The sequence below is a fragment of the Conger conger genome, chromosome 19 (genome assembly GCF_963514075.1).
Source record: "Conger conger chromosome 19, fConCon1.1, whole genome shotgun sequence".
Taxonomy (NCBI): Eukaryota; Metazoa; Chordata; class Actinopteri; order Anguilliformes; family Congridae; genus Conger; species Conger conger.
The window spans coordinates 6,276,941-6,421,119 of NC_083778.1; the positions used below are offsets into that span (position 1 = coordinate 6,276,941).

At 42.4% G+C, this 144,179-nt stretch overlaps 1 protein-coding gene and 2 pseudogenes across 2 annotated transcripts in view; 1 reads left to right on the top strand and 2 right to left on the bottom strand.

Moving 5' to 3' along the window:
• Positions 1-25,065: 25,065 nt before the first annotated feature.
• LOC133119398 (NACHT, LRR and PYD domains-containing protein 3-like) lies at positions 25,066-46,043 on the bottom strand (annotated as a pseudogene).
• Positions 46,044-49,558: 3,515 nt separating this feature from the next.
• Positions 49,559-75,205, top strand: LOC133119304 (zinc finger protein 418-like; annotated as a pseudogene).
• A 9,028-nt stretch (positions 75,206-84,233) lies between these two features.
• The window catches only part of LOC133119396 (NACHT, LRR and PYD domains-containing protein 12-like), a 60,649-nt gene continuing 703 nt past the window's right edge, over positions 84,234-144,179 (bottom strand). For both annotated transcript variants that reach the window (XM_061229986.1, XM_061229987.1), the window contains exons 2-15: positions 137,950-138,095; positions 137,743-137,853; positions 137,468-137,578; positions 137,187-137,297; positions 136,950-137,019; positions 134,829-135,168; positions 131,933-133,766; positions 123,054-123,227; positions 119,777-119,950; positions 116,538-116,711; positions 91,167-91,340; positions 85,597-85,758; positions 85,153-85,199; positions 84,234-84,950 (exon numbers count right to left, since the gene is read on the bottom strand). In XM_061229986.1, the coding sequence (XP_061085970.1) occupies positions 84,349-84,950; positions 85,153-85,199; positions 85,597-85,758; positions 91,167-91,340; positions 116,538-116,711; positions 119,777-119,950; positions 123,054-123,227; positions 131,933-133,766; positions 134,829-135,168; positions 136,950-137,019; positions 137,187-137,297; positions 137,468-137,578; positions 137,743-137,853; positions 137,950-138,029 (4,164 nt within the window). In that variant the 5' untranslated portion in view covers positions 138,030-138,095 and the 3' untranslated portion in view covers positions 84,234-84,348. The remainder of the gene's footprint in view (positions 84,951-85,152; positions 85,200-85,596; positions 85,759-91,166; positions 91,341-116,537; positions 116,712-119,776; positions 119,951-123,053; positions 123,228-131,932; positions 133,767-134,828; positions 135,169-136,949; positions 137,020-137,186; positions 137,298-137,467; positions 137,579-137,742; positions 137,854-137,949; positions 138,096-144,179) is intronic.

The following is a 144,179-nucleotide window of genomic DNA, read 5'->3' on the forward strand; positions in this document are numbered from 1 at the left end:
TGGCGTGATGCTTAGAAACTACTATCAACACTGAGACAGCTCTCTGTTGAGGAGCTGGATGTTAAACTCATGGAAAATAAGGTCATACAGATGACTGGTGACTGGAGCCAGCTGAGCAGGCACAGCCATAGGGACAGCGGGGGCTCCTGCAGCACAGGAGAAGGACTAAACGCTCTGCGGTCTCCTTTATCCCAGCCGGGGTCCGTCTGTGTAATGAGCTCTCACACAGAGCAACATTAGTCATAGCCAGTAATGCTTTCTTATTTCCCAGGTATGGTGTATTATATTAGTTTGTCTTGTGTGCTGGAGCTGAATGTATGTCCTCTTTGTGTTCTGTATGTTAATGCTTTTGGTTTCATTTTGTATTGGAGTGTTGAGGCAAATTCATTTCTCCATTGTGGGATAATAAATTTGACTTGACGATAAAGACCCACTATGTAATTTCCACGGCACATTCAATAGTTTTTTTATGGATGGCAACTAAGTACCTCAGTGGATCATGGTACTCATAGTATTTCACGCCTTGCACTGGCGTCTTGGTAACAGGTAACCAGAATAAGAATGAAATACGGGAGACGAAGATGAACACAGAACTAGTGACGGTACTTATTTAAAATATTTATTTTTCCTTTTCAAGTGATTTTTGCAAGGATCTTTACCATAATTTTTTTAGGGGAATAATTCTCTACGATTATACCATAGCTTTAACTTTTTGCTTAATGTAAGCCATTTGCATTGTATTATATAGTGGGCCTTTAAAGTCTGTTACAATGGAAGCATGTCATCTGACATGTTTTCTTGTTACTGTATGGCAGGTGTTAGAGGGAGATATGTGGTGGCAAAATGGCTCCAACAAATGGAGCCATGAAAGATTTCAAATTTGAAAGATTTGAACTTGACCTGTTGTGGTGGAGGAACAGGTTGTTGAACTGACCCTGCATGACCAAAGACATGGCCTGGACCTTGGACTGGATTTAAGGACTGTGAAAGCCACTGTCAAGGTGAATGAAGAAATAAGATAGCTGTGAAAACATTAAATGTCTGTTAAATATGACATTATGATTAATGCATGCTATGGCACTTAACTGTGCTCTTGGTACGCTTGTTGTGTTTTTGTGTGTTGCTTGAAGAAACCTGCCCAGGCAAATCGCTTAGTGATCCCGACTTTGGCAGGGAACTGAAAGTGAAATGGACTCCAAAATGGAGCAAGGTTTATTTCAGTTTTCATGTTGTGTGTTTTGTGTAAACTTTAGTTTGGCCTTATTAAAGCCCCAGCTAAGCAATATTGTGGACTTTGTGTCACTAATATTGCGCACCTTCACCACAGCACTGCTGTCTGCCCTCTGTCCCGTCACATCTATGCAGTTATACAGTCCATCAGTGCCTTTCCTCTGATTGGTGTTACACTGTGACCACATACTGCAAAAGAACAGTACTGTCCAATCATGTTAAAGAGCCAGCATGATTACTCTCCACAATACATTTGTGGAGAGAATAGTGCTGTCATTTATCCTGAAGGATACCAAAGAAAGGATGGACCCACTGCAATCTGCACACAAGCAGAGGCATGGCATTGATGATTCTCTACTGATTCTCTCAAAGGGATAAAGCCAATCTATAACTCAATACAGCAACTAATCTATAACTCAATACAGCAACAAACCTATAACTCAATACAGCAACTAATCAATATCTCAATATAGGAACTAATCAATAATTCAAGACATCAACTAATCAATAACTCAATACATCAACTAATCTATAACTCAATACATCAACTAATCAATTACTCAATACAGCAACAAATCTATAATTCAATACAGCAACTAATCTATAAATTAATACAACAACTAATCTATAATAAATACAGGGTGTAATCTATAACTCAGGGCGGCACGGATGGTGCAGTGGGTAGCACTGCCGCCTCACAGCAAGGAGGTCCCCGTCGGCCACGGCCTCTCTGTGTGGAGTTTGCATGTTCTCCCTGTCTCTGCGTGGGTTTCCTCTGGGTACTCCGGTTTCCTCCCACATAAGCGGGTTCAGATAATGGATGCATGGATGGATGGATCTATAACTCAATACAGGAAATAATCAATGAATCAAAACAGCAACTAAACTATCATAAATACAGTAACAAATCTATAAATTGATACATAAACTAATCTAAAACGCAATAGAGTAACTAATCTATAAATCGATACAGCACTGTTACTTATTTGCTTGATCTGTTCAGTGAATTCTTGAGAACCTTCAGCTTCTGCCATGAATCTCAACCTCGAGTTCAGTCACTTGCAATAGCGCCACAAGGCCACCAGATGGTGGGATGCATCCACTTTGTGTTTCAAGTTTTCCAACAGGACCCACAGGTCTGATAGCGACACTTTTGGCTATTTCCAGCTTCTGTTATGGTGCATGGTTTAGTTTTTTCATCTATTTAGCATGAGGATGGAGGTGCCATTTCACAGAAATATTCTGAGAGATGCACTGAAGACGTTCATGGTTTTTGCACACACAGAGCACACACACACTCACTCATACATACAGACACACACTCACACACACACATACATACAGACACACACTCTCACATGCACACACACACACACACACAAATACACACACACACTCACATACACACAGAGTACAAATGCACACACACACGCACACTCATACATACAGACACACACTCACACACACACACACACGCACACTCATACATCCAGACACACATACACACACAGTGTACAAATACACACAGAAATATTCTGGGAGATGCACTGAAGATGTTCATGGTTTTTGCACATACAGAGCACACGCACGCTCACTCATATATACAGACACACACACACAGAGTACAAATACACACACGCACAGACACACTCTCATACATACAGAGGAACGCACAAATACACACAAGGACGCACATACACACACACACAAACAAATGCACTCACGCACACATACTCATACACGCTCAGAGCACAGATGCACTCACATACACTCTCATACATACAGATGGACACAGAAATACACACACACACACACACACACAGTCCATCTGATCACATGGATAAATGGTTTGCTAGGCTATGCTCCTTCAGTGTGTGTAGCAGGATGCTGGCCCTGGGGAGGCTATGCTCCTTCAGTGTGTGTTTCTTATACTAGAGTTCATTTACACTACTGTAGATCAATGTCATTCATTGAACTGTGCAGATTTTAGCCCCATCCTGATCTAGTCATTTTGAGCACAAACATATCCCATACAGAATATGAAATAAGTACTACTGTAGCACAGGAGTCCGCAGTAATAAATAACAGCAAGATGTTCAATGTTTTTATAATTCAGGTTTAATCACATACAGATTTTCTTCCTTCTTTCACTCGAAAATTAACGCGGCCGCCTCTAATCCCCGCAAACTGTTTTCAACTTTCTCCTCTCTTCTGGCCCCCCCTCCCCCCCCACCCCCCTCATCACTCACACCTGATGATTTTGTCTCCTTCTTTGAAAAGAAGGTCGATGCTATTCGCAATTCCTTCTCCCAACCCTCCACCCCTGCTGACCCTCCTACCCTCCCCAACTCCCTAACCTCCTTTTCTCCTCTCTCTGACGCCGACACGCTGAAACTCCTTACTTCCCACCGCCCAACCACCTGTCCTCTTGACCCCATCCCCTCTCCCCTCCTACAATCTATATCTGAGGACATTCTCCCTTTTCTCTCCTCTCTAATCAACACCTCCCTCTCTTCCGGCACCATGCCCTCTTCCCTGAAGAGGGCCAGAGTCACTCCCCTCCTCAAAAAACCTACTCTCGATCCCTCTGCCCTGAACAACTACCGGCCTGTCTCTCTTCTTCCCTTTCTCGCTAAAACCCTGGAACGGGCGGTCTGCTCCCAACTGTCCACTTATCTTCTCCACAACAATCTCCATGACCCCAACCAGTCTGGCTTCAAGAGTGGCCACTCCACTGAAACCGCCCTGCTCGCGGTCACTGAGGCACTCCACTCTGCTAAAGCAAAATCCCTCTCCTCTGTCCTCATCTTCCTCGACCTGTCGGCCGCCTTCGATACAGTCAATCATGAGATTCTGCTCTCATCGCTGACTGGGATGGGTGTCACAGGTTCTGCACTCGCTTGGTTTTCCTCCTACCTCTCTGGTCGCTCCTACCAGGTGACTTGGAGGGGCGCACTCTCCGACCCTCAACCCCTACAAACTGGAGTCCCGCAGGGCTCGGTTCTTGGGCCTCTCCTCTTCTCGCTATACACCATGTCTCTTGGTTCTGTTATCTCTTCCCACGGCTTCTCTTATCACTCCTACGCTGATGACACCCAACTCTTCATTTCCTTCCCCCCTGACACCCAAATCACCACACAGATCTCTGCCTGCTTGGCTGATATCTCTGCATGGATGACTTCCCATCACCTGAAGCTCAACCTTGCCAAAACTGAGCTTCTCTACATCCCTGCTAAGTCCTCTCCGTCAATCGACCTCTCACTGACTGTGGAGGACTTTGTAGTTTCCTCCTCCCGTACGGCAAAGAATCTTGGGGTGACTCTTGATAACTGCCTCTCCCTGGCTCCACAAGTATCCTCCACTGCCAGAACCTGCAGGTTCTTTCTGTTTAATATACGCCGCATCCGTCATCTCCTGACGGAGAAAGCCACCCAGCTCCTAGTCCAGGCGCTCGTCATTTCCCGCCTGGATTACTGCAACTCCCTCCTAGCCGGTCTCCCAGCGTGCGCCATCAAGCCCCTCCAGCTGGTCCAGAATGCTGCAGCCCGCTTGATCACCAGTCAGCCTAGGTCGGCTCATGTCACCCCGCTTCTCATTGGCCTCCACTGGCTTCCTATTGCCGCACGCATCCGATTCAAGGCCCTAGTGTTGGCATTTCAGGCTGCTAAGGGGACTGCCCCACATTACATACAATCCCTGATCACTCCCTACTCCCCAGCTAGACCACTCCGGTCTGCCAGCTCTGGTCGCCTTACGATTCCCTCTCTACGGGCACCTGGCGGTCGAGCTGCACGTTCACGCCTGTTTTCCGTTCTGGTTCCTCAGTGGTGGAATGACTTGCCTACCACTGTCAGGACAGCAGAATCCCTCCCCCTATTTCGACGCAGACTCAAAACACACCTCTTCAAACTCTACCTTAGTCCCCCCTCCTGATTTACCCCGCCCCCCCTTCTGATACCCCTATCCCTGTCTAACCCCCCCCCCCCCCAAAAAAAAATATAAAAAAATAACAGCAGTCCAGGTGTATTTTTCTAGTTCTGGATGTGATGCTTTGACTTGTGGTAGAACCTATGCACTTGTAAGTCGCTTTGGATTAAAAGCGTCTGCCAAATGACTAAAATGTAAATGTAAATGTAAATTTTACAGGAACAGATTGAAACAAAGCAATCATGACACAGTAAATAAGGAAACTCAATATATTACTGTTCACAGTAATGAAAGGAAATAAGTACACTGCAGTGATCATTCTGCATTCTCCATTTGAGCTGCATTCACCCACACAACTTTGCACACTGAAACTCTTGTGAAAATGAATCAAATCAACTTTAAAAGCTAGTAAAATGCACTGAACTTTTATACAAAGATGCAGGTACAGGAGACAGAATTATTAACTCAAAAGCCTTTTACCATCTTTCACCTGAATCACACTCTTAATGTTATACTCATGTTTTAATTATCTAATGTATATAAACACACCATGACTATATACAATATGATTTTATTAAAATACACAAAATAAAATGTGTGTGTGTGTCTCTACTCAAGTTGGCAGAAGGACACTGAGGAGTCATACATTCCAAACCCAGCACAGGGGGGTATGTGTGTGTGTTTTTGTGTGTGGGGTAGAGCAGTGTGTGTGGGAGAGTGAGTGTTATGTGAGTGTGTGTGTTGCGTGTGTGTGTATGTGTGGGGTAGAGGGGTACATGCGTGCGTGTGTGTGAGTGTGGGGGGGGTGGGGGGGGGGGGGGGGGGTTGTGTGTGTGTGTGTGTGTGTGTGTTTGTCTCTACTCCAGTTGGGGACACTGAGGAGTCATACACTCCAAACTCAGCACAGAGGTGTGTGTGTTGAGCGAAGTGTGTGTGTATGTGTGGGGTGCAGGGGTGTGTGTGTGTGTGTGTGTGTGTGTGTGTGTGTGTCTACTTCCGTTGGCAGAGGGACACTGAGGAGTCCCGCAAATAAAACTCAGCACAGAGGGGTGTGTGTTGAGTGAAGTGTGTGTGGAGTGTGTGCAGGAGGGTCAGTGTGTCGGAGTCAGTGACGCTGTAGAAGGACATTGTGCCAGCCAGACGGTCCACACACACTCCTACCCTGTACACACACACTCCTGCACCAGCACCATCATCACACACTCCTGCTCTGTGGTAGGGGGAGGGGCGGGCAGGTAGGGGGTTGGGGTTATTATTGTGCCAGACAGAGTATCTGTGTTTATCGCACAACAGACACCAGGAGTTTTTATTCCATCCAAACCAATAGTCAGCATCCTGTCCTTTCCTGCTGATTCCTCTGTATGTCACAGCTATAGAAACCTCTCCCCCCTCAGACACACTGTACTCAGCCTCCCAGTAACAGCGCTCACACACACTCTCTCTGCACAGAACCTGGTGCAGAGACTCAAATCTCTCTGGATGATCAGGATATGGCTCCTTTCTCCCCGGTGTGTGTGTCACCTTCCTGTTCCCCTCAGACAGAGACAGCTCTCTGTGCGCTGTGTTTGGATCCAGTGTGAGCCGACAGCCATCTGCACACCAGAGACATTAATGACATTAATTATTATTCATATTCACCTCATTATGTGATTTCTTGGTAAAGTCTCTCACTCTCACACAAACACATACACACACACACACACACACACACACACAGTACAGTGTGTATCTATGGAAAGTGTTCTGAATTAATAAATACTCACATTTCCTGGGTCCTGGTTTGATCTTGTTCTCTCCTTCATGTCCCACACTGTAAGAAACACAGAACAGCATGTGTGTGTGTGTGTGTGTGTGTGTGTGTGTACTTACAGCAGTGTGAGTGTGTGTGTGTACTTACAGCACTGTGTGTGTGTGAGTGTATGTGTGTGTACTTAAAGAGAATCACAGTTTCTCTGCCTGACAGCCTGCAGAGAGAAGAACACACACACCTTACAGCACATTCACATAAACTAACAGAGCTGTGTGTGTCACACACCTTACAGCACATTCACATAAACTAACAGAGCTGTGTGTGTCACACACCTTACAGCACATTCACATAAACTAACAGAGCTGTGTGTGTCACACACCATACGGCACATTCACATAAACTAACAGAGCTGTGTGTCACACACCTTATAAAACATTGACAGTGTTCCCCAAAATTTAAGTAGTTGGCCAAAAAGTTGTTGTTTTTTTTTCTGATGCAATTTGGAAGCTTCTGGTGCATTTTAATGCGTTAAATTAATCCCTAATACATGCCTTTATTCTTAAGCATTTTGTTAAGTTTACGTTCAAATATGCCAACATCACATACAATTTAATCTTGTAGTGCCATTAAACAGAAATTTCTTCAGAAAGAAAGAAGAAAATATGGTAATGAAAACTCTTTACTTGAATAAACAAAGTATTTTACAAAGCGAGAAATAAAACATACATGCTTCACTTTAATGATACTGAACAATAACTCTAATTTGACTATGTACAAATTAAACTATTAGGTTTATATATTCAGTCATCCATGTCAGACTCTGACTCTTCCCAGTCCGTGTGAAGAGACACCAACACACACATGCACATGCACACACACACACACACACACACTCACACACACAAACACAAAATCTACTGCACACGTATGCATATCCACTAACATGCACAGACCCCACTACACATATACACACTAACATACACACATACCCCTACACACACACACACACACACATACAGTACTCTGCAGAAGTCCTAGGCACCCTACACTTTATTATATATATATATATGCTTTTGTGTGTGTGTGTGTTAGTTTAAAGAACACATCCAAATATTCATTTTCCAAAAGATTAAATTTTACAAAGACATATTTGTATTAAAATAAAAAAGTAACATATTACTAAGTAATTGAGTACGTTTTACATAAAAACGTGATCAAGGCTGTCTGAGATCAGAAGCAAGGAGCCAACCTGCAGAAGAGACTGTGGCAAGTTCTCCAACATGATTGGAACAACCTTCCTGCTGATTGTCTTATAGAACTGCAGGACAGCGTTGGCTATCTCATAGTGATGCAGTTTTAACGCCGAAGGGTGGTCACAAAAACTACTGATCTGATTCAGTTTTGAACTATTCTGACAAATGACTAAAATGTGTAAAATGTATAGTGCGTTTATTTAGGACCTTTCATTGAATTATTTTTGAAAGAATCTTATCTGAACAGAACGTTATACAGGTGCCTAAGACTTTTGCACAGTACTGTACATACATACACAAACCGCCCGACACACATATATATACACACACACACACTCACCCATCCCGCAACCACACACAATCACAAACCGCCTGACACACATACACAAACCGCCTACACACAAACGGGTGCACATAAAACCCCTACACACATATACACACACACCCCCACCCCACAAACACACACACTCACATACTGACCCTCCCCAACACACAAACATTCACATACCCCCTGACCCCCCCCCACACACACACACACACCAACCCCCAACACATATAAACACATACCCCCCCCCCCAACACACATAAACACAAACTGTGCCACCACACACAACACATACACACATCCCACCTCACCGCCACCACACACACCCCACAAACACACACTCACATATCGACCCCCCCACCCACAAGACACACACTCACATACCCCTCCGAACCACACACACAAACACACATACAGACGCCCCACCCACACACACACACATACCCCCGCACACACACATACACACACACAACACTTGAATACCTGCATAAATAAGAAATAAATAAAAAAATAGAACATAATGCCGTGGTCTGGGTGAATCCTCTTTTCTGGATGGCATTTTGCCCGATCCATCACCCTCCTCCTACCTCTCCTTGTGCTTTCCTCAGACTGCAGCAGGTCGAGAAGATTATAAAAAAGAAATAGAATGATCTAAATACAAACACAAAATAACATCTTCGAGACAATATATACTTCTATACTAATATATTGATTGAGGTCCACTGATTGAAGTTTTTCTATCTGGATCTTCATTACTGAGCTTGCTAGTTTGCCAATCTTCCGCTGTTAGTTCTCTAGTTCTAAAAGCCACTGCCTTCAAGGTGTCATAGACCTTGGAGTATTCAGTGACTGATTGTGGTAGACTAGCGCCATCTACAGCTTATCCAATGAAACTGTTACTGCAGAATTCCAAGGGAGAATGACTCGCTGTGGAATGCTGCAGTTTAGCACTCATTTTAAACTGCAGGTGAAAAACATTTAACTGGAAACTCTCAGAACACAAAATTCTGAGAAAGGTTTCTTTAAAATATTTTAAACTTTAAAATCCTGAGTTTTGCCCCATTCAAGCTTTTAATGCTTTAGAAATGGAGAAGGGCTTGATTAGGGTGAACTGTGATATTCTGGATTATGTACTGTAAAGATTTTTATGGAGAGGAATATGTTCTTTGAAATGGCATTCACAGTTGTTCATTTATCAAAATGGGTGAAATAACTGGATAAAAATTACCCTGTTACATTACTCCTTCTCATGCTTCATGTCTTGTACATTTCTGTTGCCTCATTTATCAAACGTGAGGCAAACAAACTTGACCATGAATCATTCGGAAATGCATTGACACAAATAATGAGGGACGTATCAAAGCTTTCAGATGTTTTCTAGGAGGATCCAAACAGATTCCATAAATACTCTCAGCTGTTCGTATTGCGCGCGGAAATGAGAGCCCACAGTTCTAAAGCATGTTTTGTGGTTTTATTGTTCCATCCATTATTAATATTTTAATTTAATTTGCAGTGGCAAAATTATTTTAATAAGCCAATTGAATATTCAAATTATTCATCATATGAAAAACACAACTGGATTCAACATTAAAATGGGTGATGATTAATTTGGGTAATACTGATTAATTCATGCTTAATTGAAGTTGAATATGAATTCCATAAAACACGTAAATAAAGTTTGCTATAAATAAGGCGTGCCCATCATAGCTTAGACAGTCCTGAAAGGCCCAGCCCAGACCCAACATCATCGGCGGAGGTAACCGCTCCACCACCTGTCTCCCCTGTCCCTGGGAAAATGCCTAATCCTGACCTAACATCTTCATCTGACTCTGAGCCAGAGCCAGAGCAGACCACATACAAAAAGATCAAAATATACTCACTGATTCAATGTCATTCATGACTGATGGAGAAACAGACATTTCCACTAAGTGTGGGAGTGTGAGATCGTCTAAAGCCGCATCTTGTACAATGGGAGACTGGCCAACATATTATTGGCCACATCGAGGTGGAGCATGGCTCAAGTTAAGCAGAAATAAGACATGCAAAACATTTAAATAGTTATTATTCAGATATGAATAATATGATATGATTGATTCAATAAGCATCTATAGGGCCCTAACTATGTAACCTGTCATCTGTGGATGTTTATATCAAAACTTGTGTAGTGGCTTAAGGAGATCAACACTATCTCTTAAAAGTGGTTAGACATGCTGTCCCACTGCAACATGTCCGGTTAGAAACATTGAATTCTCAACACTTCCACACAGTTAGCACACACTCTCATGTGGTTCTGAAAGGAATAATGATCTAACTTGGTAGCATTGTGTACTTGTATAACAAGTACAAATATGGTTATAACATGAGACATTATAATCTAATATGAATAAACATGCATCCACCTCCACACTGTATTAGAATATGGACACAACCATTCCACAGTGTATCACATGTGTATTTGTCTCAGTACTGTAGTTCCTGACCTTATTACTTCCAGACCAGGCATATCTACCTTGTGTACTAGACTTATGTTCATTGCTTTATAACCGATCCTATGCAAATTATACGGACCTGTTCTGTTGTTTGTTCTCTGACCTTGATTTGCACTTATTTTTGTACATCGCTTCGGATAAAAGTGTCTGCTGAATAAAATGTAATGTGATGTCACAGAATACGTCACTTCCGTGACAAACACACAGCCATAATTATCCATCCATCCATCCATTATCTGAACCCGCTTATCCTGATCAGGGTCGCAGGGGGGCTGGAGCCTATCCCAGCATACATTGGGCGAAAGGCAGGAATACACCCTGGACAGGTTGCCAGTCCATCGCAGGGCACACACTTCATTCACTCACACACTCATACCTAGCGACGCTCCAAAATGGGAGCATTGCAGAGCCCTGTGTGCTATGGATAAAGCAACCAAACTTGTATTCCAGGGAAAGCAAATAATTGGTGTAGGATCTTTTACTGCATGTTAAATCTATAGCTCCTCTTCTCTCTGGCCCTGTTCCAGGATAAATTAGAGGAGCTCAAAGTTTACTTCTCCAAGACCAATTAGCAAAAATGTGAGATTCACAGTGCGATTCAAAAGGATCAAGAGGAACCATTAAGTTATGTCAGCCCTCGGTAAGATGCCTTTTTTATTTTACACAGTGCAAGGTTGTACTTCCTGACAAGTACCAAAACACTTCTACTCTACTCAGTTGAAAAATGTTTTTCAATATTCATAAAATAATTTATTACATAAATTGTGAAGTGTCTTTTGTTTTTACTTTTTCAAGAAAATTATTTAAATTACCTCAGATGAGTGTTACTTTGACCACATGTGAACAGGAAGTTGCAGTTGCAGAGGCTTGCAGTTTGTCCTTGTGCCGAGAAATTAGATAGTACCTAGGTCTGAATTTCTGAACCTTAGTTACTTACCTTTCTTCTTGGTCTTAGGGCTGAACTCCCCTACTCCAGCTTTCATGAGGGGGCCTGGATCTCGGAGAGCCAAACTGGCAAGGGCTGCAGAGCCAAGCGACTCTGAAGATGAGGAATGGAACCCTCGTCTGGAGACACAAACAGCCACAATACACACACACACACACACACACAAGTAATCATTAAGCTCACAAGCAAATATCTGTTTTTCCACTTCCACAAATGTATGACTGAAAAATAGCAACTACACACAGCACAGCAGACATCTTCATTAACAATGATTTCTCTGGGGTATTTGAGTGGTTACAAACATGAAACTATGGGTCAAAACAAAACAGCAAGAGGAATAAAGGCTAAAGCAAGAGGCGGAAGTCTAAGAGGTCAGGACACATAACACAGGAGAGTGTGGTCACGACACAACAATTTGGCGACAAAAGGCAGAAACAAAGAGGTTTAAATACACATAACTAACTCGAATCCAAACTAGACACAGGTGGGAACAATGACAGTAGACAGGAAAGAAGTACATTCAAGGATTGGAAAGGCGGAGACATGAAACGAGACAGATGAAACGAATTAATGAAAGGAACAACCAGGAAACTGAATACGGTGTGCACAGAGGGTAACAGTACATGGAAACTTAGACAAAGCTAGACAATGAAAAATACAGAACCTGACTCAATAGGCATATTGTACATTCACAATGCCACATGTGTACTACATCACTACTCTATAGGCATACTGTACATTCACAACGCCACATGTGTACTACATCACTACTCTATAGGCATATTGTACATGCACAATGCTACAAATATACTTCATATACATCTCCAGGGTCCCGAAGCTTCAGTTCCAAAATCCGGAGTGCCAGTCAGACTGGTGCTTCAGGGAGGAGTGCAGCAGGACAGGCCAGGACACAGGCAGCCTCGCTGGCTCAAACGCAGGAGTCTGTTGTGGGTGGGCACTGGCCCGTTGCCTCGACCACAGTTCCGCTGTTCTGCAGCCTGCCTGCTTCAGTGTGTGCGCGGCAGGCGTGTGCTGTGAAACATGGAATGATCCATTTCAGTTGGGTGGGGGGGGACTCAGGGTTAGTCGGGTTAATAGCGCCCTGATTGCCTCGGCTTTCAAGTAAAAAATAAACAAATCAGCACATCCTTTGTTTTCTTTTTAGACTCAGACATCTATTGCAATCACTTACTATAATATGCAAAATGCTATTTTGAAACACATTTAAGCATTAAAATACAGCTGTCCAGGCATGTTTTGTGATTTGAGGGCACTTGATCGCAGCTGCCTTTGATTAATCGCTGAAGAACGCTGTAAGAACATGAATTCATGTTGTCTTCTGTGCATTCAAATATTCCTGTTCTTTCAGGAAGTGAAGAATGCTACCAGCCTCAGCAATGATGGTGACAATGGTTTTCCTGGTTCCTCTGTTGTGAAGCCGAGAGAGCCATCCAAACAGAGCTCCAAACAACCAAATACTGGCCCTTACACATGGGTGCCTGTTCATGTAATAAACAGTTATGCGATATGACATGAGGTACACAAGACTCATGGGACGGGCAGTGACCCACTTACATGGACGTGGCACCAAATTGTGGTAGCGACACTATTTTAGTCCTGTGAAGTGCCTCTCATGCATCGCATCTTAATTCTCTTGGATTGGGCGTATGTGTCGAGGCTGTTCCATACAATGACCTATTGCATGCAAGCTCTGATGACAATAAAATTAAATGTACAGTGTTTACAGATTGACACATCAGTACAACAATCATTTGTCCACGGTTCATCAGTTGCTCCAGCAAATCCCACTCAGAGTGGCTCAAGACTCAAAACACACAAAATAGCATTTGATATTTAGCATGTTCGTCTGTTGTATTTCGCCCACAGTGTATTTCGCCCACAGTTGCGTTGCTCTGTGACTTTCAGGACGATCGAAGAAAGAGCATTTGAAATCACAGAAGGAGCAGGCAAACGTTTACGTCCGTGGTGAAAAGCTCTGCAGCACGCAGAAAGTGTGCTACACTGAGGAAGAGGAGCCCAGAGATGAAGATTATCTCTGTGAGCCATGAGGAAACGAAGGCTGTTTCTATTTCCTTTGTGATTGAGGTCCAGCTATGGATAAACTCTCCCGTCTCTTAGATTGTAACGAGTGCCAGTCCTTCTTCACTGATGAATTCCCGGTCCACGGCCCCCCTTTGTTCATTTCGAACTCCGGCCCCGCGGGGGCCCCCAATAGGGCCCGGCTTACCCTGCCCCCCGATCTGGAGGTCAGTCTTCAGCATCCCTGGAGCAAGCCTGGGGGTGTTCGCCAAGGGACAGACAGTGCCTAGGGGAGTCACTATGGACCCTACAAGGGAGAGCTGACTGAGGAAGACGTAGCCATGGAGAGCGGCTACTCCTGGATGGTGAGACGGACCTTGTTGCTGCAGTGGAGAGTTCAGTGTAGAGAGCAGTGTGGTTTTTCATAGTGCAGAGATTTCAAAGTAATATGGAGCTGTATGAGTGTTTGTAGCACAGAAGTAACACAGGTTCACAGTGTAGAAATTAAGTCTTGCTAACGATGCTGTTAGATCTCCAGGAGCAGGCGCTGTGTTGAATACATTGATGCCAAGAGAGAAACCCACTCCAACTGGATGAGGTTGGTTGTAGTGCTTACAGAAAACACTGACTGCATTTCTACCTTATAACATTATTACATCATACAATGATAATATATATTATATAATTTTGTTGGGCTCTCTTACTTCCCTGTGTTCCCTTTGACTCAGATATGTGAACTGTGAGGTGTGGTATGGGGATGACGATGCAAAAGACCTGGGTATCACCTTCAACTACCTATGGAGCAACAAGTGCTCTTCTAAAGGCACAAATCCCTTCTCTTAACACCAGAACAGACTGTGGAACTGGCAGCTTGCAGTTTTATTTGTATTCTTGTTCCACCATTGAAAGATCAATATGGCCTTCTTAAAATTCTGAATTGGCATTTATTCCCATAAAGCATTTCCCCTACTTTTTTGGAAATGATTTTGCAGTGAACCTCTGGAAAGGGGAACATGGAAATTGTGGTTTGCTGTGGTTTTCTGGATGGGGACCAAATATCGACTTGCCAAATTTCTAAGCTGGTGTGGGCATTGAAGGCATTGATTCTTCAAATGGTTTTTGAGGCCTTCTTCTCATAGATTCTCACAGATCACAGGTTTTGGTCCTGCAATTCTGAATTGACCTGTTTCACAGCTCTGTTGTAAGACTAGAAACATCTGACGTAAATAGAACTTTGCCCGAATCAATGCCCATGTTAACCCTAACCTAAGTGTGTCTTAGGTACTATTTTGAGGAATCAACAACCAGAAATTTGATCTAAAATTTCCTTTTGAGATTTGAGAAACTTGTCAGACACGGTGGGGGAAAATGTTTTGGTGCTAAAAACACAAATGAAAGGATTCTTCTTTTCTGTCCAGTTCTACGTATCGCTCTGAACTCTTTCTCTCTTTCCTCCATTCCTCCACCAGGGGGCGAGGATCACATGCTCACATCACATCACATCACATGCTCAAGGGCATGAAAAATTAATTTAATGCAAAGACATTTTTTAATAACATGTTTGATGGTACAAAAGATGGTTTTAAAGCAAGTTCTCACTTTGTGATGGAACATTTTTAAGGTGTTCAAACGCATACCTTCTCTACCAACTGCATTTTGTTGGTTTTAAAATTCTAATTCTGTTTGATCATTTAATATAAAATCTTTCATCTTAAAATATGTGATTGGTATTAAATATTTGCATGCTTCGCATTTTGGGGTTAAATTAAAGCAGAGAACAGCAGTTAAGTAGGGTGCTTGCTTCATATTGTTGCATTATTTATTCTGGCATATGAAATACTGTTATACTTGAATGGTTTTAATAAATGAAATGTAAACTTTAAGGTTTAGAAGTAAGGGGTAGTTGCTGTTGTTCACTAAGTGCTGAATAAAATGGAGGCTGGATCTTGGTGGTGTGTGGCTATTTTTCTTTTACTTCTCCCCTCCTGCATGCGCCAACCCTCAGTAACATGCTCATTTTACCACCGAAACATTCTGGTCACAGTTTGCACTTGGGAAACACTTTACAAAAAAGTGACAGGGATTGGCATTAACTAACAAAGTTGTTAACATTGTGAACAAATATAGTCGCACTCAAAGCTGAATAAGATGGAACCACAGGAAGGGCTGAGATTGACTCAACTGGCTATGCTGAGTTTCCCGCTGGATCATTTCTCAGCCCGAGAGACCGGGGATTTACTGTACTTATTGTAGTCTATGAATGAAATAAGACATTTAATCATACACACGATTTACTGTTTGAATCATGTTTATTTTCCACTTTGCATGTGCACTTCAAAACATTTAACTTGTAAAAAAAAACCCCATTACATTACATTACATGGCATTTAGCAGACGCTCTTATCCACAGCGACGTACAACAAAGTGCAAATCAAACACAAGAACAAGTGCAAAGAGGACCTGAGAGGACAGTACAGTTCCGAGTCCTAGTGTAAACATACAGAAAATCAGAACCCTTGAAGAGTACAATCAACTTTCAAACTAGCATACCACAGTTGGCAGCTAGAATACAACAATACAACAGCTAATAAAAGCAACAATACCTATACAAGTAACAATATCTATACATAAGTGCCATTACAGTCTAAGGCTAATCATGGTGGTGAGTTGGGAAGGGAAAGGTGTAGCCTGAAGAGATGGGTATTCAGTCTGCGCTTGAAGGAGGTCAGAGACTCTGCCGTTCTGACATCCACCGGGAGGTCATTCCACCACCGTGGGACCAGGACAGACAGCAGTCGGATTAACATAGGATTAAAATGGTACTGAATATAATTACTGGTGTGGATCCTTGTCCAATCGGAAGAGGAGCACTCAGGATGAATCAAAATGAGTTACAAACAAATGCTAGACACAGGTCATTGGCTCGAGCCTGGACTGATTTACTCAGACCAACAACGTGCACATGTGTTGACCGCAGCTGCAAATGTCAAAGCAAGGAAAAATGGGTGTATGTATACCTTCAAACTAATCATATCACATCAGTCTATGGGCTAGGACATAGTCTTAAAGGCTGTTCTCAGCTAAAAACAAGGATGATACACTGGCTTAGATGGTAAATTATGAGAAAAATTTGAATCATAGGAAGTATATTTTGGTAAATATAATACAGAAACTGAGCAGTGCCTTCCAAACAAGCACAATGTCAGTGTTCTTTGTACATGCTATTTCCTCGTAGGCTATCACTGAACAATGAGTCAGAGCCAGGTTGATCAAGGATGGCAAACTGGGGTTGTTCATCTCTATACATCTCATTTTTATATGAATTTCCTAAAATAATTTCAGAAATTGTTTGGGTGTGAGAATTTCCTTGCCAAATCATGCCAATTTCACTCCTGTAAAGTAATTAGGCTGGTATAGCATGCCTGTCCTGTTGTCCTAGCTCTTGATAAAGATGACATTGGAATATGCATTGGCTTGGGAGCGTACAGGATATTCAATGGTCCAAAACCAAATTCTCATTAATATGAATTAATATGAATGTGAAATTGACATTAACAAGTATCTCAAAGGAATGATTGTTCAAACAAACATCATGTGTGGTCATTTTGATCACCTGTAAATTATCAAGGCTAGAAACACACAAGAGTTCAGGGGCCTCATTTATAAACATTGCGTATGCACAAAAGAATGCGTACGCCACTTTCTAAGCAAACTTTGGCATTTATAAAAATGAACTTAACGGGAAAATATGCGGTCCTCCACGGAAACTCTGACTCATGCGTACGCACATTAACTGGAGAAATGAGAAACTGCGACTCCAATGGCAATGGGATGAAACGCGAGAAATGGTGTGAAATTGATACCACTGTGTAAAATAAATCGAAATATTACCTCTCACGTATCATATATGAAGAGTTAATTTGCAAAAACTGATAAAAGCCTCTCTTACAACGAATAAACAAACAGCTGTTTGATTGATGCTCCCTGGAGTGCCCAAAAAATATGATTTAGGATGATAAATATAAACGGAGATGTTGTTGTAAAATAATCCCTCAAATAGGTAGACGAATTGTTAAACAATACTTCATGTTATTAAATGTATTCTCATAAATAATATGGTGAACAGTCGGACAAATTATGCTGCACTGATGCCGTTTACAATTCGTCAGTCAGGCAGATACGAGTGCATAGTTTCATATATTGTTATCATATTCATATATTATGTTTTATAATGTGTTTATTGTTATGGATTTTTGTTCGTTTTATCTCTTAATTTTGTAACTGTGTTTTCAATGGTGCTAGACAAATAACGTGTATTATTATCATTATTATTATTATTATCATCGTCATCATCACATTCGTTGTGCAGAACTGTTTGTCATTTACAATCAATCAGGATAATTCCCACACCTGTAGCTTTTCAGAGGCAATCAAATGGCTGAAATCCCTTTTCTTGGCCTTCTTTTCAGCGTTTGCCATTGTCGTCTTCGTGAAATGCATCTTCATTAGGGGTGTTTCACTGCCTATTTATAGGCAACTGTGGGCGGGACATAAAGTTGGCACAGTTGCGCCACATTTAGAGTTGATTGTGACGTGGGACGTGCGTGTGCACTGTTTTATAAAAAGAATATTTTTTATATGCACGTCCTGGGTTTCATGCGTACGCAACCTTTTGACGTGAATCCTACGCACAGTTTTATAAATGAGGCCCCTGGTCCGGGAATGAAAAAGTACACCCCTAATCCCGTGATTAACCTAATCTTATGAAAGCGCAGTTCAGATAGCTACGGAGTCCCCTCTAAAAATTATTTTAGTGAAAATCCATGTTCTCGGTTTTGCAATCCGGACACTCAATTCTGTGATCTATGCGCTCGGTTTGCCAAACCTTAGACTTACGTTTTTCACTGTTTACAAAACTGATGGTGCAGATTGGGCAACTGAATGCAGAGAATACGGATTTTGACATTAAAATCATTAAAAAATTTGATTTTTTGTCTTCATTATAAATGGCAGGCATTTATATAGCACCTTTATCCAAAGCGCTGTACAATTGATGCTTCTCCATTCACCCATTCATACACACACTCACACACTGACAGCGATTGGCTGCCATGCAAGGCCCCGACCAGCTCGTCAGGAGCATTTGGGGGTTAGGTGTCTTGCTCAGGGACACTTCGACACAGCCTGGGCGGGGGATCGAACCGGCAACCCTCTGACTGCTCTTACGGCCTGAGCCATGTCGTATAATGACATATAATGTCCAATAATTACTAAGTGGTGATTCCTTGAAGCCCTTTGGATGACAAGTGAAGTGGTCTGTTTTGAAAAAGTGATGAACAATCATAAATAGTTGCCATGGCTAGAATAATATATATTTTTTAAACTAAATATAAAAATTCCAGCAGGTGCAGATGTGGAGATGCCCTCCAGTGTGTGTGCGTCATCTAATTGGAGATGGAACAGTGATGGAGGCGATTGATTGGTCCAGTTAAATGGGTAGCTGGCATTGGCCTTCTGCACTGCTGCTCTGCTGGTTCAGAAACAAGAATTATAAGAACTGTCCATTACATTACATAATATTTAATATAACAGACACTTTTGGTATGTGTGTTTGTGTGTTTATGTGCATGTATGTTTATGCGTATGTGTGTATGTATGTGTGTGGTGGGGTCTCCTGCTCACCTGTGAGTGAGCAGTATGTCCTGGTCTGTAGTCTCTCACAGGAAGGGGCTGAGCCACACCGTGCTGCTGCAGAGCTGCAACCTTGAAGAAGCTCTGGAACCTCCATCTTACACGGGCTGTGCATGCCCGTATGCACACATGAATGTATTCACATGCCAAAGCAGCCGCAAGTTCCGTAAATATTACGTGTGTGTATTTACTTTACACAAATAATGTAGCGAACAGTACGCCAAGGCTGTGCAACACTCAGCTTTTGACTTTAAAGGTACAATAGGTAATTTCGGACTCCTAAAGGTCAAGAGAGGAATTGCAGCAACAAACCACCTCAAACAACAACACTGTTCCCAAAGTCTATGAATATAATGTGTAATGTGTGTATAATGTGTAATGTGTGTAGTTAGCACGTGTGTGAAATTCAATCAAGACGTTTTTATTACAGAGGAGAACACGTTTAGTATTTAATTCATTACGTTCTACGTCGTTCTCTTGTGATTTACTCCAAGTGATATTTCATTTTTATTCTGCTCTGTTACATTTCAGCTGCATTTTTACAGCTACGCTTGTATGGATTCATTTTCAAAGCTACTGAAGATAGGATACTTCTAGGATGATCTAAACATATACTGTTGTTGCAAGTAATCTATTTCCATAAAACCATGCTTCAGATGTAATGTTAGTTTTTTGTCTTTTTGAGTAGTTGGATACATTGGTACTTAGATGCGTTGTAATGAACGAAAACACAGTATTTTCTGCTTAGGCAGGGAACTCCAAAATGGAGCAAGGTTTATTTCAGTTTTCATGTTGTGAGTTTTCTGTAAACTTTAGTTTGGCCTTATTAAAGCCCCAGGTAAACAATATTGTGGATTTTGTGTCCTTAATATTGCGCACCTTCACCACAGCACTGCTGTCTGCCCTCTGTCCCGTCACATACGTTTATGCGGTTATACAGTCCATCAGTGCCTTTCCTCTGATTGGTGTTAGACTGTGACCACATATTGCAAAAGAACAGTACTGTCCAATCATGTCAAAGAGCCAGCATGATCACTCTGACATCACCTGCAATACATTTGTGGAAAGAATAGTGCTGTCATTTATCCTGAAGGATACCAAAGACAGGATGGACCCACTGCAATCTGCATACAAACAGAGGCACGGCATTAATGATTCTCTACTGATTCTCTCAAAGGAATGAAGCCAATCTATAACTCAATACAGCAACAAATCAATAACTCAATACATCAACTAATTAATAATTCAATACATCAACTAATTAATAATTCAATACATCAACTAATCTATAACTCAATACATCAACGAATCTATAACTCAATACAGCAACTAATCAATAACTCAATACAGCAACTAATCAATAACCCAATAAAGCAACTAATCAATAACTCAACACATCAACTAATCTATAACTCAATACAGCAACTAATCTGCAGCTATAAGGCCACCAGATGGCGGAATGCATCCACTTTGTGTTTCAAGTTTTCCAACAGGACCCACAGATCTGACAGTGGTACTTTTGGCTACTTCCAGCTTCTGGTATGGTGCATGGTTTAGTTTTTTAATCTATTTAGCATGAGGATGGAGGTGCCATTTCATTCTGGGACATGCACTGAAGATGCTCATCGATTTTGCACACACAGAGCACACGCACACTCACTCATACATACATACAGACACACACTCACATACACACACACATCCTCAGAGTACACTAACACACAGCCGGCAAGCCCCCAGCCATACACACACACACAGACTACAAATACACACACACACACACACACACACACACAGTAGAAATACAATACACACACACACGCACACACACATCCTCAGAGTACATTTACACACAGCCTGCAAGCCCCCGGCCATACACACACACACACATGCACACAGCACATACTCATACACACACAGTACAAATACACACACGGACGGACGGACGCACGCACACACTCTCATACAGACAGATGCAGAAATACACACACACAAATGGACTCACACACAAATGGACTCACACACACATACTAATACACAATCAGAGCACCGACGCACGCACACACACTCATACAAACAGATGCAGAAATACACACACACACACACACACACACACACACACACACCTGATCACATGGATAAACGGTTTGCAAAGTTACGCTCCTTCAGTGTGGGTAGCAGGATGCTGGCCCTGGGGAGGCTATGCTCCTTCAGTGTGTGTTTCTTATACTAGAGTTAATTTACACTACTGTAGATGAATGTCATTAATTGAACTGTGCAGATTTTAGCCCAATACTGATCTAGTCATTTTGAGCACAAACATAATCCCATACAGACTATGAAATAAGTACTACAGTAGCACAGGGGTCCGCCGTAATAAATAACAGCAAGATGTTCAATGTTTCTGTAATTCAGGTTTAATCACATACAGATTTTACAGAACAAGTTTATTTATTTAAAAAAAGAAATGTATTCCCGCCACCACCACCCCCCTCTTGGCAGGTCAACTTTATTTTTAATAATACAAAAACAAACATATATACACTGGTAATTTTGAGAGAGAGAGTGAGAGAGAGAGAGAGAGAGAGAGAGAGAGAGAGAGAGAGAGGGAGAGAGAGCGAAGGAAGAAAACAGTATGAAGCCTTTGAGGGGAGGGTAAAACAAAACAGACAGTTACTAAAAATAACAATAAATGAAAAAAAGAATAATAATAAAAATAATAATACAGTGCGGAAAGAGTGACTTGTGTACACATATGAACACGCAGACCAAGGGGCAGATAGACTGGGAAACAGGGAAAAAAGTAAAAATAATAAAAGTAACGATGGAGAAAAAATGAAATAAAATGAAAAGAACAAAATGATATGGCAATATGAATAACACATTCTTAAATACAAAATAAATATATATATATATATATATACAGTGGTGTGAAAAAGTGTTTGCCCCTTCCTGATTTCTTATTTTTTTGCATGTTTGTCACACTTAAATGTTTCAGATCATCAAACAAATTTAAATATTAGTCAAAGACAACACAAGTAAACACAAAATGCAGTTTTTAAATGAAGGTTTTTATTATTAAGGGAGAAAAAAAATCCAAACCTACATGGCCCTGTGTGAAAAAGTGATTGCCCCCCCCCCCCCCTGTTAAAACATAACTTAACTGAGGTTTATCAAACCTGAGTTAAATTTTTCTAGCCACACCCAGGCCTGATTACTGCCACACCTGTTCTCAATCAAGAAGTCACTTAAATAGGACCTGCCTGACAAAGTGAAGTAGACCAAATGATCCTCAAAAGCTAGACATCATGCCGAGATCTAAAGAAATTCAGGAACAAATGAGAAAGATCTCAATTACTTTCTATCAGTCTGGAAAAGGTTATAAAGCCATTGCTAAAGCTTTGGGACTCCAGCGAACCACAGTGAGAGCCATTATCCACAAATGGCGAAAACATGGAAAAGTGGTGAACTTTCCCAGGAGTGGCCAGCCGACCAAAATTACCCCAAGAGCGCAGCGACGACTCATCCAAGAGGTCACAAAAGACCCCTCAACAACATCCAAAGAACTGCAGGCCTCACTTGCCTCAGTTAAGGTCAGTGTTCATGACTCCACCATAAGTAAGAGACTGGGCAGAAATGGCCTGCATGGCAGAGTTCCAAGACGAAAACCACTGCTGAGCAAAAAGAACATTAAGGCTCGTCTCAATTTTGCCAGAAAACATCTTGATGATCCCCAAGACTTTTTGGAAAATACTCTGTGGTCTGACGAGACAAAAGTTGAACTTTTTGGAAGGTGTGTGTCATTACATTATTACATTATTGGCATTTGGCAGACGCTCTTATCCAGAGCGACGTACAGTTGATTAGACTAAGCAGGAGACAATCCTCCCCTGGAGCAATGCAGGGTTAAGGGCTTTGCTCAAGGGCCCAACGGCTGTGCGGATCTTATTGTGGCTAGACCGGGATTAGAACCACTGACCTTGCGTGTCCCAGTCATTTTACCTTAACCACTACGCTACAGGCCGCCATTGTGTCATTGTGTCCCATTACATCTGGCGTAAAAGTAACACCGCATTTCAGAAAAAGAACAACATACCAACAGTAAAATATGGTGGTGGTAGTGTGATGGTCTCAGGCTGTTTTGCTGCTTCAGGACCTGGAAGACTTGCTGTGATAAATTGAACCATGAATTCTGCTGTCTACCAAAAAATCCTGAAGGAGAAGGCTATCTGTTCGTGACCTCAAGCTGAAACGAACTTGGGTTCTGCAGCAGGACAATGACCCAAAACACACCAGCAAGTCCACCTCTGAATGGCTGAAGAAAAACAAAATGAAGACTTTGGAGTGGCCTAGTCAAAGTCCTGACCTGAATCCTATTGAGATGCTGTGGCATGACCTTAAAAAGGCGGTATATGCTCGAAAACCCTCCAATGTGGCTGAATTACAACAATTCTGCAAAGATGAGTGGGCCAAAATTCCTCCACAGCGCTGTAAGAGACTCATTGCAAGTTATCGCAAACGCTTGATTGCAGTTGTTGCTGCTAAGGGTGGCCCAACCAGTTATTAGGTTTAGGGGGCAATCACTTTTTCACACAGGGCCATGTAGGTTTGGATTTATTTTCTCCCTTAATCATAAAAACCTTCATTTAAAAACTGCATTTTGTGTTTACTTGTGTTGTCTTTTACTAATATTAAAATTTGTTTGATGATCTGAAACATTTAAGTGTGACAAACATGCAAAAAAAAAAAAAGAAATCAGGAAGGGGGCAAACACTATTTCACACCACTGTATATATATATATATATATATATATATATATATATACAAAAAAAACTAATAAATAAAAAAGCAAAGCTATATGTTGGTTAGGGTGGGGTTGGGGGGTTAGTCCACAGGCAATGTGTGAGCTTTGGTACTGGTGTGAAATTAGTTCCATGGATATCTGTTCTTTGAGTAGATTAAACCATTGTGTTATGTTTATTTTGTGTCTTGTTTTCCAGTTTAAGAGGATGGTACAGGAACAGGTTTAAACAAAGCAATCGTGACACAGTGAATAAGGAAACTCAATACATTACTGTTCACAGTAATGAAAGGAAATAAGTACACTGCAGTGATCATTCTGCATTCTCCCTTTGAGCTGCATTCACCCACACAACTTTGCACACTGGAACTCTTGTGAAAATGAATCAAATCAACTGTAAAAACTAGTAAAATGCAGTGAACTTTTATACAAAGATGCAGGTACAGGAGACAGAATTATTACCTCAAAAGCCTTTTACCATCTTTCACCAGAATCACACTCTTAATGTTATACTCATGTTTTAATCATCTCATGTATACAAACACACTATGAATATATACAATATGATTTTATTAAAATATACAAAAAATGTGTATGTGTGTGTGTTTGTCTCTACTCCAGTTAGCAGAGGGACACTGAGGAGTCACACATTCCAAACCCAGCACAGAGGGGTGTGTGTTGAGGGAAGTGTGTGTGGAATCTGTGCAGGAGGGTCAGTGTGTCAGAGTCAGAGATGCTGTAGAAGGACAGAGTGCCAGCCGGACGGTCCACACACACTCCTACCCTGTACACACACACTCCTGCACCAGCACCATCATCACACACTCCTGTTCTGTGGTAGGGGGAGGGGCGGGCAAGTAGTTGTGTGAGTTTCTTATTGTGATGGACAGAGTAACTGTATTTATCACACTCCAGACTCCAGGAGTTTTTATTCCATCCAAACCTACAGTCATCAGCCTGTCCTTTCCTGCTGATTCCTTTATATGTCACTGCTATAAAAACCCATCCTGTCTCAGACACACTGCACTCAGCCTCCCAGTAACAGCGCTCACACTCACTCTCTCTGCACAGAACCTGGCGCTCAGACTCAAATCTCCCTGGATGAGGAGGATATGTCTCCTCTCTCCCCGGTGTGCGTGTCACCTTCCTGTTCCACTTAGACAGAGACAGCTCTTGGTGCGCTGTGTTTGGATCCAGTGTGAGCCGACAGCCGTCTGCACACCAGAGACATTAATTACATGAATTATTATTCATATTCACCTCATTATGTGAGTGAGAGATTTTTGGTAAAGTCTCTCACTCACTCACAACACACACACAGTACAGTGTGTATCTATGGAAAGTGTTCTGAATCGAAAAAGACTCACATTTCCTGGGTCCTGGTTTGATCCTGCTCTCTCCTCCATGTTCCATACTGTAAGAAACACAGAACAGAGTGAGTGTGTGTGCGTGTGTGTACTTACAGCAGTGTGAGTGAGTGTGTGTGTATGTACAGCAGTGTGTGTGTGTGTGTGTGTGTGTGTGTACTTACAGCAGTGTGAGTGTGTGTGTGTGCTTGTGTGTGTGTATATACTAACAGCAGAGTGAGTGTGAGTGTGAGTGTGCGTGTGCGTGTGCGTGTGCGTGTGTGTGTGTGTGTACTTACAGCAGAGTGAGTGTGTCGAGTTTAGCAGCAGACAGCACACTCACTCCTGGGTGATTGTATGTCAGGTCCAGCTCTCTCAGGTGTGAGGGGTTTGAACACAGAGCTGAAGCCAGAGAAACACAGCCTCTCTGTGTGACTCTACAGCCTGACAGCCTGCAGAGAGAAGAACACACACACCTTACAACACATTCACATAAACTAACAGAGCCGTGTGTGTCACACACCTTACAGCACATTCACATAAACTAACAGAGCCGTGTGTGACACACACAGCTCTTTTAGTTTACTTTCCGACCTCATGCATGGTAGTGGGAAATGATTGAAATAACATGGACAACTTTAGCAACAGTAGGCTAACAAGTGCTTGAACTTTTACAAAAACGGCTGATGTATTGGATGGCTTCGAATTATCTTGGAAAGTAAGAGCATGCTGTTTGTATTTAATTTAGCAGAACATTACATTACATCTCAGTTATGTAACAGCTGACAGTTGATTAGACAAAGCAGGAGCCAATCCCCCGGGATCAATGTGGGGCTATGGGCCTTGCTCAAGGGTTCAGCAGCAGCACGGATCTTACTGCAGCTTCACTGGGGCTCGAACCACCAACCTTATTGATCCCAGTCAAGCACCTCAGCCACTATGCTATAGGCCGCCCCCTAAACTCAGACTTAAGTTTTTGACTGGACTGTGATTAACTCATCTGTGACTAGCTGCTAAATCTGAAACATTACAGTGGATATTTCCGGGAATTGATGCAATATACGGGTCGGAGTGTAGGTTTAAAAGCACACATTAATTAAACAATGAGCTATGCAGTTCAGACGCATGCTTACCTGTAGGTCTATATAAGGCAACTATAAGGTTGACAGTTGCCGTACAAAACTGTAGAAAAATCACAGAAAGCACGAAAACAGGGAAACCACAGAGATGTCCAAAACAGGGTCCACCTCTGAATCAGTGCAAGTAGGCAAGAGCACCGATTGGGACACAGCCGAGGAATGTCCAAATGCCAGCCCGACTTGCTCATCCTGCCAGCTGAGTGAATGGCTCTCGCTTGTCCTGACTGCGGAGCTTCTCTACTCTAGCTCCCCAGTGGTGAAATGACCTCCCCATTGCTATAAGAACTGCTCACTCACTGCCCATTTTCTACCAGTCTGAAGACTCACCTCTTCACACTGTACCTTGACTCCTCTGCGGGAGTCTGCTAATCTATTGTCACTTATCATCACCAGCCTCAGACTTTAGCTCCGTGTTGTATTACCTACTTTAATCTAGGACTTTCACATGTGTATTTGTCTCAGTACTGTAGTTCCTGACCTTATTACTTACAGAGCTGGCCTATCTACCTTGCGTACTACTTATGTTCATTGCTTTGTAACCGATCCTATCAAATTGTACCTTATCGGACCTGTTCTGTTGACCTTGAAGTGTCTGCTGAATAAAATGTAATGTGATGTTTGCGCAGAAATCACAGAATACGTCACTTCCGTGAGAAACACACAGCCATAATTATTAATATAGAATATCATTATTTTACGATATTATATCCCACTATATACTGTAATATAGAATGATCTTATTCTTCTTGTGTTTATAGTTGGAAAAGAAAATGGAAGTCTGTGCACCTCCCCATCATAGAACAAATGTGATCATTGCATTACCCATCTCATGGGTACTATGGATCGCTTCTTGATCAAAAATTCTGAGACCACAATCTCCTCCTCCCTTGTCTGTTGTTTTAACTCATATTGATGCTAATTGCACATGATACTAGTTGGTCACTTCGACTGTTTCACACCTTTATTTAGAAAACGCCACTGTATTTAGCTTGTATTGCCCCCTTAGAAAACATTGATTGAAGGGTTTGTGTTTGTACTGTACTTTGGGGTGGCCTGTATCATAGTGGTTAAGGTAAATAACTGGGAAACGCAATCCCGGTGTAGCCACAATAAGATCCACACAGCTGTTGGGCATTAACCCTGCATTGCTCCAGGGGAGGATTGTCTCCTGCTTAGTCTAATCAACTGAACTTCGCTCTGGATAAGAGTGTCTACCAAATGCCAATAATGTAATGTAATGTACTCACCCCAGTCTCTGCAGTTTACAGTGTGGGTCCTCCAGTCCAGCAGAGAGCGCACTCACTCCTGAATCCTGCAGCTCGTTGTCTCTCAGCTCCAGATCCCTCAGCTCTGAGTGAGGAGAACGCAAGACTGAGGCCAGAACATCACAGCAGCCCTCTGTGAGATTACACCAACCCAGCCTGTGAAGAAACCACATACACATGGACACACACACACAAACATTAAAATTTACTGGTGATTGTAATAATGTTCACCTTGGCAGTTCATACAGATGTCAATTCCTATGTGCCTATGCATCCCTGAGTGGTACATACAAAAAACAGGGAAAGGGTTGTGTAAATGACATTCATTAATTATTCTTAAATTATTTCATAAATGAATCCACCAAATTCTAAGGCAACAAAAATAACAAAAGATCAAGGTTGGGAACCTACTGCAAGTATTTCATTACCAAACATTTTCTCTATGATGAGATGATCATATACCAGACAGAATCTTATTTGCAAACATGAATTTCATCTGCAAACACAAGAGTCAGTGTTTATATGATCACTTTATCCCCTGAGATATGTTCTTTGGTCTACAAACATATACATTTTTTTAAAGTTCAACATTCATCATTACATAAATTGATAAAAATTAACCGTTAATGGACAGTTATTTTTCTCCTAGTCTTGTAACCATTTATATACGGGATAGGTCCGGTCCATTGGCTCCATTGGTCAGCTAGTAGCCTCCCGAAATAAAACAAAATGCGTGATTTTAAAGTGTCCTTTCACCTTCTCAGGGATTTGGGATTAGGATTTTTTTTTTTTTTTAAAACAGGCATCGGATCAAAATGTCGGCAAAACCACCAAATCCTGGTGAAGCAAATGACTCATGACGACGTAATTAATTAAAATAACTGCACCTTATCTTATCTTATCTGAATGTGTCCAGATAAGCTAAAAAGCTAGCCAACCGAACCTAGATAGCTTAATATTAAATTACCTCATGAAGTCTAGCATTTAAGGAATTTAAGGAATAACAAAATAATAGAATTTAATAATACAAAAGATAACAAAATATACAAAAATTGGTAATGAGGTGTGTAGAGCTGTGTCATGTATTTCATGTAGGTGCATAAATTGAATGTGAATGGATACGTGTAAATGTTAGCCAGTCAAACAAAAAGGCTTGTCAGCATGGGAGGAAGCAAGCTCCAACTGCAGGAATGGCAGATGTTTTAAGCACAAAGCCGCCGGCCGCAGGTGCACCTCGTTAGCCTGATGACCCTCTTGTTCCTCAGCCAGCCACTTGAAAGACAAGCAAAAAGAAAAACCAGAAACGGATACGAGGGCCGACACAACCGGTAAATAAAATAAAATACCAGTCAAAAAAAGAATGTCCAACTTCCTTACCAGTAATGATATTATTGCTCAGACCTGCTGCGAAACTATACCCGCTAACAGCTGAAGCAGAGCCAGAGGCGCTTAGCTACGTTCAATTTCATTTGCCAGGTTTCCACCCACTTCTGCATTCTGTTTAAATCGTTTAATTATTTTGGTAGATTCCAAACTGTTCGCAAACCCTCCCAGTTTGGTATCATCTCCAAATTTAACACGGATGGTGCAGTGGGTAGCACTGCCGCCTCACAACAAGGAGGTCCTGGGTTCAAATCCCCGTCGGCCGGGGCCTCTCTGTGTGGAGTTTGCATGTTCTCCCCATGTCTGTGTAGGTTTCCTCCGGGTACTCCGGTTTCCTCCCACAGTCCAAAGACATGCAGGTTAGGCTGATTGGAGTCTAAATTGCCCATAGGTATGAGAGTGTGAGTGACTGGTGTGTGTGTGTGTGCCCTGCGATGGACTGGCGACCTGTCCAGGGTGCATTCCTGCCGCCCAATGTATGCTGGGATAGGCTCCACCCCCCCGCAACCCTGTTCGGGATAAGCGGGTTAGGATAATGAATGAATGAATGAATTACCACCGTCTGTTGGAGCAGAAGCGATCTTCGTGCATCGAAACGACAGCCTGATTTCCTTTGTTGGACAGCCGTAATGCCAATTGAGATCCATTAAAAGTTCATGTGTGCGTCACTCGCAAATAAGCATTATCATCTCCAAACAACTGCAGCCTTATTAACTTAGTAAACACCTAGCCACCTCACTAAACTTGTCTTACACACATGAGTTTTTGAATTTACGGTGAAGAAATCGATTAGCTATTGAAAAGTTTCCTCAGCTCTCTCCTAATGACACCGGCTCAATTTCTCTCACCATTTTGTCTCCCCCAGAATTATGGGAATGGTAGTTTTGTTCAATGGTTTAACCAAATTAAGAACACAATTCATGATTAACACATATCACTATTGTAGGCTGTGCTATAAGGAAGCATATGTGCGCCAAAATGAAAATGCAAATCGAGAATTACATTCCGTTTTGATTCCATGTACTTTAACACCATATCATAATTTATATGAAAATGCAAAAGCCATTTTCAGTTTCATTATGGCACAGCGACACATATGTTCAGTAAGGAAGCATTGAACACACTAATCAGAAACACCTGAAAAGCCATTTGTTCCAAATGTTATGGTGCCCTTAAATCGGGGACTATGCATAAAAAGGGCTGTAATTCCTACACAAATATGAATGCAAATACCCTCAATTTAAAGACAACAGTCTGCACTTTAACGCCATCTTTCATTACACATGCGCTGGAGTACCAAGCCAAAACTTGTACCACTGTCCAAATACTTAAGCACTGTATATAGGTCAGGTTGGTTCTATTCACCTGTGGTACCTTCTCTTAAGCAAAAATAGGGAAAACTCCTTTCCTTTTGTATCATGACACCTTTTTAACATTTTATGAATTAACTAACGAAGAATGAAAAAGGCACAAATTCACACTTATTTGTCAATGTGGATTAAGTCAAATCAGTGAAATTTTCGATTTCAATGTGATGAATGACTCAATAGCTCAGGAACTAACGAGGGTTTTTCAAATTTGAGTTTCATTGACTATCTATTGAACAGAAAAAAAACCTGATTTATGCTGGAAAATGCCCATTTTCCCCTGGTTCATGCCCATACCTTCTCATATCCTGGAGCTCCAACTGCATCACACCGCCCCTCAAACTGCTAACTATACTTTCCCTCATTTGAACTTCCTACCTTTCCAGCTAGTTTTTTGATTTAACTAAAACCGGTTCAACCCATTTCATTTTCTCTAATTAAAAAAAATCTGTCCTATCCATCCTACCTTCAGACCTTGCTGGCCAGCAGAGGACAGGCTCCCCCTCAAAAGCCAGGTTTCTCCTGAGCCACTGTTGAGGGTTTTAGTCCCCAATGGGCAGTTTGTACCTCATGTGCTTTCTATTTGGGGTCTAGCCCTAGTTTCTGCCCTTTTGTCACTCTGTAAACTTCTTCTATAAAATGCGTTACACAAATTTAAAAAATTGAACCTTTGTGATACCTTTGGAACCTTTGGAATAAAAGCCTACTATTCAACTCTTTGCTGCAAGACTCCTGATTTTACAAATTGGATTGTATACTTGTAATTGGACTGATAACTTGTTGGCCTGGGGACCCAAGACAAACCCTGAGGAGCCCCTGTGCTGACTGATCTTGGCTCTGAAAGCAGCATTCTCCTTCACATACTGAACATTATAATCAGGGCATCATGATGTTGTTATCTCCCCTGAACATGTCCTTAAAATAGCTTTACATTATTACATTACATTATTGGCATTTGGCAGACACTCTTATCCAGAGCAACATACAACAAAGTGCAAACCCATAACCAGGGATACGTTTGCTGAAAGACCCTAGAGGGAAGTACAAATTCAGCTGCTACCTGTACAACATAGATAAGGACCAGGGCCTATTTTTTTTTTAAACAAACAAATAAACAAACAAACAACAGAGCAAAAGTGACCAAACTTAACTATCCAAACACTGCTTACCTAGCCAACTAAAAATACCGATCAACAAAGTAAGTCACAGAGACAACAATTAAGGTTCACAGGGAGGTAGGGAGGGATGGGGAGAGGTGCTGCTTGAAGAGGTGTGTCTTCAGCTTGCGCTTAAAGTTGGGGAGAGATTCTACAGTTCTGACCTCAACGGGGAGTTCGTTCCACCACCGTGGAGCCAAAACAGACAGTAGTCGTGAGCGTGAGGTGGAGGTTCAGAGAGGGGGAGGTGCCAAGCGGCCTGTGGAGGCTGAACGAAGAGGTCTGGCAGGGGTGTAGGGTCTAATGATTTTTTGGAGGTAAGCTGGAGAAGACCCCTTAACTGCTTGGAAGGCTAGCACCAATGTTTTGAATTTGATGCGAGCCATGACAGGCAGCCAGTGGAGGGAAGTAAGCAGGGGGGAGGGGCCAAGCCAAGAGGGAATTGCAGTAGTCCAGGCGGGACAGAACCATCGTTTGGACCAGGAGCTGGGTCGAATAGGGGATGAGAAAGGGGCAGATTCTCCGTATGTTGTATAGGAAGAACCTGCATGACCGGGTCACCGCCGCAATGTTCTCGGAAAGGGACAGTCTGCTGTCCATCACCACGCAGAGGTTCCTTGCACTGGGTGACGGCGTGAGTGTGGTATCCCCAAGGGAAATGGAGATATCCAGATGAGGAGAGGTATTAGCAGGGATGAATATCATTTCAGTCTTGCCTGGGTTGAGCTTTAGATGGTGGTTGTCCATCCAGCTCTGGATGTCCCTCAGGCAAGCAGAGATACGGGCTGAAACCTGTGTATCAGACGGTGGGAACGAGATGAAGAGTTGGGTATCGTCCGCATAGCAGTGGTAGGATAGCCCATGTGCAGTGATCACAGGGCCAAGGGAACGAATGTAAAGAGAAAAAAGAAGTGGGCCTAGGACTGAGCCCTGGGGAACTCCTGTGGTGAGGGGCCGAGGTGTCGATACCGTACCAGCCCAGGCAACCTGGAAGGAGCGACCAGAGAGGTAGGACTCAATCCAGTCCAGGGCTGTCCATTGCTGACAGGGCGGACAGGAGGATGGAGTGATCCACAGTGTTGAAGGCAGCAGAGAGATCTAGGAGAATTATCTCTTGCAGTTATCTGGGCCATTGGCTTTCTTATCAGGGTCAATCACCAACCACCAACTGCAGCACCTCCTTACAGTCAGTGCAAAAGTCCTCTTCTGTAGGTGGGAATGAGGTGTACTGTATTGTGAGTGACAGACCTGAAACATTTTACTGTGCAGGTGGTCAGTCTTTTACCACATCAATCAGACATCCAGCATCCAGTCATCACCACTCAAACCTTACATTCTGGTCAGGAACCACAAACCTGGCAACCCTAAGACTCATCAGGTTTTATCCTGCCTTTCTTTGCTGTGATAGAGTAAGAAGAGAGGGATGAGACAAATGTGGACAAAGAAAGAATGCCGATGGACAGAGTAGTAAACTGAGAGAGAAAGAGCTTTTAATCATTTCACTGCATAGAGCCATAATCACTAATTCTATTTAGTTAAGGTCACACAGAACACCGCACTACTCACCCCAGTCTCTGTAGTTTACAGTTTGGACTCATCAGTCCAGCACAGAGCAGCTTCACTCCTGAATCTCCCAGGTTATTGTAGCTGAGGTCCAGTCTCTGTAGTTTACAGTTTGGACTCATCAGTCCAGCACAGAGCAGCTCCACTCCTGAATCTCCCAGGTGATTTCTGTTGAGGTCCAGATCTCTCAGGGGTGAGTTTGATGACTGGAGAGCTGAGGCCACAATTTCACAGGACTTCTCTCTTAGGTCACAGCTGTTCAATCTGTAAAGAAGAATTAATACATTATAGAATAAAAAGGTTCGGTAAGATATAAAAGATAACATATTTCAGAGTGGACAGTGAGTTAGTTTGCAATTGGGCACAGCTAAAGGTAAGATGTAAAATATAACACATCTTTCAATGGACAGGGAGTTTGCTTTTTTCCTTTTGGTTTTCTGTGACAAACTTCCCACAGCATTGCAAGCTTACACAGGTAAAGGCAGACTGACATACACATGACATGAAAACAAAATTAAATAAAGTAAAAATAAATAAATAAAAATGCCCCAAAAACTGGTTTCACAATTATTGCCACCCTTGCTTTAATTTTGTGCTGTAGCTGTACCCAAGTACAGCTACAGTCTTTGTGCATCTTTATTTTTGAGGCATGGCAGAACTTTCAGACACCTGGAAAACTCTGAGAACCAACCCAACAGAACTTGCATTGAAAATCAAAATGATTAAAAAAATGTAGTGAGAGAAATGAATCTGAATATAACGGAGTAAAAGTAAAGAAATGTCCTTTACAAATATACTCAAGTAAGAGTAAAAAGTATCCTCCTTTAAAACGACTCTACAGGTTCAATTTATTTACGAACGTACTTCAGTAAATGTAACGGAGTAAATGTTGCATGTTACTACCCACCTCTGCTAACAGGAGACTACTCCGTCTCATAATAATGAAATATATCAGATACATTCAGCTACCTGCTGATACTGTAACTGTTTGATGTTCCAAACTGTTTATTTCGGTCAGCCTATTGCTTCACAGATGTCTTTTTTTTCTCTGCCCTCCTTGAAAACATTTTTAATGGCGTTCTTGACTTCAATTGGCACAATTCTGGTCCTCATGTTGACAAAATTCAGTAACAGAATCCATGGCACTCAAAAGCCAAGAATCAAGACGAGATACTGAAAGCTCTCACCCCTTCAGTTTTTATAGTTTTGTTTTTCTACACTCAATACGCCATAATGGCAGAGTGAAAACACGTTTAGAAATCTTGATGATTTTACAGAGAATAGCGATTGAAGTTGTCTTCTTCCCTACAGTGCTACAACTCAGTTGTAATAACATCAGTATGTATGTTGTACCAAACTGTAATATCACTTTAAGGAATCTTCTGCTACTGTGTTGGCTGCCTGTGATGTGCTCCAGTCCACTCTCTCCTCCTCTGACCATTCACTCATTTGTGCCTCCTCTTTACCTCCTCCTCCATTTATTTACACATCCTCATCAGTTCACTTCTATCTTTCTGTTTCTTACCACTCTTTATTGGCAGTTGTGCTTTCTTTTCTATTTCGGACTGCCTCCTTCTGGGGTGACATGGCTCAGGCAGCAAGAGCAGTCAACTGGCAGTTGGAGGGTTGCCAGTTCGATCGCCCGCCCGGGCTGTGTCGAAGTGTCCCTGAGCAAGACACCTAACCCCCAAATTCTCCTGACGAGCTGGTCGGGGCCTTGCATGGCAGCCAATTGCCGTCGGTGTGTGTATGAATGGGTGAATGGAGAAGCATGAATTGTACAGCGCTTTGGATAAAGGAGCTATATAAATGCCTGCCATTTACCATTTACCATTCTCTCTCCAATTACTTTTAACGAACTCATCTGGAGACATATTCACTTTTAAACATTTTCTTGACTGAGTTAGTTATACACTAGCTGGCTAATTTCCTACATCTCATTTTAGATCTATCCTGTACCATTTTAATAAACTACTTCACTTTGTGAACATGATCTGCAAACCTAAATTATATTTGGTAGCAAGCCATCACTATCACCGTCTAAATTTAATTGTATAATTTCACTGAAATTACCACATACAGCCATCTCGGTCCCCACTGATGTAGGGTCAAACACCATCTCCTCCGTCTACTTCACATTTAAAATCAGATGGTTTGAGTCACACCATAGCACAAACCTGTCTATCGCAGAATGCTACAAGGCTACTGCCCCTGTGCAATAGGTACAGTTTCCAGGTTGGCTGCTGGTGCTCATCTGTATTTAGTGTGAATAAAACTGGGGAGTGAACACAACCCTGAGGGGCCCCTGTGCTGACTGATCTTGGCTCTGAGAGCAGCATTCTCCTTCACATACTGGACATTATTAGTCAGGGCACCATGCTGTTGATACCTCCTCTGAACGTGTCCTTCAAAGTTATCTGGCCCTTTGGCTTTCTTATCAGGGTGAATCAACAACCACCAACTGCAGCACCTCTTTACAGTCAGCAGAAAAATCCTCTTCTGTAGGTGGGAATGAGCTCTTTACAGTCAGCACTAAAGTCCGCTTCTGTAGGTGGGAATGAGGTGTACTGTATTGTGAGGAGTACAGCTCCCCTTCATCACAGAGTGGGGTAAAATTAAGGATTTGATAACAGTTCATAGCAGGTAGTGAATAGCGGAGATGGATGAAGACTGTAATATGTGACAGACCTGAAACATTTTACTATGCAGGTGGTCAGTCTTTTACCACATCAATCAGACATTCATCATCCAGTCATCACCTGTGCCCTGATACTACAGACTCCACTCAAACCTTACATTCCCCTGCATAGAGCCATAATCACTAATTCTATTTAGTTAAGGTCACACAGAACACCGCACTACTCACCCCAGTCTCTGTAGTTTACAGTTTGGACTCATCAGTCCAGCACAGAGCAGCTTCACTCCTGAATCTCCCAGGTTATTGTAGCTGAGGTCCAGTCTCTGTAGTTTACAGTTTGGACTCATCAGTCCAGCACAGAGCAGCTCCACTCCTGAATCTCCCAGGTGATTTCTGTTGAGGTCCAGATCTCTCAGGGGTGAGTTTGATGACTGGAGAGCTGAGGCCACAATTTCACAGGACTTCTCTCTTAGGTCACAGCTGTTCAATCTGTAAAGAAGAATTAATACATTATAGAATAAAAAGGTTCGGTAAGATATAAAAGATAACATATTTCAGAGTGGACAGTGAGTTAGTTTGCAATTGGGCACAGCTAAAGGTAAGATGTAAAATATAACACATCTTTCAATGGACAGGGAGTTTGCTTTTTTCCTTTTGGTTTTCTGTGACAAACTTCCCACAGCATTGCAAGCTTACACAGGTAAAGGCAGACTGACATACACATGACATGAAAACAAAATTAAATAAAGTAAAAATAAATAAATAAAAATAAAAATGCCCCAAAAACTGGTTTCACAATTATTGCCACCCTTGCTTTAATTTTGTGCTGTAGCTGTACCCAAGTACAGCTACAGTCTTTGTGCATCTTTATTTTTGAGGCATGGCAGAACTTTCAGACACCTGGAAAACTCTGAGAACCAACCCAACAGAACTTGCATTGAAAATCAAAATGATTAAAAAAATGTAGTGAGAGAAATGAATCTGAATATAACGGAGTAAAAGTAAAGAAATGTCCTTTACAAATATACTCAAGTAAGAGTAAAAAGTATCCTCCTTTAAAACGACTCTACAGGTTCAATTTATTTACGAACGTACTTCAGTAAATGTAACGGAGTAAATGTTGCATGTTACTACCCACCTCTGCTAACAGGAGACTACTCCGTCTCATAATAATGAAATATATCAGATACATTCAGCTACCTGCTGATACTGTAACTGTTTGATGTTCCAAACTGTTTATTTCGGTCAGCCTATTGCTTCACAGATGTCTTTTTTTTCTCTGCCCTCCTTGAAAACATTTTTAATGGCGTTCTTGACTTCAATTGGCACAATTCTGGTCCTCATGTTGACAAAATTCAGTAACAGAATCCATGGCACTCAAAAGCCAAGAATCAAGACGAGATACTGAAAGCTCTCACCCCTTCAGTTTTTATAGTTTTGTTTTTCTACACTCAATACGCCATAATGGCAGAGTGAAAACACGTTTAGAAATCTTGATGATTTTACAGAGAATAGCGATTGAAGTTGTCTTCTTCCCTACAGTGCTACAACTCAGTTGTAATAACATCAGTATGTATGTTGTACCAAACTGTAATATCACTTTAAGGAATCTTCTGCTACTGTGTTGGCTGCCTGTGATGTGCTCCAGTCCACTCTCTCCTCCTCTGACCATTCACTCATTTGTGCCTCCTCTTTACCTCCTCCTCCATTTATTTACACATCCTCATCAGTTCACTTCTATCTTTCTGTTTCTTACCACTCTTTATTGGCAGTTGTGCTTTCTTTTCTATTTCGGACTGCCTCCTTCTGGGGTGACATGGCTCAGGCAGCAAGAGCAGTCAACTGGCAGTTGGAGGGTTGCCAGTTCGATCGCCCGCCCGGGCTGTGTCGAAGTGTCCCTGAGCAAGACACCTAACCCCCAAATTCTCCTGACGAGCTGGTCGGGGCCTTGCATGGCAGCCAATTGCCGTCGGTGTGTGTATGAATGGGTGAATGGAGAAGCATGAATTGTACAGCGCTTTGGATAAAGGAGCTATATAAATGCCTGCCATTTACCATTTACCATTCTCTCTCCAATTACTTTTAACGAACTCATCTGGAGACATATTCACTTTTAAACATTTTCTTGACTGAGTTAGTTATACACTAGCTGGCTAATTTCCTACATCTCATTTTAGATCTATCCTGTACCATTTTAATAAACTACTTCACTTTGTGAACATGATCTGCAAACCTAAATTATATTTGGTAGCAAGCCATCACTATCACCGTCTAAATTTAATTGTATAATTTCACTGAAATTACCACATACAGCCATCTCGGTCCCCACTGATGTAGGGTCAAACACCATCTCCTCCGTCTACTTCACATTTAAAATCAGATGGTTTGAGTCACACCATAGCACAAACCTGTCTATCGCAGAATGCTACAAGGCTACTGCCCCTGTGCAATAGGTACAGTTTCCAGGTTGGCTGCTGGTGCTCATCTGTATTTAGTGTGAATAAAACTGGGGAGTGAACACAACCCTGAGGGGCCCCTGTGCTGACTGATCTTGGCTCTGAGAGCAGCATTCTCCTTCACATACTGGACATTATTAGTCAGGGCACCATGCTGTTGATACCTCCTCTGAACGTGTCCTTCAAAGTTATCTGGCCCTTTGGCTTTCTTATCAGGGTGAATCAACAACCACCAACTGCAGCACCTCTTTACAGTCAGCAGAAAAATCCTCTTCTGTAGGTGGGAATGAGCTCTTTACAGTCAGCACTAAAGTCCGCTTCTGTAGGTGGGAATGAGGTGTACTGTATTGTGAGGAGTACAGCTCCCCTTCATCACAGAGTGGGGTAAAATTAAGGATTTGATAACAGTTCATAGCAGGTAGTGAATAGCGGAGATGGATGAAGACTGTAATATGTGACAGACCTGAAACATTTTACTATGCAGGTGGTCAGTCTTTTACCACATCAATCAGACATTCATCATCCAGTCATCACCTGTGCCCTGATACTACAGACTCCACTCAAACCTTACATTCTGGTCAGGAACCACAAACCTGCCGACCAAAAGACTCATCAGGTTTTATCCTGCCTTTCTTTGCTGTAATAGAGGAGTAAGAAGAGAGGGATGAGATGAATGTGGACAAAGAAAGAATGCCGATGGACAGAGTAGAAAAGTGAGAGAGAAAGAGCTTTTTATCATTTCACTGCATAGAGCCATAATCACTAATTCTATTTAGTTAAGGTCACACAGAACACCGCACTACTCACCCCAGTCTCTGTAGTTTACATTTTGGACTCATCAGTCCAGCACAGAGCAGCTTCACTCCTGAATCTCCCAGGTTATTGTAGCTGAGGTCCAGTCTCTGTAGTTTACAGTTTGGACTCATCAGTCCAGCACAGAGCAGCTCCACTCCTGAATCTCCCAGGTGATTTCTGCTGAGGTCCAGATCTCTCAGGGGTGAGTTTGATGACTGGAGAGCTGAGGCCACAATTTCACAGGACTCCTCACTTAGGTCACAGCTGTTCAGTCTGTAAAGAAGAATGAATACATTATCGTTAGGGAAGGGAAGGTTAGGGAAGATATAAAAGATAACATCTTTCAGAGTGGACAGTGAGTTAGTTTGCAATGCTGTGGGACATTTGGCACAGCTAAAGGTAAGATGTAAAATATAACATCTTTCAATGGACAGGGAGTTTGCTTTTTCCTTTTGGTTTTCTGTGACAAACTTCCCACAGCATTGCAAGCTTACACAGCTAAAGGCAGACTGACATACACAGGACATGAAAAAAAAAATGTAATAAAGTAAAAATGAATAAATAAAAATAAAAATGCCCCAAAAACTGGTTTCACAATTATTGTCACCCCTGCTTTATTTTGTGCTGTAGCTGTACCTAAGTACAAGTGATTCCTTTTGAGTATGTGTCTTTGTGCATCTTTATTTGTGAGGTGTGGCAGAACTTTCAGACTTCAAACCTCACCCAGGCAAACTCTGAGAACCAACACAACAGAACTCGCATTGAAAATCAAAATGAGTAAAAACAAAAATGTCGTGTGAGAAATGAATCTGAATATAACAGAGTAAAAGTTTTTAAAAAAATGTCCTTTACAAATATACTCAAGTAAGAGTAAAACGTATTCTCCTTTAAACGACTCTACAAGTTCAATGTATTTAAGAATATACTTTAGTAAATGTAACGGAGTAAATGTTGCATGTTACTACCCACCTCTGCTAACAGGAGACTACTCCGTCTCATAATTATGAAATATATCAGATACATTTAGCTACCTGCTGATACTGTAACTGTTTGCTGTTCAAAACTGTTTATTTCGGTAACCCTATTGCTTCACAGATGTCTTTCACCGTTTTTTTTGTGGCTGTGGCGAGAGCCAGGGCCACTTACACGAGTGTGTGCTGATTTTCTGTCACTCACTGACTCACTGCCATTGTTGTCACTGGCATTGTTGAACTGTGCATGCGTGGCTACGTGCAAGCAAGCTCGCCAGAAATCCCAGCGAAAAGCAGGGTAACTAAACGCGAGGGAAACGCCAGCTTGCAAGAGAGCCACACACTGTAGCTGGCTACATTACTGGACAATCGAACGCAGATACAACATTCAATATGGCACGTAATCTAGCTAGGTAGCATTATGGCTCGTTGGCTACCCACACTCACTCGCTACATTACGGTTGCACATGCGGTAAATGAATGTTTTCATCCAATTAAGGTTGCATACGCGCTTGCCAAACTGTCACATTGCGTTAACGCACTCGGTTCTCTATTCGTGATAGCCCCTACACTCACTGTTCGAATTACGGGGGTACTGGGGGGGTCCGACCCCCTTAGATGAGACTTGCACCCTCCCAAAAGGGATGTAAATAATAGTTTGGGGGGGTACTGAAAAAATTTAATAAAATATAATGTTATCCAAAATGTTGTGTATTTAAATGCAGTATTACCATCACATACCAACAATTCAGGAATTAATGTAATGAAATACGATTTCAAACCCTCACCCCCATTGGGCTGTACCATTCTCTGGTACGTTCAGACCATAACCAGCAGAGGCACTGTCTCCCGCTGTGCTGATGTGTCAGTGGAGCTAGCAGTGTTGACCTGGGAGCTGTGCTGATGTGTCGGTGGAGCTAGCAGTGTTGACCTGGGAGCTGTGCTGATGTGTCGGTGGAGCTAGCAGTGTTGACCTGGGAGCTTGGCTGATGTGTCGGTGGAGCTAGCAGTGTTGACCTGGGAGCTTGGCTGATGTGTCGGTGGGGCTAGCAGTGTTGACCTGGGAGCTTGGCTGATGTGTCGGTGGGGCTAGCAGTGTTTCACAGCTTGAGGAGCGTCTTTCACAGCTTGCACTCGTCTTTATCGGGAGAAGTGACAAAGAATACTGAATATCTGTTGGCGTGATGCATGTTTGGTAGGCTATGGTGGATCTAAAATTAAACTAGAGATGTACATTTCCTCAAGAAAATGCGGAGTGTGATTGCGGCAAATCGGAGGAATATTGCTGCTACTGCTAATACTATGGTGTTTAAATATTTCCATTTACAAGCCGGTGTGCTTTATTGGTCACTGAGTGTATTTGAGCTGTGCTAGAGAGCAGAGGCCATTGTGACATCACAGGTTATTGTGACATCAAATTTACATTATTGGCATTTGGCAGACGCTCTTATCCAGTGGACTATTGCCAGTACAGTTTAAATATTTGCATTTACGGGCTTAGCAGAGCATTGGTGTCTCTTGACACGGACTGGGAAGAGTCAGAAACGGAATATATAAACCTAATAGCCAGGAGGTGAACCCTGCACTGATTAACAAACCCGCCACACCTGCCATAGGCTGGAGTATATAAACTCCTCCCCTTCCTCCACATGCTCTCTCTCTCTTTGTCCTGGCAGCCAGCTCTGCAGCAGCAGGGACTTCAACCGCCACCATTTTGTTTTGATCATTTCATAGTTCCTGTGTTACAATAAATTTTGTTATTTTAAAGCATTTTAACTGTGTCTGTTTCCCTTATGTTATATTCCCTGAGCCAGGGTTGTAACAATAGTCATATTAGAGTTATTGTTCAATTTCATTAGAGTGAAACGTGTATCTTTTATGCAATGCTTTGTAAAATAATTTGTTTATTCAAGTAAAGAGTTCTCATTACCATATTTCTGAATAAGTTTCTGGTTAATGGAACTACCAGATTATGTATGTGATGTCGGCATATTTTCTGAGAATAAAGGCATGTATTAGGGATTAAGTTAACATTTGAAAATGCACCAGAAGCCTCCAAATTGCGTCAGAAAAAAGAACCCCCCTGGCCAGCTACTTTTTCTCTTTGGCCTACTACCTAAATTTTTGGGGAACACTCTGCATTGCTCAACATGCGGTCCCTTTCTGGAGCTACTCCGCCACTCCTGCACTCCTGTTGATCCATCAGATTACTCTGCCTTTCACTTTCAACAAATTCATCATTTATTTGACAGTTTATCTTTGGAAATATTAATAGTAAATTCAATAAAATATATAAGTGAGGTTTTTGCAGCTTGTGTTCTGGATTCAGAACATTAAATGAGGGCACAAGCTACATTCAGATATTATAATCAAATTTTCAGTTGCCTAGAATGATAAATATGAAAATATGCTGTCCATCATCTCCATGAATAATGACATACTCACATGGCCTTCCTGCAGTTCCTGACTACTGGCACCAGTCTGTGACGACCTGCTCCTGATGTGTTGTAGGTCTTCAAGTCAAACTCATCCAGGACCTCTGACATCAGTAACACAAAGGCCAGAGCTGAACATTGGTGGGGTTCCAGCTTTTTATCAGAAAGTTTTCCTAATCTCAGGGAATTCTGGATTTCCTCCACTGCAGAGTTGTCATTCAGTTCATTCAGACAGTGGAACAGATTGATGGTCCTCTCTGCTGAATATTTGTCTTCGATCTTCTTCTTAATGTACTGGACTGCTTTCATGATGCTCCGTGATCTGCTTTCTGTCTGTGGGTCTGGTACAGGGGATCTGCATTCTGTCTCTGGGTCTCGTACAGGGGATCTGCTTTCTGTCTGTGTCAGTAGTCTCTGAAAGAGTTTTGTTATCTTCCTCCATGTTCCTCCATCAAATCTGCTTTCTGTCCATGTCTGTGGGTCTGGTACAGGGGAACTGCTTTCTGTCTGTGGGCCTGGTACAGGGGATCTGCTTCCTGTCTGTGTCAGTAGTCTTCCTAAGAGGGGCTGAATGGAGTCCAGTGAGAGGCCGAGAAGGAATCGGAGGAAAAGGTCCAGGTGTCCGTTCTTACTCTGTAAGGCCTGATCCACTGCCCTCCTGTGTAACTCAGACAGTCGGTCACTGTGAGGTCTTGATTGTTCTGCACTGAGCACATTTCTGTTCTCATTTACACATGAATGAAACACAAACAAGGCAGCCAGATACTCCTGAATGCTCAGATGCACAAAGCAGTAGACCTTCTCCTGACCCAACCCACGCTCTTCTTTAAAGATCTCTGTGCACACCCCAGAGTACACTGAAGCTTCACTGACATCAATACCACTGTCTCTCAGGTTCTCTTCATAGAATATCAGATTGCCCTTTTCCAGATGTACAAAAGCCAGCTGCCCCAGTTTCAGGATGATTTCTGTGTCTGATGCTGACATCTTTGGGTTTGTTTCATCACAGCCACGATACTTCAGATTCTTCACATTAGTCTGAATGAGCAGGACGTGTGTGTACATTTCAGTCAGAGTTTTGGGCAGATCTCCACTCTCTACTTTACCCAACATTGTCTCCAAAACAGTAGCAGAAATCCAGCAGATGACTGGTATGTGACACATGATGTAGAGACTCCTGGATGACTGGATGTGTGAGATAATTTGGCTGGCCTGGTTCTGATCTCTGATTCTTTTTCTGAAGTACTCCTCCTTCTGTGGGTCATTGAACCCTCGTACCTCTGTCACCTGGTGGATGCACTCTGGAGGGATCTGATTGGCTGCTGCAGGTCGGGAGGTGATCCAGAGGAGAGCAGAGGGAAGCAGATTCCCCTTAATGAGGTTGGTCAGCAGCACATCCACTGATGATGACTCTGTTATATCACAGCAGATCTCATTGCTTTGGAAATGTAGAGGAAGTCGACACTCATCCAGACCATCAAAGATAAACACAACTTTGGCATCATCACCTTCAACACTTGTGACCTCTTTCAGTTGTGGAAAGTAGTGCTGCAGAAGTTGCATCAGACTGAATGTTCTTTCCTTCTTCAGATTCAGATCTCGGAAAGGAAGAGCGAAGATGAAATCAATATCCTGATTGGCTTTTCCTTCTGCCCAGTCCAGAATGAACTTCTGCACAGAGACGGTTTTCCCAATGCCAGCGATGCCCTTTGTAAGCACCACTCTGATGCATTTCTCTTGACCAGGTAAAGGCTTAAAGATGTCATTACAGAGGATTGGAGTCTCCTGGGTGGTTTGTCTCTTGGATGCTGTCTCAATCTCTCTGACCTCGTGCTCATTATTGACCCCCCCACTTCCCCCCTCTGTGATGTAGAGCTCTGTATAGATCTCATTGAGGAGAGTTGTGTGGCCCTGCACTGCTAAACGTTCAAATATGTATTCAAACTTCTTCTTCAGGTGGGTTTTCAGTTCCTGCTGGGCTCTTTTAATGGATTCACCTGAAGAGAGGAAATATGATAAATAATTGTATTTAAAATAAGATCAACATTTCCCATTCAATAATAGATTGATAGAAGATGGAAGATGGAAAAGATTTCAAAGTATTTTACACACATCATAGTGCTGCATTCCTTTAACAGTGTAAACACACCTCTCTCACAGTATTACAGACCTCTCAATGATAATCAATCACAAACAAAACTAATGAGCAAAAAGTACATACTGTTGCACTTGTACAATAAGAGTGAAGGAGAAAAACACATTAAAAAGATGAAAACTGATAATGGTTTCAATTGTCCTTTTCCATGTCTCCATTGTTTCCATGTTTCCATTACTCAAGTTTATGCTGTGGATCCTTGTGGTAAATACTGTCTTCAAAGGTCACACAGTCATTTTAAAATCTATTCTGCCCTGAATATGAACTCAGGACAGTCTGTCTGATGGGACAGTGATTTAGTTACTGCACAAATTCAGGACAGTTTATCTGATGGGACAGTGCTTTAATTACTGACTTTTGAGCACAAAGTCCCTGCACTGATTCCCCTTCAGAGACATTTAATCTTCTGTGCAATCACTGCTTGTGGCTATAATTTCATTTAAATGCCTTTGTGAACATGTTGTTCTTGATGTTTTCTAGATGTACGATTATCAAGGTAAAGCATTATCATGAAAGTGTGAATTCTATAAATCAGAACATTGCACTGTGAGATCTGTTTGCTAAACTCATGTCAGTACTCTAATGGAGACACAGTAGTAATGAGAAAGAACTTACCGCACTGCTCTCTCTCCAGTGAGTCAGCGAGATCCTTCTGCTTCATGTTCCTCAGGATGTGGACTGTGATCTTCAGAGACCTCTCATTGCCACAGGTCTCCAGCATCTTCTCAACAATGTACAGGACCTCAGGATCCTCCTGCTCTCTCTCACTGCATCCTGGGTAATCATGGCTTTGATGACTCTTGAATGAGTCCTTCATCTTCATGAACTTCTCCAGCACAGAAGGATCTTCAGACAGAGTCTTAAAGCATTCTGGGCAGTCCTGGCTCAGATGGCTCTGAAACAGTTTCATCTCTCCATTCTTCTTCAGCTCCACCAGAGTGCGCAGGAGAGACTGAAATAAACACATGAAGAAGTGTGCTGTATCAGTGTGAACTAAACACATGAGACCAGCAAAAGGAGTCTGAACTTTCTGTGAGCCACGCAAGGCCAGGACCGCTGCAGAGCTGGATTAGAGATTAAGGTGTGTTGTGTTGCGGTTGTCTTTTCAGGGCTTAAAAAGTAGCACCTTAGCACTAGCGCTACATGTGCACAGCCGAAAGCTTCACCTGCTGTTTCCACTCTTCCCAAACATTTATGATTTTTAATTTCATGTCATTTCTTACCTCCTTGTGCCAAACATGCCAGAAATGTTTAAATGTTCACATTAAATGGTAAATGGCAGGCATTAATATAGCGCCTTTATCCAAAGCGCTGTACAATTGATGCTTCTCCATTCACCCATTCATACACACACTCACACACACACCGACGGCGATTGGCTGCCATGCAAGGCACCAACCAGCTCGTCAGGAGCATTTGGGGGTTAGGTGTCTTGCTCAGGGACACTTTGACACAGCCCGGGCGGGGGATTGAACCGGCAACCTTCCGAATGCCAGGTGACTGCTCTTACTGCCTGAGCCATGTCGTCCCTTAAATGTTTAACACATTAAATGTTGAAATGAAAAGCGGGTTGATTGCATGCATGCGTGAGATGTGGATGGTTATGAGTAATATTTGGCAAAGGTGGAGCATGTTCTTAATGTTAAGTTCAAAAAAATAACTACATTATTTTTTTAAATCAGTTATGAGGAAGAAGATCTCACACCTGTTTTGGGGGAGATAATTTCTCTGAACTCTTCTCTTCTAAAGAGCTGGACTCCAGTGACTGCAAGATCCTGAGAACAAAACACAGAGACAGATCTTCCAGTTGAACTCATCCTCATACTGCAGCTCTAACTCACACCACATCTGAATATGACATAATACACCTCACATATACCTGAAGGGTGCCATTGTCATTGAATTTAAAGGAAAACAGCAATATTTTGAGAACTACACATTTTTTGTGGCTGTGGCGAGAGCCAGAGCCACCTACACGAGTGTGTGCTGATTTTCTGTCACTCACTGACTCACTGACTCACTGCCATTGTTGAACTGCGCATGCGCAGCTACGTGGGTGAAATAGCTGGCCGAAAGCACACACTGTAGCTGGCTACATTACTGGACAATCGAATGCAGATACAACATTCAATATGGCTGTAATCTAGCTAGGTAGCCTTATGGATCGTTGGCTACCCATACTTACTCATGACATTACATTACATTATTGGCATTTGGCAGACGCTCTTATCCAGAGCGACATACAACAAAGTGCATACCCATAACCCAAGTCACCAAAGTTAACTATCCAAACACTGCTTACCTAGCCAACTAAAAATACCGATACACAAAGCAAGTCACAGAGACAACAATTAAGGTTCACAGGGAGGTAGGGAGGGATGGGGAGAGGTGCTGCTTGAAGAGGTGTGTCTTCAGCTTGCGCTTGAAGGTGGGGAGAGATTCTATAGTTCTGACCTCAACGGGGAGTTCGTTCCACCACCGTGTTTTATGTTTATTTATGTTTATTTATGTTGTCTTAGTCACGTAGTGTCTTATCATGTATTATGTTGTCTAGGTTCGTCATGTTGTTTAGTTATGTTTCGTTACGATTTATTTTCTTGTCATGTTTAGTTATGTCTCATTACGATTTATTTTCTTGTCATGTCTAGTTATGTTTTCATACGATTATTTTACCTGGTTATGTTGAGTGATTATCGTCTTAGTTTCGCTTTGTGTTATGTTTTGATGCATGTTTATTGTTACGTTAACTGGTCGTTGTTATGCATACACTTTCACATGTTTTTCCGCAAACCTTGCGTTCCGCCTTTTCTCTCTCTCTCTCTCTTTCTGTCATTCACTCCCTAAGTGTTTCCATTTGTCTATTTACTAAAACTACTAACGCTAGATCAGGATTGGGTAGAGACTAACAAACTAATCATGTGTTCATGTTACCTTACGTTTCTCGTGCATGTCATTTACTAATGCTAGGGCAGGATAGGTTTATTACTAACGATTACTAATCTCCTTGTTAAACTTGTCATCCATTGCACCTGTTTTCCATTTCCTTGCTACGCTCTAACTAATTGTCTGCACCTGTCTACACCCGCATTTATAGCCCAGTCGCGCTACTGTTCACTGCAAAATTGTCTGCCTCTAGTCTAACTACGCAACTCTTGAGCATTACTACTGTTTGTTTACACGTTACGATCCAAGCCTGTTATCGACCATCGTCCATTGATTTCTGTTTTGTTGACCACTGTTTGTTTTTTGACTACGTCCTCGCCTACCGTTTTTGTACTTTTGCCCCGCTGATTGTTTCATGGTTTCGACTCCCGCTTCGCCCACGACTACGCCTCTGCCTGACGTCCGCCTGTTCATCTGCCCCGCTGACTGCTCTCCTGGTACCGGACCTCCCTGCACGTCTACCGACTACGAGATTGCCTCTTCCCTCGGCACCGTGCTTTTTGTTTGTTTTATATTTGTTTGGCTGGATCTTCGTGTATGGACTTTGCTTGTGTTGACTACGCTCCTGGGACTCGTCCCGAATAAAGCCCTAACGGGACTTTATTTAACTATTGTTTCTGAGTCGTGCATTTTGGGTCCAACCCCCACGCACCCCTGTCAGAACAATTTCGCCACTATGGACCCTGCTGACTCTACTGCCATGTTCCACGCCCTCCAGGAACAAGGAGCCATCGTCCGGCAGCATTCACAAGGAATCTCCGAGCTTCACCTGGAGATTCGTGAACTGTGTGCAGAGATGAGGAGGCTCGCCGTTGCGGTCCTGCCACAACCACGGGAGGAACTCACCCACCCACCCACTTCCCCGGCGGTCAACCCCTCGGGAGCCTGGCAATTCCGGGAGCCCCAACAACCCCCTCCGGAGAGGTTCGGTGGAGAACCCCAGAGGTGCAAGGCGTTCCTACTCCAATGCGAGTTTGTATTCAAACAACAGCCCCAGACCTACAACAGCGACGACCGTCGGATTGGCTATGTGATGGGACTACTCAAGGGGAGGGCGTTTGATTGGGCTACGGCGGTGTGGTCCGGGGATTCTTTCCCTCCTCATTACCCAGCCTTCGCTGACGAGATTCGAAAAGTGTTCCAACACGCATCCAGCGACCAGGAGCCATCCCAGAGACTGATTGCTCTGCGCCAGGGACGGAAGACCACGGCAGACCACTCCATCGACTTCCGCACCCTCGCGGCGGCTACTAGTTGGAACGATGCAGCTTTGGTGAATCTCTTCCTGGCCAGCCTGAGCGAGACGCTCCAGGACGAGTTGGCGCGACTGGACCCCATCACCCAGCTCAACCAACTCGTGCGCACCACGATCCGCCTGGACAACCGTGCCAGACAACGCCGGTCGGAGAGACCGATCCTTCCCGGCAACCCGTACCCCAGGCAGGGGCCAAGTCCTCGACGAGAGGAGCAGCAGTTGGAGGGATCCGAACCCATGGACCTGTCCCGGGCCGGTACCAGGGTCTCTACCGAGGAGCGAGCACGCCGCAGAACCACCGGTTCGTGCTTCTACTGTGGGAGGCCGGGTCACACCCAGGCTCGGTGCTCCTTCAGGACCAGGCGACCAGTAGAGGTGAGAGCAGTCGACAGGCATGAGGGTGCTGACAGAGAGAACCATCGTCCCACGCTCACCACGCTGTTGATTCTTCCCGACAGAACAACCCGGATTAACGTGTTGGTGGATTCTGGAGCGGACGGCAATCTCATCGACGAAGTGTTGGTGTCCGAACTGAACATCCCCACCCTCCCTCTACCCCACCCTGAGAATGCGCGGTCGCTGGATGGAAGGACTTTCTGCCGCATGACGCACATCACTATTCCCTTACAACTGATCATTTCTGGGAACCATCGGGAGATGATCCAGTTCCGCGTCATCCAGTCCCCCAATGACCAACTCATCTTGGGATTACCCTGGCTCCAGAAACACAACCCCACGATCAACTGGAGTTCTAATCAAGTTCAAGCCTGGGATTCTAAATGTCATCTGTCCTGCTTGCGTTCCGCTCCGCCACCAGCAGAGGGAGCACTAGCTCCACCACAGACTCCCAAGCCCTCCCTGGAAGGGGTTCCCACACCTTACCATGACCTGGGCACGGTGTTCTCCAAGACTCAAGCTCAGTCACTGCCGCCCCATTGACCCTACGACTGCGCCATCGAGCTCCTTCCCGGTTCATCACTCCCCTCTAGTCGCCTATACAACGTCTCCAGACCAGAAAGGGAGGCTATGGAGAAATAAATCCGTGACTGCCTGGCTAACGGACTGATTCGCCCATCTTCCTCTCCCGTCGGTGCTGGATTCTTCTTCGTCCAGAAGAAGGATGGCTCCCTACGCCCGTGCATCGACTACAGGGAGCTGAACAACATCACGGTGAGGAACAAGTATCCTCTGCCCCTGATGGACTCCGCGTTCCACCCACTTCACGAGGCCACCATCTTCACCAAGTTGGATCTTCGCAACGCATACCACCTGGTCCGGATCCGTGAGGGCGATGAATGGAAGACCGCCTTCAACACCTCTCTCGGACACTTCGAATACCTGGTCATGCCATTCGGCCAATGCTCCTGCTGTGTTCCAGGCCCTGGTGAATGATGTTCTTCGGGACTTGTTGGGTCGCCATGTGTTCGTCTACCTGGATGACATCTTGATCTACTCCACTAATGCCAAGGATCATGAAAACCACGTCAGGCAAGTTCTACAAAGACTTCTAGAGAACAAATTATTTGTCAAGGCAGAGAAGTGCGTCTTCCACACCGACACAGTTGAGTTCCTTGGGTTTATCCTTGAGAAGGGACAGATCAGGGCAGATCCCAAGAAGATTCTGGCGGTCACCGACTGACCCACACCCACCTCACGCAAGCAACTCCAGCGCTTCTTGGGATTCGCCAATTTCTACCGAAGGTTCATCCGTTCCTATAGCCAAGTAGTCTCTCCTCTAACCAAGCTCACGTCCCCAGCGGTGCCATTCCGGTGGAGCCCCGAAGCTGAGACGGCCTTCACCAAGGTCAAGAGACTGTTCTCTTCCGCTCCCATCCTGGTACACCCCGACCCCACCCGCCAGTTTGTGGTCGAGACGGATGCTTCCGACACAGGGGTGGGAGCACTGCTCTCTCAGGTGGCGGCCGCTGACAACCGACTACACCCCTGCGCTTCTTCTCCAAGAAGCTGTCCCCGGTGGAGAGGAACTACGACGTTGGAAACCGTGAGCTGCTGGCAGTCAAACTGGCGCTGGAGGAGTGGAGACATTGGCTGGAGGGGGCCGAGAAGCCGTTCATCGTTTGGACCGACCACAAGAACCTGGCATACCTCCAGACAGCCAAGAGGCTGAATTCTCGACAGGCTAGATGGGCGCTGTTCTTCGGGAGGTTCAACTTCTCTCTGACCTACCGTCCAGGTTCGAAGAACGTTAAGCCCGACGCCCTGTCCCGTCAATTCAACACCTGTTCTGAGCGTGAGGTCCCCGAGAACATCCTTCCTGCCTCCTGCACCATCGGATCTGTCACATGGAAGATCGAGGCGGTGATCCAGAGGGCTCTACGGGAGGATCCCGATCCCAGGTCCAACCCCGGATTACGCCTATACGTTCCCTCAGCCGCTCGGACACAGGTGCTGCAATGGGCCCATTCATCCCTCCTTTCCTGCCATCCTGGCTTTACCCGCACCTTGGCGGTGCTGAAGCGGAGATTCTGGTGGAGTGCCATGATCCCCGACACCAGACGCTTCATCAAGGCTTGCACCACATGCGCCAGAAGCAAAGCATCTCACCAGGCCCCTGCTGGACTGCTTCAACCATTGCCGGTGCCCAGCCGACCCTGGAGCCACATCGGAGTGGACTTCGTGACCGGACTTCCCCTTTCCGAGGGTAACACCACCATCCTGACGGTGGTGGACCGATTCAGCAAAGCGGCACACTTCATCCCCCTGGCTGGATTGCCCACCGCCCAAGAGACCGCGGATGTTCTGGTGAGAGAGGTGTTCCGCATCCACGGACTTCCCTCGGACATCGTATCTGACCGCGGTCCCCAATTCATTTCCCAAGTCTGGAAAGCGTTCTGCGTGGCCCTCGGGGCCACAGCTAGCCTCTCTTCGGGCTACCACCCTCAATCCAATGGCCAAACTGAGAGGGCCAATCAGGACCTGGGGGCCGCTCTACGCTGCGTATCGGCCAAGAACCCAGCCGGCTGGGGCAAGATGCTTACCTGGGTGGAGTACGCACACAACACCTTACCCTGCGCCGCCACCGGGAAATCCCCATTTGAGGTCTCCCTGGGCTACCAACCTCCACTGTTCCCTGACCAGGAGGCCGAGATCGCTGTTCCCTCCCTCGCCATCCACATGAAACTCCAGCCTACAAACCAGGTGACTCCGTCTGGCTGTCCACTAAGGACATTCCCCTCCAAGCCACTTCTCACAAACTGCAACCCCGTTTTATTGGTCCATTTAAGATCCACAGAATCATTAATCCTTCCTCTGTAAGATTGTCACTCCCTGCTTCCCTTAAAATTCACCCCACATTCCATGTCTCTTGTATTAAGCCTGTATCCTCTCACCCCATATGTCCCCCGGATCCCCCACCACCTTCCCCCCGCATTATTGACAACCACCCTGCATTCACAGTTAAAAAACTCTTGAACATTCGTAAGAGGGGCCGTGGGGTGCAATACTTGGTAGACTGGGAGGGCTATGGCCCTGAGGAGCGTTCCTGGGTCGCTCCCAGTCTCATTCTGGACAAATCGCTCATCAAAGACTTCCATCGTGACCACCCTGATAAATTCCAAGGACCGCCAGGAGTCGGTCGTTAAGGGGGGGGTCCTGTCACGTTTCAGGTCTGTCTCGCCATGTTTTATGTTTATTTATGTTGTCTTAGTCACGTAGTGTCTTATCATATATTATGTTGTCTAGGTTCATCATGTTGTTTAGTTATGTTTTGTTACAATTTATTTTCTTGTCATGTTTAGTTATGTCTCGTTACGATTTATTTTCTTGTCATGTCTAGTTATGTTTTCATACGATTATTTTACCTGGTTATGTTGAGTGATTATCGTCTTAGTTTCGCTTTGTGTTATGTTTTGATGCATGTTTATTGTTATGTTAACTGGTCGTTGTTATGCATACACTTTTACATGTTTTTCCGCAAACCTTGCGTTCCGCCTTTTCTCTCTCTCTCTCTCTCTCTTTCTGTCATTCACTCCCTAAGTGTTTCCATTTGTCTATTTACTAAAACTACTAACGCTAGATCAGGATTGGGTAGAGACTAACAAACTAATCATGTGTTCATGTTACCTTACGTTTTTCGTGCATGTCATTTACTAATTTACTAATGCTAGGGCAGGATAGGTTTATTACTAACGATTACTAATCTCCTTAAACTTGTCATCCATCGCACCTGTTTTCCATTTCCTTGCTACGCTCTAACTAATTGTCTGCACCTGTCTACACCCGCATTTATAGCCCAGTCGCGCGACTGTTCACTGCGAAATTGTCTGCCTCTAGTCTAACTACGCAACTCTTGAGCATTACTACTGTTTGTTTACACGTTACGATCCAAGCCTGTTATCGACCATCATCCATTGATTTCTGTTTTGTTGACCACTGTTTGTTTTTTGACTACGTCCTCGCCTACCGTTTTTGTACTTTTGCCCCGCTGATTGTTTCATGGTTTCGACTCCCGCTTCGCCCACGACTACGCCTCTGCCTGACGTCCGCCTGTTCATCTGCCCCGCTGACTGCTCTCCTGGTACCGGACCTCCCTGCACGTCTACCGACTACGAGATTGCCTCTTCCCTTGGCACCGTGCTTTTTGTTTGTTTTATATTTGTTTGGCTGGATCTTCGTGTATGGACTTTGCTTGTGTTGACTACGCTCCTGGGACTCGTCCCGAATAAAGCCCTAACGGGACTTTATTTAACTATTGTTTCTGAGTCGTGCATTTTGGGTCCAACCCCCACGCACCCCTCTCAAAAATTGGGGCCGAATATCCTGTAGTGTGCACCCACCTTTACTGGTGTACTGGAGAATATGCCCAAGAGGCCACAGCCACTAAACCAGAACTCTGGTTTCCCTTGTTACAACTTACCCAGCAGACGAGATGTCCAATTTCATTTTCATATTTTTTGCATTCACTGGTTTCCCTGTGAACAAAATGTGTTAGCTTAGCACAAGGACGTGAAGCCTATAGGTGTCAGTAGCCTACCTCCTTCAAAGTGAAGAAATACACCTTACAGCAAGCTGTCTTATTTACACAAGTTATCATGTGTATTTGAAATACACGCGCAGGAAAACATGTTTTTAAATGAGAGGTGTTGTTTTCGGACAAGTTATACCTTTTAAAACTACCTTCAGAAGGTGCACAGATCACTGTGTTCAACCAGTGGAAGACGGAAGAGGATACATGTATGTTCAGCGGTTATAGTTCACCAAAAACAACGTCTCATTTTAACTTTTAACCCGCATGTGTATTTCAAATACACCTGATGCCTCATGTAAATAAGACAGCTTCAGAGTTGCTGTAAGGGGTATTTCTTCACTTTGAAGGAGGTGGGCTACTGACATCTTTAGGCTTCAAGTCCTTATGCTAAGCTAACATGTTATGCTAACTTGGAAACCGAGCCAGTGAATGCACAAAAATTTTAATTATATCAAACACCTCGTCTAAGTCTGAGTAAGTCTGGAAAACGGTATATTTCCCGAAATATTGGTGATTTCCTTTAACAATTGCGTCGATTTTAACTGGTTTAATTACCTTTGATCACCTGTGAACTCTCCTCTGAAGTTCATTGGATGACCCATTGAATGATCACTCTTCATAGACAGACAGTTGGGTACAGGTGACCCTGCTCTTTCTACCTGGACCCTGTGAACAAAACATGGAGACAGAGCTTCCTGTTAAACTCACCCTCTGACTGCAGCTCTAACTCATACCACATTAAATATCTGAGTCGTGCATTTATACCTCTTTCTGTCAGTGCTGAGGGTTCCACCTTTGCTCTCTGGCTCCTTTGTGAGACTCATTTTAGAAACAGCGCCCCCTATCTCACGAGACTGGAACACTTCAGCCTAGACTAGACCACAAATCAGCCAACCTGTAAACACACAAAATGAGAACACACTGAACACAAAATAGACACACGAATACAAACAGACAAGCACATACACAATATAGCACTGTGTTGACAGGAAGCAGTCTGGAATTTAAATGGTCCATAAACCTATACTCCACATCCATCCATCCATTATCTCATACACTCACTTCTGGTCAGGTTTATGGGGGCCTGGAGCCTATCCCAGCATGCACTGGGTGAGAGGCAGGAAAACACCCTGGAAAGGTTGCAAATCCATCACAGAACAACATACTATACAGTCACCTCAGTAATGTGGGACCATTGGTAATGTTAAAGAAGTTTTTCTTTATAATAGAAGCGTATTATAAAAATTACTCCAGTGCTCAGCTATACATTGACTGTCCAACATGCAGAATTTATTTTATTAATGATTCAATGGACTCAACCAAAATTACACGTTTCTCAGATCATACATTTATTGAGTGAAATTAGGCATCACAATTATTGCCCCCCTGTATTCAGGATGTTAGACACCCTCCCCTTGCAAGGATAACGGGGTCTTTTTCTATAATGTCCAATAAGACTGGAGAACTGGGAGGGATCTTAGACCCTTAGACCCTTCCTCCATCCACAATCTTTCCAGATCTTTGATATTTTCACGTGCAATTACCCAGGTTTTTGGGTAAAATGTCCTGGTACTTGGGTAGAGTTCATAATGCAGTGGGAGCAAAACAGCCCCAAGACATTAACGATCCACTATCATATCTACCCCAGGTATGATGTTCTTTTCTGTATATTAATCCTTAAATCAACACCAAACCTATGCCCAGCCTGTCATCTCATCTGACCACAGTAGACAAGGCTATTAAGGAAACTATAACTGCTTTTTTCATTGCTCCCAATAAAGCCATTCATTCATTCAGTATCCTAACACACTTTTCCTGAGCAGGGTCGCAAGGCGGCTGGAGCCTATTCCAGCATTCATTGGGTGAAAGGCAGGAATACACCCTGGACAGGTCGCCAGTCCCTCGCAGGGCACACATACCATTCACTCACACACTCATACCTATGGGCAATTTAGACTCTCCAATCAGCCTAACCTGCATGTCTTTGGACTGTGGGAGGAAACCGGAGTACCCGGAGGAAATCCACACGGGGAGAACATGCAAGCTCCCCACAGGGAGGCCCCGGCCGACGGGGATTCGAACCCAGGACCTCCTTGCTGTGAGGCGATGTCTCCAGATGAGTTTGTTAAAAGTTAGTGGAGAGAGAAGGAGGCAGACAGAAATAGAAGAGAAAGCACAACTGCCAATGAAGAGCGGTAAGAAACAGAAAGATAGAAGTGAGAAGTGATGAGGATGTGCTACCCACTGCACCATCCGTGCCGCTGTTCATCCTGAATCAATTCCAAATAGTCGTTTGGCATGTAGGCAGTGTCTAATAGTATAAATTATGAAATTCTTATTGTAGCAATTAACTGTAGATTTGGAAATATTGGTGACCTGAAGATGGAGTTATTCTCTAACTCTGACCACTGGATTTTTCTTGCTTGCTGTATACACTAGCACAGCATACACTAGCTCCCTCTACTGGTGAATAGCATACACTAGCACCCACTACTCATATAATTTCTTAATTCCCTCATAGTATTAAATGAAATATATCATATATGTGAATACTTATTTATTTTTGCCTGATTTTTGAAGGACACCAACCATTTGTTTTTTTTTTATTTGAGAGTTTGTTTCCTTGGACTTGGGTAAAATGGATGTTAAATTTTCCATCAGTTTTATACCCCAGTGAAACAGGAAGCCATGGAAGGCCACAGCACAGTTCCGTAGGACTGAGATGAACTCTATCTCATGTCAACATGGTGGTGTTGATTTCACTTTGTTAGATTTTCTTCATCAGAATCATTAAGGGTCAACTACATGTTTCAAGTTTTTCAACTGCACATTAGTCCATAATTATATCACATTTTACAAATATGAACAGGCTCAAAATGAAATGTTCATGGAAAACATCCAAAGATGGCGAAAGCCAATTATTAATCAAACAGATCATTATTTCTTAAGTAGCCTCATTGTAAAATGTAAAAGCATTTTTATCATGTCATCTCTGTTTCCAACTCAAACATAACACAGACTGGCATTGATGTGGCTTTGAAAACACGCTTTCCTGCTTTGAAGCAGTGCATACACAGCTACGTACTGCCACCTTGTGGTACAAACAAGAAACGGCGTCTAATAGAACTAACTACAATTCCTGCTCCTAAAGTTTCTGCTGATTTGAATACGATTGAAACAATTAAGAATGAAATGGAATAAGATTCAATAGGAAAGACATGCCCACTGAGTCGTTGTGAATTGGGACTGGTTAGACGTCAAATATGAACCCTGAAACTTTTTTACATGCTCCTGTAGACGGAAGCTGTTGGCTCATTTCAAATAATATGAAACTATGAAAGCTCCACACATGGATTAGCAAACTAATTTAATTTAATGTAGCAGAAATCAATTTAAGGTAATTTGTCTTAGTTCTTACTCTCAGCTAACATGGAGGAACAACACACAAACCAACTATAGCACGCTACGTTCTGTACATTCTGCCCAACTTGTACATTTGATCACGAATCCAAACGGTCTGATAGCTAGAGCAAAAATAAAAACAATGACATTTCACACAAGGTTCATGCAAATGTTTGATAATGTATATCCAAATCCAAAACTATTATTCTATCCATAAGCTTCAATTCAAGATAAATAGGCTTCTATCGGTGGGTGGGAAAATATGTCTGAATTCTTTCTAGAATAAGTTAATACGTTAAATATCTTAGAGAATACGGCACAAGGCTTTGTTTGATCATCGCACGATAAAATAGCTTCAAAATTACGATGTTAATACATTCCAGAACAGGTGTGTTATGAGGTGGGTCCTTCCAACATGCAGGCACAAACTTTCATTTATCCATTCGGCCCATGATTTAATTTAGTTTTTAATGATATTTATATGTTCACAACAATTCTTCATTTTTGTGGCTCAGACTGTTCATATTCATGAACCGTCTCAGAAGTGCGGTGTTGTCTAGTTACCAGGATCAGGAGGACATGGAGATATAGGCACATGACCAATTGATTCCAAACCAAAGCCGATTAATTCGAATATGCATACCATGTTAGGGCACACACTGTTGTATTGCCAATATATCCTTATTGTGTTTTAATAAAATAGTGGAAATAGTAGATTTGTTTTTTTTCAATAGCTTCCAGGTCACATGACCCATTGATACAAAGCTGCATAGTTGTTACATAAAGCATGATTGCTACATAGAACATTATCCCAAAAGGCTTGGGGAATACCCAGGTGCTTTTTTTTGCAATTGTAAATGGTAAATGGTCGGCATTTATAGAGTGCCTTTATCCAAAGCACTGTACAATTGATGCTTCTCATTCACCCATTCATACACACACTCACACACCGACAGCGATTGGCTGCCATGCAAGGCCCCGACCAGCTCGTCAGGAGCATTTAGGGGTAAGGTGTCGAGGACCAGGGCCCGCCTGATGAGAGATTGACAGAAGATGGGTTAGGCAGAAATGCGTTATTAACCCCTCGCACACGCAACTGGGGTGGTAGTCAGAACGCCCGTAAAAGAAGAAACATGTGGTTCAGAGCTAATGTGCAGCCTTACTTGTCAGCAGAGGAGTCTGAGATCAGAAGACTCAGATATAGGGTTTTCTATTTTTTTATAGTTTTCACAAGGCTAAGGGCCTGACTGAGGCTATGCGCAGAGTGAGTTCCAGCATGACCTTGGAGGAGGTTCAACATGCTGATAAGGAGACATGAGAAGGAGCATAAGGCCTGGTTAGAGCAGAGAGATGAGGAAAACAATGTGGACGATTGGGAAAGAAAAGATTATGAAGAGATGGAAAAGTGTAAGAAAGATAAGGAAGAAGGGAGGGACATTAATACCGAAAGAAGGTTAAGAGGCTTTAAGGGCCTCCCTGATTATAGCGCTAACAATTTGACGGATAGGTTCAAAGGGTTGACTATGGAGGAGTTGGGGGATGAGTTGCATACAGCTATCAGTTGGATGTCATTTGTAGATCCCTTAAGGTGGCACAAGAAAGAGCACCTGGAGAATGTGTTGAGTTGGTGGAGGTCACTTACTGCTGGCTTGCACAAGGTCAAAGTGTGGAGGGAGCTGAAAGGGGTTTACGACAGTGAGACCGATAACAGTGATGATGAATAAGCCCATTAGAGGGGTAGCGAGAGTTAGTGTTGTGCCATCCGGTACAACGGATACACAACCGGTGCCAATCTCTTGCCCGTAGAAGTGCCAATCTCTTGTCCGTCTAGGTGCCAAGGGTACCAGTTTCTTATCAGTATAGGTACATTTCCGTACAAGTTTTAGGATATATAAGGAGTGAGCTTTTAGACGTTAAGGACCTCTTAGGACTTCGCTCAACAAGATATCTACTGGCTGTTGAGGAGAGAGCAGCGCAGGACAGCGGCGATCGGGCTTGAGTGGTAATTATGATCTATATTACTTGTGGGATGGGAGAAGTATTGTATAGAAGTTTAAAGTTATAGTTTTCCTTTAATTTTTATGTCTTTTATTTTTCGGTGAGATACTGCATAAGGGTAAAAGAATGTAGTAGAAGAAACTTAGGGGTGTTCGTGCCCACAATATTTTAGGAGTAGTCACTTTTATCTCCGTGAAGGGGGAGCCATAGGATAAGGTAAAGGCCAAAGAGGATGGATATTTGAAGGGTGTATCTTGACATTAACATCTGGTGGAAAGGTGAATTAGAAAAACAAAGGGGTTATATGAACCTTATGTGAATCACGTAAAGGCACCGGTATACGGTTAAAAGAATATAAAGCAATGTATGTGACTAGCAAACTGAAAGATGATATTTAACCTGTGAGCTGTATAATTCTATTCTTTTGATTATAATAAAGTATATCTGACTATAATCATATCTGAGTGAGGGTGAATCAATAAAGAAAGGGTTTTTTAGAGGAATACAGTGAATACAGGAGATCATATAACAGCTTGCGTCACACCACTACACTTCGAGACTGGGCTGGAAGTTCAGTAGAACTTACCAGTTCTCCAGGACGTTCGAAAGTACTTAAAGGAAAAGAGAGTTCGTCCCCGAGACGCCTCCTTGTGGGGTACTGCTCATGGGAACGTGAAGTCTGAGCTCGGCACAGGGTCCGGGCTCACGACAAAGATGTCTTGCTCAGGGACAGTTCGACACAGCCCGTGCGGGGGATCGAACCAGCGACCCTCCGACTGCCAGACAACTGCGCTTACTGCCTGAGCCACGTCGCCCCAATTGTGAGATAAGCACTGATGTTATCTTGATATCTTGATGTACTCTTGATCAGCAATGGTTTCCACCTTGCTACTCTTTTATGAATCCCTTCTTGTCCAGTCTCTATTGTGCAGTTGTGGAAACAGACATTAACTGAGGCTAGAGAGGCAGGTTGGATGTTCTTCTGGGATCACGTGTGACTTCCTGGATGAGTTTTCACTGTGCTTTTGGAGGAATTTTAGCAGGCCAACCACTCCCAGGACAATTCCCCACTGCTTCAAGTGTTCTCCATTTGGAGATAATGGCACTCTCTGTAGTTAGGAGTCCCAGAGCCTTAGAAATGGCTGTGTAACCCTTTCCAGACCTGATTAACTTTTTTCTCATCTCTTCTGGAATTTTCTTGATCATGGCATTCCAAACCTATGAATTTGTCTGAATTAAAGCAGTTCTGCAAAAGAAAGTGGGATAATATTCCTCCACAGCGATGTGAAAGATTGATACCAAATTACAGAAAGTGCAAAAGGTGGTGCAACCAGCTAGTAAGATTAAGTACTTTTGCACAGGGGTGACCTGGGCGTTTAATTACTTTTTTCATTAAATAAATTAAGTAGTCATTCAGTATTTGTTAAATAAAATATTGATTTAAGAATTAAACTGCAATAAAAAACAGTGTTCTATATGGGATCAATATCTAATTATTTCTTATTGGTTTTTAGTCACTAGGTTTTGTGGTTGGGAAGCTATTGAAATAATATTTGTATTTCATGAGCATATAAATCTACACATTTTTGAACAAATTCTTCTCTCAATATACACTGTGAGCACTTTATTAGGTATTTATTAGACTTCTACTGTTGCAGCATATCCACTTAAGAGTTATGATGCGTTGTGTGTTCAGAGATGCTCTTCTGCATACCACTGTTGTAATATGTGGTAATTTGCATTACTGTGACCTTCCTGTCAGCTTTGACCAGTCCGGACATTCTCCTCTGAGGTCTCTCATTAACAAGGTCTTTCTGTCTGCAGAACTGCTGCTCACTGGATTTTTTGCTTGTTTTTTTGCACCATTCTTTTCAAACTCCCGAGACTGGTGTGTGTGAAAATCCCAGGAGATCAGCAGTTTCTGGGATACTCAAACCTGTCTACCACCAACAATCATTTCACAGTCAAAGTCACTTAGAACACATTTTTTCCCTATCCTGATGGCTGATATGAACATTAACTGAAGCTCCTGACCCGTATCTACATGATTGTATGCATTGCACTGCTGCCGTAAAAAAATTTAAAGTAAATGTTCCTAATAAAGTTCTCATTGAGTGTCTTATATTTAAGACACTAATAGTGCATATATAAAGAGGTGTCCCCTGTGTCGGATTAAAATCAAATTATTGGTATTGGCTTTGAACCCCTGGGACATGTGACCTGGATGCTTTTGAGATATAAATAAAATAATGTACCGTAAATCCTCAAATTATGTCCGGGATTCTATTTGAAGCCGGGCCTCGGATAATAGCCGGGGCGATTCGGACAAATAAAGGCCGGCCCCCAAATACAAGCCGGGGTAATATTGCCTACCAGTAGTGCTATCAGTCCATGAGCACTAGAAGACATTGTTTCGATTTAACTCAATGAAATAAGAGCTCTTCTGAATATTTTATATTGTTGGTTTAATACTGTTGCCAATGAAAAGTCCTATACACCATGGGTCTCCAACACGTTGCTCAAGCTACCAGTGGCTTGCCGCCCCCTTCTGAATAGCTTGCCACAGTTGTTGCAGCGAAGCATTCCAACCTACGAATTTAATAAAAAGTAAATCAGGCAAAATAAAAAATTAACTCAATTTAGGCTACTTGGCTATGCAATAAGGTTTCCGTGTATTTACAGCACAGCGCACGTTCAATGAATGAATGAAAGCGGCTGCCTTGACTCGCAATAAACAGACGGGTGGAAATCCCGACAATCTTTCAACTACATAAAACTTAACAGTAAACCTTCAAATACCCCCCAGATTTCAGTGCCCATCAGTCCCAGCATTTAGCAATAGAATCAAACAGTCCGAAAGTAAATTAAATCCCAAACCAAAGCGAAGATCTTTTGATACCCTACCGGTATGCTGCTCCAAACGAAACGCGTCTCACAATAAAACGCACTTTAGGGGAAAAAAAGATCCTTAACTTGCTGTTATCTACGTTAATTTGTTATTGTTCATGAAGACGTGTCTGGCAAGTTGTTATTTTATGAAGACGCATCTGTTTTGGCTTTCATTAATGGTTTAGCTGCTCAAGTTGCGTTTCTGAACGGTTACAGGAAGTGTTGAACAGTGTTGGCCCACTTTAAGTGTAGCCTTTTACTTTATTTCTAAGAATAAAATTCTACAACAGAAGCCTAATAAGAAATAAAGGCCAGCCTCGAATACAAGCCTGCCCCAAATAAAGGCCTGTGCTTTGTGCAGCCTAAGTAAATAAAAGACCCCGGCCACAATTTGAGGATTTACGGTATACAATTGCCAAAAAACATTACGCCCTGGTGTAATCAAAGAGTTGTGCCCTTATCACAATGTCCCCCGTATTATTTGCCATTCTTCAGTGGGTCAAGCGACCTGGAAGCGATTGAAATTTTAGTGTAATCATTTAAATGAATTTCCCGGGGGATCCAGGAGTTGTGCCCGCATCTTCATCTCCTCCTCATCCTAAACACATTATCTGAACGCTCTGGGTGCTGTGGTTAAAAAGCTATTAACATTTTTATTTCATAACCACTTTTGAGGCACCGCACAGTGCCTAAATATGAGCAGTCCGAGCCACAAAAATGAAGAATTGTTGCGAACATATAAATATTCTTTTAATCATGGGCGTAATGGATAAATAAAAGGTTGAGCCTTGATGTTGGAAGGTCCCACCTCATAACACACCTGTTCTGGAATTTGTTACCATCGTAATTACGAAGCTATTGACGATATTTTTCCCAAATATTAAAAGTGAGGCGAAAGATCAAACAAAGCGTTGCGCTGTGAAAGGGGCAATTTACGCCGCAGCTATTTGAAAATTCCAAATTCGGAATTCCAAATCCTCCCCAAATCCCTAAACTTCTAGCTTCTATTCTCTCCACCCCACTGCACACAGGCTACTTACTCCGTACTTTTATTCAATTGTATTTCTTCTTTTACCGCCTCTTCTTTATCTTCCGTGTTCAAAATGACGATGAGCTTGAAATGCTTTCTCTTTTGCACCCCGCACCCCCAGAGCGACGTACAACAACGTGCAAATCAAACACAAGAACAAGTGCAAAGAGGACCCGAGAGAACAGTACTGTTCCGAGTCTGAGTGTAAACATACAGATAATCAGAACTCTTGAAGAGTACGATCAACTTTCAAACTAGCATTTGGCAGCTAGAATACCCTGAATACAACAATACAACAGCCAATAAAAACAACAATATCTATACAATCCATACATAAGTGCCATTACAGTCTAACCTGTAATTAGACACATTTATTGTGTCCAATTATTCAGAAGAGAAGATTTCAACATACAGGTTACATGTATTTGGTATTCTTAACAACTCGAGAATTATAACCTTTTCATGTTGGGAATTAAAGTAGGGCAGATGGTTGTCACACGGGTTGGTTGTCACACTGCTTATAGCTCACTCCCTAGAAGCCGCAGTACAAAGATTTTGGTAAATGTTCAGTTTACCCAAGGGGTTTACCCAAGGGGTTTACCCAAATGGTCATTTAATGAATAAGCCACACGGTTGGGCTGTCATTTATATTGGGGTTTCTTTGGTTATGCTACAACATGTGGTCACAATTCCGGCAAAAGTGCACTGTTGGGTTGTTACATTTACTTTGTAATTTTTCATGTCAAATCTACAGCCTAAAATAAATGTCTATCCCTACACATTTTAAATGTTATCTGGTTATGTGCATCAAAGACATGTGCTTTTTACCTAAGTAGTACCTTACCTCATTGAGACTTTTGCTATGAAAAGTTGGTGATAAAACAGTTTAATTTAAGCAGTCAATGTGTTCTAAATAAACATTTTTGTAATAGATATGTCAGATTTCTACAAATGGTGAATACAATATTATTGTTTTACTGAAAACTGTTTTATGGGGCTGGTTGTCACATAGGGAAAGGTTGTCTTTACCAGTGGAGGTGGGGGGTTTTATTTGTAAAGGGCATTCTTGATATTTTGGATGGGTCTGAGGGGCACAAATGTAAATGTCTTTTGAAAATGTGGGTCAGGGCAGCAATGAGAGAGGTGTTTGGGTGGGACCATGGTGGGCCCAGGGCTGATGATGTCCCAGGGTATTATAGGCTGTTCTGTTCTTGAGGGTGCATAGAGAAGAAGTCACAGTTGAGAGGCTACAACACCATCGTGCCTAGTACAGAACTGTGTTGGAGAAATTTGCAAGGGAGGTCAAGCTTGAGGTAGGTAGGAGAGGGGTGCAGTAGCATTTTCTTACCACTAACAGATCAAATGATTTGAACTCTGGCTCTGTGCTCTAGACCTTCTTTTGTGTTTGGATCAAATTTTACCTGTTTTCAAGTTAAGATATGTAATAAGTACCATCTAGTTTTTTAGATTGGATATATTATATATATATATTTATACTCTCAATCCCTCTGGCACCCTCCCCCCACAGGAACTAAAACTAGCAGAACACGGACACACATACACAGACACAAATACACACACTGAAAAGGAACTTTAACTTGAACATGCACTCTCTCTCTCTCTCTCTCACTCTCACTCTCACTCTCATGACTGGATATGACTGTCATGCTAATAATAAAAGTAGTCCCCTCTACTGAAACTGTCTTCAGTTGCTGCTTGTTCTTGGGGCATTTTCCCTTCAGTTTTGTCTTCAGCAAGTGAAATGCATGTTCAATCGGATTCATGTTAGGTGACTGACTTGGCCATTGCATAACATTCCACTTCTTTGCCTTAAAAAACTCTTTGGTTGCTTTCACAGTATGCTTCGGGTCATTGTCCATCTGCACTGTGAAGCACCGTCCAATGAGTTCAGAAGCATTTGGCTGAATATGAGCAGATAATATTGCCCGAAACACTTCAGAATTCATCCTGCTGCTTTGTCAGCAGTCACATCATCAATAAATACAAGGGAACCAGTTCCATTGGCAGCCATACATGCCCACGCCATGACACTACCACCACCATGCTTCACTGATGAGGTGGTATGTTTTGGATCATGAGCAGTTCCTTTCCTTCTCCATACTCTTCTCTTCCCATCATTCTGGTACAAGTTGATCTTTGTCTCATCTGTCCATAGGATGTTGTTCCAGAACTGTAAAGGCTTTTTTAGATATTGTTTGGCAAACTAATCGGGTCTTCCTGTTTTTGAGGCTCACCAATGTGGTGAACCCTCTGTATTCACTCTGGTGAAGTCTTCTGTTGACTTTGACACACATACACCTACCACCTGGAGAGTGTTCTTGATATGGCCAACTGTTGTGAAGGGGGGTTTCTTCACCAGGGAAAGAATTATCCTGTCATCCACCACAGTTGTTTTCTGTGGTCTTCCGGGTCTTTTGGTGTTGCTGAGCTCACCGGTGCGTTCTTTCTTTTTAAGAATGTTCCAAACAGTAGATTTGGCCACACCTAATGTTTTTGCTATCTCTCTGATGGGTTTGTTTTGATTTTTCAGCCTAATGATGGCTTGCTTCATTGATAGTGATAGCTCTTTGGATCTCATATTGAGAGTTGACAGCAACAGATTCCAAATGCAAATTGCACACTTGAAATGAACTCTAGACCTTTTATCGGTTTCTTGTAAATGAGATAATGAGGGAATAACACACACCTGGCCATGGAACAGCTGAGCAGCCAATTGTCCCATTACTTTTGGTCCCTTAAAAAGTGGGATGCACATATAGAAACTGTTGTAATTCCTACACCGTTCACCTGATTTGGATGTAAATACCCTCAAATTAAAGCTGAAAGTCTGCAATTAAAGCATATCTTATTCGTTTCATTTCAAATCCATTGTGGTGGTGTATAGAGCCAAAAAGATGAGAATTGTGTCGATGTCCCAATATCTATGGACCTGACTGCAAATCTTTGCACACATTGTATTTATACTTGAATTGTTTTAAGAAATGAAATGTTAACTTTAAGAATTATTATTATTTGAAATAAAGGAGAGTTGCTGTGATCAGTAAGTAAAGAGCTGAATAAAATGGAGGCTGGATCTTGGTGGTGTGTGGGTATTTTTCCTTTACTTCTCCCCTCCTGCATGTGCCAACCCTTGGGTACGTGCTCATCTTACGACCACAAATACAGAACCCTGCTCACAGTTTGCACTTGAGAAAGAAGTTACAGGAATTGGCATTAACTAACAATGTCAAAATGTTGTTGACATTGAACAAATGTAAGGGCACGTAAAGCTGATGAGGATGGAACCACAGGAACAGTGTCGGGGAAACTGGCCTATGCAGCTGCACCACAAAACAACCCATGTTTTTGTCTTGCCATGGGAGCATTCAATGACCCTGAGACCCGCAACAGTACCAAATTGGACTTTCAAATTAACTCAAAACATTTCTCCTAGAGAAGAAGAGAACACGTTTAGTGTTTAATTCATTACGTTCCTTGTCGGCCTCTTATGATTCATCCCAAGTGATATTTCATTTTTATTCTGCTCTGTTACATTTCATCAGCATTTTTACAGTTAGGCTTGTGTGCATTCATTTTCAAAGCCTCATAATTTAGCTACCGAAGATAAGATACTTCAAATCGGTTACATGCGATATCCATAAGGGTGAAATTTACACTAATTGTAGGCATCATCATCACCATCATCTCCTAGTTAGCCAAAGAATGCCATTTGCAAAAACAAATTTTCCAACTATAATTGCAAATACAATTCTTGGAAGCAGCAACTACACAATTAACAAACACACGAGATCTTGGTTTTCCAGTTTAAAATGTAATTTTATCTAAATTAATTTATCTGGTTACTCATTTAATGGATTCAATTTTTCACCTTTCCCATTTTATTTCATTTCATAAAATGGATGTTCCTCTTATTTTGAAAAAATAAGTTTACTGCATTTTTTTTCCAGAATTCAGAAGACCACTTTTTTGACACAGAAATTGACTGAAACAATTAAATATCAATATTAAACAAATAAAAATATGTTGTTAGGAATCAATCACAAATTTCAAGAAAACACGTATTGTTGAAAACAATACAATTCTTTATTGTTTTTTCGAATATCACGCTTTATATGCAGAGTTCATACACCCTGCAGAATTATGGTGTCAAATATCAGTATCAGTTACTTAACAATTGTCAATCAATCAATAATCCTCTGCATTTCTTTTTAATAAACACATTTTTAGGAGATTAATACTGCTAAATAAATTAATAATATCAAACATTCTAGGATTTCATGAGCCAATAAATCTTATGGCCAGCATGTTGAAGCTTAACTTTTACTGACAAAAGCAAACCGTCTCCTAATAAATAACCAGACTTTCAACAAACCCACAGCTGTACACGTTCAATGATGCTACTCAGGTTATCCAGGATGTTTTCATTCATTATTATAATTTGTCCATGTAATGCAATGCAGTTATAATGTTTTTCAGTCACTGTGCTCAACACTAAATACCGGGTCACAAAGTCAAATTACACAAATGAAACATTTGTTATTAGCCATGGATACTACTTTAAATTATGCATAACAGGATTAGTTACTTTTAAAATGATTTTCAATCGCTTCAAAATGTGCACATGCAGACATGCAGACATGCACGATTTGTACCTACACAGAATAATAAACTACACATTCTAAGAAAACGATAAGGCATTATCACAGTTGTTCCGGAAAAGATGCTTTCATTTTTCACAACCGCTAAATGAAAGTTACTGTCGCTACCGGCGTACAGTTAGCTACGCCCTTTTCCGAAAGCCTAATTTGCCATTAGAAAGCAGCAATTCGACAAACCTTTCTACTTCATGGTCACTTTTAAAAAATGTTGTTCAATTGACAGCAATAGACGTGTGACAGCACTGCAAATCTGTAAGTTTTATTGAAAATTATTTTATTTAACATAACGTGTCCGCTTCCCTAATGAATGATCGTGAAAAATGTTAGCCAAATTAAATGTCAAAATAAGCGAATAAACTGCTCACGTTTTGTCTAGCGACAAACGTCAGGCTAGCTAATTCGCTGATCTGAAATTCAAAGATGTAGCTAGCTAACATTAATGTCATGAAACTATTAGCTAGCGAACACCATTCGCGTCAGTAATTAGCAAACGTTATATGGTTAAGGTTAACCTTCAGTCCCTATATTACATTAGTAGCTAACTTAGCTAGCTACCTAACTATTTAATCTGACATTTAGACCAATACGAATATTGTTACCGAGCTAACGTTTGTTTTACTCAGCAAATGTAAAAGCAGACCTTGGCAGGATTATTGGTTGTTGTCATTTTCCAAATGTTGATGTTACCCGGCTAACACTTAACATATTTTAAACCACAGCCAGAAAGGTGCCAGAGATGGATTCGGAAGATAATCTTACAAGGTAACTTACAAGGTTTTATTGATCATGGCTATATCCCAATAATTCTTACCACTTGTCGTCGAATCTAGCCAACATTCAAGATGCGACACTGTTAACTTAGTTGGAATCGTAGTTCGGGATGCAGAAATGTCCTTGGCTACAAACGTGACGACGAAAAATATTTGACACGTATAGTTGAAGCCAAACACCTGTAGATTGTGCTATTGCATCGTATGTGATGAATTCACACGGAACAAAATGGCAGTTCTCTCCGACTGAATCAAGACCTCCCACAATGATTTCGTTCTCATGAATATATTAGCCTCCTGATGATAGATTATGTCTTCGTATTTAGTCTAATTGTCATGAGCAAGACCAATTTGCTTTGTACATTTACTGGTTATAGAATTCAATTTGCAATGTTAGTTTTATCTGGATGCATTAGTTGACAGTTCAAGTGATGTTATTTTACAAGTTGAGATTCTCATTTCAATACCCATCGTCTTCCTAGCTGTGTCAAGGCTCTACACTCACATGTGCTCCTAAGTTGAAACATGTAGGTGCACACACTAATACATCTCTATGAAGAAATCTGTTTCAAAATAATTGATCCTGTAAGCACACATCACTTTTAAGAAACAAATGCTATGGCTATAGCAACCAAACTTGTATTCCAGGGAAAGCAAATAATTGGTGTATGATCTCTTACTGCATGTTACATCTATAACTCCTCTTCATTCTGGTCCTGTTCCAGGATAAATTAGAGGAGCTCAAAGTTTACTTCTCCAAGTCTGAGTGGACCAATTTGCAGAAATGTGAGAGTGCGATTCAAAAGGATCAAGAGGAACCATGAAGTTATGCTAGCCCTCGGTAAGAGGCTCTTTATTTTACACAGTGTAAGGTTGTACTTCCTGACGAGTACCGAAACACTTCATTCTGCTGTCGTGAGCCACGGACCCCTTGCCGAGCTCAGACCTCACGTTCCCACGAGCAGTACCTCACAATGAGGTGTCTCGGGGACGAACTCAAGTACTCCGAACGTCCTGGAGCCCTGGTAAGTTCTACTGAACTTCCAGCCCAGTCTCGAAGTGAAGGGTGTGATGCAAATCTGGTAATCGATGTCCTGTATTCAATGTATTTCCTCTAAAGACTCTTTATCACATATGATTATAGTAAGATATACTTTATTATAATCAATCAAAAGAATAGAGTTATACAGATTACAGTGTACATATCATCTTTTGCAGTTTGCTAATCACATGCAAGTTACATATACCCCTCTTAGCTCTTTCTAAATTACCTTTCCACCACGATGTTTAAAAATCAAGGTACACCCCTCCAATATCCATCCTCCTCTTTGGCCTTTACCTTATCTTATGGCTCCCCCTTCACGGAGATAAAAGCTACTGAACTTCCATTAATACAATGGGTACGAACACCCCTAAAGTCTACTACTTATTTATATCGTATATAGTATCTTTCTAAAAAATAAAAGACATAAAAATAAAAGGAAACTTATAATGTATTACTTCTATGTATTACTTTTCCTACTTCTACAAGTAATATAGATTATAATTACCACTCATGCCCTAAATATAGCCATCTCGTTTTCTGCGGGATTTGATCCCTCCTCCTTGCTGTTGATGAGCTCTTTGAACAGCTGCATTGGTTTGGGAATCTGGGGCAGGATCAGGACCCAGACTTTCGAAAGACGTGACTTTGCACTTCGTACTTCTCCTGCCTGTTGTCTGGGATGTGCACTGGTATTTCTTCGAACACGTCGGGGGTTTTGCAGTGCAGCCGCAGCATATGCCTCTCCTCACTGACACTGAGGTTAGGGGGGGAGGCTTCAGGTTCTTGCGTGGGTCCAGCAGGAAGGTGTTCTGTAGCGTGGAGGAACCCCGCGTCCCGTCTGTTGGCCTCCAGGTGCAGTTCACGGCTCCAAGCATGTTGTAAAAGCCCTTTAACTCTTTCACCAGCTTTTCTGTATGATGAGGGATGCGCGTGAACACCTCTTTGACATCAGTCCTGCTGTCACAACTCTTGTGCTGAGTCCGCACCGCGTACGTCACTCCTCTCTCCATATCCATATCCTGGAGTGGCGCGCAGAGGGAGCGCGCCACTCCAGCTTGACTACAGCTGTCTTGTGTTGCTCTCTCTTCACCAGCTCGTAGATATCTTCTGAAGCCAAATTCTGGGATCCTGCTCTAAGGTCTAAAAACGTATCCCTTATATATCTTTTTTGCATACAAAAGTGTACCTTTTTTGATAAGAAATGCCCCCATTATGTCAAGCGGGAAGACATTTATCTTTTATATAACCTGTTTTTTAATGATCATATTAATTATTTCTGTTTTTCCAATTGTCATTTTCTCATACCTCAAAAGAACTGTCCCCAATATTTTATTTCATGGGCCCCTCTGGTTTGGGAATTTCCACCATCTTAATATACGAGTGGAAAAACACTAGCCCTTATGTTGTTTTTAATGAACCTATTCATCACTGGTGTCTGTGTCAGTTTCATAATCTCTCCTTGACTTCCTCCAAACTTTGATTTCATGTAAGCCAGACGTTAAAGCCTGCCACCATCCCAACACCCTCTTCAGGTGCCCCTTTTTGTGGCGCCTTAAGGGGTCTACAAAGGTCATCCAGCTAATAGCTGAGTGTAATTCATCATTCAACTCCTCTATAGTCAGTCCTTTAAATCTATTCGATAAATTATTTGTGTTATCCTCAGAGAGGCCCGTGAAGCCTCTTAATTTTCTTTCGGTATTGACGTCCATGCCATTTTCCTTATCTCTTTTACATTTTTCAATCTCCTCCTGCTCTTTGATTTCCCAATTATTTTCATTGTCTTTCTCATCCTGTTTTTTTAACCAGGCCTCGTGCTCCTCCCCTGTAGGAGCCAGCCCACACGTGTCAACCAAGTATGTTATCACATCTATCGTCTCCTTGAATGCAAAACTCCCTGGGTCCCCAATTTTCCGTTCTGCGTGTTCAGCCCCTTCCATGGTCATGCTAGAACACATTCTACGCATGGCCTCAGTCAGGCCTTTAGCCTTGCTCTCTAAAACCCTGAATCTAAGTCCTCTGACTTCAGACTCCTCAGTATCCATATACGGTTGTACATTTATTTTATACCATATACTTCTCCTCTTACGGGAGCTTTTACTCCTACCCCATTGGCGTGTGCGAGGGGTTAACAATGCATTCCTGCTTAACCCATCTTCTGTCAATCTCTCATCAGGAGGGCCTAGGGCCGGGTCCTCGACACTGCCCTCTACTCACTTGAAAAATGTTTTTCAATATTCATAAAATACAATGTTTTATTACGTAAATTGTGAAGTGTCTTTTGTTTTTCCTTTTTCAAGAAAATTATCCTCACCTCAGTGTGAGTGTGACTTTGACCACATGTGAACAGGAAGTTGCAGTTGAAAGGCTTGCTGTTTGTCCTTGTGCCTAGAAATTAGATAGTACCTAGGTCTGAATTTCTGAACCTGAGTTACCTACCTTTCTTCTTGGTCTTAGGGCTGAACTCCCCTACTCCAGCTTTCATGAGAGGGCCTCAATCTCGGAGAGACATGCTGGCAAGGGCTGCAGAGCCAAGCAACTCTGAAGATGAGGAATGGAACCCTTGTCTGGAGAGTAATCATTAAGTAATCAACCACAAATGTATGGTTGTAAAATAGCAACTACACACAGGACAGCAGACATCTTCATTAACAGCGATTTCTCTGGGGTATTTGAGTGGTTACAAACATGAAACTGAAACGACGGGTCAAAACAAAACAGCTATTGCATGCAAGCTCTACTGTCAATGAAATGAAATGTACACAGTGCTTACAGATTGACACATCAGTACAACAATAATTTTTCCAAGGTTCATCAGTTCAATATCCCAATATTGCTCCACAAAATAACATTTGATATTTAGCATGTTCATCTGTTGTATTTTGCCCACAGTTGCGTTGCTCTGTGACTTTCAGGACGATCGAAGAAAGAGCATTTGAAATCGCAGAAGGGGCAGGCAAACGTCTACATCCGTGGTGAAAACCTCCACAGCACGCAGAAAGTGTGCTACACTGAGGAAGAGGAGCCCAGAGATGAAGATTATCTCTGTGAGCCATGCGGAAACAAAGGCTGTTTCTATTTCTCTCGGTTCCTTTGTGATTGAGGTCCAGCTATGGATGAACTCTCCCTTCTCTTAGATTGTGACGAGTGCCAGTCCTTCTTCAATGCCCGGTCCACGGCCCCCCTTCGTTCATTTCGGACTCTCCAGTGCCCGCGGGGGCCCCCGACAGGGCCCGGCTTACCCTGCCCCCCGGTCTGGAGGTCAGTGTCTCCAGCAACCCTGGAGCAAGCCTGGGGGTGTTCGCCAAGGGACAGACAGTGCCCAGGGGAGTGCACTATGGACCCTACGAGGGAGAGCTGACTGAGGAAGACGTAGCCATGGAGAGCGGCAACAAGTGCTCTTCTAAAGGTATGAATCCCTTCTCTTAACACCAGAACAGCCAAGACTGGAACTGGCAGCTTGCGGTTTTATTTGCATTCTTGTTCCACCGTTGAAAGATCAATATGGCCTTCTTAAAATTCTGAATTGGAATTTATTTCCGTAAAGCATTTCCCCTACTTTTTGGGCAATGATTTTGGGGTGAACCTCTGGAAAAGGGAACATGGAAATTGTGGTTTGCTATGGTTTTGTGGATGGGGACCAAATATTGGCTTGCCAAATTGCTAAGCTGGTGTGGGCATTAAAGGCATTGGTTCTTCAAATGGTTTTTGGGGCCTTCTTCTCACAGATTCTCACAGATCACAGGTTTTGGTGTCCTGCAATTCTGAATTGACCTGTTTCACAGCATTGTTTTAAAGACTAGAAAAATCTGACTTAAATAGGACTTTGCCCAAATCAATGCCCATGTTAACCCTAATCTATGTGTGTCTTTGTACTATTTTGAGAAATCAACAACCAGAATTTAGTTGATTTCACGTTGATCTAATATTTCCTTTTGAGATTTGAGAATCGTGTCAGACACGCCGGGGGAAAAATGTTTTGGTGCTAAAAACACAAATAAAAGGATTCTTCTTTTCTGTCCAGTTCTACGTATCGCTCTGAACTCATTCTCCCTTGCCTCCACCAGGGGGCGATGATATTCCTTCTCAGTTCTTCCCCTGCACTAAGTGTTCACTCTCCTACACAGCAGAGATCTACCTGCACAAGCACATCAAGCACTCTCACCATGAGGAATATGTGAGACTGCTCAGAGCAGGATCAGTCACACCAGAGAGTCTCCAGCACTCCACCAGCTCCCACAGGCACTGTGCACCCTCTCAGACTGTCCCAGATACAGTCAGACTCCTCAGCCCAAAACAGGTGGACACCAGCAGCAAGAGAGCGCATGCATGCGTCCAGTGTGGGAAGAGTTTCAGTGTGGAGGGAAGCCTTAAACGACACCAGCGAACTCACACAGGGGAGAGGCCATACCACTGCGCCCAGTGTGGGAAGACTTTCAGTCAGTAGGGAAGCCTTAAACTACACCAGCGAACTCACACAGGGGAGAGGCCGTACCACTGTACCCAGTGTGGGAACAGTTTCAGTCAGGAGGGAAGCCTTAAACGACACCATCAAATTCACACAGGGGAGAGGCCTTACCACTGTACCCAGTGTGGGAAGTGTTTCAGTCACGGTTCAGACCTTACACGACACCAGCGAACTCACACAGGGGAGAGGCCCTACCACTGCGCCCAGTGTGGGAAGAGTTTCAGTGTGGAGGGACACCTTAAACTACACCAGCAAACTCACAGGGGAGAGGCCGTACTACTGCGCCCAGTGTGGGAAGAGTTTCAGTCAGGAGGGAACCCTTAAAGGACATCAGCGAACTCACCCAGGGGAGAGGCCGTACCACTGTACCCAGTGTGGGAAGAGTTTCAGCCAAGGGGCACGCCTTAAACTACACCAGCGAATTCACACAGGGGAGAGGCCGTACCACTGTACCCAGTGTGGGAAGAGTTTCAGCCAAGGGGCACACCTTAAACTACACCAGCAAACTCACACAGGGGAGAGGCCGTATCACTGCGCCCAGTGTGGGAAGAGTTTCAGTCAGGAGAGAAGCCTTAAACTACACCATCAAACTCACATGCTCAAGGGCACGATTAATTAATTATTTAAGGCGGTGTTTGAATGAAACATGTTTGATGGTACATGTTTTAATGCAAGTTCTCACTTTGTGATGGAACATTTTTAAGGTGTTCAGATGCATACCTTCTCTACCAACTGCATTTTGTTTGTTTTAAAATTCGAATTCTGTTTGATCAAATATAAAATCTTTCATCTTAAAATATGTGATTGGTATTAAATATTCACATGCTTTGTATTTTGGGGTTAAATTAAAGCAGAGAGCAGCAGTTAAGTAGGGTGGTTGCTTCATATTGTTGAATTATTTATTCCGGCATATGAAATACTGTTATACTTGAATGGTTTTAAGAAATGAAATGTTAACTTTAAGGTTTAGAAGTAAGGGAGAGTGGCTGTTGTTCAGTAAGTAAAGAGCTGAATAAAATGGAGGTTGGATCTTGGTGGTGTGTGGCTATTTTTCTTTTACTTCTCCCCTCCTGCATGCGCCAACCCTCAGTAACGTGCTCATTTTACCACCGCAAATACGGAAACACCCTGGTCACAGTTTGCACTTGGGAAACACTTTACAAAAAAGTGACAGGGATTGGCATTAACTAACAAAGTTGTTTGTGAACAAATGTAATCGCCGCTCTAAGCTGAATAAAATGGAACCACAGGAATAGCTGAGATTGACTCAACTGGCTACGCTGAGTTTCCCGCTGGGTCTCATCTGTTTGAATCACGTTTATTTTACTTCAAAACATTTAATTTGTAAAAATAAACAAAAAAACAGGATTAAAATGGTACTGAATATAATTACCTTGTCCAATCGGAAAAGGAGCACTCAGGATGAATCAAAATGAGTTACAAACAAATGCTAGACACAGGTCATTGGCTCCAGCCTGGACTGATTTACTCAGACCAACAACGTGCACGTGTGTTGACCGCAGCTGCAAATGTCAAAGCAGCCAAAGGAAAAATGGGTATGTACACCTTCAAACTAATCATATCGGATCAGTCTTTGGGCAAGAACATAGTCAGCTGAAAACGAGGATGACAAACTGGCTTATATATACATATTATATTATATATAAGGTAATATATAATACAGAACCTGAGTAGTGCCTTCCAAACAAGGAAAATGTCAGTGTTCTTTGTACATGCTACTTCCTTGCAGGCTATCACTGAACATAGAGCCAGGTTGATCAAGGTTGGCAAACGGGTTGTTCATCCCTAAACATTTCATTTTTATGTGAATTTCCTAAAATAATTTCAGAAATTGATGACAAGGCTTTTGAGCCTACAGGAGATTCAATGCTACAAAACCAAATTCTCATTAATATGAATTAATATGAATGTGAAATTGACATTAACATGTATCTCAAAGGAATGCTTGTTCAAACAAACATCGTGTGTGGTAATTTTGATCACCTGTATATTATCAAGGCTAGAAACACACAAAGAGTTCAGGTCCGGAAATGAAAAAGTACACCCCTAATCCCATGATTAGCCTAATCTTATGAAAGTGCAGGTCAGATAGCTACAGAGTCCCCTCTAAAAAATATTTTAGTGAAAATCCCTGTTCTCGGTTTTGCAATCCGGACACCCAATTCTGTAATCCATGCGCTCGGTTTGCCAAACCTTAGATTTACGTTTTTCACTGTTTACAAAACTGATGGTGCAGATTGGGAAACTGAGTGCATGGTTTTCAAAACAGAGAATGTTTTTGGTATGTGTGTATGTATGTGTATGTGTGTCTGTGTGCCTGTTTATGTTTATGTGTGTGTGTGTGTGTGTTTGTGTGTTTATGTGCATGTATGTTTATGCGTATGTGTGTATATATGTGTGTGGTGGGGCCTCCTGCTCACCTGTGAGTGAGCAGTATGTCCTGGTCTGTAGTCTCTCTCACAGGAAGGGGCTGGGCCACACCGTGCTGGAAAGCTGATGGTGACAAAAGCAATAGAACCTGCCGTCTTTTTGTAGTGTTCGATCAAGAAAATGTTTGCCGAACAGGTGACTTACAAAATTTTTTTTTGGTAAAAATGAAAACTCAGTCTAAAGATAATTTATATAAGATAAATGGAAATTGACTGTCTCAACGGTTAAGCATTTAATAAGAAAAAAACAAAACTGCATGGAAAGCTTGCTAACTTGCCGGGAAGAGAATGCAAGTGCACATTGTCGCCATGGATGGTGAGCATGATGTTGAGGGAGGCCATGAGAAACCCAAGGACCACAGTTTAACAATCGCACATCTTCAGGTCAGTCTCAAAAAGATCCATGAAATGGATAACAAACCATTTGAAAGGATGACCTGCAAAAAAAAAAGCCATTTCTGAATACAATAAACAAAAGTCATTGTAATTACCACTACAATGACTGCGAAACTGAATATTTGGCCCATACACACCATCGACACGTTTGGCGGCAAAAAAATAATTCAAGGAGAAGCGCGTCATACCTACTGTCAAATATGTGCCAAACATGGCACTGTTATATGGTGACTTTTCCAACAGGCCAAAAACCTGTGGTCCGAACCAAAAGTGCAGACCCAAGGATATCAATAATCTTGAAAAGTTCTGCATGTGTTCTCTTCTCTAACATCAGAAATTATAGGAAAAGACTCACAGCTGTCATCTTTGCCAATAGTGTTTGCACTATTTTTTTTTATCCCAGGGGGTGCCAATAAATCATTGGGAAACATGTTTTTTGGGTGAACTCTCAACTCTCTCTCAACCTCAAATACAAATAAGTTTAATTTTTAATATTTCCCCATTTTACTTCATTTTTTTGCTGCATTTTTTTCTGAATTCAGCATAGTGAATATATAATATATAAATAGTGGTCACTATTTTTAAAACAAAGACATTTACTGAAACTCCTACTGTCTCAAATGTGAAACATGCAAAAATGTGTTTATCAATCACACTCATTTAAAAGTCAAATTATTTTCTTTCAAAGCATCTTGTATCTAAAATAAAGCTTAACATTTCCTGACAAAAGCAAACCGTCTGGTTTCAACAAACCCACAGCAGTACAAATTCACATCAGCACAGATTATCCAGGATTTTTTCATTAATAATAATAATAATAATAATAATTATTATTATTATTATTATTATTATTATTAGTCCAAGCAGTTATAATGTTTTACCTTACACTGTTTTGCCAATGTCCGTGCAAATTACAGAAATAAAACATTTATGCTCGCAAATTAGTGAGGCCTACATGATTTTGTACGTTTTTGACAAGAATGCCTTATCGTTTTCTTGGAATGTGTAGTTTATTATTCTGTGTAGGTACAAACCGCGCGTTGGAGCATGTGCACAGTTTGAAGCGATTGAAAATTATAACTAATTCTGTTATACATACTTAAAGCAGTTATCCATAGCTCATATTCATTCTACAATATATTATATATAATATACAATATAATATACAATATATATTGGCTTCTGAAAGTATTAAGTAATCAATCAAAAATAACTACATTTATCGGTTACACTTTTTGAATATTCCTACAGTTTACATGATTTACTACATTTTTCATTTTGTCATTAATACCAAATCATATTTTACAAACTACAGAAAAAACTATATCTGCTTCTAGACTACTAATGGCTTCAAATTAAGAGATCTGTGTAAAATGATCAACAGGAATTAAATAGTAATATTAATTTTAATGGAATAGCCTAATTTCTTGACTAATTCAATTCATTATTTCATATTTAATTGTTAATATTGTTAATAACCCTGTAAAGAGAAACTTTACAAGGTTTGTTTAAACGAAATGATTTGCTTTTATTTTATTTCATTGTACGCACACAATGTCTCCTTCACTTGGCCGTCTGCCAAATTAATAAACAATTTGCCCAGTCCCTAGTTCTCATTGTTTCTCAAAGTACCTCTTCAAGTAAGTGGAAGTATACGTACATTTTAACTGGCATATATTTAAAAAAATAAACTTACCACACAAAGAAACCTGCATCTTTCCCGCTTGCTTCGCCCAGCCATTGCTGAGGGAAGGTGCGCGCCTCGGAGACGCGCTTTATAGCACGTGTGTGTGTGTGTGTGTGTGTGTGTGTGTGTGTGTGTGTGTGTGTGAAATTCACTCAAAACGTTTTTATTACAGAGGAGAACACGTTTAGTATTTAATTCATTACGTTCTACGTCGTTCTCTTGTGATTTACTCCAAGTGATATTTCATTTTTATTCTTCTCTGTTAAACTTCAGCTGCATTTTTACAGCTACGCTTGTATGGATTAATTTTCAAAGCTACTGAAGATAGGATACTGAAAATCGGTTACATACGATATTCATTAGGGTGAAATTTACACAAATTGCAGGTATCTTCATCTTCATCACCTCCCGCTTAAATAATACCAATGAATGCCCCGCCATTTATCATACAATATGCAATAACCAACTCAAAAACGGGATGCCACAGTTGTTCTGGAAAGGATACTTTTTCACAACACCTAATTTCACTGTAAAATAAACGTCTTGGAAAAAGCTTGATTTAGCGATTTACTTATCCTAAAACTTTCATGATCTAAACATATACTGTTGTTGCAAGTAATCTGTTTCCATAAATTTCAGATGTAATGTTAGTTATTTATCATTTTGAGTAGTTGGATACATTGGTACTTAGATGCGTTGTAATGAACGAAAACACAGTATTTTCTGCTTAGGCAGGGAACTCCAAAATGGAGCAAGGTTTATTTCAGTTTTCATGTTGTGTGTTTTCTGTAAACTTTAGTTTGGCCTTATTAAAGCCCCAGCTAAGCAATGTTGTGGATTTTGTGTTTAATATTGCGCACCTTCACCACAGCACTGCTGTCTGCCCTCTGTCCTGTCACATCTATGCGGTTATACAGTCCATCAGTGCCTTTCCTCTGATTGGTGTTACACTGTGACCACATATTGCAAAAGAACAGTACTGTCCAATCATGTTAAAGAGCCAGCATGATCACCCTGACATCACCTGCAATACATTTGTGGAGAGAATAGTGCTGTCATTTATCCTCAAGGACACCAAAGACAGGATGGACCCACTGCAATCTGCACACAAGCAGAGGCACGGCATTGATGATTCTCTACTGATTCTCTCAAAGGGATGAAGCCAATCTATAACTCAATACAGCAACTAATCTATAACTCAATACATCAACTAATTAATAATTCAATACATCAACTAATCTATAACTCAATACATCAACTAATCTATAACTCAATACAGCAACTAATCAATAACTCAATACAGCAACTAATCAATAACCCAATAAAGCAACTAATCAATAACTCAACACATCAACTAATCTATAACTCAATACAGCAACTAATTTATACCTCAATACATCAACTCATCAATAACTCAATACAGCAACTAATCTATAACTCAATACATCAACTAATCTGCAGCTATAAGGCCACCAGATGGCGGAATGCATCCACTTTTTGTTTCAAGTTTTCCAACAGGACCCACAGATCAGATAGTGGTACTTTTGGCTATTTCCAGCTTCTGGTATGGTGCATGGTTTAGTTTTTTAATCTATTTAGCATGAGGATGGAGGTGCCATTTCATTCTGGGACATGCACTGAAGATGCTCATGGAATTTACACACACAGAGCACACGCACACTCACTCATACATACAGACACACACTCACATACACACACATCCTCAGAGTACACTAACACACAGCCTGCAAGCCCCCAGCCATACACACACACACACAGACTACAGATACACACACACAGACAGTACAAATACAATACACACACACACACACACACACGCACGCACACACACATCCTCAGAGTACATTTACACACAGCCTGCAAGCCCCCAGCCATACACACATACACACACAGACAGAGTACAAATACACACAGCACATACTCATACACACACAGAGTACAAATACACACTCTCATACAGACAGACGCAGAAATGCACATACCAACACACACACACACACACACACACACACACGCACACAAACTTATACACACTCAGAGCACTGAAGATGCTCATGGATTTTGCACACACAGAGCACACGCACACTCACTCACACACACACACACACACACAGAGTACAAATACACACACACACTCACATACACATACACACACACACACACATCCTCAGAGTACATTTACACACAGCCTGCAAGCCCCCAGCCATACACACACACACACACACAGACTACAAATACACACACACACACACACACACAGAGTAGAAATACAATACACACACACACACACATCCTCAGAGTACATTTACACACAGCCTGCAAGCCCCCGGCCATACACACACACACACACACACACACACACACACACACGCACACGCACAGCACATACTCATACACACACAGACAGAGTACAAATACACACACGGACGCATGCACACACACTCGCATACAGATGCAGAAATACACACACACACAAATGGACTCACACACACATACTTATACAAACTCAGGGCACAGACGAACGCACACACACTCATCCAGACAAACAGACGCAGAAATACACACACACACACACACACACAGTCCATCTGATCACATGGATAAATGGTTTGCTAGGCTATGCTCCTTCAGTGTGTGTAGCAGGATGCTGGCCCTGGGGAGGATATGCTCCTTCAGTGTGTGTTTCTTATACTAGAGTTAATTTACACTACTGTAGATGAATGTCATTAATTGAACTGTGCAGATTTTAGCCCAATACTGATCTAGTCATTTTGAGCACAAACATAATCCCACACAGAATATGAAATAAGTACTACTGTAGCACAGGAGTCCGCAGTAATAATTAACAGCAAGATGTTCAATGTTTTTATAATTCAGGTTTAATCACATACAGATTTTACAGAACAGGTTTATTTATTTATTTTTTAAAATTTTATTCCCGCCACCACCCCCCCGCCCCCTCTTGGGAGGTCAACTTTATTTTTAATAATACAAAAACAAACATATTTACACTGGTAATTTTGAGAGAGAGAGAGAGAGAGAGAGAGAGAGAGAGAGAGAGAGAGAGAGAGAGAAGGAAGGAAACAGTATGAAGCCTTTGAGGGGAGGGTAAAACAAAACAGACAGTTACTAAAAATAACAATAAATGAAAAAAAAGAATAATAATAAAAAGAATAATACAGTGCGGAAAGAGTGACTTGTGTACACATATGGACACGCAGACTAAGGGGCAGATAGACAGGAGGATGAACAGGGGAGAAGAGGAAAAAAGTAAAAATAATAAAAGTAACGATGGAGAAAAAATGAAATAAAATGAAAAGAACATAATGATATGACAATATGAATAACACATTCATAAATACAAAATAAATATATGTATATATATGTACAAAAAAAAAAACTAACAAATAAAAAAGCAAAGCTACATGTTGGTTAGGGTGGGGTTGGGGGGTTAGTCCACAGGCAATATGTGAGCTTTGGTACTGGTGGTCTTGTTTTCCAGTTTAAGAGGATGGTACAGGAACAGGTTTAAACAAAGCAATCGTGACACAGTATATAAGGAAACTCAATACATGACTGTTCACAGTAATGAAAGGAAATAAGTACACTGCAGTGATCATTCTGCATTCTCCCTTTGAGCTGCATTCACCCTCACAACTTTGCACACTGGAACTCTTGTGAAAATGAATGAAATCAACTGTAAAAACTAGTCAAATGCAGTGAACTTTTATACAAAGATGCAGGTACAGGAGACAGAATTATTACCTCAAAAGCCTTTTACCATCTTTAACCAGAATCACACTCTTAATGTTGTACTCATGTTTTAATCATCAAATGTATATAAACACACCATGACTATATACAATAGGATTTTATGAAAATATACAAAAATAAATGTGTATGTGTGTGTTTGTGTGTGTCTACTCCAGTTGGCAGAAGGATATTGGGGAGTCATACATTCCAAACCCAGCACAGAGGGGTGTGTGTTGAGAGAAGTGTGTATGAGTGAGTGAGTGTGTGTGTGTTGTGTGTATATGTGTGTGTGTGTTGAGTGAAGTGTATGTGAGTGTGTGTGTTCTGTGTGTGTATGTGTGTGTGTGTGTTTTATGTGTGTATGAGTGTGTGTGTGTGTTATGTGTGTGTGTGGGGGGGGGTGGAGGTGTGTGTGTGTGTGTTATGTGTGTGTGGGGGAAGGTAGAGGCGTGTGTGTGTGTGTGTGTGTGTGTGTTGTGTGTATATGTGTGTGTGTTGGGTGGGTGGAGGGGTGTGTGTGTTGTGTGTGTGAGTGTGAGTGTGAGTTCTGTGTGTGCTTGTGCATGTGTGTGTGTGTGTGTGGGGGGGGGGTGGAGGTGTGTGTGTGTGAGTGTGTGTCATGGGTGTATGAGTGTGTGTGTGGGTGGGGGTGGAGGGGTGTGTGTGTGTGTGTGTGTGTGTTGTGTGTATATGTGTGTGGGGGGGGGTGGAGGGGTGTGTGTGTGTTGTGTGTGTGTATGTGTGTATATGTGTGTGTGTGTGTTGAGTGAAGTGTGTGTGAGTGTGTGTGTGTGTGTTCTGTGTGTGTATGTGCGTGTGTGTGTTTTATGTGTGTATGAGTGTGTGTGTTATGTGTGTGTGTGGGGGGGGTGGAGGTGTGTGTGTGTTGTGTGTGTGTGTGTGCGCGCGTTATGTGTGTGTGTGTGTGTGTGTGGGGGGGAGGTGGAGGTGTGTGTGTGTGTTGTGTGCATATGTGTGTGTGTGGGGGGGAGGTGGAGGGGTGTGTGTATGTGTGTGTGTGTGGGTGGGGGTGGAGGGGTGTGTGTGTGTGGGTGGGGGTGGGGGTGGAGGGGTGTGTGTGTGGGTGTTGTGTGTAGGGGGGGGTGGAGGGGTGTGTGTGTTGTGTGTGTGAGTGTGAGTGTGAGTTCTGTGTGTGTTTGTGCGTGTGTGTGTGTGTTGGGGGGGGTGGAGGTGTGTGTGTGTGAGTGTGTGTCATGTGTGTATGTGTGTGTGTGTGGGTGGGGGTGGAGGGGTGTGTGTGTGTGGGTGGGGGTGGAGGGGTGTGTGTGTGGGTGTGTGTGTTGTGTGTAGGGGGGGGTGGAGGGGTGTGTGTGTTGTGTGTGTGTGTGGGTGGGGGTGGAGGGGTGTGTGTGTTCTGTATATATGTGTGTGTGTGGGGGGGTGGAGGGGTGTGTGTGTGTGTGAGTGTGTATGTGTGTGTGTTTGTGTGTGTCTCTACTCCAGTTGGCAGAGGGACACTGAGCCCTCCCACAGATTAAACCCAGCACAGAGGGGTGTGTGTTGAGTGAAGTGTGTGTGGAATGTGTGCAGGAGGGTCAGTGTGTCAGAGTCAGAGATGCTGTAGAAGGACAGAGTGCCAGCCGGATGGTCCACACACACTCCTACCCTGTACACATACACTCCTGCACCAGCACCATCATCACACACTCCTGCTCTGTGGTAGGGGGAGGGACGGGCAGGTAGGTCTTTGGGGTTCTTATTGTGACGGACAGAGTAACTGTGTTTATCGCACCTCAGACTCCAGGAGTTTTTATTCCATCCAAACACACAGCCAGCATCCTGTCCTTTCCTGCTGATTCCTTTATATGTCACTGCAATATCAACCACTCCCCACTCAGACAGACTGAACTCAGCCTCCCAGTAACAGCGCTCACACACACTCTCTCTGCACAGAACCTGGGGCACAGACTGGAATCTCTCTGGATTATCAGGATATGGCTCCACTCTCCCCGGTGTGCGTGTCACCTTCCTGTTCCCCTCAGACAGAGACAGCTCTCTGTGTGCTGTGTTTGGATCCAGTGTGAGCCGACAGCCGTCTGCACACCAGAGACATTAATGACATTAATTATTATTCATATTCACCTCATTATGTGAGTGAGAGATTTTTTGGTAAAGTCTCTCACTCTCTCTCACACACACACACACACACACACACACACACACACACACACACACACACACACACACACACAGTACAGTGTGTATCAATGGAAAGTGTTCTGCATCAAAAAGACTCACATTTCCTGGGTCCTGGTTTGATCCTGTTCTCTCCTGCATGTTCCACACTGTAAGAAACACAGAACATGGTAAGTGTGTGTGTGAGTGAGTGTGTGCGTGTGTGTGAGTGTGAGTGAGTGCGTGTGTGTGCGTGTGTGTGTACGTGTGTGTGAGTGTACGTACAGCAGTGTGAGTGTGTGTGTACTTACAGCAGTGTGAGTGTGTGTGTACGTACAGCAGTGTGTGTGAGTGTGTGTGCGTGTGTGTGTGTGAGTGAGTGTGTGAGAGTGCATGTGTACGTACAGCAGTGTGTGTGTGTGTGTGTGTGTGTGTGTGTACTTACAGCAGTGTGTGTGTGTGTACTTACAGCAGTGTGAGTGTGTGTGTGTGTGTGTGTGTGTGTACTTACAGCAGTGTGAGTGTGTGTGTGTGTGTGTGTGTGTGTGTGTGTGTGTGTGTACTTACAGCAGTGTGAGTGTGTCCAGTTTAGCAGCAGACAACGCTCTCACTCCTGGGTCTCCTGGGTGATTGTATCTCAGGTCCAGCTCTCTCAGGTGTGAGGGGTTTGAACACAGAGCTGAAGCCAGAGAATCACAGCCTCTCTGTGTGACTCTACAGCCTGACAGCCTGCAGAGAGAAGAACACACACACCTTACAGCACATTCACATAAACTAACAGAGCTGTAAAACATTGACAGTGTTCCCCAAAATGTAAGTAGTAGGCCAAAAAGAAAAAGGTTTTTTTCCTGATGCAATTTGGAGGCTTCTGGTGCATTCTAATGCGTGAAATTAATCCCTAATACATGCCTTTATTCTTAAGCATTTTGTTAAGTTTAGCTTCAAAGATGCCAACATCACATACAATTTAATCTTGTACTGCCATTAAACAAATTTGTTCAGAAAGAAAGAAGAAAATATGGTAATAATAACTCTCTACTTGAATAAACAAAGTATTTTACAAAGCGTGATATAAAAGATACATGTTTCACTTTAATGATATTGAACAATAACTCTAATATGACTATGTACAAATTAAAGTATTAGGTTTATATATTCAGTAATCCATGACAGACTCTGACTCTTCCCAGTCCGTGTGAAGAGACACCAACACACACACAAATGCACATACCCCGTACACACACACACACACACACTCACAAATGCACATACCCCATACACACAAACACAAATGCACATGCACGCACACACACACACATTCACACACACAAACACAAAATCTACTACACACATATGCATATCCACTAACATACACAGACCCCCCGACACATATACATACTAACATACACATACTCCTACACATGCACACACACACAGACACACATATTTAAATGCCTCATTCAAGCTTTTAATGCTTTAGAAATGGAGAAGGGCTTGATAAGGGTGAACTGTGATATTCTGGATTATGTACTGTAAAAAAAGCACAATGACTCCAAGAAACACATCCTGGGCGTGACAGGTGCGTGGCTGGCAGAGGAGCCCCCCTCCCCGCAGCGTTTCAGCGCCAGGCAGCGGAAAACCGAAGCAGTGAGAAGTCAGAAATGATAATACAATTTAACACTGCTTAGAATATAGCCAAAGAAGAGCTACCTTTCACTAAACTTGAGTCCCAGATCATCCTTATGAAAAGGAACGGGTTAAATGTAAACCCATTACAGCAATGAAACTGCCTGTGCCCAGTTCATTGGGGTGATCGCAGAAAAAGATGTCTGTACAAATCATGGATTCAATGTCATTCATGACTGATGGAGAAACAGACATTTCCACTAAGTGTGGGAGTGTGAGAACGTCTAAAACCGCATGTTGTACAACGGGAGACCGGCCAACATGTTATTGGCCACATCGAGGTGGAGCATGGCGATGTTATACATAGTAACCCCAGCTCAAGTTAAGCAGAAATAAGACATGCAACACATTTAAATAGTCATTATTCAGAGATGAATAATATATGATTATGATTCAATAAGCATCTATAGGGCCCTAACTATGGAATCTGTCATTTCATATATTCTGTTTGATTTTTCATGATCATTTTCTCTGTTTTAAAGCCATATTGTTCTGTGGATGTTTACATAAAAACTCTTGTAGTGGCTTAAGGAGATCACCACTATCTCTTAAAAGTAGTTAGACATGCTGTCCCACTGCAACATGTCCGGTTAGAAACACAAGAGGATGCCACTGAATTCTCAACACTATTTATCACTGCCACAGTTAGCACACACTTTCAGTTGAAGATGTGGTTCTGAAAGGGATAATTATCTAACCTGGTAGCATCATGTACATGTTTAACCAGCACAAATATGGTTATAACATGTGAGACATTATAATCTAATATCAATAAACATGATGCATCCACCTCCACACTGTATTAGAATATGGACACTTAACCATTCCACAGTCAACACTGCCCTCTGCTGGGTTCAAGCAGCAACATTTCTCGCACCTGTTGGCCGACAAAAACAGTTCAAAAACAGTCAAAATTGGAAGGAAGGAAGTACATATAAGGAGTGGGAGGCGGAGACAACAAATGGAGCACAGGTGAAACAAACAAATGAGTGAATGGAGCAGGAAACGGAGCAGGAAACAGACTACGGAAAGCACAGAGGTAACAAAAGCTTTAGTCTTCCCCGGCCCTGACATTCCACTGCTTAGCCCCATTTCACTCCGCACGCAGCACGGCTCCGGTGTGTATACAGCACCTAGGACACCGCAGAACATTTTACACCGGCTCCATTCCCTTTTATTTCTGTCCTATGTGGCACATACGCAGTTAAGCAAGCCAATTAGCAACAAATTATGTTTACATGTTAGTATGTTTACACAGAATTTTGAAAGCGTCTTTAATCTTTTCTTGGCCATCTCTTTAAATTGCCTGAAATTTTATTCCTTACACCTTTTAGGTATTTTAGAGGCATCAATTTATGCTAATCCTGCGCATCTGTTTTTGTTTACAATTGATTGGTATTCACCAGCATACATATGGGGATATGAAAAAAAAGCTGTGCCTAAAAAGTCCTCCACATTCTTCTTTGCTGATGGAACAGCCTAGACTACGCAAATGAATGCAAACTGCTGACTGATGTCATTGTCACAGCCCTTTTTGACTTGCTGCATTAGCACTATAGAAAGGCCAAATTGAAGTTGGTTCTCCACAAAAGTATAGGGTCTGCAATCTTGCATATGCACCCGACCATCAACTGTTGGATATATTAAGTTGAAATGTAATACATCATATAACTGTATGGTAATACGTACTTAATATGCACTCATATCAAAAGCCATATTAATGTGATAATCAATGAAAACAATGTGATTGGTTGCCACAAATGTGAAATCAATATGCACTAAGTTTTATTAAATTAAGACACATTAGTTATACTGTATCCTTTTTACTGTTTGTATGGACTTCAGAAAAAGACCACTAGAGGTCCCTCTGGAGCTGGAATGGTCCGAGAGGGGAGCAAGGGTTTCAGGTGTGGGTCCTGCGGGCCCTCGAGGAAATGGTGGAGGGAACATGTATTTTAGAACCACACTGATTCCACAATACAAAGCATAATTGGTGCCAAACCAATCAGAGTTGACTTATCTTCATCACGTATTGAGAAATCATTGTGGCGGGAGGTAGACGGAGAGCTGTGGGGCGGGAATAAGCCCGTCTGAAACTGTATAAAAGATGGTGTATAGTTGAATGATGTCAGGTCACTCTGCAGAGTCACCTCGGCTTCATGGTCTGCGTGAAAAATAAAGTCTGATATTCTGGAAGATCCTGCCTCATCCTATTTTAGAATTTAGTCTCAAAGTCTAAATTCTTCAAACCGGTGCACTGCTACGGGAAGACAATCCTAGGGGAAACGCTGTATTCAGTTGTGTCCTTTATTTATTAGAAAATTGTTTTGCAGCATATGATTTCATAATAGTATTATAGGTTTCTAAGGGTGCAGACATTGATGCTATAATACTTCACAAACATTTTATCACCAATACGACGTAAAAAACATTGCTATTATAAAATTATTAAACCACATACGTCACAATTCTTAAACCTCCCACCCAAAGCTCATGTACACATTATGCAGCTTTCTGACACCCCCAGATCTATTGTCCTGCCTACTACAACTCAGACCTCTTCACAGCAGTGACTGATGGGCCAGTTCTTACACCTAGGTCACTTCTACATCTACACTAGAAATTCAAACCGCAAAAAACATGAATGGCTACTGTTGACATCACATCAATGTAGCATCAAGGTTAGAAAATGCTGGACTAAAGTCATGAAGCAGTCACAGCAAAGATGTTGAAATTAACAGTAAACTGAAAGAGCCAGAAATCAGTGTTTTTTAAGATTCATTTATTAAATAAACCAAAGACCTCATGCACGGTAGTGGGAAATGATTGGAATAACATGCACAACTTTAGCAACAGTAGGCTAACAAGCACTTGAACTTGGAAAGTAAAAGCATGCTGTTTGTCTTTAATTTAGCAGAACATTACATTAAATCTCAGTTATTTAGCTAACATTTGATTAGATTAAGCAGGACCCAATCCCCCTGGATCAATATGGGGCTAAGGGCCTTGCTCAAGGGTTCTGCAGCAGCACGGATCTTACTGCAGCTTCACTGGGGCTTACCACCAACCTTCTTGATCCCAGTCAAGCACCTCAGCCACTATGCTATAGGCCGCCCCCTAAACTCAGGCTTAAGTTTTTGACGGGACTGTGATAAACTCATCTGTGACTAGCTACTAAATCATCCCCAATTTGGAACATTACAGTGGATACTTCTGGGAATTGATGCAATATACGGGTCGGAGTGTAGGTTTAAAAGCACACATTAATTAAACAATGAGCTATGCAGTTCAGAAGCATGCTTACCTGTAGGTCTATATAAGGCAACTATAAGAGGTTGACAGTTGTTCTACAAAACTGCAGAAAAATCACAGAAAGCATGAAAACAGGGAAACCACAGAGATGCCAAAAACAGGGACCACCTCCGAATCAGTGCAACTAGGCAAGAGCACCAATTGGGACACAGCCGAGGAATGTCCAAATATCAGCCCGACTTGCTCATCCTGCCAGCTGAGTGAATGGCTCTCGCTTGTCCCGACTGCAGAGCTTCTCTGCTCTAGCTCGCCAGTGGTGAAACAACCTCCCCATTGCTATAAGAACTGCTCACTCACTGCCCATTTTCTACAGCAGTCTGAAGACTCACCTCTTCACACTGTACCTTGACTCCTCTGCGGGAGTACGCTAATCTATTCTCACTTCTCTTCACCAGTCTCAGACTTTAGCCCAGTGTTGTATTATCGACTTTAATCTAGGACCTTCACATGTGTATTTGTCTCAGTACTGTAGTTCCTGACATTATTACTTACACACCTGGCCTATCTACCTTGCGTACTAGACTTATAAGCTTTATGTTGCTTTATAACTGATCCTATGCAAATTGTACCTAATCGGACCTGTTCTGTTGTTTGTTCTCTGACCTTGATTTGCACTTTTTCTTGTACCTCGCTTTGGATAAAAGTGTCTGTTGAATAAAATGTAATGTGATGTTTCGCAGAAATCACAGAATACGTAACTTCCGTGACAAACACAGCCATAATTATTAATATAGAATATCATTATTTTACTATATTATTTTATATTATAGCCTACTATATACTGTAATATAGAATTCTTATTCTTCTTGTGTTTATAGTTGGAAAAGAAAATGGAAAGGAAGTCTGTGCACCTACATAATCCCCATCATAGATAAATGTGATCATTGAATTACCCATCTCATATGTACTATGGATCGCTTCTTGATCAAAAATTCTGAGACCACAATCTCCTCCTCTTCTGTTTTAACTTATATCGATGCCAATTGCACATGATACTAGCTGGTTTTTTTTTAAAGCTGAAATGCTACTATGTAAATTTCACACATTTATTTTGAAAACGCCCCTGCATTTCGCTTTTATTGCCCTTTAAAAAATTTTACTTATCCAACCCCGATTGAAGAATTTGTGTTTGTACTCACCCCAGTCTCTGCAGTTTACAGTGTGGGTCCTCCAGTCCAGCAGAGAGCGCTCCCACTCCTGAATCCTGCAGCTCGTTGTCTCTCAGCTCCAGATCACTCAGCTCTGAGTGAGGAGAACGCAAGACTGAGGCCAGAACATCACAGCAGCCCTCTGTGAGATTACACCAACCCAGCCTGTGGAGAAACCACATACACATGGACACACACAAGCATTTAAATTCACTGGTGATTGTGATAATGTTCACCTTGGCAATTGATACATATGTCATTTCCTATGTGCCTATGCATCCCTGAGTGGTACATACAAAAAACAGGGAGAGGGTTATGTAAATTACATTCAGAAATTATTCTTAAATTATTTCAGAAATTAATCCACCAAATTCTAAGGCAATTATTTAGCTTCATTAACCAACAAATAACAAAAGATCAAGGTTGGGAACCAACTGCAAGGATTTAATTACCAAACATTTTCTCTATGACGATCATATATGAGACAGAATCTGATTTGCAACATGAATTTAATCTGCAAACACAAGAAACAGTGTTTGTATGATCACTGTGATGCACCTTATCCCCTGAGATATGTTCTTCGGTCTACAAAGATATACACATTTTTTAAATGGATAAAAATAACAGTTAATGACAGTTATTTTTGTCCTTGTCTTGTAACCATTTATATAAGGGATAGGTCTGGTCCATTGTCTCTATTGGTCAATTTGCGTTCAAGCCGTGCCAATATCCACGATGGCCACAAATCTTTAATATTACTCTGCGTTTACTCACCGTTATCTACTTTGTAACCTAAATTAACTTCATGTTATCATCTTGCCACTAGTAGCCTCCCAAAGTAAAACAAAATGAGTGATTTTAAAGTGTTCTTTCACCTTCTCAGGGATTTTAAATAGGCAACATCATCGCATCAAAATGTCGGCAACACCACCAAATCCTGGTGAAGCAAATGACTCATGACGACACTATAAATTATTTCAATAACTGCACATTATCTGAATGTGTCCAGATAAACGTTTACACAAATAACTTGTGTCAGTGTCATCAGGTGTAACGTAAAGTAGCAAGCTACCTAACGTTAGTGTAGTGGGGATACATTATTGCAATAGTGTTAGCAATACTGTTGCTTCGCAACCAATAAACTACTGTTCATAAAAATTCATTCAACATAAAACATAGTTCCATTAAAAATACATTCATATAAAGTTTGTCTTGTCTTTCTTTTGTGAACATTTTTAAAGATAAATGTGGTAATTGTTGTATAAAAATGTGATGGAACTCAAACCTCTGGTATATCGTGGATATTGACTCAGCTAGTGGGTGTAAATTGCCTAATCAACTGACCAAGTAATTTCAATATGATGATTTCTTAGTATTCTGGCCATTCATTTTGAAATATTCACTTAGCTAAATGAAAAACCACATTCAATTCAAAATTACGTTCTTCCCCATTTATCTGTGGCCTAAGAGTGACAGTAACCATGACGACATTGTTTAAAATGATAGCTGGCTCTGAGAAGTTTCCTGTAAGCTTTGTTCATTTTCTAAAAATACAACTGTACACAGCTTATAGCCATCACTCCATAAACAGTCAAAAGACATTTGCCTCAAATTCTTCCCCTCCACTGTTGTTGTTGTGTATTACCTGAGTTTTATTCCCGTTAAACTATAAGCTACAACAATAATCAGACGGAGACGGACTTGAACAATACAAGGACGCTCGTCCATTTATTTACTTCCAGAAACAACATGTGACCCGGAGGTCTCTTAAATCAGAACGGTTAGTAAGTCACTACCAATAGGTGGCAGTAACAGAGTATAACACCCCATGGACGTGCGGTCAGGGTAAGCGGGGTAGGCAGTGCCTACCCTGTGATAATCCAATCAAAATTACTAAACAAAACAAAAATAAAAATAAATGTTTTACATGTAAATGTAAATAGTTTTTCTAATATTTCATGTGTTTTATTGGTCCTGTTCTTCTTGCTCAAAATTCCCAAAATGTCTAAAACGGCGTTAAAATATGTCGTGAGGCGCTAGGCTGTACAGGATATGATGCAGCACTCCGTTTCATTGTAGTGGAAGACGCGCGTCCCCGCCTCTCGTTACTCTCAGTGGAACACGCGCGTCCCCGCCTCTCATTACTTTCAATGGCAGGGTAGGCAAGAGCTCTTCTGCCGACCCTGCTGAGGATTCATTCATTCACGAGACTTCATAATCCGCGCATGCATATTGCCTGGTTTGCGTGTTTTACAGTAGCAAGCCTACCCTGGACGACGTGTCACCTGTGTCATATCATATGTGTCATCATATGTGTCATCTGCGCAAGGCTTCCAGCCATAACGGCGCGAAACCACAAGGTGCTTAGAACCTACAACACAGTCAGAAACATGTCATGGAACAATTTCACAACTTTAGTAAGTTGGATTTCCAACAAAAGTTGGATTTAATTAAAAAAGGCAGACCAACACCAGCACTTCCCGAACTTCATCAGCGCAAGGGACAAAAAATTGTGCGCTCCTTCCATCAGGAGTGGTATGAAAGAAGAGTGGCTTTGTGGCTCAGCTAGCAATAGCAGGCTATACTGTTTTCCGTGCTTGCTCTTCTCAAGGGAGAGAGACAACGTCTTGGTAGGAGCCGGCTACTCAGACCTCCACAACCTTCCCACAGCAGTAGCCAAGCATGAAAAATCCGCATCTCACATCCAACATCAAATTGGATTCAAGACCTTTGGTAATTCTAGGCGTATTGATCTGGCTCTAAATGAAGCACACAAACAGCAAGTCTCGGTGCACAATGCGATGGTAAAGGAAAATCGTGTCTATCTAAAATGAAGACAGATTCAGCAAATGTATGGCTCATTTCTCGCCTCAAATGTTTTCAGAAACACATTTCAGTGAACTATTTTCGTAATATAACAGACTGTAGCAGCCAGGCTCGCTACTTCCGGGTCCGCGGGAGACAGAGACAGACGAGGCAGGAAGGAGAGCCAACGGGCCAGCAGACCGCTTTATTTAACACCAGTCAATAATGTACCTTAAAATAGGCAAAAGCGGAGACAGCATTAAATACATCGCAACATAATTATTTCCCATATTATTACCATTTTTTCAAAGTCGTCTTTGTGTCTCTCTGCTCCATTTCCTCCGTATCCGTAAGCTTTGAAAAAACGTGCACAAGTACGCATGTAATGAACGCAGAGTACGGACAGAACGCTCCGTCCGGATCCGTATGCGTATTTAACGTAGAGCATAAATGGGTCTTAACTAGGTTGGCAACTATTAACTCGTCAGGCTTATCACGGAGAAGTGGTTTTACAGTTAAACAGCATGATGTAACCAGGGTAAAAGACAAATTAATGAAAGGAACAAAAGAGAAAAGAAACAAGAATCAAGCCAGCCGTGGCTATCTAAAAATACAAACAAACGGAGCTATTGTTATGCAAAGGCGAGACGGAGACTCGCTTGCATAAAACTCCATAAAACTCTTCTTTGCGTCACAAACTGGTGGCATATCCGCATACGTCTTCACCTTCTTGGGTGCCTGGGTAATGGACTCTACAAACAGGGAGAGAATACTGATAATCCAAACATGGGCGAGATCGCCGTGAATTATCTAGATTTAAATGTCTTGTGGGTGAGTGGCCACCACAACTGATCTGTTTTAGGTTTACTTTATCAGATAAAGATTCTTAAGTTTAAAATAGCCGCTTTAGAAGCAAGCGTACCTGGGCTTGGATGCCTCAGCACATGGATACACAGCTCTTCCTGAACACCACGCAGGACCCCAGCTAGTCGTTTCTGCCACGGCCTATCTAGAATGAGCCCCGTAGTGGCAGACCTCTTCGGTCCCGCCCACTACATTGTGTTGGTGGATTTTTGGAAAGCTTTGTGTGATTCTTAATTGGGATGTAGTGTGTAAACTGCGCAGTGCTTTGAATGACACTTTGAATGGATGGTTGTCATATGAAAACGCATTTGTAGACTACCTCTTGCGCCCCTAATTTAAAAAGTCTAACTAGGCCTAATATCTTTGAGAATTTCGTTTAAGAATATCCCTTGCCTACCCAGTCACCGACCTCACCGCACGTCACTGTAACACCCAATACCAGAATATATGACATACTCCTCCCCACTTAATGAACAGGTGGCATTCTTAACCACCAGGAACACATTTCTGCCCCATTCTACTGGGTAGGTCACCACTATAGATCTAGGCGTTTTGGAGGCCGCCGTTCTCTATGCGAATAGCGGCTAATAGCACTGCCATCCGGCTGATTCACGCTGACTGTCACTGGAACAGACCTTGGTGTGGGACATGTTGACAGTTCTGTCTCTGAAACAGCTGCAGGAGTGGGTCCTGAAGAAACAGGTTCCATAGCCTGCGGTGCCTCCTGGGTGAGTGCGGGCTGGGCTGTCCAGCTTAGATGGCTCAGCACCAACCACAGACGGGGTTTCTACAGGTTCTGTCGCACCAGCAAGTAGTTGGTCAGTGTGTCTCCTCCAGACAATGTCATCATTGGTCCGAACTGTATAAGACACAGGACCGGTCTGTTCAAGGACTGTAGCAGGCATCCATTTTGGTCTGTTGTTGTAGTTACGTGCTAGTACATTGTCACCGGGGCGGAAGGTCCTTTCCTTCGCTCTTTGCACACGTCTCTCAACCTGGGCTTGTTGTTTCCGGTGAACGGTCTCTTTGGTCTTTGGTGGTTTCAGAAGGTCAAGGTTGGTGCGGAGCTGTCTCTTCATGAGAAGTGCTGCAGGAGCGACTTCTGTGGTTAAGTATTGTTTCTGTGTTTTTTGCGTGTGAGCAGTAGGTAATAAGGAAACCTTGTTAGTCTCAGCTGTTGTAGGTTTGTTGTCAAATCGCCGTGTTAGTCATACCAGGTATGTTGCTTTTCGTTATTAGCAAATCTAGTGTGTTTTTCACCAGCCGCCGGCAGTTTCGCTCGGTTCTGTTATTCTGATTAGGTGATCAGAATCAGTTAGACACTTTGGACGCTGCAATTGTTAGGATATTTATTAGATCGCTAGTTTGCATTAGTAATTAGCAGTTTATATAGACGTGCTCAGAGTCATTTTGGAATGGTATGGTGTGTCAGCACCCCATTACAGTCTGCTCTCTCCCCTTCAGAACGCGCTTCCAGCGACGTGGCCCTCCATGGCAACGGAACCCCACCAACCTCTGCTACCCCTCACTGACCCCCTGTGACAACTTCACAGTTGCAGGAGGGCTATGGAACTGCCAATCTGCCACACGGAAGGCTGACTTCATTACTGGTTATGCCTCCCTCCTGTCCCTACAGTTCCTTGCCCTCACCGAGACCTGGATTACACCAGAGAACACCGCCACCCCCGCTGCCCTCTCATCCTCCTTCTCCTTCTCACACACACCCCCTGGCCGTGGAGGTGGCACTGGCTTGCTGATCTCCCCTTTGTGGAAATTTTCTGCGATTTCCCTCACTGACCTATCCTTATCCACCTTTGAATGCCACGCTGTCTCAATTACTCACCCTGTTAAACTTTATATTGTCGTTGTTTATCGTCCTCCAGGTGCCCTGGGAAGTTTCCTTGATGAGCTTGACACTTTACTCAGCTCATTCCCTGAGGATGGCACCCCACTTATCCTCCTGGGAGATTTCAACATCCACCTGGAAGCCTCCCAGTCTGTTGCCTTCTTACCACTACTTCACTCCTTTGACCTCTCTCTGCAGCACTCTCCCCCAACTCACAAGGCTGGAAACCTTCTCGACCTGATCTTTCTGAGGAACTGCTCCTCTTCTAACCCCACTGTTACCCCTTTACACAAGTCCGATCACCACTTCATTTCCTTCTCCATCCCCCTAGCCCCTCTGCCTCCCTCCCCTTCCCTCACCCCCACTGTTTCTGTCCGATGTAACCTCCGCTCTCTATCACCCTCCTCCCTTGCCCCCAGAGTCACCACTTCCCTCCCTCCTCTTGAATCCTTCTCCAAACTACCCACTGATTCCGCATCTTCCGTGCTGCTTTCCTCTCTCTCCTCAGCCCTTGACTCTCTCTGTCCTCTTGTTTCTGACCTTCTACATTCCTCCAGGCCCAGCCTACGTGCAGCTGAGAGGAAGTGGAGGAAATCAAAAGACCCATCGGACCTGTCTTCCTACCAGTCTCTCCTGGCGGAATTCCCTTCCGCTATCACCACTGGCAAAATAAATTACTTCCAAACAAAAATCCAGAATTCCACTTCTAACCCTCGTCAACTTTTCTCCATTTTCTCCTCAGCACACCTCCCCCACCATCTCAGTCCTCGCTCACTGCTGATTTTTTGACAAGAAGGTTGCAGATATCCGCAGCACCTTCGCGACCACCACCACTTCTATGCCTGCCTCCATTTCTGTGTCTGCCCCCTGTTTCTCCTCTTTCTGCCCCCTTACAGATGCTGATATGTCTCACCTCCTGCTCTCCCACCGCCCTACTACTTGTGCCCTGGACCCCATCCCCTCAAACCTCTTTCAGGCAATCACGCCTGACATCCTCCCGTTTGTCACCTCCCTTGTTAACTCATCTCTGTCCTCTGGCTGCTTTCCCTCATCATTCAAGACGGCCTACATCACCCCGCTCCTATAGAAACCCACTCTAGACCCCTCCTGCATTCAAAACTACCGTCTGGTATCTCTCCTTCCTTTTCTATCCAAATCCATTGAACAAGCTGCCTCCAACCAACTCTCCTCCTTCCTCTCACAGAATAACCTGCTGGACCCCCACCAGTCCGGCTTCAGACCTGGCCACTCGACGGAGACTGCACTCCTCTCTGTCAATGAGTCCCTTCAGGCTGCACGAGCAACCTCTCTCTCCTCTGTCCTGATCCTTCTTGACCTCTCTGCGGCATTCAACACGGTCAACCACTCCATCCTCTTAGCCTCCCTGGCATCTACAGGGATCTGTGGCACAGCCTTAGAGTGGATCAAATCTTATCTCTCTGGCCGGTCCTCCCAGGTGTCCTGGGCTGGAGGAGTGTCAACCCCTCGCCCCCTTGTTACAGGAGTCCCCCAGGGCTCAGTCCTCGGACCCCTCCTCTTCTCCATCTACACGAGATCCCTTGGCCCCGTTATCTCTGCTCATGGCATCTCCTATCATTGTTATGCCGATGACACCGAACTCTTTCTTTCCTTCCCCCCCATCAGACACACAGGTCTCTACCCGTATCTCCGCCTGCCTGAGAGACATCCAGAGCTGGATGGGCAACCACCATCTAAAGCTCAACCCAGGTAAGACGGAGGTAATCGTCATCCCTGCTTTAACCTTCTCTGATTTCTCCATCTCACTAGGGGATACCACAGTGACCTCATCCCCTAGTGCAAGAAATCTTGGAGTGGTGATGGACAACAGGTTATCCTTCTCTGAGAACATCGCTACGGTGCCCCGGGCGTGCAGGTTCTTCCTGTACAACATCCGGAGAATCCGACCCTTTCTCACCACCTACTCTACTCAGCTCCTTGTTCAAGCAATGGTCCTGTCCCGCCTGGACTATTGCAATTCTCTGTTGGCTGGCCTTCCAGCATTTGCCATCAGAATGCTGCAGCCCGTCTGGTATTCAATGTTCCCAGACATTCACATGTCATCCCCTGTTATGACACGCATCAAATTTAAAACTTTGGTGCTCGCATACCAGGCAGTTAAAGGATCAGCCCCTGTATATATTCAATCCCTTATCAAGACCTATACACCAACAAGACCCCTCCGTTCTGCCACTTCGTGCCGTCTGGCGCCTCCCCCTCGCCACACCTGCACTTCACGCTTATGACTGCTGTCTGTCCTGGTCCCACAGTGGTGGAGTGACCTCCCGGTGGATGTCAGAACGGCAGAGTCTCTGACCTCCTTCAAGTGCAGACTGAAGACCCATCTCTTCAGACTACACCTTTCCCTCCCCAACTCACAATCACCATGATTAGCCTTAGACTGTAATGGCACTTATGTATAGATATCGTTACTTGTATAGGTATTGTTGTTTTTATTGGCTGTTGTATTGTTGTATTCTAGCTGCCAACTATGGTATGCTAGTTTGAAAGTTGATTGTTCAAGGGTTCTGAATTTCTGTATGTTTACTTGGAACTGTACTGTCCCTCTCAGGTCCTCTTTGCAATTGTTCTTGTGTTTGATTTGCACTTTGTTGTACGTAGCTCTGGATAAGAGCATCTGCTAAATACCACGTAATGTAATGTAATGTAATGTAATGAGTGTGGAACATTCCTGTGTCACAGCAGGAAGCTGTTCAGCCGCTGGTGGAGCGAGCCTTGTCCCTGTGAGGCCTTCAGAGCGCTTTTCATGCTCTGAACAAATCTCAGCCAATCCATTGGTAGCTGGGTGATAGGGAGCAGAGCGGATGTGTTGTACTACATTTCCCTCAAGGAATCTCTCAAACTCTTGTGAGACAAACTGGGGGCGGTTATCGCTCACCAGTTGTTCTGGAAACCCAAATCGACTGAACATTTCACCAAGTTTCTCTATGGTCTTCTCTGCTGTGGTTGATCTCATTATGGACACTTCCGGCCACTTGCTGTGGGCATCTACCACCACCAGGAACATCCTCTCCTCACATGGGCCATCAAAATCCACATGAACACGCTGCCATGGTGCCTCTGGCCAGTCCCATGGATGGAGAGTTTCAGGCTGTGGCATGCAGCAAACTTCTTGACATGATGGGCATGTTCTTGCTGTCTCTTCAATCTGCCCATCGAGTCCAGGCCACCAAAAGTAGCTTCTGGCAAGCTCTTTCATGCGGACAATCCCAGTGTCCTTCATGTAGCTGTTGTAGTAGCCTTTTCTGCAGCGCAAGTGGGATAATCACTTTGCGTCCCCATAGGAGATATCCTGCCTGCACCAAGAGCTCATTCCTTCTTGTGAGGTAGGGCTTTAGGTCAGGGAGATCCATACCTCCTCCGTCGATCACTGCATCCATCAGCGTTGCTAGAACAGGGTCATTCCGGGTGTGCCTCTTTACTTGTGCAGCAGAGATGGGAGCTTCCTCCACTTGCCTGAAGTAGAAAATTACGGCCTGCGATGGCTCAGCACGGTCCACAGGCAGGGGTAGTCTAGAGAGGCCATCTGCATTTGCTTGCAGCTCAGACTTGCGGTATTTGATGTCATAGTCGTGGGCAGACAACAACAAGGCCCATCTTTGCATCCGTCTGGCTGCTAAGGATGGAATGCCGGTATGGGGTCCGAAGATTGTTGTTAGGGGGCGGTGGTCTGTCAGAAGAACAAACTTTCTCCCAAAGAGATATTGATGAAACTTCCTGACACCAAAAACAATCCCCAGTGCTTCTCGTTCTATTTGTGCATAGTTGCACTTGGCTTGGCTTAGTGTGCGTGAGGCAAACGTGATAGGTCGCTCTTCACCACTGGGCATGATGTGAGAAACAACTGCCCCCACCCCATAAAGTGAAGCATCACATGCCAGTTGTAAGGGTAGTGTGGTGTCAAAATGTGTTAGGACATCAGACTCAAGCAGGACTTTTTTTGATTGGAGAAACGCAACCTCATTCAACATCAACCTCAACATTGCTGAGTCCATTTCCAGGCTTTGCCGTGGCACAACAGCTGCTGCAGTGGTGTCAGTAGAGAAGACAGGTTCTGGATGAACTTTCTGTCGTAGTTGAGGAGCCCCAGATAAGAGCGTAGTTGACTCACATTCTGGGGTGCTGGTGCTTCTATGATTGCCTTGATTTGCCTTGATGTTGATGAATGAAGCCTTATGCAAGCCTTCAGAGTCAATCACATGTCCCAAATACTCAACAGAAGACTGGAAAAACTCACACTTTGATCTGCGGACCCTAAGTCTGTATTCTTCCAGCCGCTGCAGTGTGGCATCCGGGTTCTCCAGATGCTCTTGCTCTGTCTTTCCGGTGACCAGTATGTCGTCCAAATAACATTGAACTCCGGCCGCACAGTATCTGGTCCATCGCACGCTGGAAGAGAGCTGGAGCCGATGTTATTCCAAAGGGTAGTCTGTATCGGTAGAGGCCTTTGTGAGTGATTATCGTGAGCAGCTTTCTCGACTTCTCTTCGACCTGCATCTGGAGGTAGGCTTGGTTGAGGTCAATTTTGCTGAATTTTTTACCTCCAGCCAAGCCGGTGAACAGATCCTCGATGCGAGGAAGTGGATAGTGCTCAGCCTCTAGCATCGGGTTTATGGAGACTTTGAAATTCCCGCAGATTCTCACATTCTTTATCTTTTTTTATTACTGGCATGATCGGAGTGCCCCATTCACTCCGGCTGATCGGCTCCAGCACCCCACTCTTGACCAAGGATTCCAGCTCTGCTTCGACTTTTGGCTTTATGGCGTAGTTCGCCTTCAGGAACTATGGTCTGCTGTCAGGCTTGATGTTCAGGTTGACTGTTATGTCCTTCATTTTTCCAAGTTCCTCTTTGAACACCACAGCATGTTTGTTCAGGACGTTTGTCAGACGTGATTCATTTCCACCCTTGCACAGCTTGTAAATTGTAGGCCAGTCCAGTCTGAGTTCCTCAAGCCATGAACGGATGCTTGAGGAACAGAGATGCCAAGTTTCCCTCAACCACGTGCAGTGGTAATTTAGCTGTTTGCCCATTCACTGTGGACTGTGACGTTGATGACGCCTTTGGTTGGCACTGTAGGTTTTCAGTTTGAGGCTGGTTGGTTGTAATGGAAGGTGCTGCAAGGTTTCTTTGTACACAGCACAAAACACCAGGGAAACTGCTGCACCAGTGTCAATTTCCATGTGCACTGGTCTCGCCTCCAGCAGCGGAGTTTGCCAATATCCACCAGGACCTCCCTTTACTGACATTACACATACTTCTGCCTCATCTGATGAACTGTTGGCCTCAGGCGTAGTTAGGCTTGGCTGCACCCTATGTACAGACTGTGTCTTTTGGAATCTGAGCTTTGGCTTTTTGTTGTCCTGTCTTGAATTTTTGTTAACTCCCTGACTTTTACACGCCCGTTCAATGTGTCCCTTTTTCCCCCACACTTCCTGCACTCCACATCCTTACTCCAACACTCAGCAGCAAAATGGCCTGTTTTGTCGCACCGGTAACATTTACTCTGAGCTCCCTTTTCATCGGCAGAGACCTTGTGCAGTTTTCCACTGCTTTCACTGAGCTGATGAGCCTCACTGGCAGCTAATTCCATGGACACACTAATTTCAATAGCTTTATCCAATGGAAGTGCACTTTCAGTGAGCAGGCGTTTCTGAGAAGCTCCACTCCTCAGGCCGCACACAAGCTTGTCCCTTATGGTGTCATTCAGTACATCATTGAATTAACAATGCTCAGCTAGCTTTCTTAGCGCAGCTACAAACACTGCTACGGACTCCCCTTCCTCTTGGTTCCTTTTATGGAAGTGAAAATGCTCAGCAATCACCAGGGGCTTAGGTGAATAGTGAGCTGTTGAGGCAGCCACTATACTTTCATAGCTTTTGGTCCCTGGCTTGTCTGGCTGGACCAGGGCACGTAGCAAGTTATATGCTTTTGGCCCCATTACACTTAAGAACGTAGGCACAAGCCTTCAATGCCATTTGCTTTAGCAAAGTACTCAAAACGTTCCGTGTAGGAGTTCCACTGCTCCCTCGTGAATTGTTTTGGTTAGAAACTGTTCGCAAACCCTCCCAGTTTGGTATCATCTCCAAATTTAACCCACTCTGAAACGCCTCCTGTAATTCCTACATCTTCATTTAGATAATAAGTCTTATAGGCCTTTGTAGACGTGTAATTTTTATAAAATACATAGTACTAAATGTTGTTTTTCCAGAGCACTACATACGTGTTCAGATCTCACATACAACCAAGGTCACTTAAATTTGCATTTCTTACCTATATATTTTATTCTAAACGGGAAGATTTAATTTGTCACTGGCCCATAACCCTTTTGAACCTTCCCCAATAATGCGGTAAGGTAAATTTTATACTCAAAAATTAGATTTTCCGACTTCAATAGCTCTTCAAAAAAACAGATAATAGTGCTCAAAATAACCATTTTGGTAGCTCAGAGAATGCCGTCTGAAAAGTTGTCAAATAAAAATATTAATATCTTTCTAACCACAGCAGTGGTTACAGTTCAAATAATGTATTGAGGACCAGGAGGATGTGCGCATACGATCAATTTTATCAATTGATTAAAAAAACTAAAAAGAACTTCCAAAGGCAATCAAACTCCTAGAATCAAGACTAGATACTGAAAGCTCTCACATATGTAACCCTAATACGCAATCTGGCCCTGGGTTTATTAAAGGTGGCAGATGTTGAAGTCCACAAGGGCTTAATTTAATGAGTTAAGTACAGATGATTAGACTAAGCAGGAGACAATCCTCCCCTAAAGAAATGCTCAATATCCAGCGGCTGTGTGCATCTTATTGTGGCTACAGTGGGGATCGAACCACCAATTTCGTTTAGTTTTTTTTTTTTTTTTTAAGAAAAATATTCTTGCATGTATGTCATTGGCGCGTTTCATCAGTTGTGGGAGCTACAAAAATATGTTGCTGAAATGCTTATGTCGTACATGACTACAGGTTAAAAGAAGGGGGAAAATTTGTTGTAATTAATCCGTACATTACAGTCTGTTGGAGTGGAAACGATATTTGTTCATAGGACACCTTGAATTCCTTTGTTGGGCAGCCATAATGCCAATTGAGATCCATTAAAGGTTCATGTGTACGTCACTCGCAAATAAGCATGGTTATCTCCAAACAACTGCAGCCTTATTAACTTAGTAAACACCTAGCCACATCACCGAACGTGTCTAACAAACATGAGTTTCTGAATTCACGGTTAGGAAATCGATTAGCTATTGAAAAGTTTCCTCAGCACTCTCCTAGTGACGCCGGCTCCATTTCTCTCACCATTTTGTCTTCCACAGAATTATGGGAATGGTAGTTTTGTTCTATGGCTTAACCAAATTAATAACAACACATTTCATGATTAACACAGTTGTATCACTATTGTAGGCTGTGCTATAAGGAAGCATATGCGCGCCAAAATGCAAATGCAAATTGGGAATTACATTCCATGTACTTTAACACCATGTCATAATGAAAATGAAAATGTAAAAGCCATTTTCAGTTTCATTATGGCACGGATATACTTCCAAAGAGCGACTCAGATGTTCAGTAAGGAAGCATTGAACACACCGACTCATCAGAAACACCTGGAAAGCCACTCGTTCCAAATGTTATCCACAGATATGGATGCAAATACCCTCAATTTAAAGACAGTCTGCACTTTAACGCCATATTTCATTACACATGCGCTGGAGTACCCAGCAAAAACTTCAAATATCACTGTCCAAATGTTAACGAACTGCACTGCATATAGGTCAGGGCGGTTCTATTCACCTGTGGTACCTTCGCTTAAGCACTGTATCACAGGCAAATAGGGAAAAATCCTTACCTTTTGTATCTTGACACTTTTTGAACACATGCAAATTCTCATGAACAATGGAAAACGCACAAATTCACATTTATTTCTCTACGTGGATGAAGTCAATTCAGTGAAATTTGCAATGTGATGAATGACTCAATAGCTCAAGAACTAATTTTAGTTTTATTTAATATTTATTGAACAGAAAAAACCTGATGTATATATGCTGGAAAATGCCCATTTTCCCCTGGTTCATGCCCACACCTTCTCATATCCTGGAGCTCCAACTGCATCACCCCACCCCTCAAACTGCTCACTATACTTTCCCTCATTTGAACTTCCTACCTTTCCAGCTAGTTTTTTGAATGAACTAAAACCGGTTCAACCCATTTTAAGTACTCTAAAATCTCTGTCTTTGTTATGTTCCTGTGTTCTGTCTGTTAGTTTATCATTGTTTATTTTTATTATTCTTGTAATTTATCATTTTTCATATTCATGTCTGGTGTTCTGTTTATATTAATTAGTCTTTGCACTTGTCTTCCCCTGTGATGTCTGAGTCTTTGTTTACGAGCCCAGTCACTCCCCTGCCTGCGTGCCCCACTATTCTGGTGTTTATGGTAGTTCCGGAGTTCAACCTTACTTTCAATCTTGCATTCCTTACTTCCTGCTTTCTCTCCATTTCATGTTTGGACATAGCACTAATATACTAATTCTAACTAACATAGAATTTGTACAGTACTAATTATACTAACACACTAATATGTTCATCAAACTAACAAACTAACATTCACTAGTTTTGGGTATTTGAAATTTAAATCACTTAACTAACTTACTAACGCATCTCCAGTTTCAATTCGCACCTGTCTCTCCGTATCTCTGCATCTCCTGATTTTGTGCAATTGTCTACTCCCTAGTCCGGAGCCATTTGTATTACAGGTGTGTCTTTGTGAATCCAGTCCACGTTTTTCGTTTCCCCCTCGTTATTGTGCTATTACCCTTTCATGTGTCTCACTTGATGTTCAGTTGTTAGACCGCCCTCATCCCATGTCCCGACTAGTTTGTCTCATTCCCCTGTGTATTTATACCTGTCCTTTTCAGTTGCACCTTGCTAGTTCGTCTTGTCCTTCGAGTCCCGAGCACTTTATTCCTTCCCCCTGTTCTAGCCCCCTTATTCCCTTATTGTTTACCCAAGCCTTGTTGATCTGGATTCCTGTTTATGACCCCTGCCTGCTTTTTGGACTCTTCTGTTGGATCAAGCTCTGTACTTCCGCATTGTTGGCCAAGGTTTATGATCTTGGCCTGTTTTTTTAACTCTGCTCTGTCTGCCCCTGTTTTTGCATTTAAACCATTTTTCCACACGCCTGTGTCTGCTTCTAGGTCCTCTGTCCTCCCTGCCGTGACAGTCTTATCCATCCTACCTTTAGACCTTGCTGGCCAGCAGAAGATAGGCTCCCCCTCAAAAGCCGGGTTTCTCCTGAGCCTCTGTTAGAGGGTTTTAGTCCCCAATGGGGAGTTTTTACCTCATGTGCTTGCTATTTGGGGTCTAGCCCTAGTTTTTGCCCTTGTTAATCTGTAAACTTAATCTATAAAATGCGCTACACTCTGTGTGTGGGCTTGCTGTTCTGTGCTCTGCGGATGATCACTGCTTTTGTACTTAGATTCCATCTGATGGAATAAAAGCCAATTATTCAACACTTCGCTGCAAGACTCCTGATTTTACAAATTGGATTGTATACTTGACCGATAACTTGTTGGCCTGGGGACTCACAACAAACCCTGAGGAGCCCCTGTGCTGACTGATCTTAGCTCTGAGAGCAGCATTCTCCCTAACATACTGGACATTATTAGTTAAAGAAAATGACCCTCTTGTTATAAAAGTTTTAACACCCATAGGTTTCAATTTCTGAACTAACATGCAAGGCTTCCCCTGGTTTAATTTTTAGTTTTTCTGTCAGTGGAAAGTCCAAAAAACTGTTGGTACACACAGCCACAGACCCACATAATGTTCAAATGGCCTCGAGCTGACTGGATGAAGGGCTTCTTCCGGTAGCCGAATGTCGTTCACATAGTCACCATGTCAGCCAGATTCCATCTGACGAACAGTGTGTTGGTGTATGGTAGTCTGGGGGTTTGCTGGTGCCCCCTCCTGGTCTTATCCATGCTTGTATGGATGGCTGGGTGGGCTTCCAGAAGAGACATACCGCCAAGCTTAACGGTATTATGTCTAAGATTGATAATGAAGATTGACACCAATCAATCAAAGAACTTTGACACCAGTGGCCCTGACTGAACTAGTATCTACCTGGTTACTGTAATCACATCAAATGGATTGTTGTGGTGCAAATGTTTTGTAGTGTAGTTTAATGTCCTCCCTGTTCAGGGACAGCAGATGAAAATGAGCTACAGAGCAAACTATGGCTCATCAGTTGTGATGGGCATGGTCCCTGTTAAATAAAATAAGAAAGTAAGTAGTAAGTAAGGCTGCATACCGCTGTAGCCCTGTTCCTCCCCCGGTTCATGACCAAACCTCGACACATCCTGGAGCTCATTTTACACTTCCTGCTTCAAGCTAGTTTATTACCTCTACTGTGACCTGCTCAGCCCATTTGCCGGGCTGTGATAGATTTCGTATCACATTTCTGTTATATCCATTCGACCCTTACTTTACGCCTTGCCAGCCAGCGGAGGATGGGCTCCCCCTCTATAGCCAGGTTCCTCCCAAGTTTTTTCTTGCCACTTTTTGACGGTGAAAAGCATCTGAGTGACTGTCTTCTATTAAAAGCGCTATACAAATAAAATGAAAAATTTAACCTCTGTGATGGCTTCGCCATGCATGACAACTGGCCTGTGCTCACCCACTGATGTGGGGTCAAACACCATCTCCTCTGTCTACATTATTGGCAGACGCTCTTATCCTGAATGTGGGAAAGTAATGTAATTAAATCTAACTCTCTTATTCTTTCGGTGTTTTGTGTGTTCTCCTGCTCCTGGTTAAGAGGTGGCGCGCCTTCAGTCACCGTTTTTCCCCAATCTATAATTTTTGTATTTTATTATCCTCTCATTTAGTAATGTGCCTTACCACCGCTTCAGGGCTTTGGGCTGGGCCCTTGGGCAGAGTGCAATAGCTAATTTGGACAGACAGTATCTCTGTGTGATATCCCTACATTAGTGTAACCCTGATTTAATTGCTTGATGCTGTATTGTTTGTTTGCCTGTTTATTGTTACTTTATTATTCATTCACTACCTCTACCTGACATTTACACAGTGTGATCTTTGAGTGCAGACTGCTCTGCATAGTGTTTCAGCTTCGTCATTAGTAACTGTGCTAACCCAATTCTGTACATTGTAACTGTGGTACAAGTGTCCACCTCTCAGCTCCTATGAACCATTGCCCAGTCCAACCAATGTGTTTTTATTATTATTCATGAATTGTATAAATAAACAGACTTGTAATTTTCTAAGAATATCAGCGTCCGTCTGATTAATCTGATTCATTTGATTGAATAGCACTTGTGCAGGGCTCATCTTTGATTCTTTAAGTAGGGTTCTCTCGCCCCTTATTGTGAGAGTGGCGTAAAAAACCTCAATTACTTTAACTGTAGCTGGCGCTCGAGCTACTGCAGGCCAAATATAGAATATGGCGATTCGAGTGAGGAAAAAAGGAGAGGGTTTGATGAGTCAACTGATGAGCCCAGGTTAAATCCTCAGGCCCGTTTCAAAGTACAGACATACTTCCAGGTTCTTGACGCATTTATAAAACAGACCAAGGAGACATTAGCTGATGTCTGGGAAATGGCACCAAATATCAAGTCTTTAACCCCAAGTATGCCTCAGATTCAATACAATATATAAACGAGCTAGCAGCTTATTATAGTGATGATGTTTGTGACAGGTGAGGTTTTAGCCTTCCTTGTTGCTCATGACATGAATTGAGCATTCCCAAACCTTGCAGCATTGTATCGCATTTATCCCACAATTCCTGTGAGCAGTGCACAAGCAGAGCGCTCTTTCAGCAGACTAAAGCTATTAACAACATACCTTCGCTCGACAATGACCGAGGAGCGTCTTTCACAGCTTGCACTTGTCTTTATCGGGAGAAGTGACACAGAATATTGAATCTGTAGGCGTGATGCATGTTTGACAGACTATGGTGGATGTAAATTTAAACTAGAGATGTTCAGAAAACCCAAAAAGAGTTTAATTTGTACATAGTCATATTACAGTTATTGTTCAATATCATTAAAGTGAAACACGCATCTTTTATGTAACGCTTTGTTTATTCAAGTGAAGAGTTATCATTACCATATGTTCTGTTCTTTCGTTTTGAACAAACTTCTGGTTAATTTCTACAAAATTAAATGTGATGTTGGTATATTTTAATGCAAACTTAACAAAATGCTTCAGAATAAAGGCATGTATTAAGGATTAATTTATTTAAAAATGCACCAGAAGCATCCAAACTGCGTCAGAAAAAAAGAGGCCAGGGGACATCATCTGAACCCCCCTGAACGGCTACTTTTTCTCTGGCCGACTACTAACATTTTTGGGGAACACTCTGATAATCTGCAAAGACAGCTGTGTAAGATATGTCGCATCAATTTTAAACTATATAATACTATAACAGTCAATTGCTATATGTACTTATTTTATTAATGTTTGTACTGTACAGCGCTTTGAGCTTGGGAAAAGCTCTTCACAAATAAAATGGGCGGCCTGTAGCAAAGCAGTTAAGGAACATGACTGGGACCCACAAGGTCGGTGGTTCAATCCCCAGAGTAGCCACAATATGTCACGTTTCATGTTTAGTTATTTTATTGTCATGTCATGTATTATGTTTGTCTAGTCTCGCCACATTTTTATGTTTTATTTCTTGTTACATTTCATTGTCTTGTCAGGTTACATTTCATGTTTAGTTAATTGTTAGTCTTGTCATGTCACCTTATATAGTTTATTCATGTCATAGTTTTGCAAACTTATGTCACGATTTATGTTTGTTTCATGTTATGTTGTTCTGTTCATTGATTAGCATACTTTTTCGTCTTTCTGCAAACCTTGCATTCATGCTTTTTCTCTCTCTCCCTTTCTGTCACTCACGCTTCCCTAATTGTTTCAATCTCCCTTGTCTTCTTACTAATCTACTAACTTTAGATCAAGATTGGGTCATACTAACATTCTAACCATGAGTTCCTGTTACCTGATGTTTCTTGTGCATGTCATTTTCTAATTTAACAACGCTAGGGCAGGATAGGTTTATTGCGAACGATTACTAATTACCTCGTTAACTTGTCAATCCTCCACACCTGATTTCCATTCTCATGCTGCTCTCACGCTAATTGTCTGCACCGGTCTACACCTGCACATAAGCTCAGTTTCATGTCATGTCTCTGAGAAATTGTTGCCTCCTGTTCGTCAGTGCATTTTTAAGCGGCCTCTCAAGCTATTGTCTACCTGTTAAGATCCAAGCCTGTTTATTGACCATTGTTATTGGCTTCTGTTTTGTTGACCATTGCCTGCCTGTACCACAAACTTTGCCTGCTGTCTTTGTGCTTTTGCCCTGCAGAGCGGACTTCGGTCTTGACTCTTGTGCCGTCATCGACCCTGAGCCTGCCTGCTGTCCGTCTGTACTACTGCACCACTGACAGCTTTCCTGGTTACCAGACTTTTTGCATGGTTAACTAATTTCCAGACTGCCTTCTCCCTCGGTACTGTACTTTGGTTTCGGCTGGATTTCACGTGTTTGAACTTTGCTTGCAAAACACGGGTCCAACCCCCCATGCACCCATCTCACAATAAGATCCGCACAGCTGTTGGGCCCTAGAGTAAGGCTCTTTACCCTGCATTGCTCCAGGGGAGGATTGTCTCCTGCTTAGTCTAATCAACTGTAAGTTGCTTTGGATAACGTCAGCCAAATTACATGTAATGTAATGTTTTATTATTACTTCAACAAAAGCACCATGATCAGGGGCGGTTTTAGAGATTTGGAAGCCCCAGGCAAAGACCTGCTCTATTTTGCTAAATGCAATCATAGCTAGTGAACAAAAAATATGTAGAAGCTTTATCTTTTCAGTTAAAGCTACAGCATGAAAGGACAGACCCAAATGAGAATTCGAGCGGGTGTCTGATTTCTGGTGGGCTGCTGCTGTCTGTTGTCTCTGACACTTTCCTCCCACACTGTAGCTGGTTCACCACAACCAGCAGAGGCACTGTCGCTAGAAGTTGTAGGTGCGGTGGGTGCACAACCAGCTGAGGCAGCAGTAAGTGACAGCCCCTTATTATGATGGTGCTAGGCCTACCGCCTGCCTGCCTGACTGATCAGCCCATCACTCTTCATCCATTCTGCTGCAGATCCTGACCACAGTCACACCTGCATCTCCTTAATGCAGCCAATTCAGTGGGTAAGCCCTCCGCTCTCCTGCTGTGCTGATGTGTCGGTGGAGCTAGCAGTGCTGACTTGGGAGCTTGGCATGAAGTGTTGACTGTCAGGCGAGGCTGGCTTTCTTGGGCTAGTTGTGGCCTTGATGTGAGCTACCTTTACGGTTTCTGATTTTTATTATTCCTGGACAATGATTTTCCTCCTGCCTTGCTCAGTTTGGTAATTGTGTGGGATGGCAACCAAGGCGACCATTCAGACTTTCTTGCTCACATTGCTTTTAATATCAGGAAATGTGCAACCAAATCCTGGCTCTGTGTTGAACTGTAGCACCCCAGCTGATTTGAAATGTAGGTCCGGACTCGGTGTTATTCATTTGAATGTACGCAGTTTGCTTCCAAAATTAGACATGATCCTAATCGGAGCTAAATCTACGGATGCTCATCTTATTGTGTTATCAGAAACATGGCTTTGCAAAAATATTTTTAATCAGCATATTTCTATTGATGGCTACAATGTTTTCTGTACCAACCGACCCAAGAGAGGGGGTGGTATAACAATCTTTGTAAAGTCCAAATTTCATGTTAATATCATACTTTCCAAAATCTGTTTGCAAACAATTAGATTTTTTGCTGCTAAATCTTGAAATAGCTAAAGAATGGCGACCAAGGCACTCTTCATATGGATGCGTTAAAAAGCCCTTGTACGGCTAATGCATAGGCATTATGTCCAATGCACAGGGGAACCCCCAAATACTGATATAAATCTTGCCCAAAAGAAAAACAAATCAAATTACAAAAAAGGGTAATAATCTATTTCTTCATTAAGCCCTGGAAATACTGTAGCTATCAGGAGTGAGGGCTGGAGGAACCATGCGCAGACTCAGGGATAACCAGAAAATAGCAGGTTTAATGAAGCAGGTGGATAAGGGGCAGACAAGGCATCCAAAGAGCAAGGCAGCGGTCAAAACAGAAATCCAGAAATAAAAACAGACAGAACAGAGTATAAACGGACATCAAACAGAGGCTATAACAGAGAAGAACCTAACACAGGGGGAAACAGAACTGAGGAACAAGCAACACTGAACTGAAAAAGACAGGCTTAAATGTACGAACAAATTAACTAAACCATTAACAGGCGTGGGGTGCTGGAGAATAGATATTAAGACGAGAAACAGCTGGGACAAGACTAGGAGGAAATGCATATAAGGAGTGGGGGGCGGAGACACGCAATGGGGAGAGAGGTAAAACAAATGAGAGAAGATAGGAAAGGGAAAAACAAATAGAAGGGCACGGACATGACAGTAGCTCTCAGCTGAAAAATCCAAAATGTTTCCTGTTGCAGAAGACGTTTCAGACGGTCACATATAAGTATGTGGGGCTTCCCCTGTGCATTGGATATCGGCGCTATTTATGGTAATGAGCCAAAGCGTCACGGGTCAACAAATACACCTGACTGTGCCTCACCTCTGCTTATTCACCCTGATGAAGGCTTGTGTGCCGCAACGGTGCGTGTTTTTCATTTCTCGCCGTATAATAAAGGCTTTTTAACACATCCATATCAAGAGTACCTTGGTCTCCATCCTTTTCTCAACATTCTCATCACACTTGTTCCAAACAGCACCTTGTTGGATGTTACTGTTTGCTACAGACGTGCTCCTCAGTTTTCTCCATTGTATTACTGCTCTTGGTTGCTATAGACCCCCTTCTGCCACCAATGAGTCTATCCTCTGCACTATAGCGAAAGTATATTGGTTGGTGACATGAACTGAGATTGGTTACGACCAGTGTCTGATGATTTTAAATCTTTGAGCTACTCTCATTGACTTAATACTGACGAATGTTCCCCACAAATCTTCTGCAAATGGTGTTTTCTGCAATGACCTAAGTGACCACTGTGCGGTTGCTGCTGTTAGAAATACTAAGATCCCAAAGAGCAATCGAAGGCGTTTTACTGAGCAGGGTTTAAAAAAAAAAAAAAATGTATTATGATTTTTTTTTTTTTTTTTACATGATTTCTTTCTTTTTAATTGGAGCAGGATAGAACTCCCTGATGCTGAAACAGCCTGGAAATGATTACATTAATTTATGATTGGTTCATTACAATCATACATAGACACGCCCCTTTCTACAGGTACAAAGTTCAGGGGCGAGAACTTCACCAGAGCTCTCAAGTCTTATTCGCGACCGTAATTTAGCCTGGGCTAAAGCAAGGAAATCAAGGTCTGAAATTGATTGGCTTCTTTTTACATAACTATGAAGCAAATGCTTTTATCAAAAAAGGCAAGTCAAGAGTTTTACTTGTCTGTGAACAATAACTCTTGTTTTACCTCCTTGTGTAATGAATGATTCAGTTGCTGTTCATGACCAATCTGAAATGTTGAACTGTTTTAATGAGCACGTCATATCTTCAACCCCTCTGTTTGATTCTGTCTCATCTGCTACCATACAACTCTGTGCTGATGAACCTGTGTATAATGGTCAAACCTTCAGCTTTACCCCCTTTTCAGTACAGGAAGTGAACAAATGCCTTAAAGCCTTAGATCCAAGAAAATCTGCTGGTCCTGACCTTTTAGATGCTATCTGTTTAAAATTGGCAGCTGACATTATAGCTGAACCTTGAACATATAGTTTTAATCTTACCCTGGAATGTCACGAAATCCTAAGGATCTGAAAATCAGCCTATGTTCTCCCACTGTTAAAAGGGGGAGATCAGAGTCTTTTAAATAATTACAGGGCAATTCCAAATTTGTCAGCACTGGCAGTACTTGAAGCTCTTATTAGTGAACGACTTAGCGTTTGTATATCCAAAAGTTATCTTATCTACGTACCAATCAGGTTAAGGAACAACACAGCACAATTACAGCAGCCCTGAAGGTTGTGAATGATATTACTGTTGCGCTTGACAATAAGCAGCACTGTGTCTCACTTTTTATAGATCTCTCCAAAGAGTTTGACACAGTTGACCAAAGCATTCTGAAGCAGAGATTGTTGCTTAACACAGCTCTCTCAGAGCAAGCAGTTGCTTGGTTTGTTAACTATCTTTCTGACAGAGCTCAATGCACTCGATTTGATGGTCTCACTTCAGATGTGCCATCTATCCATAAGGGGGTGCCGTAGGGTTCAGTTCTGGTTCCCATCTTATTTACTATTTATATATCAATAGTTTACATAATGTGTCAAATGCTTCTCTTCATTTCTATGCTGATGATACTGTTACTTATTGCCGTGCTGCAAATCTTGTCAAAGCCTTTCAGAACTTGCAATGCGCTTTTGATGTTATAGAAAATACGCTATGCCAACTGAAACTTGTTTTAAATGCTGACAAAACAAAACTTATGATGTTTACCAAGTCAATAAAAAACTGACTGAATCTACCATCAATTATTACTCTTAAGGGCAAAGAGATTGAGCTTGTTTCCTCATATGAGTACTTGGGTATCTTAATTGATCACTGCCTCTCCTTTAAATCACATATTCAGCACCTAGTTTTTTTATGCTGTGTGTTCCCAATGCCCGTACGGAAATGGGGAAAAGGGCCTTTAGGTATTCTGCTCCTCCTGTTTGGAACATGGAGTGGGTCTCATTAGATGCCTTAAAACCTATATGAAGGATCCAGAGGCAAACTCAATGGTATGTCTAGGTTTCAGCTAGCCAATTTTATATATATTTTTCCTTGATTGTGACATTAATTGCCTTGCTTAATTACCTAGTTGAAAAAAAGGGCTTCAAATGTGCGTACGCCACTTTCTAAGCATAAATTGGGATTTATATAAAAAAAACTTTGACCCATGCGTACGCACATTATGGAGGCAGAGGGAAATAGTGACCCTGCAGGCAAAGTAGTGAAATACAGACAAAATGTTCTAATGACAATTTCACTCAATTATTTGGACTCCATATAACATTCGATAAATTTTCATAATGGACTTGGAACATCAGTTCGTCCACACTGATTGATTCAAAGTGTTAAGCAATTCCACTATTTGTGAAAGCAATGACGCACAATGGCTGCTTTAGCACTGTTGGAGGGCTTTGCCAATGGCAGGCTTCGGATGGAGAGGGTGTTCAGGGACCACACAGATTTTCTGGCCCAAGATGATGACTGGCTTATGAGCCGATTTTGTTGATTTTGATATCATTGAGCCTCGTCGTGCCATCTGTGTGGGATGGCATAATTGGAATGACCCAACGATACACACGGTTTCCCAACACTGCAGGTGAACAAGCCAATGCCAAAGCACAATTTACAGCACGTTCCCAAATGTAATCAATCAATGTCATCGACTGCACTCATATCACTGTAAAAACACTACACAAGGTAGGGATGACAAATAATCAGTTTTTGTAAACTGATACCATCCCAATTTTAAACTGTTAACTGTGTAACCAACACTGTTCCTATCTTTTTCTTTTTATAAAAACTGTACTGATAAATTGAATGCATTTTCAACTTTATTTTGGGCCATCTTAGTAGTTTCACATCAACATTGTAAGTTAGATAATAGCCTTCATAGATAATTCTTCATGTTTTCATCCCTCTTTGGCTTCTGCCACACAGACTTGATTGGTGTTAAATCTGTAAATATGCTGCTGTTAAGAACTTACAGACAGGGTTGCGCACTCCGTTGGGAGTGCAATATTTGCCTGATATAATATCACACTATAACATGTAACACCGAGTCTATTTTACCATAGGCTACTGTTAGAGGATACGAGGAATTGAAGCCAAGCCAGGGGGAATTTATGGCTAGCCAGAATACATCGCAAAGATTTCCTGCCTTCACAAAGCAGCAGAGTGTGTTCTGGTCATTTCAATCAAAGACGAATATAGCCACAGTCAGCACAAAAGTCCTGTTCTGTTGGTGGGAATTAGGTGTACTGTACTGTACAGCTCCTCTTCATCAGAGAGTGGGGTAAAATTAAGGATCTGATTTCGAGTTCATAACAGGCAGTGAATAGTGGAGATGGATGGATTCATCCCATCCCTCCCTACCTCCCTGTCAACCTTAATTGTTGTCTTTGTGATTTACTTTGTGTTTCGGCATGTTGAGTTGACTAGGTAAGCAGTATTTGGATAGTTAAGTTTGGTCACTTTTGCTTTGTTGTTTGTTTGTTTATTTGTTGTTTAAAAAAAAATTTGGCCCTGGTCCTTATCTTTGTTGTACGGGTAGCAATTGAAATTGTACTTCCCTCTAGGGTCTTTCAGCGCACTTATCCCTGGTTATGGGTATGCACTTTGTTGTACGTCACTCTGGATAAGAGCGTCTGCCAAATGCCAATAATGTAATGTAATGAAGACCAATGTGTGACAGACCTGAAACATCAGACATCCAGCATCCAGTCATCACCTGTGCCCTGATACTACAGACTCCACTCAAACCTTACATTCTGGTCAAGAACCACAAACCTGGCAGCCCTAAGAGTCATCAGGTTTTATCCTGCTTTTCTTTGCTGTGATAGGGGAGTAAGAAGAGAGGGATGAGACGAATGTGGACAAAGAAAGAATGCTGATGGACAGAGTAGTAAACTGTGAGAGAAATAGCTTCTCAACATTTCACTGCATAGAGCCATAATCACTCATTCTATTTAGTTAAGGTCACACAGAACACTGCAATACTCACCCCAGTCTCTGTACTTTACAGTTTGGACTCATCAGTCCAGCACAGAGCAGCTTCATTCCTGAATCTCCCAGGTCATTGTAGCTGAGGTCCAGATCTCTCAGGGGTGAGTTTGATGACTGGAGAGCTGAGGCCACAATTTCACAGGACTTCTCTCCTAGGTCACAGCTGTTCAATCTGTAAAGAAGAATGAATACATTAAAGAATAAAATGGTTAGGTAAGATGTAAAAGATAACATCTTTCAGAGTGGACAGGAAGTTTGCTTTTTTCCTTTTGGTTTTCTGTGACAAACTTTCCACAGCACTGCAAGCTAACACAGCTAAAGGCAGACTGACATACACACGACATGCTCATATCCAGTGAATGGTAAATGGTTGGCTTTCATATAGCGCCTTTATCCAAAGCGCTGTACAATTCATGCTTCTCATTCACCCATTCATACAAACACTCACACGCCAACAGCAATTGGCTGCCATGCAAGGCACCGACCAGCTCGTCAGGAGCAATTGGGGGTTAGGTGTCTTGCTCAGGGGCACTGACACAACTCGGGCGGTGGATCGAAACAGCAACCCTCCGACTGCCAGACGACTGCTCTTACTGCCTGAGCCATGTCACAATTCTGGTCCTCATGTTGACAAATGCCAATAACAGACTCCAAAGCAGAAGAGCAAGACTCCAACCACTTACCTTCATTTATTTTTCTGCCAGCTCTACAAATGACATTGGTTCACCCCTGTACTTGAGCACATTAAAGGATACACTTGCAGTCTGAAGTTGTACCTGGTTCATATACAATTGTCTGATCAAGACATCATTTTGCTAATTAAATAATTAAGAGGAAAAGTAGGCACAAAATTCTTAAGTGGAACGGTCCTTGCTCTGCACCCCTGCTCCAAAGGCAATCAAAAGCCAAGAACCAAGACTAGATACTGAAAGCTCTCACCCCTTCACTTTTTGGAGAAATTGGGGGGAAAAAAAGCAATTTCTACACGTTTGTAAATCTTAATGAGTATAAAGAGAATAACTATTGAAGTTGTCTTCTTCCCTACAGTGCTAAAACTCAGAACGCAGTTGTAATAACATCAGTATGTATGTTGTACCAAACTGTAATATCACTTGAAGGAATCTTCTGCTGCTGTGTTGGCTACCTGTGACGTGCTCGAGTCCACTCTCCTCCTCTGACCATTCACTCATTTGTGCTTCCTCCTCACCTATTCCTCCATTTATTTCCACATCCACACCACTTCTCACTTCTATATTTTTGTTTCTTACCTCTCTTCATTGGCAGTTGTGCTTTCTCTTCTATTTTTGTCTGCCTCCTTCTCTCTCCACTTACTTTCAACAAACTCATCTGGAGACATTAGTTAGTTATCAATGAGCTGGCTAACTTTCAAAATTTTGTACGCACATTATGGAGGCAGAGGGAAATAGTGACCCTGCAGGCATAGTAGTGAAACAGACAATATGTTCTAATGACAATTTCACTAAATTATTTGGACTCCATATAACATTCAATACATATTCATAATGGACTTGGAGCATCAGTTCGTCCACACTGATTGATTCAAAGTGTTAAGCAATTCCACTATTTGTGAAAGCAATGGCTGCTTTAGCACTGTTGGAGGGCTTTGCCAATGGCAGGCTTCGGATGGAGAGGGTGTTCAGGGACCACACAGATTTTCTGGCCCAAGATGATGACTGGCTTATGAGCCGATTTTGTTGATTTTGATATCATTGAGCCTCGTCGTGCCATCTGTGTGGGATGGCATAATTGGAATGACCCAACGATACATACGGTTTCCCTACACTGCAGGTGAACAAGCCAATGCCAAAGCACAATTTAATGTGATCGACTGCACTCATATCACTGTAAGAACACTACACAAGGTAGGGATGTGACAAATAATCCGTTTTTGTAAACTGATACCATCCCACTTTTAAACTGTTAACTGTGTAACCAACACTGTTCCTATCTTTTTCTTTTTATAAAAACTGTACTGATAAATTGAATGCATTTTCAACTTTATTTTGGGCCATCTTAGTAGTTTCACATCAACATTTTAAGTTAGATAATAGCCTTCATAGATAATTCTTCATGTTTTCATCCCTCTTTGGCTTCTGCCACACAGACTTGATTGGTGTTAAATCTGTAAATATGCTGCTGTTAAGAACTTACAGACAGGGTTGCGCACTCCGTTGGGAGTGCAATATTTGCCTGATATAATATCACACTATAACATGTAACACCGAGTCTATTTTACCATAGGCTACTGTTAGAGGATACGAGGAATTGAAGCCAAGCCAGGGGGAATTTATGGCTAGCCAGAATACATCGCAAAGATTTCCTGCCTTCACAAAGCAGCAGAGTGTGTTCTGGTCATTTCAATCAAAGAAGAATATAGCCACAGTAAGCAGAAAAGTCCTGTTCTGTAGGTGGGAATGAGCTCATTACAGTCAGCACAAAAGTCCTGTTCTGTAGGTGGGAATTAGGTGTACTGTACTGTACAGCTCCTCTTCATCAGAGAGTGGGGTAAAATTAAGGATCTGATTTCGAGTTCATAACAGGCAGTAAATAGTGGAGATGGATGGATTAATCCCATCCCTCCCTACCTCCCTGTCAACCTTAATTGTTGTCTTTGTGATTTACTTTGTGTTTCGGTATGTTTAGTTGACTAGGTAAGCAGTATTTGGATAGTTAAGTTTGGTCACTTTTGCTTTGTTGTTTGTTTATTTGTTGTTAAAAAAAACAAAAAAAACATTTGGCCCTGGTCCTTATCTTTGTTGTACAGGTAGCAATTGAAATTGTACTTCCCTCTAGGGTCTTTCAGCGCACTTATCCATGGTTATGGGTATGCACTTTGTTGTACGTCACTCTGGATAAGAGCGTCTGCCAAATGCCAATAATGTAACGTAATGAAGACTAATGTGTGACAGACCTGAAACATCAGACATCCAGCATCCAGTCATCACCTGTGCCCTGATACTACAGACTCCACTCAAACCTTACATTCTGGTCAGGAACCTCAGACCTGGCAACCCTAAGAGTCATCAGGTTTTATCCTGCTTTTCTTTGCTGTGATAGAGGAGTAAGAAGAGAGGGATGAGACTAATGTGGACAAAGAAAGAATGCTGATGGAGAGTAGTAAACTGCGGGAGAAATAGCTTCTCATCATTTCACTGCATAGAGCCATAATCATTCATTCTATTTAGTGAAGGTCACACAGAACACTGCACTACTCACCCCAGTCTCTGTACTTTACAGTTTGGACTCATCAGTCCATCACAGAGCAGCTTCATTCCTGAATCTCCCAGGTCATTGTAGCTGAGGTCCAGAACTCTCAGGGTTGAGTTTGATGACTGGAGTGCTGAGGCCACAATTTCACAGGACTTCTCTCTTAGGTCACAGCTGTTCAATCTGTAAAGAAGAATGAATACATTATAGAATAAAATGGTTAGGTAAGATGTAAAAGATAACATCTTTCAGAGTGGACAGGAAGTTCACTTTTTTCCTTTTGGTTTTCTCTGACAAACTTCCCACAGCACTGCAAGCTAACACAGCTAAAGGCAGACTGACATGCACACGACATGCTCATATCCAGTGAATGGTAAATGGTTGGCTTTCATATAGCGCCTTTATCCAAAGCGCTGTACAATTGATGCTTCTCATTCAACCATTCATACACACACTCACACACCAACGGCAATTGGCTGCCATGCAAGGCACCGACCAGCTCGTCAGGAGCAATTAGGGGTTAGGTGTCTTGCTCAGGGACACTTTGACACAACCCGGGCGGAGGATCGAACCGGCAACCCTCCGACTGCCAGACGACTGCTCTTACTGCCTGAGCCATGTCACAATTCTGGTCCTCATGTTGACAAATGCCAATAACCTCTAAAGCAGAAGTGCAAGACTCCAGTCCAGGAGGGCCGGTCTGTGAGCTAGTTTTTGTTCCAACCACTTACCTTCATTTATTTTTCTGCCAGCTCTACAAATGACATTGGTTCACCCCTGTACTTGAGCACATTACAGGATACACTTGCAGTCTGAAGTTGTACCTGGTTCATATACAATTGTCTGATCAAGACATCATTTTGCAAATTAAATAATTAAGAGCAGAAGTAGGCACAAAATTCTTCAGTGGAACGGTCCTTGCTGGGCACCCCTGCTCCAAAGGCAATCAAAAGCCAAGAACCAAGACTAGATACTGAAAGCTCTCACCCCTTCACTTTTTGGAGAAATTGGAAAAAAAAATGCAATTTCTACACTGAATACCCCATAATGACAAAGTGAAAACACGTTTATAAATCTTAATGATTATAAAGAGAATAACTATTGAAGTTGTCTTCTTCCCTACAGTGCTAAAACTCAGAACGCAGTTGTAAAAACATCAGTATGTATGTTGTACCAAACTATAATATCACTTGAAGGAATCTTCTGCTGCTGTGTTGGCTACCTGTGACGTGCTCCAGTCCACCCTCTCCTCCTCTGACCATTCGCTCATTTGTGCCTCCTCCTCACCTATTCCTCCATTTATTTACACATCCTCACCACTTCACGCACATTATGGAGGCAGAGGGAAATAGTGACCCTGCAGGCATTGTAGTGAAATACAGACAATATGTTCTAATGACAATTTCACTCAATTATTTGGACTCCATATAACATTCAATACATTTTCATAATGGACTTGGAGCATCAGTTCGTCCACACTGATTGATTCAAAGTGTTATGCAATTCCACTATTTGTGAAAGCAATGACGCGCAATGGCTGCTTTAGCACTGTTGGAGGGCTTTGCCAATGGCAGGCTTCGGATGGAGAGGGTGTTCAGGGATCCAAGATGATGACTGGCTTGAGCTGATTTTGTTGATTTTGATATCACTGAGTCTCTTCATGGCATCTGTGTGGGATGGCATAATTGGAATGACCCAACGATACATACGGTTTCCCTACACTGCAGGTGAACAAGCCAATGCCAAAGCACAATTTACAGCACGTTCCCAAATGTAATCAGTGCGATCGACTGCACTCATATCACTGTAAAAACAATACACGAGGTAGGGATGTGACAAATAATCAGTTTATGTAAACTGCTACCATCCCACTTTCTAAACGGTTAACTGTGTAACCGACACTGTTCCTATCTTTTTCTTTTTATAAAAACTGTACTGATAAATTGAATGCATTTTGAACTTTATTTTGGGCCATCTTAGCAGTTACACGTCAACACTAAGTTAGATAATAGCCTTACTGTCAAATTAAAGGTTTACATGTACATTGACATGGGGCAGTGTAACCTCACAGTTACAGCAGTCTAGGCTAGTTCAATCCATGTAGTTTACGTCCAGGCATGCTGGTCGATCGCGTGCCATTTATTAAAAATGCATTGGTTAAAATAAGAATTCTTCATGTTTTCATCCCTCTTTGGCTTCTGCCACACAGACTTGATTGGTGTTAAATCTGTAAATATGCTGCTGTTAAGAACTTACAGACAGGGTTGCGCACTCCGTTGGGAGTGCAATATTTGCCTGATATAATATCACACTATAACATGTAACACCGAGTCTATTTTACCATAGGCTACTGTTAGAGGATACGAGGAATTGAAGCCAAGCCAGGGGGAATTTATGGCTAGCCAGAACACATAGCAAAGATTTCCTGCCTTCACAAAGCAGCAGAGTGTGTTCTGGTCATTTCAATCAAAGAAGAATATAGCCACAGTAAGCAGAAACGTCCTGTTCTGTAGGTGGGAATTAGGTGTACTGTACTGTGAGGAGTACAGCTCCTCTTCATCAGAGAGTGGGGTAAAATTAAGGATTTGATTTCGAGTTCATAGCAGGTAGTGAATAGTGGAGATGGATGGATTCATCCCATCCCTCCCTACCTCCCTGTCAACCTTAATTGTTGTCTTTGTGATTTACTTTGTGTTTTGGTATGTTTAGTTGACTAGGTAAGCAGTATTTGGATAGTTAAGTTTGGTCACTTTTGCTTTGTTGTTTGTTTGTTTATTTGTTGTTAAAAAAAACAAAAAAAACATTTGGCCCTGGTCCTTATCTTTGTTGTACAGGTAGCAATTGAAATTTTACTTCCCTCTAGGGTCTTTCAGCGCACTTATCCATGGTTATGGGTATGCACTTTGTTGTACGTCACTCTGGATAAGAGCGTCTGCCAAATGCCAATAATGTAATGTAATGAAGACCAATGTGTGACAGACCTGAAACATCAGACATCCAGCATCCAGTCATCACCTGTGCCCTGATACTACAGACTCCACTCAAACCTTACATTCTGGTCAGGAACCACAAACCTGGCAACCCTAAGAGTCATCAGGTTTTATCCTGCTTTTCTTTGCTGTGATAGGGGAGTAAGACGAGAGGGATGAGACGAATGTGGACAAAGAAAGAATGCTGATGGACAGAGTAGTAAACTGTGAGAAATCGCTTCTCAACATTTCACTGCATAGAGCCATAATCACTCATTCTATTTAGTTAAGGTCACACAGAACACTGCAATACTCACCCCAGTCTCTGTACTTTACAGTTTGGACTCATCAGTCCAGCACAGAGCAGCTTCATTCCTGAATCTCCCAGGTCATTGTAGCCGAGGTCCAGATCTCTCAGGGGTGAGTTTGATGACTGGAGAGCTGAGGCCACAATTTCACAGGACTTCTCTCCTAGGTCACAGCTGTTCAATCTGTAAAGAAGAATGAATACATTATAGAATAAAATGGTTAGGTAAGATGTAAAAGATAACATCTTTCAGAGTGGACAGGAAGTTTGCTTTTTTCCTTTTGGTTTTCTGTGACAAACTTCCCACAGCACTGCAAGCTAACACAGCCAAAGGCAGACTGACATACACACGACATGCTCATATCCAGTGAATGGTAAATGGTTGGCTTTCATATAGCGCCTTTATCCAAAGCGCTGTACAATTGATGCTTCTCATTCAACCATTCATACACACACTCACACACCAACGGCAATTGGCTGCCATGCAAGGCACCGCCCAGCTCGTCAGGAGCAATTGGGGGTTAGGTATCTTGCTCAGGGACACTTTGACACAACCCGGGCGGAGGATCGAACCGGCAACCCTCCGACTGCCAGACGACTGCTCTTACTGCCTGAGCCATGTCACAATTCTGGTCCTCATGTTGACAAATGCCAATAACAGACTCCAAAGCAGAAGTGCAAGACTCCGGTCCAGGAGGGCCAGTCTGCGAGCTAGTTTTTGTTCCAACCACTTACCTTCATTTATTTTTCTGCCAGCTCTACAAATGACATTGGTTCACCCCTGTACTTGAGCACATTAAAGGATACACTTGCAGTCTGAAGTTGTACCTGGTTCATATACAATTGTCTGATCAAGACATCATTTTGCTAATTAAATAATTAAGAGGAAAAGTAGGCACAAAATTCTTCAGTGGAACGGTCCTTGCTGTGCACCCCTGCTCCAAAGGCAATCAAAAGCCAAGAACCAAGACTAGATACTGAAAGCTCTCACCCCTTCACTTTTTGGAGTAATTGGGAAAAAAAAATGCAATTTCTACACTCAATACCCCATAATGACAAAGTGAAAACACGTGTATAAATCTTAATGATTATAAAGAGAATAACTAAGTTGTCTTCTTCCCTACAGTGCTAAAACTCAGAACGCAGTTGTAAAAACATCAGTATGTATGTTGTACCAAACTGTAATATCACTTTAAGGAATCTTCTGCTGCTGTGTTGGCTACCTGTGACGTGCTCCAGTCCACTCTCCCCTCCTCTGACTATTCGCTCATTTGTGCCTCCTCACCTATTTCTCCATTTATTTACACATCCTCACCACTTCTCACTTCTATATTTTTGTGTCTAACCGCTCTTCATTGGCAGTTGTGCTTTCTCTTCTATTTCTGTCTGCCTCTTTCTCTCTCCACTTACTTTTAACAAACTCATCTGGAGACATTAGTTAGTTATCGCCGAGCTGGCTAACTTTCTAAATTTCGTTTTAGATCTCTACTATACCATTTTAATAAACTACTTCACATGCACTGCCGCCTCACAGTGAGGAGGTCCTGGGTTCGAATCGAATCCCCATCGGCTGGGGCCTCTCTGTGTGGAGTTTGCATTTTCTCCCCGTGTCTGCGTGGGTTTCCGCCGGGAACTCCGGTTTCCTTCCACAGTCCAAAGACATGCAGGTTAGGCTGATTGGAGAGTCTAAATTGCCCATAGGTATGAGTGTATGAGTGTGTGAGTATGGTGTGTGTGCCCTGTGATGGACTGGCGACCTGTCCAGGGTGTATTCCTGCCTTTCGCCCAATGTATGCTGGGATAGGCTCCAGCCCCCCTGTTCAGGATAAGCAGGTTAGGATAATGAATGAATGAATGTTTACGGATGTGATGCAGGTTGCGTTTGGTTCGGGAAAGTAATGTAATTAAATCTAACTGTCTTATTCTTTCGGTGTTTTGTGTGTTCTCCTGCTCCTGGTTATGCAAGAGGTGGCGCGCCTTCAGTCACTGATTTTTCGCTGATTCATAATTTGAGTATTTTATTATCCTCTTCATTCACTACCTCTACCTGAAATTTACACATTGTGATCATTGAGAGTGCAGACTGCCCTGCATAGTGCTTCTGCTTCGTCATTAGTAACTGTGCTAACCCAATTCTGTACATTGTAACTGTGGTACAAGTGTCCACCTCTCAGCTCCATTGCTCAGTCCAACCAATGCGTTTTTATTATTATTCATGAATTGCATAAATAAACTGAAATTTGTAATTTTCAGCTTCCATCTGATTAATCTGATTCATTTGATTGAATAGCACGTGTGCGGGGCTCATCGGTGATTCTTTTAGTAAGGTTCTCTCACCCCTTATCGTGAGAGTGGCGTAAAAAACCTCAATTACTTTAACTGTAGCTGGCACTCGAGCTACTGCAGGCCAAATACAGAATATGCCGATGTTCGAGTGAGGAAAAAAGGAGAGGGTTTGATGAGTCAACTGACGAGCCCAGATCAAATCCTCAGGCCCGTTTCAAAGTACAGACATACTTCCAGGTTCTTGACACATTTTTAACACAGACCAAGGAGAGATTAGCTGATGTCTGGGAAATGGCACCAAATATCAAATCCTTAACCCCAAGTATTTCTTCGCCTCAGATTCAATACAATATATAAACGAGCTAGCAGCTTATTATGGTCTGTGACAGGTCAGGTTTTAGCCTTCCTTGTTGCTAATGACATGAATAGAGCATTCCCAAACCTTGCAGCATTGTATCGCATTTATCTCACAATTCCTGTGAGCAGTGCGCAAGCAGAGCGCTCTTTCAGCAGGCTAAAGCTATTGACAACATACCTTCGCTCGACAATGACCGAGGAGCGTCTTTCACAGCTTGCACTTGTCTTTATCGGGAGAAGTGACAAAGAATATTGAATATCTGTAGGCGTGATGCATCTATGGTAGGCTACAGTGGACGTAAAATTAAACTAGATATTTCCTCAAGAAAATGCAGTGTGATTGCGGCAAATTGGTGGAATATTGCTGCTACTGCTAATATTATTGTGTTTAAATATTTTTATTTACAATCTGGTGTACGTTATTGGTCACTGAGTGTATTTGAGCTGTGCTAGAGGGCAGAGGCTATTGTGACATCAAATCGGTGGACAATTGCCAGTACAGTTTAAATATTTGCATTTACAAGCTGGTGTCACAGAGTGTATCTGAACATTTTGATGTACAAATAACCTGTATGTCACCACTGTAGAAACTGAACATTCCTCCATTCATTCCTATTTTTTCCATGGAAAAGCTTAAATATCGAAAAGCTATGAACGAGCACATCATTCATTTAATTATTTCAATAATAACAGGTGATTACTTTGAATGTTACAAAATAGTTGAATAATCGTTGGTGTAGGCCTACTTAATAGGCCTAGCCCTAAACATAGTAATTCATTAATTTACGAATTTCAGCACACCTTGCACTGCTGGTCACTTGAGGTAGCCAGACCGAGTTTTTGGCTGAGCTTCTACATAGCCTTCTACATATAGTGTTTATAAAGAAACTAAAACATCCATCCATCCATCCATCCATTATCTGAACCCGCTTATCCTGATCAGGGTCGCAGGGGGGCTGGAGCCTATCCCAGCATACATTGGGCGAAAGGCAGGAATACACCCTGGACAGGTCGCCAGTCCATCGCAGGGCACACGCACCATTCACTCACACACTCATGCCTACGGGCAATTTAGACTCTCCAATCGGCCTAACCTGCATGTCTTTGGACTGTGGGAGGAAACCGGAGTACCCGGAGGAAACCCACGCAGACACGGGGGAGAACATGCAAACTCCGCACAGAGAGGCCCCGGCCGACGGGGATTCGAACCTAGGACCTCCTTGCTGTGAGGCAGCAGTGCTACCCACTGCACCACCCGTGCCGCCCAAAACTAAAACATGTCTTAAATATTTATATATGCATTTTGGGTCATTTAGAGAATGCCAGCCTCATAGAGAGCCTCCATGCAGTGCAGAGAGAGGAGGAAAAAGCCTATGCCCTAATAGACTAATCAGTTCAAATTGATGCAACATCAGTTCAACTTCCGAGAGGAGCTTAGCAGAGCATTGGTGTCTCTTCACACGGACTGGGAAGAAAAACAAATAGTTTAATTTGTACATAATCATATTAGAGTTATTGGTCAATATCATTAAAGTGAAACTTTTTTATGTCACGCTTCGTTTATTCAAGTAAAGAGTTATCATGACCATATGTTCTTCTCTCTTTAAATGTGATGTTGGTATATTTGAATGTAAACTTAACAAAATGCTTCAGAATAAAGGCATGTATTAAGGATTCATTTATCATTTAAAAATGCACCAGAAGCTTCCAAACTGTGTCAGAAAAAAAGAGGCCAGGGGACATTATCTGAACCCCCCTGGACGGCTACTTTTTCTCTTGGGCCTACTACTTAGATTTTTGGGGAACACTCTGATAATATGCAAAGACAGCTGTGTAAGATATGTTGCATCAATTTTAAACTATATAATACCATAACAGTCAATCGCAAAATGTACTTATGTTATTAATATTTGTACTGTACAGCGCTTTGAGGTTGGGAAAAGCGCTTCACAAATAAAATGGGTGCTGTAGCCTAGCGGTTAGGGAACATGACTGGGACCCACAAGGTTGGTGGTTCAATCCCCAGTGTAGCCACAATAAGATCCAGACAGCTGTTGGGCCCTTGAGCAAGACCCTTAACCCTGCATTGCTCCAGGATTGTCTACTGCTTAGTCTAATCAACTGTAAGTTGCTTTGGATGAAAGTGTCCAAATGTAATGTAATAATGATGATGGTGCAGTTGCTGCTGCTGGATGCTGAGCTGGAGCAGTCCGAGCGGGTGTCTGATTTGTGGTGGGCTGCTGCTGTCTGTTGTCTCTGACACTTTCCTCACACATTGTAGCTGGTTCACCACAACCAGCAGAGGCACTGTTGCTAGAAGTTGTAGGTGCGGTGGGTGTACAACCAGGTAGCAGTAAGTGACAGCCCCTTATTATTATGGTGCTTGGCCTACGACCTGCCTGACTGCAGGTCCTGACCCCTGTACCTGCTTCTCTTTCATGCAGCTAATTCAGTGGGTAAGCCCTCCACTCTCCTGCTGTGCTGATGTGTCGGTGGAGCTAGCAGTGTTGACCTGGGAGCTTGGCTGATGTGATAGTGGAGCTTGCAGTGTTGACCTGGGAGCTTGGCTGATGTGTCTGTGGAGCTAGCAGTGTTGACCTGGGAGCTTGGCTGATGTGTTGGTGGAGCTAGCAATGTTGACTGTCAGGTGAGGCTGACTTTCTTGGGCTAGTTTTGGCCTTGATGTGAGCTATTGCTGATAGTATTTATTTGTATTTTTATTATTCCTAAACAATGATTTTCATCCTTGCCTTGCTCAGTTTAGTAATTGTGTGGGATGGCAACGAATGCGACCATTGTTGTTCTGATAATGTGCACTCCCAGCTGGTCATCCCGTGTGGTGAAACTCGCACAAATGGACTAATTGAGAAACCACCATCTCGCTTTTTCCCCAAACTCTCTCAGCCATACAAGCTGGGCGCATTCTCAGCCTCTCCGTTTTAAAAAAAGAACTCTCATTCTGATTTTGTTGCTTCCACAAAGACTTTCTAGCTCACTTTGACAAGACAGAGATGTTTAGTTCTTCTTTTGCTTTTAATATCAGGAAATATGCAACCAAATCCTGGCCCTGTGTTGAACTGCAGCACCCCAGCTGATTTGAAATGTAGGTCCGGTCTTGGCGTTATTAAATTGAATGTACGCAGTTTACTTCCGAAATTAGACATAATCCGAATCTGGGCTAAATCGACGGATGCTGAACTTATGGTGTTATTAGAAACATGGCTTTGCAAAAATATTTTAAATCAGCATATTTCTAATAATGGCTACAATGTTTTCTGTACCGACTGACCCAAGGGAGGGGGTGGTATAGCGATCTTTCCAAATTTGTTTGCAAACATTTACATTTTTTGCACTAAATCTTGAAATAGCTAAAGAACATGGTATTACTGTTGTTGGTTGCTAAAGACCCCCTTCTCCCACCAACAATAGTCTATCCTGCACTATAGCAAAATTACTTGATTGAGCTGGGTTACGACCAGTGTCTGATGATTTTAAATCTCTGAGCTACTCTCATTGACTTAATACTGACAAATGTTCCTCACAAATTTTCTGATATTAGTGTTTTCTGCAATGACCGAAGTGACCACTGTGCTGTTGCTGCTGTTAGAAATACTAAGATCCCAATGACAAAACCGTGCATTATTCATAAGAGTAATCGAAGGCGTTATATTTACATGATTTCCTTTTAATTGGAGCAGGATAGAACTAATCCCTGACGTTGAAACAGCCTTGAAATTATTTCATGATGGGTTGATTTCAGTCATAAATAGACAGGCCCCTTTCTGCATGAATTAAAAAGCCTCAATCAAATCCCTACCCAAGTCTCCAAGGTTAAGCATCTTTAGTCTTTCTGAATAACTTTTATCTTTTATACATTGTCTGAACCTTTTCCAGCACCTCTATATCTTTCTTATAGTGCAGTCCCAGAACTGCACACAGCAATCAAAGTATTTTCTAACAAGGGCATCGTATAAGGCGAGTATAACTTTCTTTGGATTTATACTCAATACTCTTGGCTATGTATCCTAGCGTCCTTTTGGCCAGCATCACTGCTACCACACATTGACTAGGACCTGAAATGCTTTGATCAACTATTACCCGTCTTTTTCAACTTAAACACCTTCCAATACCGTACCACCCATAAAGTAATCATGCCTTATGTTTTTATTTCCCACATGTAATAGAACATTACATTCAGTTACATTCGATTTAATTTGCCAGGTTTCCACCCACTGTCTTGTGTGTCTTGTGTGTGATATGCTTTTTACCAGAGCCAGAGCAATGGCAGTGGTGGAACAGAAGCCAGCCGGGCTCACAACCTAAAATTCCAACTCACCCTGAAATGTTACTATAAGAGTCTCCAGCAACGCCCAGGACCCCCCTCACCACCCAGCCCACCTCAGGCACATCACACCCAAAAAAGGACCGGGATCCAACCTCACCTGGCCCCCCAGCACCCGCCAATCTGGATGCACCACCCCAACCAAGCACACTACCGCCCCACCAGGCCCACCACCCCAACCAAGCACACTGCCTCTCAGTCCCACCAGCCCAGCCAAGCACACTGCCTCTCACAGACCCACCAGCCTTGGCCCGACTCACCCCCCCCAGGACCCCGCCCCAAAAACACAGCTACGCTGAAGCCCTGCGAGGCCCAAATGACTCTGACTACATGGGTGAGATCAAACCGCTGCTCATGTACATCTGTACAAAGCTGATTGGATAGAGGAAAAAAATAAATAAATAAATAGTGTTTCTATTTTTTTATAAATTAATATTGTCATATTCTTTAAATACATATAAATTGTTGATAAAGGCAGAGTTAAACCGGTTTATATCCCTTCAGCCTGAATATAATACATTGTTTATTTTCTATATTGTTCGTCTCATCCAAAACAATTGTGATCATTAACAGTTACCACAGTATTTGATTAGCGTGTGGAATATCCAGGGACTGAGCTCTTCAATTTTTGGTTCAAAGAGCCAGGCCCTGGAATTCAAAGAAAATATTACAAATATTTACAAAATTATTTTACAAGAGACATGGTGTCTGGAAGGTGCTGTCACTCACTGTCCCACAGATTACAAATAAATGATTGTGCCCTCACAAAAATGAAGAACCATCACTCAAGGAAGAGACTAATATTCTGGTATAAATCTGAACTACAAAAACTAATTGAGCCCACTAATTGAGTCCATCAAAAAAGGAAAAAATTACTTCTGAACCAAAAGATGTGCATCTGTGCAGTCTAAATTCCTCCTTCAGAGTCCCCTTATTTCTGCAAAGAAATGTTCCCCAACCTGCAGAAAGAATCAAGTCATTTCCAGGCCCAGGGGAATGTACTCATCTGTGGGGATCTGAACTCCAGAACCGGAACCCTGATGGATTTCACCAGCACAGAGGGAGACAACTACATTAGCGGCCAGAAATCCTGCAACAACTGGAATATCCTCCAAAGAAACAACCATGACAGGGTTACTCCTGCAGCTCTGATGTAGTCTGTAGTCTGTACATTGTCAATGGTAGGAGACTCTTTAGGAAGATACACCTATTGCTCACCTCTTGGCAACAATACAGTTGATTACATGGACACAGATGTAGACCCCTTCTCTTTCAGTGCATTTACTGTCAACTACGTTTACGTTTCATACAGAATGTCAAAATATAAGGAAAAAACTGCAGATACTGTCAAATTAAAAACAGAGACCCCTTAAACCCTGATTTGCGCCTCTGTTACTGTGAGACACTAAAGCACTACAAACACACGTTCAGAACCAAAAAAGCCTTATATACCCAAAAACAACTAACACTAATTGAGGCATTAATGGATTAATACTAGTGGGAGTTGGTGGGTTACCATGCACTGAACATTACTGCTGCCCTAGAGGTGTGGAGAATAGTTTTTTAAAAACTAAATAAAAACTTGTTGAGATTACAGGATGAGCCTAGAATCCCCTTTCTCCCCCCTAAAGCACATGAGCTGTGCTCTATGTTTTGACATGTTGATCTGTCAGATTACTCTGCCTTTCACTTACAACAAATTCATCATTTATTTGACAGTTTATCTTTGGAAATATGAATAGTAAATAAAATAAAACGTATAAGTGAACATTAAATGGGGGCAAAAGCTAGATTCAGATATAATCAAATTTTCAGTTGCCTGACAATTATATTGCACTGACTAGAATGATAAAGTATGAAAATATGCAGTCAATCACCCACATGAATAATGACATAGTACTCACATGGCCTTCCTGCAGTTCCTGACTGCTGGTACCAGTCTGTGACGACCTGCATCTGATGTGTTGTAGGTCTTCAAGTCAAACTCATCCAGGATCTCCTCTGACATCAGTAACACAAAGGCCAGAGCAGAACATTGGTGGGGTTCCAGCTCTTTATCAGAAAGTTGTCCTGATCTCAAGGAATTCTGGATTTCCTCCACTGCAGAGTTGTCATTCAGTTCATTCAGACAGTGGAACAGATTGATGGTCCTCTCTGTGGAAGATTCGGATTTAATCTTCATCTTAATGTTGTGGACTGTTTGCTGAATGCTCCATGGTCTGCTTTCTGTCCATGTCTGTCGGTCTGGTACAGGGGATCTGCTTTCTGTCTGTGTCAAAAGTTGTCCTAAGAGGGGCTGAATGGAGTCTAGAGAGAGGCCGAGAAGGAATCGGAGGAAAAGGTCCAGGTGTCCATTCTCACTCTGTAAGGCCTGATCCACTGCAGTCTCATTTAACTCAGAGAGCAGCACTCTGCCACTGTAAGATTTTGATTCTTCTGCTCTGAGCAGATTTCTGTTCTCATTTACACATGAATGAAACACAAACAAGGCGGCCAGATACTCCTGAATGCTAAGATGCACAAAGCAGTAGACCTTCTCCTGATCCAACCCAAGCTCCTCTTTAAAGATCTCTGTGCACACCCCAGAGTACACTGAAGCTTCACTGACATCAATGCCACTGTCTCTCAGGTCCTCGTCATAGAATATCAGATTGCCCTTTTCCAGCTGTACAAAAGCCAGCTGCCCCAGTTTCAGGATGATTTCTGTATCTGATGCTGACATCTTTGGGTTTGATGCTGACATCTTTGTGCCACGATACTTCAGATTCTTCACATTAGTCTGAATGAGCAGGAAGTGTGTGTACATTTCAGTTAGAGTTTTGGGCAGATCTCCACTCTCTACTTTACCCAACATTGTCTCCAGAACAGTAGCAGAAATCCAGCAGAAGACTGGTATGTGACACATGATATAGAGACTCTTGGATGACTGGATGTGTGAGATGATTCTGCGGACCTGCTTCTGATCTCGGATTCTCTTTTTGAAGTACTCCTCCTTCTGTGGGTCATTGAACCCTCGTACCTCTGTTACCTGGTGGATGCACTCAGGAGGGATCCGATTGGCTGCTGCAGGTCGGGAGGTGATCCAGAGGAGAGCAGAGGGAAGCAGATTCCCCTGAATGAGGTTGGTCAGCAGCACATCCACTGATGATGACTTTGTTATATCACAGCAGATCTCATTGCTTTGGAAATGTAGAGGAAGTCGACATTCATCCAGACCATCAAAGATAAACACAACTTTCACTTCATCACCTTCAACACTTTTGATCTCTTTCAGTTGTGGAAAGTAGTGGTGCAGAAGTTGCATCAGACTGAATGCCCTTTCCATTTTCAGATTCAGATCTCGGAAAGGAAGAGTAAAGATGAAATCAACGTCCTGATTGGCTTTTCCTTCTGCCCAGTCCAGAATGAACTTCTGCACAGAGACAGTTTTCCCAATGCCAGCGATGCCCTTTGTAAGCACAGTTCTGATGTGTTTCTCTTGTCCAGGTAAAGGCTTAAAGATGTCATTGGAGAGGATTGGAGTCTCCTGGGTGGTTTGTCTCTTGGATGCTGTCTCAATCTGTCTGACCTCGTGCTCATTATTGACCCCCCCACTTCCCCCCTCTGTGATGTAGAGCTCTGTATAGATCTCCTTGAGGAGAGTTGTGTGGCCCTGCACTGCTAAACCTTCAAATATGTATTCAAACTTCTTCTTCAGATGGGTTTTCAGTTCCTGCTGGGCTCTTTTTTTGGATTCACCTGAAGAGAGGAAATACGAGAAATAATTCTGTTTAAAATAAGATTAAAGTTTACAATTCAATAAAAGATTAAGAAGAAAAGCAGTTTTCACAGTAGTTTACACACATCAGTGTTACAAACCTTTAGCAGTGTAACACACCTCTCTCACAATATTACAGACCTATCAATGATAATCAATCACAAATAAAACAAATGAGCAAAAAGTACATACTGCTGCACTTGTAAAATAAGAATGAACACCTTCAAATATCGTCAAAGGTCACATGGTCATTTTAAAATCTATTCTGCCCTGAATATGAACTCAGGACAGTCTGTCTGATGGGACAGCGATTTAGTTACTGCACAAACTCAGGACAGTGTCTGATGGGACAGCGATTTAGTTACTGCACAAACTCAGGACAGTCTGTCTGATGGGACAGTGCTTTAGTTACTGCACAAACTCAGGGCAGCCTGTCTGATGGGACAGTGCTTTAGTTACTGCACAAACTCAGGACAGTCTGTCTGATGGCACAGTGCTTTAGTTACTGCACAAATTCAGGAGAGTCTGTCTGATGGGACAGTGCTTTAGTTACTGCACAAACTCTGGGCAGCCTGTCTGATGGGACAGTGCTTTAGTTACTGCACAAACTCAGGAGAGTCTGTCTGATGGGACAGTGCTTTAGTTACTGCATAAACTCAGGGCAGCCTGTCTGATGGCACAGTGCTTTAGTTACTGCACAAACTCAGGACAGTCTGTCTGATGGGACAGTGCTTTAGTTACTGCACAAACTCAGGACAGTCTGTCTGATGGCACAGTGCTTTAGTTACTGACATTTGAGCACAAAGTTCCTGTATTGAATCCCCTTCAGAGACATTTAATCTTCTGTGCAATCACTACTTGAGGCTATAATTTCATTTAAAAGCCATTGTGTTCATGATGTTTTCTAGATGTAAGATTACCAAGGTAAAGCATTATCATGAAAGTGTGAATTCTATAAATCAGAACATTGCACTGTGAGATCTGTTTGCTAAACTCATGTCAGTACTCTAATGGACACACAGTAGCAATGAGAGAGAACTTACTGTGCTGCTCATCTCTCTCCAGTGAGTCAGCGAGATCAGTCTGCTTCATGTTCCTCAGGATGTGGAGTGTGATCTTCAGAGACCTCTCACTCCCACTGGTCTCCAGCATCTTCTCAACAATGTACAGGACCTCAGGATCCTTCTGCTCTCTCTCACTGCATTCTGGGTAGTCATGGCTTTGATGACTATTGAACGATTCCTTCATCTTCATGAACTTATCCAGCACAGAAGGATCTTCAGACAGAGTCTTAAAGCATTCTGGGCAGTCCTGACTCAGATGGCTCTGAAACAGTTTCAACTTTCCATTCTTCTTCAGCCTCAACAGAGTGCGCAGGAGAGACTGAAATAAACACATGAAGAGGTGTGCTGTATCAGTGTGAAATAAACCCATGAAGAGGTGTGTTGTATCAGTGTGAAATAAACACATGAGACCAGCAAAAGGAGTCTGGACTTTGAGATCGATGCAGGGCCAGGACCACTGCAGAACTGGATTTGAGATTTAGGTGTGTTGCTGTTGTCTTTTCTGGCCTTAAAAAGTAGCACATTAGCACTAGCACTAGGGCTTCATGTGCACAGCTGAAAGCTTCACCTGCTGTTTCCACTCAGGATTCTCTTCCCAAACATCTATGATTTTTAATTTCATGTCATTTTTTACTTCTTTGTGCCAAACGTTTGTGCCAAAATGTTTGAACGTTCACTGTCACGGACCAGCGCCGCAACGAGACTAACACTATTCCAGACATGCAACACAAACACCGCAACACAACACACTTTACATTTTAAACTGAACGGTAAAAAACAACGCACAGCAAGTGCATTTAAAAATGTTTTACCGCATAAAACAAAAGGTTTACCTGGGTCCGTTCAATCCTGGTGTCACAACCAAACAGGAAGTGAAGGGAACCAGGTGGTATTTATGGAGGGTGGTTAGCGGGAACTACCACCTGTTTGATTTAGGTAAGGGGGGAATTTGAATGGTACATAAATGATTGTTTTCATTTCTGTTTAGTACCCCCTTGTTGTTCTTGTGTGTTTAACTGTTTGTTGTTATTGTTATGGCCATGTTTTTTAGGTACTGTTTGATCATTTTCTGTTTCATTTTGTTAATTGATTGTATTTATTTTTTGTGCGTGGAAGGTGCCAGGTGGGAGGGGCTATGCCCATTTATAGCTCCAGGAGAGAGCTGAAGGGAGAGATTTTCTTTTGTTTGAGACTTGAAGTTGGTGTGCTGTGTAATGGGCCTACTTTTTAGGCATAGCCAAAGTACATGCCATTTTTATAAGCATTTTCTTTTATTTGTGTTGTAAAGTTTTTCTTCTTAGTTTATTATTGTTATTTTTGTTGTCACTAAATATTTCTGCACCACCACCATTGCACCTGTAAATAACATACACCTTCAGCACCTCATCCTTCGTCCTTCGTGTCTTCCACCCTCGGTGCACCCTAACATTCACATTAAATGTTTAAATGAAAAGCGAGTTGATTGCATGCATGCATGAGATGTGGATGGTTATGAGTAATATTTGGCAAAGGTGGAGCATGTTATTAAAAAGTCTGAGACTATTTTTCATCTTTTTGTGGAAATTATTTTTCATCTTTTTGTGGAAATTAAGTTTTCAGATTTTGAACATTTTAAATCAAAGTTACTTCAAAGTTATGCAAGAACTACTTGAAGACCAAAGAAGAGCAAGGATTGCTGCATAATCCACAATCACCTGACATCAACCTCAATTTATGGGGACACTTGAAGACTGACAGAAACCAAGCATTCAGTAACATCACAAGATGCTCTTTGAAACATTGTCAAATAATGCTGGGATAACATGGATCATCAGGTTTTGCACAAATATGTGGAGTCCAAGACAGCTCATGTGCATGTTGCCATTAAAGCTGGGGGACATACCAAACACCAAGAAATTATGAAATGTGTGTAAATTTCAAATTCAACTTTTCACTCAAATTGTTATGCTGATAATATAATTTGTAATGAAAACATTTGTATTTAAAAAGAAAATCATGCAAAATAGAAGCATTACATACCACTATATGTTTTAGATAGATTTACAGTACACAGAAAATAACTGATTTATAAATAATGAAGTTATGAGGAAGATCTCACACCTGTTTTGGGGGAGATAATTTATCTGAACTCTTCTCTTCCAAAGAGCTGGACTCCAGTGATTGCAGGATCCTGAGAGCAAAACAAAGAGACAGATCTTCCAGTTAAACTCATCCACTTACTGCAGCTCTAACTCACAGCACATCTGAAGACAAAATAAACACCATTTACACCTGAAATTTACCAGTGATATTTAAATATAATAAAACTATTGCATCAATTTGAACTGGTTTAATTACCTTTGATCCCCTGTGACCTCTCCTCTGAAGTCGGGTGGACGATCCATGGAATGATCACTCTTCATAGACAGACAGCTGGGTACAGGTGACCCTGCTCTTTCTACCTGGACCCTGAGAACAAAACATGGAGACAGAGCTTCCAGTAAAATTCATCCTCTCACTACAGCTCTAACTCACAGCACATCTGAATATAACAAAATAAGCCTCATCTACACCTGAAATTTACCAGTGATATTTAAATATAATAAAACTATTGCATCAATTTGAACATGTTTAATTACCTTTGATCCCCTGTGACCTCTCCTCTGAAGTCGAGTGGATGATCCATTGAATGATCACTCTTCATAGACAGACAGCTGGGTACAGGTGACCCTGCTCTTTCTACCTGGACCCTGAGAACAAAACATGGAGACAGAGCTTCCAGTTAAGCTCATCCTCTCACTGCAGCTCTAACTCACAGCACATCTGAATATAAAATATCCACCTACACCTGAAAGGTGACAGTGACATTGAAGTGTAATTAAACAGTAGTGTCGATTTGAACCTGATTAATTACCTTTGATCCTCTGTGTCCTCTCGTCTGAGCTTGAGTGGTGGTTCCATTGAGGGATCACTCTTCATAGACAGACAGCTGGGTACAGGTGACCCTGCTCTTTCTACCTGGACCCTGTGAACAAAACATGGAGACAGAGCTTCCAGTTAAACTCACCCTCTGACTGCAGCTCTAACTCATATCACATCATGCCATGTCATGCATTTATACCTCTTTCTGTCAGTGCTGAGGGTTCCACCTTTGCTCTCTGGCTCCTCTGAGAGACTCATTTTAGAAACAGTGCCCCCCATCTCAGGAGACTGGAACACGTCAGACCAGACTAGACCACATGTGGGTTCTGACCCAAATCAGCCAACCTGTAAACACACAAAATGAGAACACACTGAACACACTGGGTGAGAGGCAGGAAAACAAATCCATCACAGGGCAACGTACTATACAGTCACCTCAGTAATGTGGGACCATTGTAGGAACTACAACTTCCACATTCCCACGGGACAATTCCGCGACGTCTACCCCGCATGACGTCTAGCTTGGTTCAGCCAATCCCGTAATGGCGGGAGCAATAAACTTTCCCGTATAAGAGCAAAACACGTTCTCGGGATCTCTCTCTTCTGCTTCTTCTCTCCTCTTCACACTCTTCGCCCACTTCTGCGACGCACCTTTTTTGGCCATTCGCTTCAGCTCATCTGCTCCGAGACTCGGACAGAGGCTGAATGCTGCACAGCGCACTACCAGGCCTACGGACACACAGAGTTACCTTGCGGTAACTTCTTGGCCTACATCGAGTGGAAACTGGTGTACGTGGAACGCTACATCAGTTTACTCCTGCAAAGCTAACCAACGAACAACAGCAACAAACTTTTCCACCCGGAAAAGGGAACATCCTTCCAGCAACCGAGCGGACCAGACGACAACGCACGGCTAAGACGCCCCAGCCTGCGCATCTCTCCAGGACACACATTCACAGAACCATCGCGGCTCCTACAAGGACAGCACATCTTTTGGATCCAATGCATATGCGACTCAGTAAGAGAACAAACATTCAGGCATAGCCAGTGTTTAGTTTAGTCTTAACTGTTTTTGTGAATCTGTGTTTCCATATTTGCCGTCTTATCATTGGAATGTATTTTGTTAGCTATATATGTACGTGAATTGATTCGCCGTCTTTTGCGCATATATAGAGTAAACTACGCAAGTAGTCTTCTCACAGCTAACAATAACTAACACACCCAGAACTCTAGCTTACCCAAGCTAGCCACTCCCACTTTTACCTTTCCTTTGTTCAAGCGACACGCGCGCTTGCGCACGCCACACACACACACACACATACCCAACTAAATTTCCTTACTAACTTCCCGTTAGTTTATCTGTTCTGTGTTTTACGTTTGTTTAATAAATATATATATAAATAAATATATTTTATTAAACCCCGGTGTCCGTTTTGGAATCACATAGACATGAGAGCCGAGTTAAAGCAGTCTTTCGAAGAACTTCCAACCTTCAGGTTATCGGTATGTTTAATCATTAATATTGGTTATTTTAATTATGAATTAAAATACTAAATTTGTGGTTAGATATTTCTGATTTTATGAGACTGATTACTTACAAGCAATATGAAATCAAAGCTAATCTACTGATAAATTCCACAGCTATTTAAGCTATTTAAGACAAATGTTCAATCACTCTGTAGGTATGCAACCAGTAGAAGTGATTAACAGGTAACAGACAAACAAACTGGCTCAAGCCCTAACCCTTGCTGTTCAAATGAGCAATTTAAAAATCAACGTCTAGAGGAAAGTCCGCAGCGATACTAAACACCTGGGGCCTCATTTATAAACGTTGCGTAGGCACAAAAGAATGCGTACGCCACTTTCTAAGCAAACTTTGGCATTTATAAAAAACGAACTTGACGGGAAAATGTGCGGTCCTCCACGGAAACTCTGACCCATGCGTACGCACATTAACTGGAGTGTTGTATTGTTGAATCTCGCTATACGGGTTCTCTCCCTTCCTAAGTGCAACAAAACATTTGGCGACGAGAGAAGTCGAAAATGATACACAACAGATACCACTGTGTAAAATAAATCGAAATTGATTGTTGTTGATTGTACTCTTAAAGGGTTCTGATTTTCTGCATGTTTACACTAGGACTCGGAACTATACTGTCCTCTCAGGTCCTCTTTGCACTTGTTCTTGTGTTTAATTTGCACTTTTTGCACTCTGGATAAGAGTCTGCTAAATGCCATGCAATGTAATGTAATGTAATTAAATATTACCTCACGTATCATATACGAAGAGTTAATTTGCAAAAACGGACAAAAGCCTCTCTTACAACGAATAAACAAACAGCTGTTTGATTGATGCTCCCTGGAGTGCCCAAAAAATATGATTTAGGATGATAAATATAAACGGAGATGTTGTAGTAAAATAATCCCTCAAATATGTAGACGAATTGTTAAACAATACTTCATGTTATTAAATGTATTCTCATAAATAATATGGTGAACAGTTGGACAAATTGCGCTGCACTGATGCCGTTTACAATGCGTCAGTCGGGCAGATACGAGCATAGTTTCATATATTGTTATCATTCATATATTATGTTTCATAATGTGTTTATTGTTATAAATTTTTGTTTGTTTTATCTCTTAATTTTGTAACTGTTTTCAATGGTGCTAGACAAATAATGTGTATTATTATTATTATTATTATCATTGTCATCATCACATTCGTTGTGCAGAACTGTTCGTCATTTACAATCAATCAGGATAATTCCCACACCTGTAGCTTTTCAGAGGCAATCAAATGGCTGAAATCCCTTTTCTTGGCCTTCTTTTCAGCGTTTGCCATTGTCGTCTTCGTGAAATGCATATTCATTAGGGGTGTTTCACTGCCTATTTATAGGCAACTGTGGGCGGGACATGAAGCTGGCAAAGTTGCGCCATATTTAGAGTTGATTGTGATTTATAAAGGAAAACTGGCGTGGGACGTGCGTATGCTCTGTTTTATAAATCAGAATATTGTTTTGCGTACGCACGTCCTAGGTTTCATGCTTACGCAACCTTTTGACGTGAATCCTAAGCACAGTGTTATAAATGAGGCCCCAGGTCAGAATGATGCGCTTACTTACTTACTTACATACACAGCTACATACTGCCACCTTGTGGTACAAACAAGAAACGGCGTCTAATACAAATAACCACAATTCTTGCTCCTAAAGTGGCTGCTGAATTAAATATGATTGAAACAAGTAAGAATTACATGGAATATGATTCAACAGGACATGAGTCATTGTGAATTGGGACTGGTTAGAGTTGCACATCAAATATGAACCCTGAAACTTTTTTTTTTTTAACACGCTCCTGTAAACGGAAGCTGTTAGCTCATTTCAAATAATAGAAACTATGAAACTATGAAAGCTCCACACATGAATTAGCAAACTACCACCAAATTTAACATAGCAGAAATCAATTTAAGGTAATTTGTCTTAGTTCTTACTCTCACCTAACATGGAGGAACAACACAAAAACCAACAATAGCATGCCACGTTCTGTACATTCTGCCCAAATTCTACATTTGATCACAAATCCAAACTGTCTGATAGGTAGAGCAAAAATAAAAACAATGACATTCCACACAAGGTTCATACAAATGTTTGATAATGTATATCCAAATCCAAAACTGTTATTCTATCCATAAGTCTCAATTCAAGATAAATAGGCTTCTATTGGTCTATTACTGGTGGGTGGGAAAATCTAACTCACTTATCCTGAACAGGGTTGCAGGGGGGCTGGAGCCTATCCCAGCATACATTGGGCGAAAGGCAGGAATACACCCTGGACAGGTCGCCAGTCCATCACAGGGCACACACACCATTCACTCACACACCCACAGGCAATTTAGACTCTCCAATCAGCCTAACCTGCATGTCTTTGGACTGTGGGAGGAACCCCACAGACTAAAAACACACCTTTTCAAACTGTACCTTAGTCCTACCTCCTGATTCCCCCCCCCCGCCCTTTCCAATATCCCTATCCCTCTTGTCTAACCAAAAAAAAGAAAGAATTGAACTGAATTGCACTTATGATGACTGTATGTTTAGAACAGCACTTCATGTGTATTTTACTTGTGATGGATGTGTTGCTTTAACTTGTGGAAGTACCTATGCACTTGTAAGTCGCTTTGGATTAAAAGCGTCTGCCAAATGACTAAAATGTAAATGTGAAATGAACCCGGAGTAAACCCATGCAAACACGGGGGGGAAGGGAACATGCAAACTCCACTATTTATTTTCAATGGCTTCCAGATCACATGGCCCATTGACACAAAACAGCATAGTTGCCACATGAAGCATTATTGCTACATAGAACATTATCCCAAAAGGCTTGAGGATCACCCAGGTGCTTTTTTTGCAATTGTGAGACAAGCACTGATGTTATCTTGATAAGCAGTGGTTTCCACCTTGCTACTCTTTTATGAATCCCTTATTGTGCAGTCGTGGACACAGACATTAGCTGAAGCTAGAGATGCCTTGGATGTTCTTCTGGGATCATGTGTGACTTCCTGGATGAGTTTTCACTGCGCCCTTGGAGGAATTTTAGCAGGCCAGCCACTCCCAGGAAGATTCCCCACTGCTTCAAGTGTTCCCATTTGGAGATAATGGCACTCACTGTAGTTAGGAGTCCCAGAGCCTTAGAAATGGCCGTGTAATCCTTTCCAGACCTGATTAACTTTTTCTCATCTCTTCTGGAATTTTCTTTCATCACGGCATTCCAAACCTATGAATTTGTCTGAATTAAAGCAGTTCTGCAAAGAAAAGTGGGATAATATTCCTCCACAGCGATGTGAAAGACTGATATCAAATTACAGGAAGTACAAAAGATGGTGCAACCAGCTAGTAAGATTAAGGGTACAATTACTTTTGCACAGTGGTGACCTGGGTGTTTAATTACTTTTTTCATTAAATAAATAAAATAAAATATTGATTTAAGAATTAAACTGGCGGCACAGCAAGGAGGTCCTGGGTTCGAATCCCCGTCAGCTGGGGCCTCTCTGTGTGGAGTTCATGTTCTCCCCGTGTCTGCGTGGGTTTCCTCCGGGTACTCCGTTTTCCTCCCACAGTCCAAAGACATGCAGGTTAGGCTGATTGGAGAGTCTAAATTGCCCGTCGGTATGAGTGTGTGAGTGAATGGTGTGTGTGCCCTGCGATGGACTGGCGACCTGTCCAGGGTGTATTCCTGCCTTTTGCCCAATGTATGCTGGGATAGGCTCCAGCCCCCCTGCAACCCTGTTCAGGATAAGCGGGTTCAAAAGTGGATGGATGGATGGATGGAATTAAACTGCTATTGGCAATAAAAACAGTTGGGATCAATAGTCAAATTATTTCATATTGGTTTTTAGTGACTTGGTTTCGTGGTTGGGAAGCTATTGAAAAAATATTTGTATTTCATGAGCAAATAAATCTTCTACTTTTTGAACTAATTCTTATTTCAATATACACTCAGTGAGCACTTTATGAAGTATTTATTAGACTTGTTTTTTTAGACTTCTACTGCTGTAGCCTATCCACCTAGAGTTATGATGTGTTGTGTGTTCAGAGATGCTCTTCTGCATACCACTGTTGTAATGTGTGGTAATTTGTATTACTGTCACCTTCCTGTCAGCTTTGACCAGTCTGGACATTTTCCTCTGACGTCTCTCATTAAGAAGGCCTTTCTGTCTGCAGAACTGCTGCTCACTGGATTTTTGTTTTTGTTTTTTGCACCATTCTTTTCAAACTCTAGAGACAAGTGTGAGTGAAAATCCCAGGAGATGAGCAGTTTCTGGGATACTCAAACCACCCTGTCTCCCACCAACAATCATTCCACAGTCAAAGTCACGTAGATCACATTTTTCCCCATCCTGATGGTTGATGTGAACATTACCTGAAGCTCCTCACCCGTATCTAAATGTTTGTATGCATTGCACTGCTGCCACATAATTGGCTGATTTAATAATGAATAAGTAGGTGTAATAAAGTAAAAATGTTCCTTATAAAGTGCTCAGTGAGTGTATATATATATTTTAAGACACCAAGTAGTGCATATGTAAAGAGGTGTCCCCTGTTTCGGATTAAAACTGGAATTATTTGGTATTGGCTTTGAACTCCTGGGACATGTGACCTGGATGCTTTTGAAATGTAAAAATAATAATATATATTTGCCAAAAATGAAACATTACGCCCTGGTGGAATCAAAGAGTTGTGCCCTTATCACAATGTCCCCCGTATTATTTGCCATTCCTTCAGTGGGTCATGTGACCTGAAGCGATTGAATTTTTAGTGTAATTGAAATGAACTTCCCGGGGGATCCAGGCGTTGTGCCCGTATCTCCATGTCCTCCTAATCCTAAACACATTGTTTGAACGCTCTGGGCGCTGTGGTTAAATTTCATAACCAC